Source organism: Aythya ferina, assembly GCF_964211825.1.
Source record: "Aythya ferina genome assembly, chromosome: 3".
Lineage (NCBI taxonomy): Eukaryota > Metazoa > Chordata > Aves > Anseriformes > Anatidae > Aythya > Aythya ferina.
This window is the reverse complement of record NC_140298.1, coordinates 70,085,325-70,225,187: the sequence shown is the minus strand read 5'-3', so window position 1 is coordinate 70,225,187 and position 139,863 is coordinate 70,085,325. Positions and strand designations below refer to the sequence as shown.

The window sequence follows — 139,863 nt, the reverse complement described above, 5'->3', positions numbered from 1 at the left end:
TTCTAAACGTTTCTTACCATTACAGCTGCTACTAGGACCCTACCATTTTTTGTGTTATGTTGAATTCATCAAACTGTGCAGTGTTGCTTTCTCTACAGTTTCTGGTTGTTTGTGGCACAAGGCTGTGTTTATAGTAGCCATGTTATCAAGTATGTCAAATATTATCAAATATGAAGAAAGCATGACATTTTTCTATCAAAAAGAGTAGCTGTTGAAGTTCCTACTTAAAATTTTAGCTTGCAAATGTCACGATAACTGCCGCTGTTACTCTCATTCTGCTTTCTTTCTGTCCTCCCTTTATGGGAGGATGCTTACCTGCAGCTGAAAAACAACAAAATGGAAATCAATCAAACAAACAAAAACTCTTTTAGAGGCATGTGGGAGGGATCTCTCTGGGTGAGGATAGAACCGAGGCTGGAAAAGCCCAAAGGGCAGAAAAATGTCAATAGAACAGATCAGATAGTGTTTTAAATGTAAATGAGGAAATGGCATTAAGGAAAAGGAAGGAAAAAAAAGGTAATAGGGAAATAAGCATAAGTTGTATTCTGCAGGTCATGAAGAATCTTTTAAAAGAAATGAAACATGCTGATCTGTGTTTATGCAGAATTGTAATACAATATTCGTATGGGGGGTGATTTGGTTGAATTATTCTAATTTCCAGTTCTGTTTGGAATTTCTGGTACAGTGCTGGATTGGCATTTATAAACTTTTGTAGGCAGACACATCTAAATATTCTGGAGAACTTCAAAGTTCTGCCAGTGGGTAAAGCAAATATTTTGTAGTCTTCATATTGAGGGGAAAAAAAGTCTTTTGTAGAATTAATTTTTCCATTAATCAGGATGACGTTGTTCTAAGAGGCAGCACATTAAAAAGTGTAAAGGTTGTTTCCTTCATTTGAAGGTAAACTGGGGTAAGTCGCTGGCTATTTTAATGCACGTTACACCAGCAGTTTAAGTAGAGAGTGCTCTTCTCATGGCCCTTATTTGCTAGTAAATCCAACTTTAAAGGCCTAGCGTGAAACAAGCAAATAGCCTGGCTTTAAAACATACTCGTTCCTATTAAATTATTTAAACTTTATTAAAAAAAAAATAGAACAAAGTTTGAGTCTGTCCTTATTTCCAGCTAAATAAGGATTCTTGTCATGGGGTGACAAAGCATTTAATTAATACTTAAGAAGCAAAAGCTGCTTAAAGAGCTGGTTAGGTGATGCGTCTAAACAAAAGGACTACATCACAAAAATGAACTGGAGTCTTTGCTACCTGATTCTAATCACATTTCTATACTTTCTGCTGCTTAGTGGGTGAATAACAATAGCAACAGGAGGGGCATTGTGGCTTAATTAAATACTTCACTTTGAAATGCTGCAACTTCAAAAACAAAACAAAAATAGATCTGGTCTAAATTGTTCAGAAACTAAAATACTGCTCACTAAACTTATTTCAATGCTAATAAAAAGTGCCAGGTACACACACACACACACACATACACATACATTCCTCTACCTTGAGAATTTAAGCGCATCCAGTGAGCCGGTTAAAGCACAATTTTAGAGCAAAAGGCAGAGTTTTCACTGTATTTCATGTTTGGCAATGGCTACTTTGGTTTTTGAATATTCGATGAAGAAAGAGTGAATTTTCCAGTGCTCTTTGATCTTTGATACCACCGACTGTCACTCAGCACGCTGTCAATCAGCACACAAAGCCATGCCTTTTTATTAAAAGCTAGAAATTGGTTATTTTACTTTTAAGTCATTTTTCATGAATTCATTGGGGGGGGAAAAAAAGCACAGAAAATAAATTTGTACAGGTCAAAAAAAAAGAAAAATCCGAGGACCTTGTCCCTACTGGGAAGAAATCGTACCTGGTGTTTGAAGGATGGGTAACTGTGAAAAATGAAGAATTAGGAAAGGTGCAGAATTGAATACGCAGACTGTGCTTAGGGACAAATAAAGGATTTCTGCTGGAAAAGGAGTAGAAAGACCTAGGTAATCATGCAATGGTGTGTTATGCTGTGCATGTAATTCTGGCTTCACATTAAGCACAAAAAAATCAGAAAAGGGGGGAAAATTATTTGTCTGCAGGAGTTCTCTAGTGGGATATTGTGTGCAGTTCTGAGCTCCCGTGTGCAACAAGGAGAAATTCAGACTGGAACAGGGACAGTGCTGCTTTAGTGGCAGAAATGCAAATACTGCTGGGAATACATAGTGGTGTAATTAGGGAATCTTGCAGGAATGTGAAGAAAAAAGTCTTAAGGACAAATAAGACAAAGGAACGTGCACTAGGAATCACCCATTAACAAACCTCTGGAAAGGAAAACTACTGAGCTACTTCCAGTTACTTCACCACCATGGGTTTTAGGAGCGGCGGAACAAGCCAATGTGAGGTTAATTATGAAAATGGCAAGAGACTCGGTGACTGAGAAAATCCTTTCAGTTCTGTGTCGTGACAGCCAGATATCTATCAGCTGATGAAGACTCTTGATCATCGCTTCCAGTATTGTTTATATGTTGCACAATTATTGCATTTTTTCATTTCCTTTCATGGTGAGTGACATCCGAGTGAAAATCCATGTCTGTGGCAGTGATGGTAACTTGTGCTAGCATTTTCTTTTTTTGATTTCCATGTTTTAGAAAACGCACGTCAGCTGCACGAGTGTATTAGCACCCTCCTTGAAGACTTGTAGGGCTAAAAAGCCACCCGGCACTTTAGGGAGTGTTTTAAGCAAATATCACAGCTTGCCAGTGGTAGTTTGGCAAATCAAGGGGCTTGATAAGAAAAGAACAGATGAATCCCTTTCGTGGGTGCTTTCCAGATTGAATGTTATATGCGATAATGATTTTAAATTCTTGAAGCTATCTAGTTGTTTGCCTGCAAATTCAGCAGTAGCTTAGAGAATGCATTTACTCATGGGGTACTCCATGCAATTATGCAACCAGTCTGAACATTGACATCAGCCCAATACTAATATTGATGCAATCAGTTGGTGCTAGAGAGGGTGGTTGGGAGGGCTCCTGAGAGCGCTGTTGTTCTGGTGTTGCAAACAGACCAGGTGCGGAGTCTTCAAGCAAAACCAAAATTACTTTGTAAGGTGGTTACTGAGAAAATAACGTTATTCAGATCTGTTTTAGCAGTCCCTGCTTATTTGGATGGGAAAGAGATTCCTGCACAGAGGCTTTTAGAACATGGTGTCACATACAGAATGCATTTCTGCGTTAAAGCAGGTAGGCATCTGTTGTGTGCTAAAATTTCTGGTTTTGAGGCAGGGAGGGTGACATTTCAAAATGTCATGCTAACCCTGACTAATATCTCTTTAGAGAGGTAAAAAAGATGTGAAGTTTCAAGTGCTCAGAAGCAGATTTCGGATCTCTGTACTTCTAAGTCATACCATCAAATTTGCTTGTGGAAGAGGAGTTTAAAGTGAGGTGTTTTCTTTCTTTCCCTCACTGTTCATGTCTCCAAGATTTGAGTAATGAATTTAACTGTGAAACGAAACAACAGCTTCTCTAAATGGTAGATTGAAGAACACATGAGAATACAAAACTTTTTTTCAAATACAGGTATGTAGACAGATAAATGGAGATAAGTTTTGTGTAGTTTAGGTGTTTATGGGTATAAGACAGCAGTTCTATGAAGTTTTTCCACATAGTTTTAATAATACTGGATGAAAATGCTGAGGTAGAAGAGAGGTAGTCGTGATAAAGCTGGAGGTTGGCGGAGCTCTACTTTACTGCACTTGAAACTGCCAAAATGCGTCAGATTTTAAAATAGCACTTTCCATCAAAGATGTTTAAAGCCTTAATCCTTGCATCATTTCACTAATATAGGTCAACAGATATAATAAAATGAATACATCGTGGGAACAAACGTGTGATCTAGTTACTAACACACGTTATATTCTTAGTCTTCATAGTAATTTTGAGTATTGTAAGGTGGAAAGGGTAAAACTGGTACGTGATGTATTTTGTACCTCCCAGAATTTGGAGGATCGCTTGTAGGGCTGTGTTTTGCAAGTTCACATGTGCGTCGTAACCGCTACTAGAAGTTCGATCTTCAAAGAAAACGGAGCTGTGCTGAGGGAAAAAAAATAAAAATCAATAGTATTGTTTGCTAAACCTCTCTGTCCACCCCCATACACCCTGTTTAGTTGCCCTTGTCATACACATGAAGTGATTTTAAGAGAGAAATAGCATTCTTGTTTGCTTTGCAATTCGTTATGAAAACGCAAAACCTGCTGCAGGATTTTTGCACCCGCTTTGATGTGAATGAAGCCTTCCGTGGGTGCCTTGCAAGCACAAGGCAGGCAGAGAAAGTGCTCGTGTACCTAATGCAAAGCTGCTGGTGGCTTAGTGCATGCGTGCCGTAGGATATTTTGGGTCTGGTGTGGCTCAGTGAATAGGAGACCGGGGTGAGAGCAGGGATGTGGGCTGGATTCCCAGTAATGAAGCTGCTGGTCACTTTTTTTTTTGAAGTCTTTAGGGGATATCTTGAGGGTTTTGCAAGTGAAAAACAATATATAGAAGCCAAGTACTATTTTGCATTATGTTCTTTTTGTGTATAATTGGGGTTTTGTTGTTTAGGGTCAGTAGTTTTTTTTTTTTTTTTTTTTTTTTTTTTTTTTTAAAAAAAAAAAAAGGACAATTTGTAATTCTTTCAGTGTGGGAGCTAAATAGAGGCACTCAAACGTATTTTCATCACTACAGCATTAAAGATCAGAATGGAAACTGCCTGGCTGAAACTTGCATCTTACATGCTCTTCTAGCTTTAATTAAAATAATCTGCACTTCAGAGGTTTGATTTCCATCAGTCATGTGTGCACACACCCTCACTGGATTTTTTCCACACTTCAAAATTAGCGAAATAAGCTGGTGTTCCTTCGTTTTGCAGCTTATCCGTGCCTGTACAAGGCAAATGAGAGGCCAAGATCAGACGGTGGGAGTGGCCCTTTGAGCCCTCAAGTGCTGCTGTGACCAAGGAAGTTATATGCAGGTTGTTCATCTTTTCCACTGTGACAATTTTATTATATGGGTTTTGTCCCTTGCTTGCAAGCACTGTTTTCTTAATTTGCAGGTTCTCTTTTTTCTTTTTTCTTTCTTTCTTTTTTTTTAATTTTTTTTTTCTTTTCCAGTTAATCCATGACCTCAGCTGAATAGAGGTTAGCTCGAGCTTACCCCTTGCTCTCAGGTTTTCTTTTCTCCCTTCGGTGTTTGTTATCGATAACTGTAAAAGCAAGCGTGACTAAAACCCCGATCTCTGGAGCACTCTGTGACCATTCTTTCACGGCTTCTCCTACACCTGAGGCATGACTTGGTTTCTGCTGGTGGTTACCACAAACTGAGTAGCCCCGCAGGAAAACAGCGAAAGAAACCTGCGGAGGAGGGGAGAGGGAAACAAGAATTAAAAACCAGTGAAGGTGGGGCTCGAGAGAAAAATCATCGGTGGGGAGAGAAATGACAGGGCTGGATTCTTCGTCTCGCCCAAGAGTTCTCGCTCACTCATAACCTTACAGCTTCCACCATGCCCCTTCCTTTCCATGAGCGCGGCCTTCTGGCTCTCATGTGTGAAGCACGGTGTCTGGCACCTGCAGTGTCATCGTCTTTCACGCCTTGCTCCCAGGGCTGAGCAATGCAGCTGAGGAGGTGTTTGACCTCTTTCTTTTGGCCTGTTGCTTAAGAAGGCCTTCGTTTACCAAAAGTCCTTCAGAACTGCTTCCTCTGCTGCAGGCCCTAGACCTGGGCCGCGTTCAGCTGCCAGGCAGGGGGAGATGGTGCCCAAAGGGTAGACCTAGTTTCACATGAATGCTTCTGGTCATTGCTCCCTAAGACATTGGCTCGGTGTTCCCCAGCACATTGGTGGTGCTTCTTGGTTCAGGGGATGGATGGTGGAGTCATTGGTGGAGCTCGGTGCCACGAAAGCACCCATTTTCGTGCTTCTGAAGCTTCACTTCACACTTTTATGAATATTTCACACATAGTAGCAGAACGAATTTTCAATGTGTGTAATAAATTATCAGAACCGGTTCGGGTCACAAGCCATTTTTTGTTTAATTTGCCAGTCAGTGAGGTTCCATTATATTGGGATTAGTTGTAGAGAAAGATGTCATATTCATAATCCGGCTATGTAAGCAGCAGAAAGAGGACACGCTGCTTTTAATCGTTAGCACTTCTGTTCTCTACATTTTGACACCTCTAAACAGGAAAACACACAAGGACTTTTACCTTTCTGCTGAGGCGTGTTTTTGCTGAACCACCCAGGCAGTTTCTCTGCCAATCTTGGGGATCTGGTCCCTTATGGAAACAGGCCAGTCTTGTTTTAATGCATATAAATTCACATTTGACAGCTGTTGAGGAAATCACTGTGCAAGAAGAGCCATAATGGCAATTAAAGAATCAGCTTAATTTATTGCTCTGCTGTCCTTCACTAAGAAATCGTAGTGTCAGTTCTTAGTGAAATTAGCAATGCCCCACTTCTGGTCATGCATTCAATTATTTCAATGGTAAGACAGGCGAGAACATAATGGGTCAGCTTAAAATTTCCTTGAAATATAGTGTCTGTGTTTCTTGACATGCCAATAAGAGGAACTGCTCGGTCTTCGTTTCATCCCTTACTGAAGCTTGGATGCCCCCAAGGACTCTGCTGTGACTCGCTTCCCCTGGGAGGCACAGCAGGACTCATCCCTCTGGCCTCTATAAATCACACTGGTTTCAGCATCTTTTGGAAGTGGGTGTGGGGGAAAATATTTTGGTCCCCTAAAGCCTACTACTTGCATTCTTGCCCCCTCGACAAATGAGATGCCACATTTTTCATAATGCAGTCCTTTTTTGTTGTTGCTTTGAGCAACGAAGCAGGTGAACTGTAGCTACTGGGCATAGAGATTAATTCTTGAGCTATCTTTCAGGGTTTTCTGAAATGTAGGTCTGTCAAGTTTTTGAGCCGTGCCTCTAACAGAGGCTTGGTCAGGGTAACCACATGAGCTTCCAGCAAGATAATGCAAGGTATAAATCCAATTTGCTTTAAATACTGTCTCTAAAGTAAATGGAAGTATCCACAGAGTTTTTTGCCTGCCTCCATTCACTCTTGTTTTGCTGTCTTTGTGTAATCAGCCCTCTGTAAACGTTCAGAAAAGAAAACCTCATTGAGCTGATGTGGTGGCGTATGGAAGAGGCCAACAAAAGCATTGCTCAGCTCCCCACCCCCTGCCCGCGCCCAAGTCGGTCCCTGCTTGTGTCACTGCAGGCAATTAACAGTGCTTCAAAACCACACGCGGCTGCTATTCCAGAACACCATTTGATGGTATCAGGAGGCTTGAGAGTGCAAGAAAAAAATACGTTCATTTTTTAAAAGGTGTTTATTCATCACTGGAAGATGCTGAAATAATCAAAGGCATCGAGTTTGCAACATCAGCAGGTACATCTTTGCTGCAAGGTATCGTCTGTGCAGGACAAAAACAAGCTCCTAATCTTTATTATAATACTTGATTAGAATGCACTGTAACAGATTCGGGTGTTCAGCTTTGATCCCATCATGTTGTGAGGCCGGAATGGATGTGGGTACCATCATCAGAGGAGTAGATCCTTAACACCTGGACAGATGGGTGTGCGCCACGGTTGCCACATAATAAACAAGGGTGTCGGCCCTGCAGAGCTGCCCCCAGATGGGTCACTTTTACCTCCTGCCCTCCCGGGGCTAACAGGTCGCTCGCAGCTCTGCCAGGGCAGGGTGCTTCTCCCGGCACCAGCCAGGGAGGGTTTGCTGGGTGCTCTGTAGCCCTGCAGTAATGACTTTGAGCCTTTGCCTTTGCCTTCAGGATTTCTTCTGAGTTATTTACACAAAGCAGGCTTCTCGGTGTGATTTGAAGTAACCTTAGGACAGGGATCTTTTCCTTGACTAGCACTGGTGCTAATTACGTGAAGCAAGTCGGTGGCTGGGATTTTTATTTAATTTCAACATTCAGCGAGCCACAATTCATTGTAAATGGTATGGCTGGATATTTCATGAGAATGATTCGAGTTTACTTTGCAATGGCGAATATGGTCACAGAAACAAGACGGTGTGACAGGTTTTGTCCTTTTGCTCGGTGTTTTGGTGTTCACTGTTTGCCAGGAGTGCTGAAGTGTCCCTCAGCTATTCAGGTCATGTAGAAATGGTGTTGCACCAGTGGAAAGATCTCCTTCCCCAGACTAGGAGCTGACCTAAGCCTGGTTCTGCTTCCTCTGAAGTCCTGTCACTAACACGCTCCCAGCCATTTAGCTTCCTGAGCGTGGCTGTGTTGGTGCTTGCTCAGCACAGCCTGCGGCTTTATCTGGATTAATTACCTTGCAGGGAAAGATATATTGTGTGCTATTTAGTCAAAATAAATAAATAAATCCTACCTCAACAAAAGAACATCTTAAAAGTTCTCAACACCTGTGCTAGCAGGAGCTAGCTGTAACTCCCATAGTGTATCAAAAAGAGAAGAGATCAAGTCCTGCACTTTCAGTCACTTTCACAACCTTCTTGATGCTGCAGAAGAGGCAGATTTCTCAACAAGTTGCCCAGTGTTTGGGAGGATACTAAGATAAGCAGCTGTAAGGTCTGTGATGTGAGTACCTTCCGTTTTGCAAGCAGAATTTGTCAGCTTGTGCCGTGAAATCTGCTGTCCTTCCTCTGCAGGGATGTGGAAATTCAGCTTCCAGGAGAACTGTGATACCAGTTTTATTGGGGAAATAAACTGGTAAAAGTCTGGGAATAAAAGATGATGCTGAAACACTACTTACGGCAGAAGGTCCTTCTCAAAGCTTGAAGCATTTGCTGCCTCTTCTAAAGATGGACCGATACTTATAACAAAAGGTGCTTTGTTTTGTTTTGTCTTCTGGAAGATTGATAAAAGATGGTGAGGTTAAAAGGAGACTGTTTTGTCCCCAGCCCAACTTTTGAGACCGTATTGTCCCAGAGAAGCCTGGCAGATCTAGTGGTACATGTGTGAAATTTCGCTCTTATTACTAATATTTTCTTGGGCACGTGAAATTAAATTCATAAATTGGTCTTTAAAGACGGGCTGGAAGCCAAGGGAGGTTCAGCCCACTTCATCAGGCTTAATGCAGAGATCAAAAAATCCTGTAGCGCAAAGGGCATGCGATACTAAATTCACAAGATGGCATAGTCTGCTAAAGGATGCACAGCCTGGGCAGTTTATTTATGGGACAACACTTCCATAGCATGGTCCACCATTAGCATTAAAAGTATCATTTTAATCACCTCAGCTGATGTTCCTCTGAAAGTGCTCAATGGGTAATTTTAATGGGTGCTGTGCGGAAATCCTTGCAATGGCAGGTACACTATCAGTTCATCTTATTTGCTCACAAATGTTCCAAGCAATCAAGTTTGACACCTTTCTGCAAATGAGGTAATTCCCACTTGGCGCTTAGGCCTCTAAAGAAGAAAACTTTTATATTGTAACATTAAAGGCAGACGCTTTGTTTTAATCGCTTGCCAAAACAGCTGAAAACAATTATTAATTAATAGGAAACATGGACTTTTAACTTCGCGAGCTCTCCAAAGAAGCGTCTGTGACAACTTGCATCTGGATTTATGGATTATTTGGATACAGGGAAACTGGGCATCATACTGCAAAGGTTGACTGCTTTAAATTCATTGTAAGTGTACACATAGCGCTCTTAAAATTAATATGTTTATAAACCTAAATTGGTTCAGTTGAATGCCTTTTGTTCTTTTTCTGGCCTCATTTGAAGCAACAACAAAAAGCTGTGCTTGTTTGTGTGTTTAACCAAAATGCTAAATGCAATTAATCTACCAAAAGCACACAAATATTTCTTGAATAATAGAGGCGCCCCTTTCACAGTGTCTTTGGTATTTAGCACTATGGTTTGGAGAGTTGAAGGCAAGTTTTTCACATCTCATAAATAAAATTAAAAAAAAAATCTCTTGGCTTGTTTAATTTGAACAAATGCAATGCAGCAGCCTCGGAGTTTCTTGACTGTTTCGATAAGGTGGGTACACAGAGTAAGGGGGAGGTGGCATTCCTACTCTTCTAGATTCTGGACCGTACTTCCCCTTCTGGAAAACATTGTGTCTGGCAAATACAGTTCCAAATAAATCAGAAGGGGAGGATGAGCAGTCTGAGACAGAGCTTCTCTGTGATCTCACTCAGAGAGGGTGACTATGCGAGGATTCATCATGCAGACCTACTGTTTTTGCCTCTTGTTGAACCAAATAACAGAATTCCTTGGACTGTCAGAAACAGATAATACCCAAAATATTTCAACAAGATCAGACCACAATAGTTACTTTGTTATCTTAATTGGAAATCTTGAGACATCCCAATTATTTTAACAATGGGAGAGTGGTTGCCTAGCCTGCCTGCTTCTGGCCAATCCACTGCTCATTAGTTGAGAAATGTATGGTGAACACTGTGACAAGCTCAGTAACTGCAGATTTTTCATCAGTTAGGATCTCTTTTCCAGCAAACATGAGAGCTCCTCTTCATGCATTTGCTACTCATAGAGATTCTTTTGTTTAAAAAATAAGCGCATGATGTCATCTTTTATTTAAAATTCTGCTTGTCCTGCTAAACCAGCAACTCATCCTTTGCTAGATACCTCGATCTGAGGTCATCCTCTGTGCATGGGGCTGTCTCACTGGCTGAGGGTTAGCTGGTCACACCACCTAGCTTGCGTGACTGGCGCTCTGGGTGCACCCAGAGTCTATGCCTGCATGTAGAGAGACGGGCACTGGGCTTCCATGTCATTGCTATTCACCAAGCCATGGAAGACAGAGAAACTGGTCTACATCATCCAGTACTCATGGTTGAGAAGAATGTTGTCACAGGGTTCAAATTTTAAGTTGTGCCTTCAGATAACAAAGCTTTGTTTTTTCTGGAGCGTTTTGCATAAAGTGATCACTAAGCAATTGGACTAGTCCTTGTTTTAACAAATAGAGCTTAAACAGCTACAGAAATGATTCTGGCAGCTGGTTTCCCTTTCCCTTCTTCCCACCCCGTGCTGTGCTCTTAGTGGAAAGGAGGATGGCTTAAAGGTCAGAGGTGTTGGAGGGGGAGGCAGAGGTGCACTCACGGAGCTCACACCTCTGCTCTCATCCACAGTGACCAATGATCAGTCTGTCAACAACCAGCTAAATAGCTGGGGGTTTTATGGACTGAACTGTGGCATCTGCAGAACTAAAACTGAGGTTTGCAACTTGGTCAAGTCCTTCACATGTATACTGAAATTATTTTTATTACATATGGGGGCTCTTTTCATGGAGAACTTCACCATCTCTAAGTGGTTATCTTCTTGCAAGTACTTAACTCGTGCTAGGCGTTTGTTCTCAAAAGAAGAGGAAAAAATGACTAGTCTAATACTTTTTGAATGAAGACCAAAAAGAAAAAGTAATTTCTGCAGTGGATCAGCATTTTATGTCTTCCTGTACCGTTCCACCTTCTTCTTGACACACAGCCAGTCTGGAGCCCAGTAACCAACATCCACCCTACCAGGCGTAGGCGAATGTGCAGAAGTGCACATGTGGCATCTCCAGAATATTGTGATCATTCATGTAAGAAAGCAGTAGGCTGCTTCTGTTTACTCACTGATGTATTAGATTTTTTCCAGCAGAACAATTTTCAGGTTTCTAGGCTGTGGGGCAGATGGAAATAATTGCTTTTAATATGCTCTGGGGTACTGCTATCTGAACACAGAAGAGACAGCGCTGCTTCTCTCTCCTGCCCCCCAGGTTATAGGGCATGCCTAGCTGGGGTGCAGAGCTGAGTTGATTCCTGAGTTTCATTTTGAAGGTTTTTGTTTGTTTATTATTATTATTATTACTATTTCTACAGAAGGAGTTGAGGGATGAATGCAAATTTCCAGGGAAGGTATGAATCAATTTGGTGATGGCACTCATTGAAAATGAATTCAGGGCACTGTTACTTTTTAATCTTGTGTGCTTGGTTTGGTATGTCTTGAGCAGTGTGGATCCTTTCTGCCTCTGGGAACAGTGTTGGTTTAAGCTGTTTGAGCAATGTCCTTTCCAAAGGTTGTACCTCAGTGCCTAATCCCAGGCACAAGCACCATGCAGCAGAAACCTTCCTCAGCTCTTGTGTTTCCTGAACCCGTTTTGGGACTGCAGCATCCTCTGAAGCTTGTAAGAAGTTATTTGGCTTTGGTCTATTCCTCTCCAACTCTTTGGATCTGCAATCTCTGTGGAAATAATGGAACATTAAAATTAAAAAAAAAAAAAAAGTCAGTGTGAGGAAGTGATTAGATATGCAAATGATTAGATATGCTACTGGTTGCAGTACACCTCTCTGTGCTGCCCTCTTGTTGACTGCTGAGTTCTGCTGATGGGACAGTGAAATTTGACTGTCTCACTATTTTCCTATGCTTATGGGAAATGGGAACTCACAGACATCTAGGTATAGAAATCTGGTATTAAGCAAGTGATTTGTTAATTTTGTGCAGTTGTCCAGAAGGTAAAATGCACTGTGTTACTGCAGAGGAGTTTTCACGTTGTTCCTTTAAATCAACAAGCTGCTTATTTTCATTAGGAAAACTTGCTTAAGATACGAGTGACCACGGAGTCTCCTCCATGGATTTGCTCTGTATTTGTGGAGTGTTTTGCTAACAAAAGCTGAGGGTTTGGCCATGCTTTTAAGTGGCATTGCAAATACCAGTTCCAGGACAGGAAAATGTCTCCCTGTCCACACAAGCTGAATTGAACAGATGCTGGATTTAGCAGTTGTTTTGTGTCTTGCAGCATAAAAGTCACAGCACAAACACTGAGGAGAGGCCTTTTTTCAATCAAAACTCTTAAGCAATCTCACCAGTGAGGCAAAGCTGCTTCCCCTGTCCTGAAGAGAACATCAGGGAGAAGCAAGGACTTGCCTGCAGCAATGAACGAATGAGATTTGGTCTAGCTGGTCTTTTTCCTTCCATAAGATCAGCAGAATATTATTTGCCACAGTATGTTTTTGAAATCTTCAGTTGTTATGAATCAGAACTAAAAGAAGTACCAAGATGTCTTCTCTTTGTAAGAGGAAAGAAAGGCTGATCTGAAGAAAATCAGTGGAAAAGAATGCAGGAAGCTGCTGATGTGGAAAATTTTAACCCCATGCCAGGACAACCTTTTAATCAAGCGTTTCTCTCTCTCTCTCTCTCTCTCTCTCTCTCTCTTTTTTTTTTTTTTTTTTTTTTTTTTTTTAAGGTGTCACTTTGAAAGGTTATTGCCCATTAAATGCTGATGGTAATGTTTTGCTGCTAAATTTGGAGGAAGTGAGGCTGATCTAAGTTTTTTTGGGTGAAAAGTTTGCGTGAAGTTGACTTCAAATAACAGAGGTGAAGGTGGTGGAGATGTTCCACTGGAGGTAGCAGGGATAGGGCTGGAGTTGTGAGCACTTCTCTCAGATTTGCATAGATGGAGGCACATTGATTCAAAACAGAAGGATTTTGATGAAGAGAGATTAGCTTCAGCCATAGCTGAGTAAAGAGGAAAAAGGTAGGTCAAATTCAAAACAACGGAAACTCAACAGCTTAATTATACGCTACAGATGGTCCTACTTCTTCAGTCAGCTAAGATGAAAAAGTCCTTTGTTAAATGTTATTAGTACACATGAAACTATGCTGCTCAAGCCAATGCCAACTGCTTCTGAAATCATGACAGAGAATCAAGCTGTGCTGCAATTTCTTTTCCGGAATTCATGCGTTTTAGGTTACAAGTGAAACTTAATTTTGTCAAGTGGGAAGGTTTGGATTTGATAAATGAGTTGGTATATGTGCTTATGATCTTTTGTTGCTGTTCTGCCTTTTCAGTCAAGAAACACTAAAGTCTTTGGATTAAGTAAGTTAGTGAAAGTAATGCAACAGCTTAGATAATGTAACTTTCATGATGGCAAAAGGATGGCTCAACAGCAATTATACATGATCAGTAACAAGAGTAAGCTAAAATTACAGCCTGACACTGCTTAGGAGGGGACTTGGAGGATATGTGTAATATATTTCCTTCATTCCAAAACTTGTCCAACTAGCAACCTGGCTACAGGAAAATCCTTGTAATTTAGCTTTTGTTGGCAGTATTGCCAGTAGAATCTGGGGCATAAATACATTGCTTTGTATGTATCTCAGCCCAGATCTAACATGGGAGCAAGAGAATATGGAAAAGCTTGCACTGTTGTCTCTTCTTTTCTTAAACAACAGCAGAAATAGCTCAGGTTTGGTCATGCTGCAAACCAGACACTTAAAAACACTGCCTTTTTAATCTCAAATATCCTATTGAATGGAGAGATAGACACATGTTTTTGCTGGCAACCTCTGTCAGGCAGCAGGTCCATTTTTGGGCTGCCTCTGAAGAGGCACCAGGGGAAACTTCTTGGTTCAAGGTTTCAGGCTTTCCCCTTGCACCTAGCCCCTGGTTGGGACACAAGCGGTGATCATTGCTCCCTGGACTCCCATTGTACCTCACATCTGATACAACCATGCCAACCATTTTCTTTCAGCCTTGTCACCAAAAAACATCTGATGTAGCTCATGAGCTTTGCTTTGTGGTGAGTCTGGGGCAGAATTTTTTCCTAATGATAGATATGGGCTATAAATAAGAAATTTCTGGGGGTCTTGATTTTAAATTTTGGAAGACAGCATAGGATAGCCAAGTTATATACTTTAAACATTCAGTTCCACCTCCTGTGAGCTAAGGAAGCACTCGTGGTGATGTGTTTTGCCAAAAAAAATAACATAAACAGACTCAGGTCAGGCCGAAATGTGTCACTGTCCTCTTGTATGGCCCTTTTTGCCCCACTTGTAAGAAACCAGAGAATCACTCTAATCTGAAGAGCCAGACGTTTGATTTTGTGCCAGCGAGCACCTGTTAAAAGGGTTTTACTGAGGTCTTTGACCTCCAAACATAGATAAGCTGCTCTTGTGGGTTAGGAGATTTGAAACTGTTGGGCTGAAATCCAACACGTTACTTCCCAAGCTCTTTACCTTTTCCTTGGCTAATAGGTGCTTGAACTATTTGGCAGGGAGCCAACAAGGTCTGCTGGGCCTGGAGTGGGGCAAGGAATTACATTAAAAGACCTAGTTTCTAATTAATCCAGGGCCTTGTAGCTATTTAGGTGTCTTGCTCAGGGTCACTGTATCTTCTGAGTGCAGGGAGGGGGAGATGAACACTGAAGCTCAGTATGGACCACTACCATCTTGCAACTATCCATTGAAAACTGCTGGAAAATTATCTGTGAGGTTATAACTGAGGGGCAGAGGCTAGAGCAGAGGTAACTGTGTTTCTCATGGGCCAGAATTCAACACTGACCTATGTTTAAATTCTTCATGCACATGCTGATGGTAGTTTCTGGATGTGGGGAGTTGCTTTGCTTCACCAGTCTGGAAAGTGTTAGCATGGCTTTGATGGAGGCTGCAGGAGAAGGTCCTTGCTGTAGATATGCTTTGGCCTGCTCAGCCACATGATAGTTTTTGATATGCTCTTGGTTCATGGCAACTATTTTTCAGAAGCTGTCTGTACTCTGGTGCTGAAGGACACCACATGTGAAAACATGATGACCTGGTAACTCTAACATTTGACAGAGCTTTTTGGTGTAGAGGTATCATGGTGAATGCCCCTTTTTACCAGTGGGGAAGGCATTTGCTACTGAAATGATGATCAACTACAATAAATGGGAGTTTAATGGTGAACTTGTTAAAGTTGTGCTAAAACAATTCACCCTTACAAGGACTTTTAGGTCCCTCAGATTTTACATGATCAGAAAATTCATTAAAAAAAAAATGCAAGAAGATAACAAGCATCACAGAGGAAGCTTATTTTATTCATTAATAAATTTAGTTCATTAGTAAATTTAGTGTGTTTGTTAATATAGTATGAAATGAGTAGAGATAAAAGATCTATGAAAAGGAACTCGAATTGCCCGAGTACTATACAGTGTAGATTTAATAAATTTTAACTTAATCAACCATTAAAAATAAATATGGCAATTGAGTGGTGCAGTACTAAATACTGTTCTGAAAGAAAACCACATTGAGTAAACTAAAACAACTGCATTTCTTACTAATCTACACAATGCATTTCGTTTAAAATGAGAATTTATAGTATTTGAAATATCCTACCACATACTGAAACTTTTAGTGTAAACTGCCACTTTCTGACTATCACATATTGAAATACTTGTGGTGCATAGTGAAATTTATGTTACATAGTGTAAAATATATAGTGAAACCGAACTGATGTATAATGAGACACACATGTGCCTGCAATGACTTATCAGTTCCATTATTTTCTAACTAACATTGTTTTCATGATCAAGTTTTTCTGGGTCAGAGGAAGACAATGGTGAAGACCAAGACTGGTATTACAATGGAAAGTGTAGACCTGAACTTGCACAAAAACAACAATCAAGCTGAGATATCCTTTGTCCTTTTTGGAGATAAATCCTAAATGCAAAGTCTGCTAATGGTTACAGCATGTCTCTGTTTCTCTGCCAAAGCTTCATTATGAACGTCAACATCACCCAGCCAGGGAAATACCGCCAGCCACAAGTGGAGAGGCCGAGTGCCCAATTCGCAGCAGTTTTTACCAAGATGGGGCTGCCAAGTGAGAGACCCCATTGAGATGTTCTGGGCCCCGCAGGAACACCTGAGCACAGGCCAGGTCATTTGGGACATGGAGACCTGTTCAGGTGCCACAGGAGGAGGCAGCTGAGCATCTCAGACCTGATCTCCCTCATCCAACAGTGCTCCTGACCTCCTGTGAAGGCCAGGGTGGTGGTGGCTGTGGCCTGCAAAACCTCCTTCTCTTCTGCTTAGATTTTTTTTTTCTTGGCTTAATCTGGGTCCTGACTATGCAGCCAAGCATCCCTGCTGGGCAGGGCAGGCAGGCTGCCTGTGGGGCGTGCCCTGCTGGTGGAGGAGGCCTGTAGCAGCTGGTCCCATGGCTGCTGGCCTCCTCGCGACCTGTGGTGCTCCTCAGCAGGGATGTCATCTGCAGCTCGCACTTGATCTCCAACCTCAGACACAGTTTGGGCTGAGGATGTCATCCCCTGTGCTGGTTGGACTGGGAGACCGCTTCATCCCTGTTCTGGTGGACTGTGGTCATGCAATTCCCACCAGGCAGGAGACTGAGGGACTTCTCCAGCCCTGCCTGTCCCTGCCCAAAGCTTGCCTTCAGACCTGCAGACAAAGAGCTGCCTCCAAGAACTGGCCAAAAAAGAAATTGAGATCCCAACACTGCTTGACCTAAAGAAGAGGGCAATGATCAACAAACCTCACATCTCAATCAATACAACGCCTAACACCATTGGGGCTGTCTTTTATGAGTCTTATTTTGCCTGGTTTTGCACCACTGCCAGTGTGCCCAAAGGCTTTAGCATTCAGAAAGTGTTAATAGCAATGAAATTCCCTCTTTGTGATCTCCTTAACTGCCTCGATAGCATGCAACTCAGGGCGCGTCGGTCCCCTCCTAGTCATTGGCGCGTTGGCCTTTTGCTAAACCAAAACAATCCAGGCCGTCTTGTAATTGAAGGAAGACCTTCCTACCTCACGGCTGTTGTGCAACCAGCACTCATCAGGGATGGTTGAAGGCACAAGGCAAAACACACCCTGCGTTTGAGGGTAACGTCTATTAACCTTTCCACTTGGAATGCCTAATTGCTCAAATATTGCCAACATTGTTCAAACTGCCAGATATGTTAGGGAACAGGCAGAACTGGAGGGACAACTCTATATAAGGGGTATGACAAATTTATTGAGTAAATTGTATGGGAGGGCTTAACCCTTCTTTCTGTTCTGTTTTTTGTAAGGACAACTGCCAGGTAGATTTGATCATGACTAATTCATGTGAGGAAATAGCACAGAGAAGTTAAACAGCAACAACCAGTTTAATTTCACTTGTTACCAATAAGGCCTAACTTCAGTTTCAAAAGGAGATGAAAGGTAAGTTTGCCATTTGCTCTCTATGTTTTAAAAGCTGCAAGAGAGCTTGAAAAGAGAAGTGCTCTGCATTATTAAACCAGCCTCTGTGTTTAGAGCAAGGGGAGGAGACAAACACAATTTAATTTGTTTGTGTACCAGAACAAAAGGTCTCCAAACCATTGGACTTATTTTTTTGTTTTCCTTCTTCCCCATTCCTGTTTATTTTTTAATAATTCTAGAGAGGTATGTTAGTTATTGCTGAAGCAAGGCAGACAGTGTATGTGCTCCTACACATATAAATGCACTAGCTGACAAAGATGTTATCAAAATGATAAAGAAGAAATTGTTTCAAGGGAGAAGGAGAAGTAAGCAGAAAACACAAGTTAAGTCTCTGAGCAGCAACTCCAGCAAACAATGCATTACATGTAAATATTTCCCAGGTGGTACAGTCACCTGCTGCTTCTTTTTTGACCTATCTTATTATCTCCCCTGAATCAAAGGGTGCGACGATGGTGACAGTGAGTGGATCAGGTGCTACATATTTGGACAACATTTTAGTAGATAATTTGTCAACAGGGAAGCAGAAACCATTCATAATACTAGGAAGAAAATTCATTCAGTAATCACAGAATAATAGATTTTTAATCCTTGGTTGTTTCCTCGTATGATACACGCTGCTGAGTGTCATCCACTCCTTTGAAGCCCTCTGCAACTTCATCAAGATAGACTACTGCCTCTTGAAAGATGCTCAGGCCAGACTAAAACATTTACCAGTTCCTTTGTCTCTGTGGCCACATCACTCTCTTGCTAAAGCAGAGCAAAACCACTACATCTCTTATAGGCGGTACATAGAATTATTAACCCTTTGACCTAACTTTGGTAAGCCTAGCACATGGTGGCACTTTCATTAGGTCAGGCTTAAACACAGTTTTCTTCATTTAAAATGCTTCTGTGTAAAATAATCTTGATTTATATGTCCACTACACAGGTTGTAGGTGAAGACTGCCCAAAATCAGGCTGCCAAGCAAGACCTGCCCTGTGCTGGCCTAGGTGAATCCCTGTGAGGAGGCTGAAGGCATAACACCCTTGCCTACATTAGCAGCTTAACAATTTTCTCAGCATCCATGGGACAGCTGGTGCTGATCACTTGTCAGTAAAGGGGATGCTTTACTGGTGTGGGCCCAGTCATTTTCTTCCCTGGCTGCCTGCAGCCTGCTATAGGGATGTCAAGGTGCTAACAAGAGCTCCACATGGGAAGTATTGGAAATGCAAGATCGATACATCAAAATAAGGAAAGCCCTGAAAAAGGGAGTAATTTGGCAACATCAACCCAGCAAAAACCTGCAGGTGAGCTTTGGCAGGGTGGCAGCAGACTTCTGAGGAGCCACAGTGCATTGTGGATGGTATTGTTTGTCAAGTCATGGGTGAAATTTCTTGTCTAAGAGTAAAATCAGAGATGAGAAACTCTGGGCCTTTCAAAGTGGGAGAGCTGAATCTATCAAAATAGTTTCATTTTGCATCTACAGACTGTGAAGAGACCTGTCTTTTTTTTTTTTTTTTTTCTCATATTGTTTCATCTCACCCTTGCCCTCAGTCGCGTGGGTCCCCTTGCTCAGAACCTTTTCCAAGGAAAAGGTAACATTTCACCACCTCCCTCTGCCAGGCCATGGCTAGGGACATCAAAGGGACACGGTGGCTGCTTGATTCAAAGAAAATCTCAAATCCTGCTGCGTTTCATTGACGTCCCCCGGGACAGCCACAGAGCGTTTTGTTGGCCTGCCCAAAGAGGCTGTTAGAATAGCACAGAGGCCTCAGGCTTGGCCACTCGGAGGTTGAGAAAAGCCAGAATTAGGGCTGAGTCAGACCCTTATGGATGTGTGTAATGATGTGGTCTTCACAGGACGAGTGCTACCTATTCCCCGCCACCTTTGCCGTCAGAAACCAAAGGAGGCTCTAATTTGTAAAAACCACATCTTTGTGGTTGTCTCTATGGCAAGGGGTGGGGTGAACAGAGGGGCCACCTCAGGCGGGGAGCTGGGCGCTGCCTGTCAGAAACACATTTTTCACTGGCCGGGGTCAAAGCTGCCGTGCATCACACAGAGCAAGTTGGCAAACCCACATTTTCACAGGCCATTAAATTTGGTGGTCCCTCATTTTAGGTGTCCAGTTTGAAAGTGTTGAGCATACCCAGTGACTCCTGAAGTTAGGGTGAGCTCTGCTATACTCAGATAACTCTTTTTTTGGGGGAAAAACCACCCTGAGAAGTCTGGGCATCCAAAAAAGTATTTGACTTCCAGGAAGAAGAACTTCCAAGGATATTTGACTGTCAGAAATAGTGTGGCTAGCAGGGCTAGGGAAGTGGTTGCCCCCTTGTATAGGCACTGGTGAGACTGTGTGTTGAATATTGTATTCAGTTTTGGGCCCCTCACTACAAGAAGGATATTGAGTTGCTTCAGCATCTGCAGAGAAGAGCAACAGAGCTGGTAAAGGGACTAGAAAATGGATTATGAGCAGCAACTGAAGGAACTGGGGTTGTTTAGTCTGGAGAAGAGGAGGCTGAGGGGAGACCTCATTGCTCTCTACAACTACCTGAAAGGAGGTTGTTGCAATGTGGGTGTTGGTCTTTTTCCTCAGATGGCAAGTGGTAGTGCAAGTCAACTGTCTCAGGTTGTACCAGGAGATGTTTAGACTGGATATTAGAAATAACTTCTTCATGGAAATGGTGGTCAAAGATTGGAAGGGGCTGCCCATGGCAGTGGTGGGGTGCCAATTGCTGGAGGTATTTAAGAGATGTGTGGACATGGCACTAAGGGATGTGATTTAGGGATGGAACTTTGTAGGTCAGGTTGATGGCTGGGCTTTGTGATCTTGAAGGTCTTTTCCAACCAGGATGGTTCTACAACTGCAACCATACATTGTTTTAATGTGTGGAGAGGGGGTATGCGTGTGCGAGTGAGTGAAAGTAGCATTAGTGCTTTGATTAGAGCAAGGTTTCCATCAGATGCAGACAGATGTCCAACCCAATACCCGTTCATTTCCAGATGATGTGAAGAGAAGGCCCACTCAGTTTCAGCACACTTCTGGGGGCCCAGGCTTTTAATCATGTGTAATATTCCTGGCAGCAGATGAGAGCTCATATATTGTGCTTAAATCTGGGATAAGTTGCTGACCAGCTGTGGGCTGTGCGAGGAGATACCAAATGCTTCTCTGCGGGTAATGTCAGTTCCAGCCTGCAACCCACATGTGGGTCAGAGGCAGGACCAAGGACCAGCAAAAATTGCCCCTGAACCTCAGGAAACCTTGTCCCCCCTGCAGCAAGTTTGGGACACTTGTCCTTTGACTGTGCAAGCATTTTAGAAAGTTCTGGGCGAGGTGGCTCGTTTTCGGTGTGCATGTCAGCCAAGGCTGGCGGGAGGTTTCTCCCCTTCTGCCTTACCGAAGAGGTAAATTAGTTAAGCAGAGACATGAATTATTTGCATGCAGCTGAGGTGGCAAATGTGTTATCTTAACAGCAGAAAAGGAAATGGTTCTCTATAGATTATTAGTTACTGAAAAAGCAAATGCATGTCTTTTGTTGTTGCCACACCACTGGTCTGACTGTTGAGTAGATACAGATCAATATCCCCCCTTCCTCCTCACCCCCCTTGTTCTTCACATTTTCACTTCGGCTGAGGTGAAGAGGTTTCACTTTAATTTATGTCATTCTTGTATTGCCAAATGGCATGCCAGAGCAACTGAACCAGGCGTGATCTGACTCTGTGTTGTGTGCTCTCACATGCGATCCCCTCGTGGGAAAATGCTGAGAGAAAATGGAAATTTAAGCTCTGCACCTAGCCACTGTGGTTTTCGGGTTTTTAATAGTGCTTAGTTTGTAAGCTCCTTGGGGCAGAGAGAGTTTTTGTTGTGTTCAGGGCAGTCGTCGCCCGTAAGTGAGGACCTGTAAATACTGTGATATCGCAGATAGTAATACAAGCAACCTGTTCTCTCTATGAACAACAAGAACACATGCTCCTCCTGATCGGAGGATCTCAAAACAGGGTACGAATATTAGTATTACACCACAGCTTGCACAGGCCCTGTACGTATTCTACAAATGAGTCGGGTGTTCTATGGGAAGGTCAACTGACTTGTTCCAGACCTTGCTGCCAGTTAATGAAGGTACCAAAACCAGAACCCAGCGGTCTTGGCTCCTGGGGTGAGCTCTCGCTACAAAACCTAGCCTTGAAATACTGAAATTTCTAGATTAAAATAGTCTGTCTTTAAATCTCCATTGGTCGATAAGCTTGAACTTGGCTGCTTTCCCTTGTATAGATGTTTATCATTGTGTTAGTGTTGCAACTGCATTGAAAAATTAATTTTAAAAAGAAATGCATTAGAAAGGGCATCAACAAGCATTCCTGGTTTCAAATACTCCAGAGCAGGGGGAAACAAGAAGCTGTAGCTGTACTCTGTGTCTGGGTCCATCCCTGAATGTATCTTTGGAGTCAGACCCTGCATGGATTTGGGATGTTCCCTTCCTTCCATTTGTGGCTAGCATGCTGAGGGAGGCTGTAAGCAGGAGGCTAGCAGCAGAGAACTGGGATTTAGTATTCTTCACTCAGAGCATGGTGAGGCCCTGACACAGGCTGCCCAGAGAAGCTGTGGATGACCCATCCCTGGAGGTGCTCAAGGCCAGGCTGGATGGGGCTTTGGGCAACCTGGGCTGGTGGGAGGTGTCCCTGCCCATGGTGAGGGTTGGGGCTGGATGGGCTTTAAGGTCCCTTCCAACCCAAACCATTCTGTGATGCTACAATTCTATGATTCGTGTTTGATGAAGTTCTTCAGCATTTAGTGGGGTGCTTGCTGCTTCAGGAGAAAGGGTTTGGTGGTCAGGGAGGCTTCTTGTTGTGCAGCCTCCTTAATTCAGACAAGTAGCTGCGTTTTTGAAGGTCACCAAAGAACCCTCAGCACAACCTGCAGCTGTAGCACCCAGCCTGCCTCTGTGTGAGGAGCTGAAGCAGAATGAGGCTCATCCCCATGCCCTGGAGCAGCCACGGGGGCTTGTGTGCCAGGTCAGGGTCATCTGTGCTGCAGAGGCTGCTCTGCGCCGAGCCCTGGGCTCATTCTCGAGCTCGAGCAAGAAAAGTGACTGTGCAGCGAACGACACAGTCATTCCTGAATGTTGTATCTGCGGGGGGGATTGAAAACCTCAAGCAGATCTGAGGGAGGGAGGAAATCTGCATATCGCTCTGAGCCGCTATGTAGGTCATAACTTCATTTGAGAACCTCTCAAGTATTTTACAAACAAGCCTCGCAGCAAATTGTGGTGCCTGGCACCAAAGGAGGGTGAGAGGAAACGGGGTGAGGGACATCTCAGGGGAGCTGGGCTGACCTCCTGCGGAATGGCTGCAGATTTTGGGGGGTATATCCTGCATGTATTCATCCTCCTAGATAAGACTCCTGGGGGTTCTGTTGAGGGCAGCACCTCCAGCACGTTCAAGCCAGAAGGGCTGCAGAGGGCGGTAGGCTGCATGCCCTGGGGTAGGAGCTCGTGGGGACATGGTGGGGCTGTTCTCTGTGAGGAACAGGATTTGGGGGGCCACAAATCCCCACAGTACTGGGGCCATGCCCGTGCAGGATCCCCTGGGCAGGAGGTACAGGGACAGAGGATGTGGGGCACCTCTTGGTCACGGCCCATCTGGGGGTGGTGGGGTGGGTAGCGTGGATGTTGGTGCATAGTCTACGATGGGTGTTTTAGTAAAGAGATGTGAAGATAACATCATTTGGAAATCAGCTGCGTGGGTGAGCACAGTGAAGGTCACGAGTCTCTGGAGCCAAACTGGAGCCCCTTCCCAAGAGCCACGAAGGACCCTTCCACCCTTTCTGGCTCTGCCCTCGCTGCCATCTCCAATCATGGGCACAATTTTGGCCAGTGGCTTTTGGTCAGGTTTACACAGGACTGGTCCAGGGATCCAGCCTGAGGGGGAACAGGGATGGGCAAGCACCTCCCGCACCAGACCCTCAGTGCTGGGCATTGGTTCCAGGGGCCTCAGGAGGTGCTCAGAGTTTTGGGGCAGCAGGGATGTAGGAGAAGAGCCCCGAGGCCCCGTCTCGACTCCCCCAAGGCTGTGGCTCTGGAGGTGGTGTATGGCCCTGCCCAGTGGGGCTGAGCACTGGGGCTGTGGCAGGTCTGGGGGGATGCTCTAGTGAGAAAAAGCCCTCCGGCCATCACCTCACTTGCTCGGCTGTGCTGGAAGCGCTTTTTCTCAGTTTGCAGTGTCAGGAGGCCGGGGCATGCTGAAGCTCTTTGGATTCTGCATTGATAAGGCAAGTGCAAACTGTCCCCGTGGCTCTCGAGAGCAGAATCAAAGTGAAACTCACCACTCAAAGTAGAAAACACATAACACCCACAGCTACAGACATGCACAAATTTCTGCAGTACAGGTTAGAAAAGGAGCCTCGTTCTGCACCCTTTGGTCTCGTTAAAAAAATAAAATAAAAACCAACACACACGCACACACTCATACACACACACTCAGCCCTCTCTGAATGACTACAAGCACCGGCGCGAGTTCCCTCCTGAACCTTCAACTAGCTTGTAACGGCTTATTAAAAAGGCAAATTTTCACTTTTCATGTATCCTCGCTCCCTTTCACACCTGGTTACAGTTTCTACCCCATTTGTAGCTTGTGATGTTTTTGTGACCAGTTGCAGGCACAGCGAAACCCCTGCAAGGAGCCACCCAGCCTGGTGGGTCCCCACCTCGGACACAGCCCCGGTGCAGGCAGCAGAACCGAACCCTTCCCTCCTTGTTAAGGGCTGAGCGAAGGGAAGGGTGCCCGCAAAGGGCTTTGTCAAAAACAGCAGGTTTTGTTTGCACTAGCCCGTAAATATGCGCAGAACCTGCCCTTCAAAAAATGCTGCCTGAGTGCGCAAGGTAGGCTAAGGACAGGGGAAGGGAAATGTTGCCTGTGGATTGCAGAGGGGTGCTTCTCAAGCAGAAAGGTTTGCCATAAAAAAAAAAAAAACTGTCTGGGAACCAAGGCTATAACCCAATAAGTCCTGAACAAACTTCTGCCTTCCTGCTCATCTTCCTGCCAAAAGCTCCTCTCTGCTTTGCTCATTTAAGTTAGGATTTAATATGTAATCTCATCTGGGAGGTGCACCAATGCAGTGGCCCCTCCAGCACATCATGATGGTCGATCCCTCAGCATAGGTGAAGTGGGGGAGAGACCTAACACACTTCAGTGTTTTATTTCGTTGTGCATGGTTTCAGTGTGAGACAAATCACTTCACTCCCCAGCAAAGTGCAGCCACTTTGGGGCTGGAATGCTGTAAGGAATCTCACTTGGTACTGGGATAAGGAAATGATCAAGGACTTGCCTAGTCACAATTAATGGGAAAAAAAAAAAAAAAAAAAAAAAAAAAAAAGAAAAGAAAAGAAAGAAAAAAAAAAAAAGAGAAGAAGAGATGAAGGCCCTTATTAATCATTGCACAATAAGGAAGTCATACTGGTTTGGCTCCCTTCAATGGGGCTATTTGGTCACACCCACCTAAGTGGCTCGGCATCCCAACCATCTCCCCGCGCACCCAGCGAGGTGAGGGACGGCCACAGCGCCCACGTGGCATGGAGCTGCCTGGCCTCCAGCTCTCAGGGCAAGGGGAGTAGTGTCTCCTTTGAGGGGTGTGCTGTCCCCTGAATGTGCCCCATTGTCACTGACAGTGCTCCAGGAGCATAGATCTTGCCTAGGTGAGCCTTTGCCCAGGCTGGAGTTCGCAGAGCTGAATGACCCAAGCTGGTAAAACCCACGCTGTCTGGAGGTGGAAAGCATCATCCTGTCTTCCCTGTGCTGGGTTTTCCTGCACAGAGAGCCATTCCACTTGCCCATGCTGCAGGCTGTCGTGGGGAAGGCAGGGATGCAATCAGCCTCTGATCTCTCTGAAGCAGGCTTTGTGCCCATCACACACACCGGGGCAGCAAGGGCTCGGGGAGCCCCAGTGGTCCCCCTCCTCTTCCCCTTCCAGCACCACTGTGAATTGCTGAGCAGTCTTCCCCAACCTCTGTTAAAATGAGAGAAAGTGGAGTTGTGCAGCATGCTTGAAAACACCACGTATTCAGCTACAGACTGCAGTTACTGTGACCACAGCCTCGATGGATGTGAAGCTGTGCCATTTGCACGTCCACATGCTGCTGGAAAGAACTGAACAGCAGCAGCTGTGCTGTGTGTAGGATGTCCTTTTTTCAGCATCTTACGAAAAACTAAACTCACATTTTTTGGGGGAAGTATCAAGCCCTTGATGAAAAATCATGTTTTTCTACTGTCCCACAAACCAGACAGGGCTGGTCAGCACTTGACAGCGAAGGTCTCCAAAATTTCCATCTGTGCTCCACACATCCCAGCTGAAGCAGCTGTGTAGCCCCTGCCAGCCCTCCCTGTCCCTGGCTTCATGGCTGTGCCAGGGCTCAGACGGGGATCCTGGGTGTGGGAAGGGATGGGACAGCCCTTTTGGAGGAAACCTTTTGGCAACCACCTGGAACACGTCGGCGAATTTTTCCGAGGCTCCCATTGCAGCTTCTGTTTGCCGGATACCTGCCCCGTGACGGGCACATTCCCCGGCCGCACCACATCCACTCAGCCCCGGCTCACGCAGTAATTAGCCAAGTGCTTCCTGGCTGCCTTTAATTACGGCCCAAGCTATTTCCCTCACTCTAATGTCATGCCTTTAAACAACAGCAAAGGCCTGGGCCCCGTCCCGCAAGGAGCGCAGTGCCGGCACGTGTTGGGACGACTCCACGTACCTGCAGCTGCTGACTGGAGCAGGACGGGCTCATGCCCCATGGCTGAGTCACGTTTTCTTCTTCAACCTCACGTAATTGCCCACATTTGGGATTACTGGGCTCTGTAACCAGCCAGAATGGCGGGATCCTCCTTAAAGCTGTGTTCGATACGCTCTCAGCTGTCGTTTTCCTGTGTCCCGTGTGAGACAGCCAGGCTGGCAAAGTGGTGGCACATGCTGCTCTCACTGTCATGTCACGCTCAGTCCCCAAATTTTGGTGATGATGCCAGTGAGGTGGACATCAAGGTCACCTGCCTCAGTCAACAGCTCTGGGAGCATGCAGCCTTGTGGGTCTCCTCCAAAAATAACCAAACCCAAGCAAACCCAACCAACAGCAACCAAATCTCCTCACACTCAGGCAGTTAGCCATTGCGGCATTGTCACCGTTGCCTTTTCTGACCCCCTCCCCACATTTCTGGTCACATCATGCTCCTTTGGTGACTTCTAGCTGGCCACAGATCCACCAGAAACAACTGTACCAGCTGCCGTGCTCAGCCTCGCGAGGCTGCGATCTATAATGTGCATTGTCTTTTTATGTAATGTGTTTTATTAAACATCTTCTAAAGCTTACAAGTGTCCCCAGGACATAACTCTCCAGCGCAAACGAACGCCTTGCCAAGTAATGAAGTATGATTTATGGCGGTAACGGTTATCCTATGTTTTTTTAAAAAATTATTACAGCAATAGCTCTGTCGAATATAGGAATATAACATGCTGCATTTGGCACATTTATGACAACGGAGCTCTGGTTTTCTTAACTCCACAGCTCTGTGCTGGCAGGATGTCAAATTCTTGAGACAGATGTTTAAATGAATTTTAAGAGGACAGTGAAATACTTTTAAAGCATCGTACAGCGCTGAGTGTCTCAATATGAGACGGCACATTATTTCTTTAACGTTCAGGTAGGGAAGGCCAGCACATGGCCTTTCTGGTTTGGATCTCACAGTAAATGATGGGAGTAGCAAATGTTGAGTTTGCTTTCTGAGGCATCCTAGCATGTTGTTACTTCTTCTCTGATTATTTTTTTTTGGGGGGGTGGGGGTGGGGGGAAAGGACACTTGACCTTCTTCTAGGTTTGGTTCATATTCACATCTCACTTGCAGTGAAAACAGATCCACATTTGTTTTGAATGCTGTTCCCACCACGCTGATACAGGGCTAAGTGGTCTCATGCTGACATTTTGAGTGTGTCATTGTGGTCCCAGTGGTTACAGTTTCAGGCCAGAAATGACAATCATTTGGAAAAATGTAAATGAGAACCCTATTCATATATCTGAGAGGCAGATAGCATTCAAGTATTTCCATTGAAACGCTGACAAATTTTTTATATATATATGTATGTATTAAGGTATTGGCTACAACCGAAGAGAGTGCTATAATTAACAAACCAGGGTGTTTAGCTCTGGCATTGTTGTCTGCAGCTTTCAATCATGGAAAATCAGAGCCCACAAAGGCAAGAAGTCAGCATTGTTGGAGACATCATCGCCATCAGCCCGGAGTGTGTTTGCGGCTAGGAGGGGAAGGCGCCCTGGAATGAAGCTGTGCACGCAGTCAGTGCAGAGAGATTGAAGACAAGGGAAGCATCAGTAAAGCAATGAACACTTATATTTAATTTACATTTGACAATTTGCACATAAATAATGATGTAAACCAATACGTAAACATATGATAGTTTGTTGTTCTAGCAAAGTAAAAAGCCTGTTAACTTTGGTCAGAGTCTTTCTTAAGAGAGACAAAAAAAAAAAAAACAAAACACTGTTGATTGTTGCTACATTCACATGTAAAACTTCTAAGGGAAGGGGGAAACAGTAAAGAGAAGTAACAATTCTTAAAGCTGATGCATATAAATTCTTGTAAAATTTGTATCAAATACAAGAAAGCACTACAGGCAAATATAGGAAAAGTGTGTGTCCAGTGACAGAGTAGTGATACTTTGGTTTATCCTACAAGTAAGTACTATATTTATGAACTATTGCTACATTTAAAAGATGTCAGCCTCACAAGTTGTAGGAGTGGAAATGTAATGAACTGTAGTCCTTCAAAAGCTGTGTAAAGAGACGTGTATGTCAGGATTGTTTGTTTTAAACAGAAGGCATCAAAATACTTTGATGGGGAAAAAAAAAATCACCAAATCCTGGACTGATGAAGCGGGAGACCTTAAAAATCCTAAGAATATAAACGGACAAAAAGATACAACTGGAGGGGAAGACTGTAATAACGTTACTTAGGTTTACATGAGTTGACCATGCAACTCGTTAACGGCAGGGCAAAATGAGACTAGGGGCTCATCCCCACTAACTCAGCCTATCCTTCACTCTGTTCTGTACTTACACCACCCATGGGCAGTATTTGGCTTCTTTTCAAGTTCTTTTGGTTAAGTTTTCTGGCTGCTTGTTCACTGACCACCCGCCTCTTCCCCCCAGTATACACTGCCAGGAGAGCAGGGGACCAAAGACCCCGGGGTCCTGCAGACATGGTATTTCCCACTGAATTTGCTGAGACTCCCCGTGTGAGTGATGGTTTTCACATCAGGCGTTTGCAAGTTCAGGCTTCACATGGACAATTGTGCATGTGCACTTGCAAGTGATAAATGCCTTAGTACAACCTTCTGGTTTTGAGGTCACTGGTAATATGCGAAACTGGATAACATTTGATTTTCACACTTAGATGAAAAATAAGTTTTATTACATGGTTTGGCTCACAACTTAAGTGGTATAAATATATATACATATACATATATAGTATAGTGGTATAAATATATCTATAAATATACATGTGTTCTTTGCTACACCTCAAATGTCACCATATCATCTTTGGGCTTAGCAAAACAAAAAGATAAAAGGACGTGCATTCTATCTTTCCCTGTGCACATTTTGGTTTCTTCTCTAAAGTAGCAAAGCATTTAGATAAAACAGCAACGTCTGCACCACTGGACACAAGCACTGAGGTAATTGTTGTTCAACAACTTTGCAATGCCCTTTTCTTCTTTAATTAAATTAACCACAAAATGTACAAACACAAATACTGAGAAAAATCTGAGTTGTACAGGAAGAAAGAAAAAAAATGTATGTGCCAGAAAAGGACTTTGTTCCCCACTTCTACCCAGGCAAAGTGGGAGAGGAAAACACAAGTAAAACCAAACCCCTTAATTCTCAGGGAATCTGACCATTATTTATTTTTATTTTTTTTTTTATCCCTGGAAGGCTCTGGCCAAAAAAAAAAAAAAAGGAGACAGAGAGAAGAAAGAAATCTGCCAAAAACTCCTTTTAGGCAGAATATTAAGAATAATGGTGTGTTTGCTTTTAAACTGCTGTTGGAATAGGAGGATGTAAGTGATATTTAATTTTGGAAGAGCCACTTTAAGCTGATGCATTCCTTTGGTCATAAAGTTACATGCCGAGGTGTGGGGCTATAGCTGTTTTCTAAAAACCTGTGGTATTGTCCATGGCAGGTAGGTGTTTGCTGTGCCACATCTGTTCCGGGTAGAGCTGCAGGTAGAAGAATCTCTCTCCCATCCTCAGAGAGGCTGGGGCACCAGTTTCTTCTCTGCTTGCTGCTACCCTTTTCTTACTCTTTTTTTTTTTCTTTTTCAATCCCAACGGGGTGATTTGCATATAAAAGTACACAGCATTTTTTTTTCAAACCAACTGATCTAGGATTCTGTATGTCAAATGTCCAACTTTGGCAATGCAAAAAACCACATTTGTTTAAAAGACATTGGTACATAAAACACGGTTACTGAAACCCCAATCTTAGGTTCTTAAAACAGATGTGCAGAAAAAATATCTACAAAGAATGGCCATAAAATGAAAAATAAAAACATTTAAAGTAAAAATTACAATGAATTTTCCAGTCATTGTAAACATTTTTCTAATTATTGCTTTTAGAATGATAAATTGCATAATAAATTATGAAGTACTATCATTGAAAAAATAATTATGGATAGATGATTGTCTTTTAGTAACTGGCGAGGCAATGCACAGTCCTTTGCCTCTTTTTATGCCCTGAGAAAACAGTAACTTTGGAGTTCCTTCTTTCAGCTGTAGAGCGTAGGGAAACTACTGTAAGCCAAGATTGCTTTGCAGCATTGAAACTATGTACAAGCAATTGCTACAGGCACCCTGACTTGCCAAGTCATAAATAAAAAAAAAATCACTTTGCCAAAAAGTCTTAAGGGTCCATTGGTTCAACTGTTTCTTGCTTGACCTTTACAGGTAACAGAGGTAGTGGGTGACCGTGAGGCAACTTCATAATTGACATATCTGAAGACTCGTAAAGGTTGCATCCTGAGGAGATAAGTCCATTTCCCAGGTTCCTCTGTAAAGATACTTTGAGATTAGCTCCTTCCATTTCCCTTCTGAGCATGGTCAGTATATCCTTCTCCACAACTGATGTTAAGTCGATATTGTCCTCCATTTCTTCCAACTTGTCAGCATTGTCACTGATGTCAAACTTCTCAATCTCCTCGTTGATTCGATTCAGGTCCTCCATCGAGAGGCCGGAGGCAGGGGCAACCGGGCAGTTGCCCTTCAGATGGACCTGGAGGCTGCAGAGGTGAATGTAGCTCTTGTGGCAGTGGATGCATTTATGGGGACGTTCCCGGGTGTGGAGACGCTTGTGCAGCTTCAGGTGCACAAACTGGGTGAATTTGGCTGGGCACAGCTTGCACTGGTAAGGCTTCTCTCCAGAGTGGAGCCGCAGGTGGGTTTTGAGATTGCTGGTGCTGCTGAACCGCTTGTGACAAACCTAATGGGGGGCGGCAGAGAAACAGTGAGTGAGTGGGAGGGGATTTTATGTTTAAAACACAGACACCTAGGACGAGACAGCAGGATGATGAAGTTGCGGCTTTTTATATCTTCACACTTTCTCACCGGGGGGGAAAAAAATCCCCACCTGTTTTATTTAAATATTGCTGAAGAGCATTTCAAGTATGGCTGATGGCAAGACTGTTATCAGGTGGATGGATGCTGCCCTAGCAGGCTAAAGGCAACTGCACTGTCTCACAGACACTGGAGCAGCAGGGCTGGAAACAGCTGCGGCATGGATTTGAATCCTGGGCAGCCCACTGGGCACGTTGTGCACACAGGGTAAGGAGGGCATGAGCCCTGCCACCCCTTCGGCCTCCAAGGGAAGTTGTCTCCATGGTGTGTTACATACCTGACACTCGTGGGGTTTTTCTCCTGTGTGTACCAGATAGTGCTTCTGGAGGTGAGCCAGCTGGGTGAAGCCCTTATTGCAGGTCTGGCATTTAAATGGTCTCTCTCCGCTGTGTACTCGGAGGTGCACCTAGGGAGAAAGAAAGCAATTAACAATTTGCAGTTGCCAGTCCCGCAATGAAAGTACTTTTAGATGTTTCCTAAAGTTAGCTGAAGCCTCCCATTGCCAAGATGCACTCTTATCTAGTTAATTAGATCCCTGCTTTTCCCAGAGAATGTAAAGGGAGAAATCAGAGCCTTCCAAGGAGGCTTGTGTGCCTTATTCTCCACTGCCTACCTTCAGATTGGAGAGCTGGCCAAAGGTCTTGGAGCAAACGTTGCATTCGTACTTGATCTTCCCGTTCTGCTTCTTCAGTGGGTATGGGAGGGTTTTGTAACCAGTCACATTCCTCTTACTTTTAATGAGATTCATGGCTTCTTCACCGCCGGTGGCGGCCAACACCACTGAGGTAGGTTTAGGTTGCATTATGTGTTCTGAACTGGCTGCTGTACCAGCTGTGGGTGACCCGCTGGTGGGGCTGCATGGCTTGTCCTTCATGCTGGCAGCAGCGCCCGTGATAGAGAAGGCACTGTTAGGTGCTGGTATGAGGAAGTCTCTCGGATGATCAGGCTGCAGCAAACGACGGCCTCCTTCGCTGGGCAGTGAACTGGGGAGCGTGGCGGGGTTCAACATGTGGTGGGAAAGGCTACCTCCGCTGAGTAGGTTGCCATAGAGAGGATACATCCGGGGGAAGAGATTGAAATTGTTGATGCCATTGATATTGTTCAAAGCGCTCAGGTTATTACAGCTCATATTGAATGGAGGTAACAGAAATTTGGGGTAGTGGGGGTTATAGGATGGTAGAAAGGCAGATGGGAGGTGGCTGGGGGGTGCGTATCCAGGATAAGACCCCAATCCCTCTGAGCCGTAGGATCCATTCAAGTAAGAGTACGACTCTCTGTGCTCCTGGGACGTAGGTGCCAGAGGTGAGACTGTGACCCCTGGGCTGCTGTGAGGGCTTGAACTTTTTAAACTTTGGTCTGGGCTGCTCCTCCCAGAAGGACTTGGTGTAGTAGATGACTGGATGGGCGAGTGAGTAACGTAGCTGGGTCTGTCCATCCCATATGCTAAGGAAGCTTTCAGATAGTCTTCTGGAATGTGAGGTCGGATTGGGTAGACAACTCGAGGGAAGAAACACCTCTCTGGGCTATAGTTCTTACGCAAGTCATCCAAGTCTTTTTCTGGAGTAACTGGTGAAATGTTGGTCTGGAAGAAGTCTTTTCCTTTTGGAGGATTGGATTCCATTTTCAGGATTTCTTTCACGCTGTGCTCCTTCTTTGGGATGCTTTTCTGATAGAGTTCATCTTTATCAGCACTGTGCTGCTTTGGATTAACGTGTGTTTGTGCTGAAAGAGAGAGACATGATAATGATTATTTAGATAAGTCACCATCATTATCTCTTTTCAAAACACAGGCTAACTCCTACAAGTTTAGTGGGAAGGACAGGCCACTGTCAGAGAGGAAAAATCATTTAACTCACCAAAAATAAATTTCTCTATAAAGAAATGCCTGATAGTATGAAGTGTTAATAAAAAGCATTGCTAATTTAAGGGACATCAGCAGTACGTACAGATCCAGATGATGATTCATTTGTAGAGTGATAGTCTCCTCTTTGCAAACTGATTTCACCTTTCTTTCCCCTTAAATTTGACTAGCTTCCCTGCTGGATATCTCTTTAAGCTGTATTTCTAATAAATGCGGTAACGAGCATTTGTTCACAATACAGGTTTACCAGAAGGACTTTACAGAACTCAAGCTCCCAGAAATGTTCCTTACTGAAATAACAAGGCATGACAAATCAGCTTTTGCCAAACCGCAGCAGTCACTTCACCAGCCAGTTCAATTACTTACAGTACCAAAAAAACCATGGCTGGCTAGGATGAAAGCCTTCTTCAAAGAGAAGGTATTCTCCATCAGTAAACAGATCATTACTCATTAAATATACTGCTTAGGAACATCTACAACAAAGCAGACTATTTACTGCAGATTTCTGTGGCATTCAGTCTATGCAAAACTCCTCTGCTTACAGCTGTACTTTATAAAAAAAAATGCTGAAGCAAAGCAAAAGAAAGCAAGACTGGTCGGCTCCAGCTTAAGTTGAAATGTACTTTAAAAAGAAAAAAGGAAAAGAAACACGCATTTAGAAGGAAATAGAAGCTATCATCATTTGGCTCTGTTCAGCACATACACTGTTTATTTGTAGTCAGAGACTCTACCTTGTTATCTGGACATAATAATATACAAACAGAACACTGAAGGATAGAAAAAGAATTCTGCTTTTATCTAATCTCCCGAAGTTAATAGTTATATAATCTTGAAATGATGACTTGTAAGATGTTTTATTATAGGGGAAAAACTCCGAGAAGGTTTCGCATTTGTGGTTAGCTCATGTGCAAAGTTTTCCATCAGGAGGTACAAGTCAATGCCGAAGGTATGTGACTTGAAAGCATTGCGGCCCTTTAGCCGAACTTCTACTTCTGTGACTGACTGTTCTTACTTCGCTAACTGGGGTGAGAAACAGTTGTTTCTAATTTTTGGGAGGACCAGCTAAACCCCGTGAGGAAGATGGGAAAAGGCAATGACCACGCCGCTTTCAACGCAGATTCTTTGCTTCACTATTCACTACCCTCACGGAATCTATCATTTGGCAACATTACCCTATAAGGCAAAGAAACTGCCATTTATTAAACGTATCCAAGAAAACAGCTGCTTTCAAAAGCATGCTCCTGCTCACAGCAACCCGCTTTTACAGTAGCATCTTTTTTTTTTTTTTTTTTTTTTTCTCCAAACAGACTTACAGCAAGCAAATTCAGTTTGAGATAGGCAGGCACTTTGCCTATTTTCGAGTTGCGACGAAATGCAATTGAACATAAATATGGCCAGTTAAAATATTTATGATAAAATATAGGGTGTGTCGCACAGCAAGCACGTACACCCACAAGTGTGCAGATAGCTTCCCAATTACTTTTCTTGATGTTAAAGTTTAATTCAGAGCCGTTTCACAAGCAAACCTACAACAGGTCGTTGTCTGGCATTAGAAACCATCTGCTTTCTTTAGCAATTTTGTCTGTACCCACGGACTAGTAACTAATTTTCTAAATGCCTGCTCGGATTTTAGGGTATGACAGCTAGGTCCTACTAGGTCTAAGAAGCTCTGCAACGGCAGTGTGGATAACGTTATCTACACCTTCTTATCAGCTGCCTGTCACCACACCAGCATCTCTGAGCAAACATTCCCAGTGACATTATCAGCAACGGGAAGTATCGGGATTGGGAAGTATTGAAAGCTGGGGGGGCAGAGGGAGGGGCAGACTTGTGAAGCCTCGCAGCAGAATGAAGAGATAAATACCACCTTATCAGGCCCGTATTGGTTTCTCTGTGGGGTCTGTCAAGCAGGAAGCTCAAATTGACACTTTTCTTTTTTACAGAAAAAAAAATAAATAAATCGTGGGGGAGGGGAAGAGGAAGGAGAAGTGCCAGCACTGCTGGAAAGTGATAGAGAAACCCAGACGCCTGAGCTGGAGGAACGGCTCGCTCTCTCTGTCACAAGGGTAGAGCCGAGGGTGGGGACGTACGTGCCTGATGTGCCGGTGCGAGCCTCTGAGTGACAGAGAGGAAGCTCACATGGAGAACACAACTTGCTGTGCACAGCTGCCCGCCTGACATCCCCACTGGACAGACTGAAGATAATGGCTCTTTCTTTCCCTTCAGATTTCTCAGAAAAGCTTTCCCTCATTCATTTCCATGTGCAGACAGAAATCGCAGTATTTAGAGATTATTTTTCAAGTCTAACTGTGACAGCCCCCTTTAGCTTGCAAGTTATCTTTGCTCCGTGAATCTCCTCTTGACTTTTTCCCCTATTACCTGAGCACAAGGAAGACTTGGGAACACCGGAGAGATCAAAATATAAACAAGTGTGTCAGCACCACGTAAAATAAGCAAAGGTAATGTTGGCGGCCAGGGAGACGTTCTGATGTTTTATGCTGAACGTGGATTTAAACCAGGGCTGAAACTGATTGAGAGGTTTACGACCTTTCTTGTTGCTCTTAAAGGAGACATACTTCAAAGTTAGAGAGATTTATTTCTTATAAATGTTTCTTTTTTTTTTTTTCCTTTTTTTTTTTTCTTTTTCTTTTTCTTTTCTTTCTTTCTTTCTTTTTTTTTTTTTTAAAAAAAAAATTGTGATTTTAGATTTAAGCTCTTACTGATCACAATGGCTCTGTCTCTCTTCTAACATGCATCTCTCTCCACCCTCCCCACCCTCCCAACACACACATATATAATAAATATAGGCACACACTCTTCCAAGATCTGTCTAGTTTCTGTGGTCAGGCAGGCACACAGAAAAGAGGTTCATGACAAAACAAGAATAGTGCAGTTGCATTTGCAAGTTACTGATCTGGGGGGGAAAAACCCAACAGACGTGCCTCTTTAGCAGCCTGATCCACTTCTCACTGAGGTCAACAGATTATTTGCTCAGATCTGAGATTCGTGAGTGCGTGCGAGAGAAAAAGGGACAGAACTCCTGTTACTTTTAAGTATTAATAAAACGTGAGCGGAGGGGCTGCCTGAAGTCACTCCAATGTGGGTGTTCCAGTCACAGACAGCTGCAGCGCTGTAGGTTTTGCTCATTTCTTGAGCTCCTAGCTGTAGCCTGAGAAAGGCTTCATAAAAACAATGATCTGTTTTTTCTAAAAACTTGAAAAACGGTTGTAGGCAGACAGTAATTTCAATAGTCATTTCAGGAGTGAAATGGTACTGAACGCTTTGAGTGGTGAAGCTTAATTATGCCGATTCACATTTTCGATCTAAATTAAGCACCTCTTTTGCTAGTAGAAAGAGAACCTCGAAGTTGTGAAGTAGGCAAAACAAAGAGTGTTTCCACTCAAAATGAGAACGGAGACCAACATTTAGAAGTCTACAATTTGATCATCTGTTTTCTAAATGTGTCCAAGGCAGTGTGACATGCCTTTGAAAACATTTTGCTCAAAGAAGGACTTTAAAGGAGCCTTCAAGTAATCCTCAGTATTAAGTCAACTTCAGGTTTTGCAAAGACAACCTTTTATATCATTTAAAAATCATTTTCCTCAGCCCTTTTGAAGATTCCAGTAGGCACTTTTTAAACAAATGCAGATGTTTCCTCTCAACCCAAACAGAAAAGCTTTAAAACCAGAAAGTGAAACTGACCATAAACAAAAGGGAAAGCGAAGGGTGTGCTTTAGCTAACGACAAATTTATGAGGGCCAGCATAAAGAACGCAATAATACATGTAGATCACATTTTAAAACCAAGCATTAAAAAGTTAACCTTCACAGAATACAGAAGATTAGGTAAGACCTCACTAAAACAGTTCATGAAACAAAAAATTGCCAAATGCTTCCTAAATATGCAAATTATCTTCCCTGAACTCGAACTTCTTTCTGAAGCTTGACCAAAATAAGATGTCACCTGCCTGTGCTTGACTGATGAGACAAGCATGACATGAATAGCAGGAAGTTGCATCATATGATTGCAATACGTGAACATTATTATCAAATAGTCATGTCCTGAGTCAATGCAATTGTATTTTGTTTTTAGAAATAAAAAAACACTATTACCCTCTCCACCCTCCTTCCCAAAATAATGCTGTTATGATAAGTAGGAATGAAATGCTAGATTATGGAGGAACCCTAAACAAATTTCCTTGGTCTGTTTATCAATCCAAATGCCTATCACAGACGAAAGGTTGATCTAAAGGCCTGCTGGAATGGCGTTAAGCACACTTATCAAAGACTAATTTTTTGGCCAGCAGGACACAGAAATCTTGCCATCACACTTAAAACTAAATTTACTGCACAACATCACCATGTCTGAAGGTCTCAAACCTTGGTAGAAAATAACATGAGTAGTCTCAAAACAGGCAGAAAGGAAAAGGGAATGTGTTGAAATGAGACTCAGTTTCTTCCCCCAGGACAGACTGGAGTCTTGCTTCTACCTCTGTTGTGCAACCCTTGCAGGCACTTTAGCATCTACTCGAGGTTACGTAGCTCCACTCGGAGCTAATCATGGCCATGCAGGTAGGTGTGTGCTTCAGCGTCTAAAGGACTGGGTCAAAGGCCTCAATTCAAGAAAACACAGAGGACATGGTTAAACCCGTAACTAAGTTCATGCCTAATTGCTGTCTTGGATCTGGATGCTTTCCTTCTACGGTGCAAATGAACTAACGCTAGAGAAGTTACCTTTAATTTGAAAGTTTGCTGTTACAGAGGCAAGTAGATGTTATATGTGGATGTGTAAATATATTTATGCTCTAAAGTGGTAGTTCTCTCATTTTTGAGGCCACTAATTACAGGAAATAAAGCCAGAGAAATTCTCTGATACATTTTTCCCCAGAGGCCCATTCCGCTCAGGTGTTTAGAGAGGATCAGAGGTGCTGAAGGTCAGGACTGTGATCCCAAAACCCCTGAGGTGCCTAAAGCACCTGCTTATAGTCAGTAAAACTGAGGTGACACTGGGAGTTCTCCATCAGTCTGTATCCTAAGCAGCCTCTCATGTGCCATGGCCAGGTAACCAGCCAAGGCACAGCTCCTCTAAAACCTCCTGTGAATTACCCTCCACTGAATTATCACTGATTTATTCAGCTGGAGAAGGCCTTCCTCAGGAGGTGGCTGGTGGAAGGGTCCCCCCGAGCAATATCTTGCCCTCAAAGACTGTGTTAAGGTGTTTTGAAGGGGCAAAGGTCCCACATCTGCAGCCAGTGCAGGGTGTTAACAGTTCAGGGACAAGCTTTCTGCATTTTAGTCATAGGTGAATGCAGGAGGGCTGGGCCAAATTGGTGCTAGAAAGAGAGGCTGAAGAAGCAGTGGGATGCTTGCTAATTTTAGATTTAACTAGAAGAAGTGGCCTGTGAGGAAGGGGAAGAAGAGAGCTGCACAGTGCTGACATTTCCTTTAAATTCATCTGGTTCCAGTATTAATGCTACAAAAACACCCCCTCCTGTGCTGCGGCTACAGACCCACCAGTGAATAAACATCTTTGAGAGAACTATGGATTTTTTTCCATACTTTTCAAGAAAGGGAACTGAAACATTAAGAATCCTCAATCCTTCCAGTACGTGAAAGGTTTCTTGCCTAACTGTAGGCCTCAGGCCTGAACATGTTTGTCACAAAGTCAAAGGATAAAAAAGTGAGAGCTACTGTTAATAGTGGAAGATGCTTAAAAAGCTGAAGAACTGTTGCTCATTTTTCTGAACTGCTATTTTCTTTACATGGAAGGGTTAACATAAAATATCTAAGTGGTTTAAACAGCATTATCTTCAAAAAGAAGAAGGGATACTTTAACCTCAATGTCTGGAAAGAGTGTCCTTTCTAATGTTAAGGCTGAACTACACAATTGTTGCTTAAGATACAGTCTCTTCAAATCCACATATTAAATCTACTTTTATTAGAATGGGATGTTCTGCACATGTCCAGTCAGCCCCAGTTTTGACCTAAGAGTAACTGGGTAATTTGTTGACATTTTGCAAATACATTCCTCACTATTCCTGCAAGGTAACTTAAGGTAACAGCCAATGCAGTAAACTGTGTCTGTATTTGTATAGCCACCCTACTAGTGTTCAAACATCTCTGGCTAGATCTTTGCAAACTCCTTGTCCATGGGAACCTTTAACACTGTTGACTTGTCCCACCTGCAAGCCCCAATATAAGGCCAACAGTTCATCGTATCAGAAAATAAAACCACACAGCGAGTGTCAAAATGACACATGTGCAAAGATGACAGAATCAGTGAGATATTTCTTGAACAGGGAATATAGAAGCATAGGACATCCCTCTTCCTCTTCCCTCTGCTATAAAAAGAAAATAAATTTTCTTCAATAGTGTGTTACATTTAGTAGGGAAAGAGGAAGACCAAAACCTGGTGAAAGGGAGACATTCATGGAAGACAGATGTCCTTTTGCTTAATTTCAATCTGTGACATCATTTTCATGATGCAAGGTTACATTTCAGCTCTAATGACCCCCAAAGTAACACTGATATTTTATAACCCATTATGTGTTGCCAAATAACAGCCAAGAGCCCTTTATATATGTATATATATATATATAAATCTGCTTGCAGTTTTTGCTTCAAATTTCAGCGTAGGTGCTGGCAGAAGGACAAAAGAATGCTCTGCTGGATCTCAGAGCAGCTAACAGGAGGCAAGGAAGCCTAAGAATTGGATATGAAGTCAGCAGGAATCAGTCCCTTTCTTCAAGGGGCTCTGAGTGAGATGCTATGCAGTGATTAATGCTATGAGTAGAGCAATGATGCTGGAAATGGTCAGAAACCACAGCGGAACCCAGAGATAAACTCCTGGAAATACCTCTTCCCCCCTGCTATTATTTTTGAACAGAAAATGAAAGCTGCAGTATGCAGCCAAGAAATGGGGACAGAAGTATTTTCTGATCTTAAAAAATGAGTAACCAGATGAGAAGACCACATGAGGTTTGCTCCCAGAAGATAAGTAACCTTAGATACGAGACCTGAAGAACATTATATAGTCAACATATCTTTTGTCAGACACCTAGACAGAGTCATGTCACATGGCCACTTCCTTGTACAGTAAGGGCAGCACTTTGGAAAAATGACTGGAAAGCCTTTAGTATATGCTGTCAAGGCAGATTTCTGCCCAGTGTGCTAGAAGATCTGGACTTAAAAGTCTGCATGTGAACAAACATCTACAGCTCTGAAGGGAGAGGATATTTTCAGGTTGTCTGTCCAGAATTTCATCAGATAATACACAGATTATAAAAAAGTAGCTGTTGAGATTCTTGATAATCTGTTTAAATTTGAACAAGCACAGAGATCCATTCTGTTGTGCTCTTCTTCTTTTTTTTTTAATTCCTCTTTTCCACTCCAAGCTACCTACTGTGACACAACAGATGATGCAGCTGTGTAATTATACAACTTATTATTAGATCATATAGGCAGAAGAGACATTACTAGCATTCTTTGTTTATACTGTAATCTACTTACTGAGGTTCATCATTGTCAGCTCTCTGGAGGAGGGATAGTGCAGCCTCTCTGCAAAGTCTCGGCAATACCACACAAGCAGCTCTTGGTTGGCAGGGATGGGCTTGATAGTGTAGAAGTAGATGTTCATTCCATTCTGACAGGCTGCCAAGTTCTGTTCCTGAACGGAGTAGCCGGGGTTTACATAACGCATCCAGTTGCTCTTGTCCTCGTTAAATCCATCAATGAAGTGGTGAAGCTCACCACTTGAATAGATCTGGAACAGAGAGGAAGTGCCTGTGATTATATATATGCATGATATACAACGTGTGCGCACAGAGTCCAGAGTGGAAAAATGATAAGTTTTTTTTAAAAGAAAAAAAAAATGAGCAGATATTTCTGAAGTAAGAATTCAAGTTGGGTTTCTTCCTATTGCAAGTATGATATCCTCTGTGTTAAGAAAAGAAGTGCTTATTCAAAGGCAAGAAGTACACAGCTACCTTTTCCATTTCTACTCAGCCTGTGCGTCTCGGCTAGTGTGGACAAATGAGACACAAAATCTGAAACACAAAGTACTCTCCCTGCGTGAACAATCTGCCTTAGAGTCCTTTTCCTGGTGCTATGATGAACAAGTGGGTGATGCTAATGACTGCAGGTCTGAGTGCGTGCTTGCATTAATGCTTTGAGTCACCTGTGTATAAGACTGACTGGCTGTGCTACGTCAGAGTCTTTCTCGCCTTTTTCTATGGCCTCTGTACTTGCAGTTTCCTACCACCCCCGCCCAAAGGTTTAAACTATGCAAACATCCTCCACCCCCCCCAGAGTCCTAAAGCAACACTTGCTCATAGTTGGACTGTAGCCCTTTTGTAGGAAGGCTGGGCGAGGCAGAGATGAACTTCACCTGCCACAACTTAGCGAAGACCTGGAAAGGGGCCAGTCGATGAGAAGTCACTTTTCCTATCGAGGGACACGCTCTGGCTTGTTCCACGGAGAGGAACGAAAATGTGGAGCTAAACGCTGCTCAGCAGCTTGGGGGAGAAAGTCCCAACCAGTGGGAGAAGCCACTGTTTCTTAAAGAGGGAAAATAAGAGAAGTATTAAGAAAGAAAAAAAATACTCCAGGAGACATGACTGTTAAGGACACATCCCTTGCTCTCGGGGAGAAGTGGCTCCACACTGGATGAAACGGGCTTCCCCAGTTTCACCAACTAAATGACCAGGCGAACGAAAGGGAGCAGCCTGCGCAAAGATGAGCCTCCCCAGGCAGGAAATGCCTTTCGGAAGGGGAGATACAGCTTATCTTGGGGAGGAAAACACTGGGCAGCCTTTATGCCTGCACTGGGATCTGCCGGGACGGGGTCCGCCGGGCCCTCTCCTCGCCTCCCCGACAGCCGCGGGCGCAGAGGGGCGAGGCGGCCTTGCCCTTTAACGCGGGCCGTAAACACCAGAATCACTTTCTTTAAGAGTAACTTCCTGTAAACCGAGAAGGGGGAAATACATGTGGCCTCATCAAAGCGGCCTGCGAGAGATTTTGCGGTGTGTTTGTTATGAGAAAATGGAAGGGAGCCGGGTGAATTTCTGCTGTCTCAAGAGGAGCCTTCAGGTTGCTCCGCTCGCAAACTTCCAGGAACGGCGCGGGGCTGTGGCGCTCGACGCCAGCCCCGGCCGCTCCCTGAAACTGGGGATGGGATGGGACAGGATGGCAGATTGGGCCCGGCGAGGGTCGGCGGACGCCCCCGCTGCCCCAGTGGCTCCCACCCCTTCTGGGGAAGACGAGGGCAGATGTGCTGAGTCACAGCGCGGTTCCCAGAAATGACGCCGGCCCCGGGCGGCTCGCTCGCCTTGAGCGTCCCCCTGCGTGTGCCGCGGGTCTTCCTGCTCCCACCAGCGAGCCCTGCGTGCCTTCCTTCGGTGACAGGCGAGAAGAGGTCATCTCCCACATTTTCCTTTCCATATACAGGCCTGCTTCAGACCCGTAGGAAAGAATTAATCTCTGGTGCAGCAGCGTGCCTTGCATCAATCAAGAGGTTACAACAGGGAATGTAATGACGCTTAGATGGCTCCTAGGATATTATTCCCGAGGATCCCCCTGCATTCAGGCTTAAAATCACATCATGAAAATGATGTCATCTTTCTCGCTGCCATGTATGAATGAAGCAAGATGGCTAGCAGCCCCTCTCCTCAGGGTCTGCAGTATCACTGGCAGGGCTAGGGAGCACACCAAGCCTTTTCTACATCAGAATCAAGCTCCCAAAAACCTCAGCTAAAAGAAAATTTTCGTAGCCTTATGAATGCGAAAACAGCTGCCTGCTTTGCAAGAATACTCATGCAAATTACTGCCTGTGCAATGCTGTATTACATCGCATGAGGACGATCTGAGAAAACCAAAATGATGCAATTAGGTAGGAAGAGCGGGGTGTGGGGAATGCTGGTGCTTGCCCTGGGTTTCACCTGGATGTGAGGTTGGGATGTTGCTACGGCAGGCAGGCACCTGGGCACAGAGGCTTGGATGTACTCCCAAATCCACTGATTTAGACACAACCTAAATGGCTAGAAGGCAGCAAAACAAATCCATGGGAGAAGACGGGGCTGAAGGAATGTTCTCTAACAATTAATAATGGGTCTGCAAAGGAAACTGAGGATTATGTTAATTGATAAACTGGAAGCATATTCCCCAGCACAGAATTCCCAAGCCAAAACAAGTTGGCTGTTGCTCTCTTCCAGCTTATAATGCAAAGTAGGAATTAGGCACCACCTCTAATGTTTGTTTGCCATTAATGAATTTTCTCTTCACTAAGATCCATGGGCTGCTCTTTTAACACTTTCTGAGGCATAGTAGAAAAGCCTACAACTTGAATGATACATGCTGAAGATCACCACCTCTTTGTTACAGTAGTTCTATTCAACACCCAGGAAAAAATGCTATAAAATATTCCATGATTCCAGAAAAAAAAAAATAAAAAAAAATTATGAAAGTACTTTCACAGCTTCTTAATAGCTGGAAAAATTAGGTACAAGTGACATTTGCATAAACAAGAATGACTTTCTATCATGTGAACATTTCATGTGAAGAAATGCAAAATAACCTGCCCCTACAGCCAGCAGCAGAACTATTTCTTTATCCTATCAAGCACCGATCTGTTTCAGGGGACACAGCCAGGAAGGGCTGTGAGTATTCCCTGCTCTCTCCACCCACAGAGCCCCTATATCCAAGACAGCCAGGCTTTTACTCAGCTCACCACATTCACTCTGCTCGTGCATGGCAGCAGCATACAGAAGTTGCCCCCTGCATTCATGCAGGTCTGAAGCAGGAAGTGACCCAGCTTTTCAGCTGTACTCATTTAGTGATCTGCTTACTGCAACAACATGGTGCTGTTTTTTCCTGCTTACCCGCCAAAAGTATTTTCTGTTCGCATTCTTGGGAACCGTATCGCTGGTATAGATCTCTCCTACCAGGGGTCCAAAGCGCGTTCCTTTTGGGATGTACTCTTTGCTTATAACTCCAGTGACCTACAAGAAGAGCAGCACAGGGTCAGTCCATTGCCAGCAGAAATCGAAATTTTTTCCTTCCTCTCCCCTGCCCCCCCAAGTTAGAAGGTTAAGCAACTAATGCAACAATTTTTTAGTGACAGCTCAGCAAAACAGAAATACTTAAAAACCACATTTTACATGATAATGAGCAGGTTTGTTAGATACTAACATCTTACCGAGCATATAGAAGACAAAGATGAATACAGCCTGAAAAAATTGTTTTGTGGAAATACAGCTACAAGAAGAAACAGTAAACAAAACGTACAGACTGTCAAATACCTTCAACAGTTATTTTTCCTATCAAAGGCAACCCCCAAAAGTGTAGTTCCAGCAAACAAAAATATTCAAGAACTATCAATCACTTCACAGCTACCACAGCCAACTATTCTGCTAAGTTAGGAATTGGAATGACTGCCCCTCCAGGTCAAAATGAAACCTCACCCGCCCCCCCTCCCTTTCACTCTGTACCCTTCCTGATAGCAAAAAGGAGAACAATAAAAAAAAAAGACCTACAATCCTCTCATCAGCGGTGGCATACAAAACAGAATACGAAATGGCTTTGGGACATGTACTCACAGATCACCCTCTTTTATAAAAAGGAGGCAGCAGTTCCGGTAACACATGTCAAGTGGGTTTGGTCAAAAAGGCGTAAGGGTTTTGATGAAAATGCTCCACTATGCTAGGTCTAAGAAATGTACTCTAGTTGTTCAGCTTCCTTCTTGACAGTAATTATACCAAAAAAAGTCACTGACCACAAATCAGGAAGCAATTCATCATTATTCAGAAGAACGTGCCTTAGAGTAACCCTTTGCAAAACACTGCTGAGTTATTGGTTTTGTCTCTCTCTGTTCCTCAGCAATCTTCTTAAATTTAATATAGCCAAAGAATGTTTAAAAACCAGCAATTCTGTAAACCAAAAAAAAACCAAGACTTTGCAAGATTGATCCTCCTTCTCAGACAGGGCAAAAAATGAAGGTAAAAAGCCCATTAATTCAGTATTGTAACAAAACTTTTATGGCAAAATGTATCAATCATGTCCCCTTCACACATCTTGCCACTTAAAAATTGTCTTTTCACTCACTAGGATCTCAGAACAAGACAGTAATAGCAGAGGTTGTTGATAAACACTGAGAACGGGGATTACTGCTGTCTGTACTCAGCAAGGAATGAAGGTTCTTACCAAAGCAGATTAGCAGGCATCAAACCCTGCAGATAGCTCACTTCTGTGAGCTTTTATTTTCTTTGTAACAGCCCTTCACGGCAAAGGACAGTAAAAACCTTGGGCTGTAGGCACCACTTCACAAATTAGCTGAGCCTTGTGATTTTCTCATGCTACATTTTCTTCTGTTGTCTCACCTTCGGTGTGAGAGAGGAGGAGAGACAGAGAAATACTTGCCTGTGTACTGGTTAAAAATTCCAGTAAACAGCTAGTGCCCAGCATAATTTCACGTTAGATGTCAAAATAAAGGGAACAAATAACAGCCACAGCATCAAGGAGATAATCCACCCGGAAACAGATTGCTGGGTGTATGTGGTGTGGTTGTTGTTTGTGCCTGTCTGTGTTTTAACATGTGTTTCAGAACACCACACCAAAAAAATAACGTCAACAGTAGAGGTAGTTAAATGCTCCATTGATCTCTGCATCTGGACTGGAGAGAGAAAAGGGACTTCCAGAAATTTTCCTACACCTACCACAAGCTGAAACAAGCTCAGTGGCTCGGTTTTATTTTTGTCTTGCTTGTGCATTTCTCATAGAGAGCTGAAAAAGGCAGATGTTCCTCTCATCTTCCCCATATATCTTCATTTACATCCATCTGGCCTCTCAAGAAAAGTTCACAACCAAGCTACAGCACACCCTACCAGTTTGACTGCGGGGTAGCTTGAGTCTCTTTTCACGGTTTTAAAATATCTTGCCCTTAATTAAAATGACTTTAATGAAATTCTCAGAATCTCTAGAAGTCACTCCTTGAACTAGTCAACTTGAAACACCCGCTGTGCACTGGTGGCTCTGACACAGCAGATACTTTTTGATATCCACCTTAGATACAGCGTTTGCTTCTCCCCCGGTGTGGCAGAACATGAAGGCAGCTTCTCACCCTGTACCTATTGGAAAGGTGTTTTGGCAGAAGATGTTCTGGGTGCTTTGTTAAACTGGTCTAAAGCTGCCCAGCTGAGTTTTAGCCAAGGATTGCTTTCTGATCAGTGATTCTTGGCCTCTGCTGTGTCCCCAGGAGCTCAGCCACTATGTTCAAGCAGGGCTACCCTCCAGGAGAGGGGCACTATCAGTGCCAAGCTAGCACAGGGCTCCATGCCACCATCAGACACCCTGCACTGCCAAAAGGGGCTCCTGCCCCACTGTGGTGGCTTCAGGGGGTGCTCAACAGGAGCCCCCGAAGTACAGAGCCACCAAGGGCTGTAGGCACAGCAGTGAAGGAGCCCCACACCAAGCCTGAGGGGAAGCTGGCTCCCGGCTGCCGGCAAGCCATCGCAGAGAGGCATTTCAGACTTGTGTCCACCAGGTGTCCTTCAGCACATTTCTCCCTCTCTGATGAGACCTTGTGAAACAGTCTCAGGGCAGGGAACCACAGAGGAGCATGGCCTGAGCTCTCCCTGCACAATTAAAAGCCTACTGCCCTTATGCAGTCTCTGCAAGCGTGCCGTGCCTGAGCCATGCAGGAAGGGAGCACGATGCTATTTGCAGAACACCATCTTCTCTACCTACAAACACTTATCCCCTCTCTTCTCATGCTACAGCCACTTAAAAACTTCTAGCACTCCCCCCAAGTGGGCCTCTGACACTCCTCTCCTTTCACTACAACATCAGTTGTACCACGAAGGTTAAATCAAACCCGAGCATCACCACGTTTAACACCAGCTCCTGGCACTGTGGGATGGGGATGCGCAGCAGGGACCCACGCTGTCAAGGGAGTGCCCGTGGTGGGAAGGAACAGCGGCTGCACCCTGATGGGGGGCCACAGGGAAGGAGCCCAGTACACGGGGACACGGGGGCTGCGTGGCGGGGAGCACCCAGCCCAGGGACGGCCGCGTCCCTGGAACTGACCAGGGTCCTAATGCAGCGCCGGGGGCCGAGCTGCCGCGCCGGCCACCAGCCCTCCTGCTGAGATGTTTTGATGCTCCCGTGCTTCGTCCGACCCTATGGGAGCCCTTCCAGGGATGCTTAATGGGCAGTGCCGACCTTCCTGCCATCCGAGAATATCTATCTTCATCAGCAGGGTGGGTTGCATGGGTAGCAGCGTGCATCCCAACCAGCCCGCAGCTCCCGGACGAGGGAGAGCGGGTCTGAGTCTGAATTCGGTATTAAAAAGCACTTTAAGAGACCAACGCTCCTACATCTTTGTGTGGAGCAAGGGCACTGGAAGTAAACAACGACTCCTATGAATTCTGAAATAGGAGGATGTTTTGCAATGGGGCCAATAAATTGCTTTAAAAATAATAAGAACAAAAGAGCGAAATAAACCTTACTGGCTTCAGCACACTGTGAACTATCAGTATTTTCCAAATGTAAATCAGGGCAGGCCATCGTGTGCCCTGGAACAACACAGATTTTTCTTCACTATGAGATCTACAGTTGCATAAGCCCACATAAATTCAACCCTTCACTCAGCTAGCACTTTTCTAAAAGGGATGCCATGAGAGGAAATGTTTCCAGACTGCTTCCTCTCTGATTGTATATTAAAGAAATAAAATAAAAGCAGTGCACGAGAGCAACTCTCTGAGGTCAGACGGGTACACTTGGCAACAGTTCCAAATCACCGCTTCAGAATTCAGCGTCCATCCCTTATCAGAGAAATGCAACAAGTCATGGGTTTGCCGAGATAGGTGTCTCCCTGTCAAACTCACGGACCGGGATGAGGCAGTAGCAGTATTCAAGACAGCAGAATAACTGACCTTTGGTTTCCAGAAGGGCTGTTTGCCCTCTAAGGACCGAGACTAAATGGAAAAATTATCCAAAAAAAAAGCTTCTAAATGTTCACATGAAAAGGATTATTCACGTATGGCCTGCTAGAGTGCGATTTTGGCCCCATGTTTCATCATTTTTTGTCAACTGCGAGAACTGAAGCAAACATACATAATTCACGCATAGAAATAAATAAATGCCTTCGTGTAAATCTAGCCACCTGAAATGTTACAAGCAGTAGTAATTCATTTTTCAAAATGCTGACACATACTGTGAACTCATAATGAAAAATGCGTCCTTCAGAAAAATCCCCGATCAAGATCCAAGAATAAACAAGAGTATGATGTGTCACGGACTCCCTTGCAAATTCAGTAAACCTTTACAGAGGCGCTACTTGCTTGACAAAGCATGCAAGGGAAAGAAACACAGAAAGCAACCCTCCCCAAACAACAGCAGTTGTACTTCCTCCCTCCTAGGCAGGCACGCAGTACTTTTCCTACTCCAAACAGAGATACTGTGCTAATCATGACAGCCTTAGCAGTCCGTGATCTAATCATGACAGCATTTAGCATTTCACAAGCGATGTATTATATATGTTTTTGTCAATAAATTGACTCAGCATTTAAAACTCTCAGCCAGATGAGGCCACAGTTCTCCCGAAAGTTAACAATGAAGACAGCTCACATCTGAAATCCACTGGCAAACACGCACGCATGCATCCCCCAAAGTCTTACCTCATCCTGTTGCGAGTGAAAAAAAACCACCCTATCGGGCTGTCAGGACACCAGTGGTTTTCCATAAGGTCAAAACCAGGATCAGGCTCCCTCTCTGACCCCACAAATGCCAGTGTGTAAGGGCAACACACAGCCAGTCCCAATCCCACTGAACAAAATCAAACTTGTAAGGCAGATAGGAAAAAATCACACTTCAGGTCGGGAGTTGCGAGAAGGCAAGCGGGTTATGCCATTTGCAGCTATCTCACTCCACAGACAAGCAGCAGACGAGTGACCTGTCCATACATTTACAGCATGGGAGCTTTCACATTAAAAAAAAAGAAAAAAGAAAGGCCCTTTCTTTCAGGGCTATATTAGAAATCGCCAGGGCTCAGAAGTTGCTGTTGCTCCTGACGGTAGGTGCTACTTGGTGCAAATAAACGAGCACGGGGAACTTGGGAGAACAAAAGGAGGATGTCCTATATTCAGACTCCCACTAGCAAAGAACTGTACGGGTCACGCTTTACAAGGCAGTAGTAGGAATCTCTCAACGACTTTTCTTTCCCCCCACCTCCTTTACGGAGACCATAGCAATCCTCCCACCCCGATTCAGTGAGCTGCACTACAGTGCGAGGAAATTGCACACTGGTGTTTCCAAACACACCACTGGGAATTTTGAAAGCTCCTCGGACACCCGCCACCGTGGCAGCAGAACCAGAGCCAGCAGCCTGAACAGCCAGCCCGTCCCCGGATGGCTGCCCGGACAGCCCAGAGCTCTCTCTGCATCGCACGCAGAGCCCTGACTTTCTCTCCCCCCAAAAGCAAGGCCTGTCTCCCGAGGCAATAAGGCAAAACAAGGTTCGCGCTTTTTTTTTTTTTTTTTTCGGGAGCGCGTCCTCCCTCTGCCAAGTTCTGTGGGGCAGGGCAGGGCAGATGCGAAGAGAAGAGTGAGTTTACATGGGAATTTATCTTTAACCTCTTAGCAAAACTTCCAGGCATCGTACGAGGTGCTGCCAAGCTAAATTCCGAGGTGCCAATACCCTCCAGCCGGGGGTCCGGCCCTATTTCTGTCTGCAGGATTAAACAAGTACCTGCTCTGGAAGGAAACATTTGATAGGCACGGATGAGTGTACCTCTTCTTTTCAGCTCTGTGGTCAGTGTGTTTAGCCAAAGTAGAAGCACAGGTAATAGCTGCTATACCACAGGTCTCAGCACAAGGAGAAATGAAGGGTTGTCCCTTGGGTTATTACCCTGCCGAACATCACACCTAGCTATAATAGCTACTCTATATGAAGGAGTAAACACAAAACCAAATTGCTCATCCGGGCTCATTTCTTTCCAGCCCTTCTGAAACAACAACAAAGAATGTACCCACTCCAGGGACGAGGATAGGACGGACTCGCACGGCCAGCTACCAGTGAAGATACTGTCCCAGATAAACACAAGTTAATTTAAGCTACGGCCATCCTGCTGTCAAACTTGCTGCAGTTCTACCATCACTTCCTTAATCGATATGCCGGTGTTTTTAAGAATTTAGGAAGTCGGGAACACGGCAAGCTCATGAAAAGAATAAAGCAATTTCATAACCAAAGGGAAAACAAAAAGAAATAATTAAACACATTTCCAGGAATTTGTTTTTTTTTTTCCCCTCTACTTTTTTTTTTTAAAGCTATTTATTAGACAACTGAGGCACTTTAATCTCTGAGCCAGAGGCAATGAATGGTCCTGGCAAACAGCAGTCTAGAAATTGGCACAGAGAACTGCCCCACAGTTTAAATATGCTTATTCAGATGCTGCTCAAATTGTGTGAAAATTTAACTGTTTGCGAATTGGTACAGACCCGGCTTGAGGGACAGGCTGGCTGCGAGTTCCAGTGAGCATACTACAGGACGGATGACCAGTTTGCAGGTTCTTAAAAGCAATATGAGGGTCCTGTCTGAAAAGTTGGTGGGCAGCATTTGGTGGTGGTGGTGCGTGCGTGCGTGCGTTAAAGAGTGGCAGCCGGGGTGAGTGCACGCTTTCCAAAGCGCTGAGATTTGGCTCGTCTGACTCCAACCTTCCCCAGAGCATTGCCGCTTACCTCTTTGCAGTTTGATGCGTATTTGAAAGTCAAGTTCCTTGGCAAGGAAGCCTCTGCCTGAGTTAGGGTGCCTCCGTCGGCGCTGGGATCCCATGGGTGGTCGTTTACAATGTATGTGCACTTCTCTTCAAAATCGGCTTCCGTCCACAGAGTCATGTCAGCATCCTCCATGTCCATTTTCATTGTCCACTCTCTCCCTTTCACCAGATTCTTGAAACTCACAGCGTCCGAGCTACACTGTGTAGCAGCCTGGAAAATAAGAAAACAGCCTTTAATCCTCATTGTCCTTCAGTGTTGTGGTTTCCGTTGAGACAGCGTGACTAATACAGTAGTCTGTGACACTTTAAAAGCGTACGCAGGATAGTTGGTACAGTTGAGTAATAGCCAAAAAGCAGTGTAAACTAAGCTGCTCTGACTGAAGCAGCGCCTTAAAATGCCAGCCTCGGTAATAACGAGGAGGGAACGAAAACAAAGAGGAAAAAATCCCCAGGCTGACAACTGCTTTACCTTTTTCAGACCCTCTCCTTAATGCCTCAGAGGAAAAAAAAGTGCTCCGTGCCGAAGAAAACGCGGGGTCATGGCCGCGAGACCACTTAGTTGCCTGTGGAAAGGCTGCCTTAGAAAAGTGTCACAAACAAGGAGAGGAAGAGGAAAGGAGCTGCTGTCTGCGTCTGAATGAAGCTAAAAATGGAAAGCGCATGTTGGAAGAGCGGAACCCAGCCTTGCCTTTTCCAAATGGGGAAGCCTGAACTTTCCCACCGGCTTTCAACACACAAACAACTTTCAAAACAACCTGCCCCCCCCCCCTCCTCCTCCTCCTGACGTCCCCTTATCCTTTGGCATGGGAGGCTGAGAGAGCCGACATCCTGCCAGCATCACTGCAGCGACAGCCCTTCACAAAGCGCTGCAACATATTCCCGGGGACCAAAAAAAAAAAAAAAAAAAAAAAAAAAAAGGAAAAAAAAGAAAAAAAAAAAAGGAGCGGGGGGAATTTGGAAAAAAAATAATAATAAAAAAAAGTTCTTGTATCCCTTTTGATTTTGACGGCGCCTCCGAGAATTACTCGCTCAAAGCACTCAGTAGGATTCCTCGCAAGACCAATTCCTCCTTCCAGTCCTCCTCCCCTGCCCCTTTCTGTCCGGGGCAAAAGCTGCGTGAGGGCGCCCAGCGCCGGGCAGGTAGCAGGACGCTGTATCCGCAAGGTAAATAAAGGACCAAACTCCGTGCCTGCGCCGGGAACGGCGAGCAGCCGGGCAGGCGAGCTCTTCCCTTCTTTTTCCTGTCCTTTTTGTTTTTGTTTTTGTTTTTTTTCCTTCTCGGCAAAGGCAGCCAAATTCCCGGCAGGAGGCACGGCGGGGCGAGGAGCTCCCAAAGCCCCGAGCCGGAGGCTGGGGGGCGCCGGGCACCGGCTGGAGGGGGCCGGGGGCGCTGCCCTCCCCGGGGACAGCACCGGCGGCCTCGCAGCGAGCCGAGACGGGGACGGCTCCGAGAGAAAACCCCCGGGGAGCCGCCGCCGAGCTCGGGGAGCCGGGAGCGGGCTCGTCCCGGCGGGGAGCCGCTCCCCCAGCCCCCGATCCCCTCCGGTCCCCCCGGTCGGGGAAGGGCCGAGCCCGGCGGCGGCTCGGCGGCATCGCGCTCCTTACCGGGGCTGAGTCGGCGAGCGTTTCCTCGCAGAAGCCCACCGTCCGAGGCGAGCCTGGCTCATATCTACCGAGTAAACATTTCTCCTTCCTTCCAGCCGCTGGGTCCCCGGGAGACTGACTCACACCTAGCGCCTCCGCTCCCTGCCGCTCCTCCTCCCGCCGCAGACAGGTGCTGCCCGCCGCGCTCGTTGCTTTTGCCTCTCGGAAACACTGGAGGGCTGAGTGCGACAGCAAAGCTCTCGGCAGCCCGCTCCCCTTCCCTCCCTGCCCCGGCTTCCCAATCAGCCGCCCGGCGGGTGCGCCGCCGGCCGCCCGCGGGAGGTGGGGCGATACCTGCGGCCCCAGCCCTCGGCGCCGAGCCGGGGAAACGCAGCTCGTTTTGCTCCTTTTGCCCCCTTTTCGGAGGATTTTTGCTCTTTTTTTTTTTTTTTTTTTTTTTTGCCCGGCCAGCAGGTCCGAACGGCTGGGGAGAGCCGGGAGCCGCCGCTGCTTTTGCTACGAAGGGACACCTTCCCCACGAGGGGACCCCTTCCCCACACGGGGACCCCTTCCCCACGCGGGGACACCCCTTTTACTGCCAGATATTCATTACTTTTTCCGTGCTGTTTGAATCCCACAGCCCCAAAGGTCTCCGTTTCACACACACACCCCCTTTAAGTATACAGGATGCTCTAAAAATTGCACCTCCAAATGCCTTCCAGGTTACAGAGCAGGGGGTTGAAACTCTGATTTAAAGCCCCTACTGTCAAATCGGAGAGATTACAGAGTTTTGATATGCCCAATCCAGGAGCCTCGTTGCTTTGATTTTATGCCTTTCTAGACCCTCCTTCTAATCAACGTTTGTGAAAGGAATGAGGAAAAACCCCTCTGTTTCTTCCTTTAAATAAAATATCCCTCTCCCAACAGAACAACAGGGAAGTTCGGGAGAGAAAGGCAAAGCAGGCGGCATTTTAAAACTTGACACCTCTTTTGCAGTGTGGTAAAACGAAAAAAAAAATAAAAATCAGCACTGGTCCTTGTGAAAGGCAACAGGCAAGGGATGATCTGGGAGCATGCTGGTCGTGGAAGGAGGGGTGGTATAGTAATTAGCAGACCCTGAACCCCATTTCTTCCTCCGACCCAAGTCAGCATGTTGGCTGAAGGAAGGACATCCTGTGATGATGGCATACAATGTCCTGTTTGTTTATTATTAAGAGCATTCCTGCTTCTCATTACACAACAACCAGATGCCTTACTTCCTTCAGTGGTCCTGTCCCTTCAGTGAGGAATCCTCCAGCCCAGAGGAACAATGATGCACAGCTCCATTTATAGCCGTCCATAGCCCACTGCAAACATGAGCTGCTTCACCGAGAGGCAACTCTCCTACTTCGCCTTCTTGTATCATGTCTGCAAACATATTGCTCACTGCTTCCCCAACACTTTGTTTCACATTCCTCTTCTGAACAAACGCATGCTTATATTTCGGGGCGATCGGGACGTTATGTATTTCTTTACAGGAGGAAGAAAGGAGGAAAGAGCATGTTTTATGCAGCCGGATGCCTGCCAGTCTCTCTGACAGGTGTACACACACATCCCTTTCCCTTAACCTGCTCCTCCTCCCCCTGATAAAAAGTCGGGTGAAAAGGATTTACTTGCCATTTTTGGCCTGCGATGCCGAGAATAGTATATCTGGGTAAAGACCTTCCGAAGGCTCTAGCACAGGAGGGCTCGTGGCAGCAGACATAAGTAGGGCAACTGCTCGCAAGCGAGTGTCCTGGCTTAACTTCCACCCCTGCGTAATTCCACAAGAGAGGTGGCCCGAGCACTGGGCTGCGGGATGTAAACGTAATTGGATATACACAGTAAAACCGAGGCACATCCAAAATGAGGTCTAGGAAGGCTCTGAAGTAGGAAGAACCATTCATTAAAGGAGAGAAATCCGGCCTACTTGATTGGGTTAATTAACTGATGCTGAGTCACACCGCATAGAACAGAAAAACAATGTAGTCATACTGAAGGTGATTATTTTACCAAAAAATAGTCTCACTTTGAGAGGCAGCTGTTTCAGAGCTTTTCACTTCCCTGTTAGCTTGAAAAAAGAAAGGAGGGGGCAAGAAAAAAAAAAAAGAAAAAAAAAAGGTTGATGCATTTCCTTCACAGCCTGATCTTCTTAATGTAAAGGAAAGCTGGAGAAAAGTAAATCTCTCTTTCAAGGAACTGAAAATGCTTTTGGGGCCGGAGGAGAAGAAGAGAACAGATCAGATCAGATGAGGTGAAATATCCATCAGGACGACAGGAGGATGCCAATATCGCAGGTCAGTACGGATCTCTCCCTAGGGCCAGGGAAGGTGAGTGCAGCCCGTGCAGTGCACGGACTTCAAATAACTCCGTGGCACACTCTGAGGCTAGCCCAAAATTAGCTCCAGGTGTTTCAGCAAAGCTGAGAGCAGCCTGATCTCAGAACTACAGTGGTGCAGAAAGGATTTCACTGGCACGCAGGGCTAGCCTAGCAGTGTCTGATCTGGAATAAAAGTGAGTTTATCAAGAAAGAAGAGACAGAAACAAATTGCTAAGAATGTGTGCCGAAGTCGGAATCATAAAAGAATCTCTGCTATTAAGAAATATATAGATTGACCTTCTGACCTTCCTCCTTAACAGAGAAACATAAAAAGACGCCCTACTCAACCAGCAGTTTTCTGCTCTTTTATAAAAAATCTTTCATAGCAGTAGCTGCTATTGTCTGGAATGTGCAATCTCAAAATGTTGTTCATTTCAAAAAAGAACATTTTTAGTCACATTTTCATTTTTTCCTTCTCGCTCATAGAAAACCTCAATTACCTTATTAATCAGCATTTCTTAGGCAGCTCTCTCTGCAGCAGCTTTCAGCCTGGCAACAAATCATGAATGGCCCTAACAGCTCTGATCTCAGAAATCCCCATCCATTTCCTTTGATGCTATCACCACTTCAGCTCAACAACAAGCCGGTGCGCCTCAGCCTCAGCTGCTGCTGCTGCTGCTGTTCTCCCTGCGCCTGCGAGAGCTGTAATTGTAAGGGGAAGAAGGAGGGAAGGGAGCTGGCTCTAATAGATGAAACTGCTTCAGAAAGTCGGAGGGGAGATAAAATGCACACGAGAGATTAAAGCGCAGTCTCATTTTCACATCCTCCCCTTCCCCTTCCCCAAACAAGGTCAGTGGCAGATTGACCACATCAAGGGTAACTACCAGACCCACCCCCATTTCCCACTTCCTGCATGTAGGCATCCTTGTGCTGGTAAACATTTGGGGACCAGTTGTGGTCATTACTTGGGGAAGGTACACGATGTAGTCGCACGACTGCACATCTTTCAAAAGCCAACTGAGAAAGAAAACTCGCAGAAGAGCCTCTTTCAAGATCTGCTGAGATACGCTCACGTTTCGGGGCCGCAGTTCTGAAAACGTGGCCACTGCCAGAGCCGGGGGAAAGACACCCAGCACAGCCCAGCGACTGTGTGACGGGACGAGCTGAAGCCTTCTTCTCACACAGTGGCCTGACCTTTGCAAAACACAGCCTATAGGCTTCAGATATGATCTCAGAGGCTTTGTATGCCCTGGACTACTCCAGCATGGGACTGCCTATAAGGAGAGAAATTAAAATTACGATTGAATCTACATGAAGGTTTTTGCAAGGGCATTTGGGGTGGTGTATGTTGTAGCCAGGAGGCTTTTGAATTAGTACATGCAGCTTTCAGGGACTGCCTTTAATTACAGAGCACCCTGGTCATTGCCTCCTAGCACTTCCAAATGCCTTTACGTTTATTTTTGTCTCTGCTGTGCAATACCACGAGCAGATCTTTTGGCTGCACTCTCAGCTACTGCCTAGTGCAAGCCTTGGTGGCTCCTTTGATTTCACTGCTCTTCTAATCTCTAAGGAAATTTTCCTTAAAAAGAGAAAAAAAGGAGCTGAACTAAAATACCATGTCCCTTTCTGTTTCCAGCTATGCCTTATTAAAATACTGTTCAGATGACTTCTGAATAAGCCCAAATTGCCCTCCCTGAATTATAAAAACAGCCTTGCAGCACGCAGAAGCGAGAAGTAAACTTCAGCCATTTCCTCTTGTTGGGGCTCGAGTTTGAGGAAAAGGAGCCGAGGTTGTTTGGGCATGCTGTCAGGAGGGTGAGAAGTCACCGTGAGAAGTTGGGCTTCTCGTTGCTGTGAACGCAGCCAGGCAGCAAAGACGAAACAGTGTGAAGCCACTCGCTCTTGTTTCCCAGGAGGCAAGCTGGGGTGAAGGTATTGAGAAACCAGCAGCAGCAGCAGCAGCTTTGTCATTGCACTTTTTTTTTTTTTTTCAGAGTAGGAGAAGGCAACAGACTTCAAGGGCTGGAAGAGGAGAATTGACTAATGTAAGGAGCCTTCTCCCTGACCTTTATGAGAAGGGAAATGCCTCACAGTGAGGACCACAGATGATTTCCTCTTGGTGATCAGCAGCCTTCCCATCACACTTGGGAGTAATGGTGGTCTTGGGAGAGTAGGGATGACAGCCAGGAGCCCACACAACACTTGTGTTGTCTTTGTGTGCTTCTACCAACTCAGATTTATACTGGATGAGAAAACCCGAGCACAAAAATCTACCTTCCAAATTTCTGAATATTCTGCCTGTAGTAACCAAGCCTGTGGAAAAATGAATTAAAACAGCCTGGCCCATTCCAACCACTTACCAACCTCACTGGTATCAGAGCACAAGCCTGATATAGGAGGTGTGTTTGGAGAAATCTTCCTAATTTCCAAGTGTTATGGAGGAGGGATGGGATGCTATACATGCATGTATATATTAGAGGCATCACTCCTATGAATATGTCAGTCTTGTCAGCCCTGCACCCACCTCACAGCAATCTGAGGTAACAAAGCCAGCTCAGAATTAACTGCACGAATTCAACTTAACTGCCTCTTCCCAACCTGACAATCCTGACACTTTTTAGGGCATCCTCTCCTCATTTGGACCATGGTGAACCTCAGTGAAACTTCAGACTGTCCCTGCACTGTTCTGGTTTCATTTCAAGTACTCCTTGGGCTGCTGGGCTGCGTGGAGCTTGTGAGCACAGCTGAAGCAGGGTGAGATCCATGGGTGGAGGAACCACGCCACTCTTAGACAAAGGACTGGCCACTGAGCACATTTCAAAACAGATTAATGAAAACAACAGCTCCGCACCATGACAAAGTGCATATGGTGGAAATGAAAATATTTATCCACAGATTATCACGGACCCAGCAATGCTGCTACCATGCACCTAGGACCAAAGGATTCAAAAGAGTGACAGCACGTCACCAGTTAGGGAATTTGGCTGGGACGGACTGACTGACCACACTTTAAGCTTCTCAGAGTACAGTTGTCATTTCTCCACCTTTCCTAGCCCACAGTGGTGAAATAACAGTCTTTTCATACCTGTGTGTTGCGTGGGGGAGGGAAGAATTCCTCTGCTATTAAACACCACTTCTCATTAAACAGTTGACACCTTATCCTTCTTTAAATGTTGTAATGTTTACTTTGCAAAACCCAGGAAAGCTTTTAAAATAAAGATAGCCGAGAGATTCTTAAGCCCTGTGTCCTTGCTTATCTGCTCTTTATCAACCCGCTATTGTTTCTGGAGGAGCTCGCTGGGGAAGGTGGAGCAAAGGGGGTTAATGTTCAATAGGTATCTCTCGGCTCCCCTGCAGGAACCGGTGCTGCTGACAGAAGAGCAGCACTGGGCTCTCGGCTACTTCCTGCAGAATGGGACAAGCCACAGAGAGAAAAAACCTAGGGCTGCAGCTCTTTTTTTTTTTTTTTTTTTTTTTTTTTTTTTTTTTTCTCTCCCAAAACAACTAGTTTGAAAGAAAGACATTGTCCTTAGGAGAGATAATCCCACAATAGAGAGTCCATTAGAGGTATTAAAGCATTGGCAGCGCCTGATCTACAAGAAGGGCTCTGTCCTGACAATAGACAATTAAAGCTGATAAATCTGCACTACTTGTTGCCGTTCTAATTCCTCGTAATTGTATGCTACTTGTCCCTGCCTCCTGCGTCCAGGGATGAAGCATGCTTCTTTAATCTCCAGAGTACCTGACCTAGTTCCTATGTGGTCTTTTCAGGACCTGTTTTCTTCCCATCTGGACTTCCCTCCTCCTCCTCTCCTTCCCTGCTCCCCTCCCCGAGGCATTAAGAAGAGGTTACGGCAGAGGGCACGGAAAACATCAGCACACAGCACCCGGATCAATAATTCTGGAGCCCCAGACAATGCACTAATCTGCAATAACAGCTAATCATGCTCAATTTGGCACACCAGTGATTAAACTGTACTTTTCATTAGGCTCAACAAGTAGAGCAGACGCACACCGACCATTCAAATCACCCTGTCAGGAAGAGCTGCCAAACTCGTGTGCACTGCTGTATTTCTGGCTGCTGCATCACCAGTTTTGCCAGACGAGGCGCTTTGTGTGGACTTACACTTTTCCTTTGACGTTTCACGGGCTGCAGCTCTCAGCTACGCTTTCTATGGCAAGCAAGTCCCTGCTTTGCTGTGCTGCAAGGAGCTCTCCCTAGCTGAAGGGCCCAGAGAGTCGCGCTGTGATGTGCTGGGTAGGACACTGAAAAACGATCATCGCCATTACGTGTTTCCTCCTGGTGCTGACAGTGTTCCCGGTTTTGTATTACCTCTCAAAGGTATTTGGTGTTTTTTTTCAAATTCCCCTTTTTCTTTCTACTTTTTTTTTTTTTTTCTGGAGAAGGCTTGGAATCCTACCAGTGACAGAGCAGAATGATAAAAATGTGCATCACTGGACTTCAAAGATAGAAAACAAATGTAAATTACCTTGGATTCACTCATTTTTCATGCTGAACCGTTCAGCCAAACTCACTAGGCATTTTGAGACTGAAAAATGGCTTGGTTTTTCCTTTTTCACCCCTGAACGTACAAACAAGCTGCCACCATGCTTGCTTTAGAAATCTATACAGTTATTAATGCTTACATGCTGCTTCAATAGCAACCCTCCAGTCACCCTCCCAGAACTGGGATCTCACACCAGTTTCTTCTGGTTCCTACTGGACCCAGTGGACCTGTTTCGCAAACTGCCCCGCCGTTTACCACAATCTTTCTGTGAAGCACAGCACCGAATTCCAGGACTCCTAGAGACCGACCCCACACACTCAGGGGTCTCCTTCTGTTTAACTTTAGCTTATCATCCTTGTATTAACTTGAATAAGTGTTAAAACTGCACTCCAAGTTGCTCTTAAAAAAAAAAAAAAAAAAAGAGAGAGTGGAAGATGTCAAACGAATGCAGGAAATGTCCATTCTACTATTAATATTAATGAATCCCTAATGCATTTGAAACCCACTTGAGGTAAGTCAGTAGAGTTCTTCTGACAGCTATTCCTCATCAAACTACCACTGCTAAAGATGTTGATGCTTTCCCTTTTGCTTTGTAATCTTTATACGAAGTTTAAATCACACCAGAGGCTACTACAAAATAATGTATTTTACCCTAAGTGAACACAAAGCCCTGGAGACAGAGGTTTAGAGCAGCGCACACGTCCGTCGATTTATCATTTTCAGATAGGAAGCTGCCGCAACAAACAAAACACCTCCTTGAAAGTGGGACAGCAGCAGATTGCGGTGCAGAAAGCTCTGGGATCTTTTGTTTTCCTGGAGAGCAACAACGGGGCTTTGCAGAGAAAGACAACAGCCTCCCTTTGCTGAAATCCAAATCAGTTCCTCTATGAAAGCCTGCCAACTGCTAGTTAGACAGTAACAAAATATTGCAGATAATTCACTTTTCACGATAAAGTAAAACCTAGCAGGCATGCAGCACCCAGCAGGGGCTCAACTGATAAAACAGTGTCAAACTCAAACCATTTGTCAATTGGGAAGGGGGAGAGAGCAAGCTGAAAGATGGACTCAGGAAGTAGATTTATCTAGTGCGACACATTAACTAGTATAAATACTACGGAAAAAGTAAACACATTTACCCAGCAGTATCTCCAGCCAGCACAGAAAGGGCTCCTGAGGCTCAGCCCCACGCTGGCCACCTAACCACTCAGCTGTCAGCTACGACAGCAGTAGCATTTTTCTTCTTGTGCAGCGCTGCAGTGCCATTTAATTCCCGGCACTAAAAGGTTTTATTAAAAGCATACATTATAATTAAACAAAACAAAAGCGTGACTCCTCTGCTCTCCTAGTCTCCTCCCTCCACCCAGTAGCCAAAACAATAAAACCACCTTGGCAGCAAACAAGTCAGGTAACATACCCCAGAGAAGATCACAGATTTGTTATATCATCACCGGCTTTACATTTTGCCTGCTCCAAACCACCTTATCAGAAACTTCTGGCCAGGAGGCTCCCAAGGATGCCGAGCGGGCTGGCAGAGCAGGGCAGGCACAGCCCCCGGCGCGTTGCCAGCAGCCTAATGTGGGGCACGCAAACAAAACGAAATCCTGCTGGGCAGAAGGGGCTCTGTGGACACATGCTTCCCATTGAAAAGTCAAAACAACACAATTTTGGGGTGGCACTTCTCTGCTGCAGCCATGGGGAAGGTGGTTCAAAGGGCTTTAGGATACCAACCCATAGCTATGTACACCGATATTGTGCCGGCAACCCTGTAACATCAGAGGATGGCACGTCACGTCAGCAAACCAATCTGACACTCAACCAAACACGAAACTCACAAAAGAACAGCAAAATAAGCAATTGACATCGCTCAAAGAAAAACTAAAAAAGAAAAAAATAAGAGAGAAAAGGAAAAATAGAAAGGAGTTAACACATAAAGGAAACCACAGCCTGTCTCTTTGTTTAACTGTACCTTCATGTGTCCACACAGAGCGGGTTCCCCACCTCCAGCTCATGCATCTCGGGATGTTAGTCCGCAGGGAAAGCCTGACATTCGTCCTGGTCCCGGTGCCCGTGCACACCCGGGCACGCTTGCACACCCGCGCACGCACAGCACGCACCCGCGCCCTCGCTGCCCGGCACGCACTGCCTGGAACCGCTCCGAGGATTTGAGAATTTCCTCTTGCTAGCAGATTCCTCCCTCCCCTCGCATCCACTCCACCCCATTCTGTAATTAGGCTTAACAAGAGCAATTAACAAAACAAACTCCTCTCCGCCTGGTGGCCTGATAATTCTGATTGTCATAATGTATTAAGATGTGTAAGCCAGTTTAAAATAAAGGTAAATTACAGCATTGCACAAGAGCCGTTTCGCACCTATTTTTACTGCTTTTATCATAGGGATAATGAACACTTGGCCACGCCTTTAATTTAAAAAGCAAAACCCCAAACTCTGAGCAGCAGAGCTCAAAATTGTCACTTTTGGGCCAACTGGACTCTTTTGGTTTTGCACGAGTTTATTAGAGGGCAGCTCCTTCCTCCTATGTACAGCAGTACCCATGCTGCACATAAATACGCTTTCATTTTTGGAATTACCTTGTAACTCTAAAAAAGTAAGACATAAAATGAAGTTTAAAGTCATTTTCTGGCATTACACGTGTCTGCAGAGCAATGGGCTGTAATCGCTCCCTTTTCCCTGCCTGTTGTCTAATGGCATGACATGGGAGGCCCCAGCCTCGAAATTTTCCTGATGTTTTTTTTCCCCCCACTTTCACTTCTTTTTCCTTCAGCAACCCAATCAAAGAAATTTAGTGTCAGAATCGGCAATAAAACAACAATTAAGGACTGATTGAAAAGGCAGTCGATGGAGAAGCTTTGATGTCCTTTGATTTCGGTGAGCTATGGGTCCAACCCACACAGCAGATTACACAAAGCCTGTATTCAATTGGAAAATATGCCTGTTTGCACTGAGACCTGCTTCTAGGTCAGATCTAGTTCTTGTTGTGTTTATACACTCCGGGAGTGTGTAATTAAAACTGTCAACATAAAATTAGCAAACATAGCAAAATCATAAGCTCACAGAAAATTCACGCGCAGAAGACGAGAGGATAAAACCAGTTTGGTGTGTGACACGGGCTCGGCTTTGTATGAACTGAAAAACTATTCTGCACCCTCAGATATGCATAACCTGATTCACAATACCATCTGCCAACTAACAGCAAACAATTAAAAGAAAAGAAAAAAATAAGGCTGGTGTTGCCAGTACATTGTTGGAATCCTGCAGCTTCTGATAAGCTAGATGTGTTTTCCTAAGCCAGTGATATCATCCCTGCTGGGTGTCAACATTTGCACAAGAATAATTTTGGGGGTCAGAAAGACATCAGCAACTGAGATTTCAAAAGGTTTCATAAGAGCTCAGATTGCTCAAACACAGGGAAAGGAGGGTTTCAGCTGCCAGAAGTTCACTCTTCTGCTTCTTCATTCCTCCTTCCCTGAAGCTGAATCAAGGTTCTACAAAAACCCAATGCGAGCCGTCTGCCTTGCAAGACAACCCACTCACGTAAGAAGCCATGCTTTGCAGTGAGACAGACACTCCAAAATAAAGGGAATTGAGACTATTCTCATGCAAAACTAGGCACTCTTTCCAGTCTTTGGTAGAGAATAAGTCAGAAACTTCATCCTGCCCTCCTGGTGTAGCAAGCACCACCTTCTTTTCCACCGGATCGCTTCCTCATTCGGTGTTTAGAAAGAAGAGTGCTGACTTAAAAAGTCATTTTCCAGATTTATTCTCTCCTTCTTCTCCTTGAAGGGCCCAGTGCCTTCTTTTTACCGCAAACTGTTCAAATGGAAGGCAAACTAAGCAATTTTGTTTTGTATTTTTCCACTTTGTTCATCACAACAGCACTCCTTGAATGCCTCACAAATATCAAATAATGACTAATCTGATTTTCACAATACCTCCCCCATATGCTGATGAAGGTATTATTGCTATTCTTGCTCAGCGGAAGGGGTACAGGGACGCAATGACATTAACATCAAAAGCAGACATTAATTTTGGGATGCAGAGCAGCTGATTTACTCAGCACTACGCTTTACTTTCTCAGTTCAAAGTGTTTCTCTTACTGGCATCAATGACAGATCTGTATTTTGCAGGGCTTTGAATCAAACACCCAGAAGACACCAAAACTGATGAGCACCTACAAAATGCTTTGTGGAGGTGAACTGCTGTGAGACTTACTCAGAACCATGAGCAGAAACAGCGTTGAGTTCCTTGGAGCAGAGCTCCCCTGCAGCACTTCTCCCTGCAGCTGCCTTCATACCTCCTTACTGTGGTGAAGGAGATGGGGGCAAGAGGTGTCTTCAAATCAATGTATTATTACACCACCCTAACAAGCTTGTCTCATGCTTGAATGAGGCAAGTAACCGGTAAAAAGAAAAAAAAACAACAGTAATTAAATGAGTAATTAACAACTGTATCAGAATGCATAAAATGATCAGACTGAGGTTAGGCAAACAACCTAAAAACTCTGGAGAATTTGAGTTTGCAATTTTAGTAATTTTTTTTTCAACAGTTTTTGTTTAGTTTCCTAATTTTTAAAACTGCAAATAGCAAAAGTGGAGATCCCATGACCTGGCATCACACTAACACCCACACAGATCACCAGCAGAGCTAGGATACTCATCTGCCATGGACAGACCTCTGCCAGGGTAGCTGACAGACCCAACTCTGAGCAATGACATAGGGATTTTTGGCAAGGCCAGCACGAGCACTGGGACAGGACACTTCTGCTGGTTGGCTTCCCCAGGGGATCATTGGAAGCAGAGAAACAGCTGCTGTCAGGCATCTTGGTTGCATTCCAGGTTTGGTGTGGAGTTTGTTCCTCCCTTCCTCTCTTCCCATCTCACTCCATCTTCCAGACTTTGGCGCAGACTTTTGATCGGTTTCCTTGCCCAGCAAGCCCTCATCTTGTCCTTCCCCTACCCTCTTGCAGTTTCCCTTTCCAGTCACTCCCATCTCCTCTCCCACACCCAAACTCCTTGTGCTGGGTCTTCTCACCAAGCCGGTTTCAGTTCCTCCTGTTTCCTCAGCTACTCCCCCTTCACCTCCTGATCTGAGAAAAGGCAGTATGCCCCCATCCCCTCCTGCCCCTTCCCAGCCTGGCCTCCGCCACCTGAGCAGCATCATGTTATAGTCAGGGCTCCAGGCATCTCCTGGTGCTCCTCGGCAGGCTTGCAGCACTGAGCTCAGGGCACACTTGGAGCAGGCATGGTGCCCAGCCAACTGCAAGCCCTGTGACTCTGTTAGTATGGCACTGAGCCCGAGCTAATAAGCCCTGGTGAGAAGCCGGATATATTAGCTTGGGCTTAGCACCGTGCTAATGCAGCCAGGCAGCTTTTGGATCAGAGCTGGCTTACATCCCACCCGCTTTTAACACCGAGCTTGCTCGTCTTCTTCTACAATAACCCATAAAGATAAATCCCTCGATCTCATACCAACCTTACTCTCAGTTTCCCTTGTCCCTGGACACTGCTGATCTCTAGGCGCAAGCTCTTCTCCTTTATAATCCCCTCCAGGTTCAGCTTTTGTCTACAGGCTTTTAAAACAGCTCCTTTTTGTGGTTCTCCTGGCTGAGGACAGTTTGCAGTAGGCAAGCACCAAACACCCACTCTCCAGCTCTCAGTTCAGGCACTCTATCCTACACCCAACAGCATTCACACTCTGAAAAGAGCTGTGATGCCCTCCTACAGCCCCAGGGCTGTTGGCTTGCCAGTCAGGGACGGTGTTGGAGCATCCCTGACAGCAATGGCCACTTCTCTCCAACCACAAACGCTGTCCCCTTCCCCACATAGGCTGAACCTGTCATTCAGACTCCTGCTCCAGGAACTGGGGACTGTCACGGTGGAGATCAGTTTTCAAAGGAAAAGTCATCACACTCCTCGTGTCAGCAACACCAGTTTTTTTCCCATAGCCAAGTTCTTGGAAATGGCAGAATAGGGTTTGAGGGAAAATACAGTACAAAGCAAGTGACATGTAAGAAACATCTGAGCCACAAGTTTGGTAGATCTATGAACACCTAAAAGTAGGGTCTCCTAATGCAAATTGTTGATCCATCTTCACAATTGGTGATGCTACCAGCCCCCCTTATATTAGAGATTAGTTTGCTGGGGTTAATTTTAGGGATATGTTATTGAAAATTGTCCTTTGTATGAGAATGAGAATATAAACATAATGCACAAATCACATATAACACATGTGCAAAGATTTAAAACCTATTTCCTTGGCCTGCTATTCCTCTTTCAGTGGCCCAGGCCAAACAGACAAGAATTCTTTCAGTTATAAAAGATGACAAGGTTTGATAAAGAAGAAGAGGATATTCCTGCTCCAGTAAGTTTACATAATGTGCTCCTTTCCATGTACTAAATCCTGAACGGCAATGAAGGCAGCAGAAATGCTGATGCTACCATTCTTCATTACTCTTAAGATTAAAAAATAAGTAAGTGACTATCTAATTGCAGTAGTCTGATGTAATAAAACCAGATCCCTAGGTGACTAATCTCATCACTAAATAATAATGAAAAAAAGAAAAGTCTGAACTAATGAAATTAGTTAATGAAAGATTAATTTGCACCAGCCTGCCGTGGCATTCTCATCTCAAATCGCTAGCACTATACGCACACAAATCAGGCAACAGGGAGTAAGGGAAGCTTGCAATCAGACCTAATGCCTTCCCTTCCTCTCAGCCCCCAGTACAGGACAGCCACTTCCTTTCTACAAACACTTTGCTCAGATCTGTACACAAGACAGGCCACATCTTCCGGGGAGGCTCAAAGTCTTTGCAGACACACAGTTGCCTTCAAAGCATCACTGGAAATCTGTGTGGGAAGACTCTGGAATATTAAAACCATCCTATACTCTTTTCTTCTCAGCCAACAACAAACTCCTCTAAACTTATCTATCACTTCTCTGTTCAGTTTATTCTGGGTTGCAGAATTAGCTTTCTGGCTACTGAAAAAGATGCACACGTACATAAGCTGCACCACACATGCAAACGAAAACAACAGAAAGCAAGCTCTATGTGCTTTCCAGAAAGACAGTCCTCTCCCTGAACATTAAAATTATGAATAACTGATATTCTTCCCTCAAGGTAACCACTCACCCTCTAGCAGATTCAGAGGTTATTTGAGCCATGATCTTCGGTCTTAAGAAATCCCCAGCTGAAGGCTTCCTTGAGCACAGCAGAGCAGTGAGGGCAGCGCTGCCCAGCTCCTGTTTACTGACTACAGATTAGAGATTTTCATGTTTCCTTAGTTTCCCCATTTCTAACCTGAGTGCTACCCTTTTCAGCAGGACTGCTATCAGAAGACACATCCTTTGCACCCTCTCCTTGCTGCAGGATGTCCTCTGCAGCCAGTTCATAGCTTTGGTTTTGTATTTCACGCTAGCTTAAGAATTTCAGTAAAAATTCAGACTGCTACTACAGAAAAAAAAAAAAAAAAAGGCATGTACAGTTCTTAAAGAAGGTGGAGAAGCCAAAAGAACTGCTTTCAGTGAAATCCTCTGAATTTCTCTCATTTCATGTCTCTTTCTGACAGTTAAAGCCAGGAGAACCAGATCCCTTTGAAATATGGTCAGTCTGACAAGGTGTGGGGTAGTACAATCTCGATGCAATTTCTCCGAAATACCTGGCACATTTGCAGTGTGCTAGGACACCAGAAGAGTGTAAATCAGCATGACTTGTTGCAGAGAGAGGAGTGAGCTAGCAGGCCTTCAGAGACTCATGGCCAGCTTCTGAGGATGGATGCTGTAGCCACACAGATAACAAGGAGGCAGGGTAAACTGGTTTAGGTCCATCAAAGGTCTAAAGACAAACAGGTACCAGAAATTCAGAGATATTCTCTGAATGTGGTTATTGAAGTAGTCGAGACACATGGATATATATATATATACATTTTAAGATGGATTTACATAAAAATAGATTTGACTTTTGGATGTACAGTAAACATGATTTTGCTGATCACCATGCTGGGGAAATCTAAACAAAATCCATTTGAATGCTTATAAACACGTAAAAGTGTTTAAGGGACACAATATGTTAAACAAAGCCAACAATAATGGCTAGTCCATGCTTCCAATTATATTCTTTCTTCAATTAGTCTTGAAGAAACTAACACCTCTATTAATCATTTCAATTAACTACATGCACCACATGACATCCGCACCAGCAGCCCATATGTTGCGTTCCAATCACCCAAATATTAAAGCCTTTTTAATTGATTGATCTAAAGAACATTCAACAGGCTCAAGGTGGCAGCCAGCCAGGAAATCCCAAAAGAAGATGACAAAAAGGTGGGGGTGCTAAACCAGCTTCCCAATTTGTTTTTCCTCTTCCTCCCGGGTTCACTAAGTTAATCCAATCACAGCCCATAAAGCCCCCTTTTAATAAAATAAATAAATAGATAAGAGAACACACATGTTGGCTTTCCCCCGGAGAAGCCCCCTCCGCCACAGCCCGAGAGCCATCCTGCTAAGAAAGTGCCGCATGCAAGGGTGCATTTTTTATCCGGCAGAAATATTTAGCTTGGCTGCCCGCCAGGGAATGCTGAAAGAATAGCCTGAATTAGGGGATTTACCTTCCACGTGTTTGGCACGCGTCATTAGAGGCTCTGAAGAGCTTGTCTCTTTCGCTCTCTCACTCTCTGTTTTTTCTCTCCCCCCCCTCTCCAAAGCTTTGATGCAGAGAATAAAGTATGAGCTGCAAGAGCAGGCAACGTGTTGCATTGCTAAGTGTTGGGACAGTGGCTTTTGTGCTGTCGAAGAAAACTGATGCCCAGTTTCAGAAGGTAGACTTTTTTTCCCCCCCAGTCAGGTATGGGGTGATATGTTTCAATAGCATTCGCTTTAATGCAGAAAAAAAAAAAAAAATGCTGTTTTTCTTTCTCTCTTTTCCTATTTAAAAAAAAAAAAAAAAAAGTTTTTGAAGTTTTCTCTAGGCAGATTTAAAACCTGGAGAAAGTGGCTTAAAAGCAAATTCCTCAAGTGAAACTCCAACCACAGAGTATTTTGGGAACTCATTTGAAAGGTTAGTTTTGTAACAATAACCCATGAATTGCCCTGTCATTTGACTTTTATATGCTGTCATGTGGACTTATGTTATTTTAAAAAACACTTCTTTACATAAGTGCTTTGGTCCTGCAAATACCTCTTAAGATCTCTAATCAGAACACATTAGTCAAGCCGGCTGGTCCATACCTCAAGTAACCCACGTAACTTCCCAGGGCTTCTCGTTTGTGAAGGGAAAGATGATATAAGTCAGCCTCTGGTCCCCTTAATCTACTGCGGTGGGGGGAAGTTTCCAGCTGAATAATAGCACGGAGGTCCTTAAACCAACAGTAAATTCATGTGTTTGCGTCTGGCACACAGACCAACCCTGTTTACAGGGCAGAGTTAAGCAGAACTCCATTTCCAGTTTCCCAGCACCACTTCCCAGCATTTCTCTGAACATGTGAGTGCTGGGGATTGCCGGGCTGAAGCTGAACTGGCCACGCTGCCTGTTCACACCATTAGTTAAATACAGGCCCTTTTCACGCATGGGTTTTATCGTTCTTGGTTCAGGTAAATCAGTTTAGAAGCTATTTGCTGACACGCTTACTCAAAGCAAGGTTCAGGCAGAGTTTCTGAACTGATGCTGACTGTATCTTCATCCTGTCTTTGCTTGCAAATAAATCTGGGTCTGACTCTGTTTCAGCTGAATTCATGTCACCAGATGACAACGTGATTTTTAGCTCTCTCTCAGTGAAACTGGTTCATTGTGCCCTGCATATCAGCACATCCTGGTGGCTACAGAAAAGCAACTTAAAGGAATGGATACCAGCCTCAAGTGAAAATGCAAGGAAGTAACTCCCATGTCAGAAGGGTGCCTGAGACCCATCTCCTTGCTGAATATAAAACATCTCAGCCATAGGGACCTCCCCATAGTTTATCACTTTTAAATAAATAATTCATCATTCATAGCCAGGTTAAAAACCACACAAATTATCAGCTCTCAGTATTACTCAGTGGAAAGTGAGAATTGGAGTTTTCCACCCAAAACCATAAAGGCTGACATGCTCTGACATGTTTTTGTGACCTCTGTCCCGGACCCCGGGTTTCTAATTCAATTTAAAGTAAGCCAGGCAGCCACTTCCCCCCTCTCTTTACATAAAAGAAGTGAACATCCGTGCTAATAATACAGGTACCTGTTCTTTCTTCAAAGCCTTCAGCAACTGCTTAGGGTTTCAACACAAGGTAAAACTGCAGAAATAAAGCCACCCAGTCGTGCTGCTAACAGTGGAGGTTTGGCTATATACCACGTATGGATGCTGGCCAGCTGCTGAAGCACTGTGGCTTTATGTTTGCAGTAGAGCATCTTTCCTGCTAATTGAATCTCTGAACGACCGCCCTTCAAGCACTTGACTACCGCAGTAGCTATGGGAGCGGACAGATAATTCACCGCCGGCTGTTTCCACTTTATCAGAAAACAGAGGTGTTCCGGATGGCCAGTCCCAAGCTGGATAACTCCTCCACGGGAAGGCTCCCGGCTGCCCCAGCGTGGGGATGGCTACCTGGGAGATGCTGTCCCGCTGTCATGTGTGACCACAGGAATACCTTAGTGCCCAGACCTGGAGCCAGGGCTGCCCGTCGGCCTTGCCTCTGAGGCAGCTGCAGCGAGGCCAAGTGCGTTGCGGAGCCACAAGGGGTGTTCAGAAACTTGGGCTGAGAAACAGGGAGTCATGGCCTGACAGCATGAGTTCGGTGGAAAATCAGTGGATGTATTCGTCATCGCTGCAAAGACTTGTTATGTTTAAAGAGTCTGAAAGGCTTATCATATTTACAGATTAAAAATATGACCTTTAAAAGTGAAATAAAAGGAACTCCCCTCCACCTCCCCCCCCCCCATCTCCTTCCTCTGTGATTGTAATTAAAACCACAAACCAAAACATTTATCCAGCCTTCTTTCTGTAACAGCTCGGGACTGCACTCTCAAACACTATACAGATAAAACCAACCTTTATGTGTTAGCAATGCACAATGCAGTAAATTCTCCTTTCCAAACCTGCCGTCTTCATTAAAATCTTATTTGCTTGGTAATCTCCTTTGATCGCTAAAGTTATAAGAAGCCCCCTCCTCTTCTTTTGATACTATCAGTGTAGCTTTTGACCAGAGAGCGTGATGAATTAAATGTATGACAGATATGACAGGTGAGGAGTGCTTGGAGAGGGCTTAAACAGCAGGGATAAGACAAAGCCCCCATTTAAGAACAAAACCCCTACCCGATGGCTAGCCCGTTAATGACCAACCACTCTATTTGTCCTGTTGGATGAGGAGCAAGCTGATACTACAGACAAAGCTTTGTTAGCCACAGGGCTGTTCTTCAATCAGGCCACACAACCAACTAATTGAAATGCCCATTTTTCCCCCCTCAGGATTTGATATACAAGCCAAGGGTTTTGTAGGTATACTTTTTTTTTTTTTTTTTTTTAGCCTCCCTATAATGTATTAATTCATCCACCACAAGTTTACAGCTGGACTAAGTGGAATTACAGCATATAAACCTGAAAATCTATCTGCAGGGATCCAGCTAAGCCCTGGAGAGAGACAAGTCCAGCAATACAAATCCAAGGAATTTTGGAAGTCAATCCATTAGGATTACTAGGCCTTTGATTTTGGAAGTCATGGGCTCAAAATATGGAAGCAATGAACTCTCAATCTTCCTTTATTTTAGCCTCTTTTCAGAGGACTTACTGACCCCCCTTTTTTTTCCTATTAAAATAAAAGTAGATAGAATTATATCATTTTTCCAACACATTTGCAATAGAGGGAGACAGGAAAATATCTGTTTTCCAGATCTCATTTTTACCGTGCCCTTTAAAACTTCTTATGTATTTTCTACAAGTCTGGAGTTGTCACAAGCAAGCTGGCCAACTTTCTTGTCAGCTAAAGACCACTCTTCTCCTCCTTACATTTCAGGTTAATTTTTGGCATGCTGCGCTGTACCTAAATGAGATGTTTCGGGCTCTGGTTACTACAAACTACAAGCTGCCTCCCAGAGGTGAAGAAATCTCTGTGCCCCCCTGCAGACAGGGATTATATTCTCAATGGGCAGTCTCTTATTTTAGCCTCCCTATCTGTGGTTAGCAGAAGGCCAGCAATTTCCTGAGGTAGGTGCCAAAGTGATATTCATTGCTAAACCCAACTGTTAAAAAAAAAGAAAAGAAAAAAATGATTTTAGGGACACAGCAATGAATCTGACTTTATCTTTGCTTTGGATATAATGGGAAACACCAACTGAAGCAAGAACATTCTTCACTCTCAGAACAAATTCAATTTTTAAGTCTGTTTCTTCCTGCCGGGCTGTCACAGCGCACTGCGGCCAGTCACAGGTGCAAGTATCAGGAAACCTGGGCTCTGCTCTCAGCCCTGCCCCAGGCTTCTTACGTGGCTTCTGGCATGTTGCATACCCTCTCCGTGCCTCGGTTTCCTTATATAAAAATGCAAATATTCCTACCTATTTCAGAAAGAGTGTGGTCTAGTGGTTTAAACCACAGAATCAAGACATCCTAATTCTCAATCTGAATAGGCCGTCAATTTCTGCTGTGGCTTTGAGGTGACTGCTGTCACCTACCCAAGGGGTCAGCTGCCCCTGGAAAACCTCGAACAGCCGGAACCAAAGTTTCTCGTCAGGATGTGCATGTTGCTTTTCAGAGGAGCAGCAATTCAGGCTGGGACGAAAGCTCAGCATCCCCTGCAGCGAGGCTGCCAACCTGGAGCCCTGGGAAGAAAGGGGCTTGGCGATGGCCAGCCAGATTTTTGAGGGCTGCTCCACTAGCAGGCCCTGGCCACCACCGCTTCCTGCAGTGACACTTGTCCCCAGGCCACCCAGCAGAGCTGGCCTGGCTCTGGCCAAGCAGTTATGGTCCTGATTCAGCATGTGGAGGCGTAAGGTTCAAGTCCCAAATCTGCAACAAGCAGAACAAAGGCCTGAAACGATGCTTGTCCCTTCCCAGGGGAGCGCTCTGGCTATTTTGCAGCAGAGCGGTTGGTCTCCCACGCTCTTTCCTCCCCCACTTCTCCTTGAAAAACTCCCCAAAGTTTTGAGGCTGTTCTACTCAGAATATGTAGCCTTTTGAAAACTTTCACAAGGCAGAGAAAGCGTTTCCTGCCTGGCTCTGCCTCATGGCTCTCTGGTCTAGTGGACCCCTGCAAAGGTTAATGAAATAATGCTTGGATATTTATGATGCGTAAAGTCCCAGACAAGCGATGAGTATTAATGTCACAGAGCATAAAAAGGTCACTCAGGGAGAATAACCTTGCAGAAATCTAGAGGAATGTATTGTTAACTTACCCAGAAATACACGTGCCCTCATTATGAATGCAAATAAAGCCAAAAGTGGTTGTTACCAGTATAAAGACCAGTTTTTAGGAAAAGACTATAGGACTCTGATCAAGGAATGGAAGACAAAAGCATTAATCCAGGATATTTTGGTTTTGAATGTGCAGATCTGAACGGAAGCTGCATTTTTAGACAGCCTTCCAATACCCCTATTAGATATAATGTTATAGTCCTATTACACATGTTGCCTACTAGACGTGCTCTGACTTTTATAGATGTCAACTCCATTTCTTAATTCAAGCCATTTGTCTCCTGTGATCTCTGCGCCTCTGGGTTAGAGTTCCAGCCAAAGAGGTGAGCCAGCTCCTATCTGCAACGCGGCCATAAAATCCACCGGCGCTGCATCCCTGAGAGCCGCTGCTGCCCCGTGAATAGGCCTGGACTTTGTCTGTCTGCAGCTCAGCACCCAGAAAGGACATTTTACAGAAGGGCTCGGTGGACATCCAGGAAAACTGCTTTCAGGACCTTATCTGAAGGACAATACTTAACTTTCACCACCTGGGCCTGGCCCCTGAAAGGAAACAGTTGCACTCAATTATTGTCTTTTTCTAGACAATTACTATTTAATCAAACCTCCAGCTGATATTAACTGGTGGAAAAAAAGGCTATTTTTAGTCAGGACAGTGATTCCCCCTCACTCCTTTCATCTATGAGTAATGTATTTCCTTTTGCTCTCAGTACCACAAACCAGTCCACACCAGATGCTCAGTATTAGGTAAAATTAAAAATGTGGGCATCATACCCTTTGAAAGATGCTTTGAACTCAAATTAATATACCTAAACCCACTATTTAAATTAAAGATATCCTGTCTCTCTGCTGTGTAGTTTTCCCTTTTATCAGAAGGGAAATTTTAGTCCATTTAAAGGTTTTTTGGTTCAGCTCCACAGACCACGCTTTGACTTAACAACACATTGTAATTTCCTTTTAGCCACAAGAATAAAGGAAATGTATAGAAGCAACACCATAATCTTGTCAAGCACCCTCTTTCGTTTCCCTGAACAAGCCTGTTCAAGAATATGTGAGGCCTAAGATTTTTAAGATGTTATCTGGAAGAGGTTTAGATCACGGAATACTTTTATTGAAAACAGATACGTGTATTTTTACGTATCTACTGATGTACCCACATACATAAAATATATGCCTACTAAATTCTTTTATGGACAAGACCAGAGCAGCCTGCAACCTGCAGAGGTTTTGCAGAGTTCAGTCCCTCTGCCTCTGCACATTACCTATTCCAAACTTTTGTTCATAATCCATGTGGATATTCGGAAAAAAGACTTCAAATTCTCACATGCTGCCCGAGTGCACAATGAGAGGGGCTGTCTGCATTCACGCTTACTGGTGAACTTACTGGCTCTGCAAATGCTCTTGGAAAGAAGAATGTGGGAGCATCGTAAAATACACTGTTTTCTCATTTGTGTATACGAATAGATAAGAAACAGACTCCTGCACTATTTGTGCCATTTATTTTCATCTTTTTTTTTTTTTTTTTTTTTCAAAACACAGTGATTTAAATACAGCTGCTGCACTCCTGGTTTACAGTATGAGAGTTATGGAACTGGACAAAGTTTGCTGAACCTACTCAGACTCAGCATTTGATAAGCAAACACTGCCCACCTTCACATTCAGCCCATCCACTCCTGACATCACCCTTGATTAATTAATATCAGCAGCCTGAACATACACGCAGAGGTGTAAGGGCTGCCTGTTCCCTTGGGCGAAAGCCATGGACAGTGAGAGCCATGGCAAAACGAGGTGGCCTTGTTTTAAGAAAGACCCAACATACATGGAGGGTACTGTGGGGCACCCAAGTGTGCATGAATGCTGCTGCTCTGACCCGACACCATTACCCAAACCCCAGTATGGCAGTGGGAACCAGACTGGCCCTGACACAGCACAGGGAGTGAGAAGTGCCAGGAGAAACACCAGCCTGGAGGAACTGATGCTCAGAGCCTGCTTTATTTAGTGAGGGGAGAGTTACTAGTTCACAATACAAATTATGCTAAGAAAACTTATTTTAGGACAAAGGCAATGGGCAAATGAACCATCTGCGAATCTTCCCGGTGCCGTGTCGACGGTGATAGTAGGGCAGTTTATCCCCAGGAGCTTTCTCCTCTCTAGAGGTGTTGAGTTAACTCGCCATGACCTCCGGCTGACCCACGCACAGCTTGTGTAAGTGCTGCGCAGCAGTCACAGCCAGGAAGCACTGCTCCCAAACACTGCCCCGAAAAGCAGCGGCCGAGGTGACCCAGGAGTCAGCTGCCCATCCTCGCCCAGCATGGGCGACGTCTCCCTTCACCCTTTTGGGGTTTCATCCATCTTCATTTGCCTTTTCTTGCTGCCATTTCCTCTGGCTTTTCAAACGTGGGACACTGGCGGCTATTATTCATTCTCTGGTTTCTGACCAGTCACACAGCAAAGGGCTGCAGCTTTCTATCAATACCACATTAATGCTTATTTAACCATTATTTTAATCGCTGTTTTTTTTTTTTTTTTTCCTGCTCAGGTATCAAGAGCCAGAGTACAACTGCTCTTGGGCAAAGGCAGGTTTTACTGCTTTGTTACAGTTTAGATTTGTAGGAGAAGCATCTGAATACAAATATTTAGTGTAACTCTGTGTAGCTGCAAAAATAATTCACTAAAGAAAATTCTGAATAGGAATGAAAATATAACTGAAGTATGAAGAAGGTAACTGTCCAGACATTTGAGGTTAAAAATATGAACAAGCATCATTGTAGAGCTTAGGGATATGGTTTAGTGGGGACTGTTAGCGTTTGGTCAGAGGTTGGACTCGATGATCTTGAGGTCTCTTCCAGCCTAGAAATTCTGTGATTCTGTGATTCTGTGATCTTTACTGTGCACCCTTTTTCTATAAAAAGGGCAAAAAGGTGAAGCACTAGGACTTACCCCTTCCACCATTAACCATGGCACAAACGCTGCACGCACTCCTATTTCCAGCTATAACAAATTTAGCTTGGGATAATTCCAATAATTATAGTCACCAACTTGGGAAACTGTGCAACTTGTACTTGATTGACATCGATTTGAGCAATCTTGTTGCCCCATCTAGTTCATAGAAGACTGATATATTTTGGCCCTGAAGATGAGGAGTAAAAAACAAGCCCTGCTTGTTCTGGCCACTTCTGGGTGGTAGTGAAGGGATGGGGAAGAAAATGAGGTGTTGGAAGGGAGGAAAATTGAGAGGGGAGATTGAAGAGGCAGACCTGGGCACAGGATCATGCTCTCCATTGTAAGAATGGACCCAGAACTCTCACGTGTGACCCCTCATCCCCAGATGCAGGAAGACAAGGCTGCCTTGCTTCACTACCAGCCAGCGATTGACCGACCTGCCCCTCTGGGAACCATACAAATGCACAGCTGCTGGAAAGCATCTACCAGCTCAACAGAAAAGACAGAAAGCGTCAAAGATTTTGCGTAAGAGGAAGAGATTAAATGACTTCCCCAAGGTTTCACTGAAAGCCAAGAGCAGAGACAGAACCTGAACCCACACATCCTGATTCACAGCCCTGTGTCTTAATCACAAGACCCTCCTTCCTCTTGTATGTTTTGCACTATCAAGAAAAGGACTGCCTTGCCCTACTAAATCAAGAATTGAATACCAAACCTATAAATCACCTGGAAAGTTCAGATGTCTTGACAGAAAGGCAATGAGTTCCAAAGGAATGACAGGCCTTGATATTGCTCCAGAAGGATGGAATCATTTCCAATGCTACTGATCCACACTGAATCAAGATTGATTTAAATGGTATAAAGTTAGTCAACACAGAGCCTTTATTAGAAAAAAATGCAAAAGGAGATGCCTACACCATGCAGCACACTCTGCGATAAAGAGCCAGCTCCGAGCATGCTGACTGTGGAAGAGCTTAGTTCCACAAGGGGCATGGCTACATCAAGATACTAGCAGCTAAGTTAATAAGCCTTACTGCTCAGGAAGGCATATGTAGTTAAGTCCAGGGACACACTTTACTGTTTCTAAGGCTACCTCAATTGCTGTTCATACTCCTGAAGGCCCTTGAACCTTGTTCCATTATGCAATGCAAGCATGATCTTTCTTGCTTTCTGGCTTCGCCAAGGTTGGGAAAGGATATGGTTGTGCTCTATAAATAAGTCATGGGGTAAACAGCAAGGAAAGAAGAGAGATATTTCAGCTAAAAATTTTCACACAAGAACAAAACTGACCTGAGCAAGTTCTGGCAAGCCCTTCAGTCTGAGTGGTGCTCTTCTGTAACCACAGTGGGGCAAGAGATCCCAGCATTGGTAAGATGACTGGAGGGGCCAGGGAGACTGCCTCTGCACTCATCTTTTCTAGAAAATGTTCTGAGATACTTCAAAGAAATATCACAGTGGTGTAGATGTTCAGGTACTTCCAAAGGAAAAACTAGGATAAACCAGTAAGATATCATGCATACATTTTTCAGAGCATACCATAAATAATAAAACAAAACAGTTTTCCACCTTTGGAGAAAATTTTAGCTGACTGTGCAGGATAAATGCAAGTGCATGCACACAAACACATTATTTTCAATATCGAGACCATCTTCAAGCAATTTCTCACTCTCATAATGCATCTATTTTATGTAAAACAGATGCATGTCTTTGGGGTAGGCTTAGTCTTTCAGTCTTACATTGTGAACGTCCCTTTTAATTAAAACAGGAAATACAAATTTCCTTGTCTAGTTCCAAGCCTGAAGCCCACTAGCACAAGCAGCTGCTTGCAGATTCAGCTGGAACCCTTTCAGCATCCCACAGCATGTCTGCTGGAATTCAGGATCTTTGGACCACTAAAAATCAGTGCAGCTCCACTGAGCTGTGCTTATTTTCACCAGCCGTAAAAAAGCTGAACTAGTAGTGATGCATCTGGCCCAAGTTCGTCAGATAAGTCCCGAAGCTTCATAGCAAATTGTTACATTAGTACTATTTAATATTTGCACTGCTGATGAGCCTACAAATGCCAACTTTGGATTAAGGTCACTGTTATGTGCTGTGCCTAGTGGGATGAAGAACAACTAAATGCAAAAAGGAGCAAACATTAAAAACTGAGATTATCTAACTGCACCAGAAATCACTAGAAGTGAACTGGGGAAAAAAATAAAAATAAAAAACACAACCTTCTGAATTCAAAGTAATTCATACCTATATTTCTAATGTAAATACATTTTCTTCAAATACCTTCCCTTTTCTCCTCCTCCCCAAATGAAGGTGGAAGCAAGCATTTCCTTTACCAACGATGGAACTGATACTCAGCGTTATGTCAGTATTCACTGAACTTCCTCCCATCCATTTTTGTTGTGTTCATGTCTCTGATTCAAATGTGATTAATAAAAGAGGGCTGTTCAGTTCCCACAAATGAAAGCCTTGCAAGTTTATAGACACAATTGCTCCAGGCTCCCCCTATGGTTGATGAGACAGGGTGTCTTTTGAATGGACTCAAAAGAAACACATTTTCACACCTGTCAGGCCTAGATTAATATCCCTGCTAATTGCACTTTAGGAACGGCCAATTAGTTCTAGTTATAGAAGCTGTCATGGGCAAGGGGGAGAAGCAGCCTGTTATCACCATCAGGGCTCATTGTTCCCCTGAACAGATTTGTGTCCAACACTGCGCGTGCCTCAGAGGTTTGACAGAAGCCCTGCTGCACGCCACGGCAGTAACGCCTTTATCCTAGCCCCAAACCTACTTTAATGATGATGGAGACAGCAGAGGTGACCATGATGGTAAAAGGGAAATAAACCAGCACTACACTGACACTACAAAGGCTAACATCCATTTTCGAGCTAGAAGTGGTTGGCTGAAATGTCTTAACTATTCCATTTTTGTTTTCTAAGAGAAAACCTCTTTTTTTGTTCTAAAGGGACAGTGTGTCATTTGTAATACCACACTTTCCTGAAAGGGAAAAAAAAGCCAGATAATGTTGCTGAAATCACAAAACAGGGTTAAGTAAAATTCTGGCCTTGCAGCAGCAGCCAACAACACCAACGACCCAAGCACCAGCGATACCAGTGGAGCGCTTAAAAACAAAAGTAAGGGACCAAGGGTTAGTCCAGTGATTTGAACGTGACAGGAAGGTTAGTTAATAAACACCAGCTAACCCCTTCAATTACAGCAATAAATTGTTCAATTGGTTAAATGTCCACAGGTTCTGCCCCAAACACCGCTGAGAACTGTTTAATTAGCAAACTCTTGCATCACTGGACAAACAGATACGGGCAAGCTCGGGGGGGACACTCAGCCCCTTGAAGAACCAGCAGCGCTGATGCCCTGTGGGCTTGTCCTCGGCAGGGCTCACTTCACCCTACACAGCCCCGGCACTTTTTAAACGGCCCTTGGGCATTATTCAATCATTACAGCCTATTTTTCAAAGTAGAATTGAGACTGTACGGCCCAAACATGACTTAATCACCATTTTTTCCGCATCATTTTTCTGTATTTTGATAAGAGGTCCCACAAATTGCAGCTTCTCACCTGCCGCAAGATTAGATAGCTGGGCAAACAATATGGGTTATATGACACAGGAGATACTGAGTACCTGGAAATTGCATGCTGTACAAAACAGACCTGCAGATTAAAGTCAGCAGGCCTATTTCTTGAAAATATTTAACACACTAAATTTGGGATTATCTCATGAAAAGTTAAGAACATCCAAAGCCTTGTGAAAGGATTTATCATTAAGATCACTATTGGCCTCTAAGGGTATTTAAGAGTACACCCATGAGGCATATGCCATCATCACATTAAGAATTTTGATACAAAAATGTTTTTGATAAACCTGTTTTACCAACATAATATTATTTCTGTTGAATAAAGCAATGAGTTTAAGTTGATCAGTGAGGATCAATTCAGAGTTTAAAGACTCACTTTAGTTGCCTTCATTGGACTTTTGATCACTTTGATGAACCACTGATTCTACATACTCTGTAACTAACTACAAAACACATGCTGATACAGGGAAAAATATTTTTTAAAGATTTCAGATTCGTCAGATCCGTTTGACTAAACCTCACCTCCGAAAAACAACCAGCCAAAGGAGGTAAGTCCTATTTGTTATGTTGAGGAGAAATTGCATTTCCCTGCTGAAATTTTCTCTAATGAACTACAACAGAGGTAATTTATCACAGTTGTGAGTAAAATACATACTGTGCCTGTGGAAAGCTGTTAAGCGACCTCCCTGTCTCTGGCATAAGTATTTCTTTGGAAAAGGGCTTTAGGCAGAAATGTACATTTAGAACCAATTTTTTTAATAACACTGAGGAAGTCTACCATTTTGTGCTTCTGCCTGAGAGCCAGAGCCTGGCTCCTCAAAGGATAATCTGAAGGACAGACAGGCAATTCAACTTATTTGGGCAGAAGGGTGGGGGTTAGCACATCCCTATCCTCCACTTTGCAAAACCACACAAATTGTACTGCTGAACTGAAGTCCTGGTGTTTCTGGCTGAGCATGCTGGCTCCTAACTCAAGCCTGATGATTCTCCCCCAGGCACCTACCACAAGGGTCCAGGTCTGCTTTGGGAAACAAGTACCTGTTGGCAGTGTCCTGCCACCCCATGTCTAAAACATAAACGGTCTTACTTGATTTAGCATGCAGATCCTTGCAGAGCTAAGTAAAGCTTATATTTGGTTGCTATTGCCTCCAGTAGTCACTACAGTGATCTTGTAGACAGTATTGTGAATGCAAATTGTAATCTTTGTGTTGCCAGACCCAACAGAGGAAAAAAATGCTGCTAACAAATTACATCCGTTACCTCCTGTTTGCATGTGTTGATTAACGTTGCAGAAAGTACTTCTGTTAAATCAGTACCATTAAAGTTGTGTGCTCACTTAAAGAGCTTGCTGAATCCAGGTTTTTAATATCTGTGCCTCAGGAGCAGACAATTTAGAACTATGTCTCCCTCTTTTTTTTTTTTTCTTTTTTTTTTTTTTGGTTTTGTAGTACTAACTGAATTAACATCTCTGAAAAGCCTCAGGGCAGGCTTTCAGTTGACACCGATTAGCATAGCCTCCCTGAATGCCATAGACTGAAGCAATTCACACCATTAAGAATCCAGGGGGGCAGGCTGGGGAGAAAATGGAAATTACGAAAAGAATAGAGAACACAATACTAGCACCGATGTCCTCGCACATAGGCTTTTATTCTGGAGATAGTTTACAAGCAGTTCATAACCTTTGGACTCCAGACAGTCTTTAGAACCAACACGAGGAGGTTAAAGATTCGGGCTGAACTTTCCATCCAACCACAGCACTGTAAATATTTGGAAGGTGCACTGGAACTCATAAAGTTCCCATAAAATGGATGTTAGTGAAACAAAACAAGAAAACCCTGAAACTTGGATTCATAAAGTGATTTCAGATTTTATTGCTTTAATCCAAAGAAGTATTAGGGCAATACATATTTATAACTTTGCTATGCTTAAAAGAGGAATTTCCCAGCAGAATAGCAAATGCATTTTTGTTTAACAAACATCGAGTCCAAAACCAGTCTTTCATTCCAGATTACTAATTTCAGATTCACTTCAAAATTTTTGTTTTATAATCTTAAGTTTTCTGTGTCCTAAACTGAGTTAACATAATACTTCATAGAAATGGTCCAAATGTTTTTGTTTGTTTGTTTGTTTGTTTGTTTTTGCCTACAAGAAGTCACTGGAAAATTTACAAAACAAAATCATGTGTGATTCAGACTTGTCAATACTCCACTGATCTGTTTAAAATATATGTTTACTTCATCCTCCATTATAAAACAATTCAGTTACCATATTTTACCTTACTCACACATGAGAAAGTCTGTCAAGAAAGAAATGATTTTAAGAAATAACTTCCAGCTACAAAGCAAGGTTTTGTTCTTTGATAATCATTTTAACAGACTCAATACGAAAAGATTTACAGCTACAGATTTTATTTTGTGAATGAAAGATTTTAAAAATAATCATTATATACTCTGGAGGCTTTCATGACACGTTAACTATGAAGTGACACTTTTAGCTGTTAGCTGAATTGACAGAGACTTTGTGCAAGCAAAGTCAAATGAAGCATACTGTTAAAAACCAACAGAAAAATAAAAGAGAGAGTTATTTTAGTATTCTTCCATTGTTTTGTTTCCTCTCATACATTTGGTACTCTAAATCACGCTGAATTTCATTGACATAAGTGTACTTACACCAGCACAAGGACAACCTAAATGAAGAAGGAATTGAGTGCCCAACAATATTTTAACAAATAGTTTTCATCTCATCAATAAAAATACCTTATATTAATCAAACTAAACTTTGGTTATGAACAGAGGCTTTTACTGTATCAGTAGATGCTACACAGTTATTATTCAAAGCTAACAATCCCATTGTCTGGACAGCGAGGTCACTTAACTCATCAAGAGAAGAAATGTTAGTCAGAAAAAATAATCAGAGAGAGACTATTTCTGAAGTACTTAATATGTCTCCTACTAGCCATGGTCAAAAAGCTGAAATACAATCTTACTCTGATCATAACCGAAAGACCGAAACATACTGATTTTGCTCTGGATGTTCTTTTGGAGCTTTCCATATTCAGCTTTGGGCTTCTGCCTTTAGGAGTTTGCATATGATAAACCAGATACAGCTTTTCTTACTTCAGATGTATAGATGGAAATGGTGCTTGTCATTTAAAAACTGAGAGAATTACAGCTGATCTAGAAGCAGAAACTCTAACAGTTTAAGAACTGTTCAGACTAGAGATATTCACGCACCCCACTTTTAAACCACAATGATTAATCAAGCTGACAATGTGATGCTATCACTGCAAAAACTGCACTTGGGTGAGACGTCTCTCCCATACATAAAATGTACATTTTTGCCTCGTTGTAAGTTCAGAAAACAAAACTATTATCCCACATGCCTTATGACAAGCAATTTCCACAAAGTTTTCACAGCCCCCAGCATATAAGCAAGATCCCCAGAGTTTTGACTCACCTGATCTATTAGGTTTTTGCCTTGTACAGAAAGCCCAAAGTTTCAGCACTATCTTGCCCCTTCATTCACCATACAGAGTATCTCCACACAGTAACATCCTATGTAAAGCATGATCTTGCCCATCTCTCTCCTCTGTCTCAAAGCGTGAAAGCAAAGTTACGCCAGCTATCTTGAGAAGCTTTATACTGCACTGAGCACCTGTTCAGACAACAGTCAGTTAAAAAAGCAAGCCAACAGCTGAGTTGAGGTCAGCCACCCTATGAACTTCAGGACATATTCAGAGATCCCAGTACCCTCATCCCTCCCATCTTTACTTGAAAATAGCAGCTCTAGTAACGTGATGCCTTCCTTCCCTTCCCTGTTTGAGCAGACAGTGAAAGCCCTCCTGCTGTCCTCTACTCTTTAAGAAGAAAGCATTACCCTCCCAACCTGCACTATGCTTCTGTCTGCAGAAATAAGACAGCTCATCCCACACTCACGGTGTTTGTTTAAGGAGCACAGGTTCAACAGAGACAGTTAACCATTAGCTAGCACCCATGCCGATCATGTTACACTCGCTATGCATACTTGTTCACATATTCCTAAATGAAGTCTAGCTCAGGATGGGCACTTGGGTTAGTCGGTCTTCTCCAAGCATTGCTGAACAATAATGCTGACTGTCACAACCCAGAACACCATGATGCAGATTGAGCCAGGCTTGGGCATAAGCTCCATGTCTGCAGAAATGATGATTGTCAAGTGCTTTGCTTATACACTTCCAGTGTTTATTGCTGGTACCAAAAGCTGCTCAGAAGGAATTCATAGGCACCAAAAAATCATACTAGAGTTCTGCATATATCCATCCCTACAGGCAGTTCATAGAAAAGAGGTATCTTTCCCATATATTCAGCTACAATCAGCTTAACTATACCTGCTGAAAAATACAGCAGATACCTTTCCTAATAATGGAAAGTTAGCACACTTGTTCCAATCTTTTTTTTTTTTTTTTTTTTTTTTTTCAGTCTCACTAATTGCTCACGCTAGTCAAAAAAACTACTTAGTACTGACATTATCTTATATTAACTTCAGTCTTGACAAAAACTTTAGCTGTAGTGATACCCCATCATATCAGATACATTTTTTTTTTGTCAAGCACAAAGCACAAGATTTACTATCATGGGATTTTATTACAAAAGTAATCTAGAAACCCCAAGCAAGAGCACTGTGGCAGGCATCACATAAACACATGGAAAGAAACTTCAGCTCCAAGAGTCTGCAATCAGATAGAGAAAAAAAAGATGCAAAGGGACAAAGGGAGGTGGCATTACCTTCACTTCACAAGACAAAGATTAAGCCCCTTCTCCTTCCACTTTAGACTTAGGACAGCAGCTATTAATGTTATAGGGCTTTTTATGCATGCCAGGGCTCACCAGGATGGTCAAACTTCATTAGTTTAGTCTAAACAGATATGGGAACTGAATGTGCCCCTTTCCTATGACCTACCCACTATATGAACACCATTGGCTTTACCTCATTTGCTTTACCCCATTTGTACACCTATACACCCTTCCTCTTGTGACAGTTGGTGCTACCCTGTTACCGGTTTATATTAATGCAAGATCCCAATCTAGTGCCTAGCTTTCCAATCTTTGCAGCACAAATAAGATTAATTTTTAATTTTAAGGCCCTGATTCAGCAAAACATTGAACTACATGCTTAATTCTATCCCTATTCAGTAAAGTACTTAAGTATTTGCTTAATTCTCATTTACTCTGCTGAGACTTGAACATGTGCTTAAAGATAAGCCTCTTCTTAAGTGCTTTGCTGAACTAGGGCCTAAACTGTGACCTAAGAGCCAGGAGGGAAAAATAGATCAATAATGTGTTATTTCCTCCCAGATATTAGGCTAACAGATGAAAGAAAAAGATGAAGAAAAAAAATCATAATCACTTTGATTCAAATAGAACAGTTAGTACAGTTGTTTTACAGGAAGAGACAAATTTTATACAATCCTGCTAAGAATTATCTCTTCAAAAAGTCCTTCTCCTTGCCCACTTATGGACATAGACTATCCAAGTTACATTATAGCAACGTGCTGAGCCAACCAATCACTCTCAGTTACATGACCAGAATCTTAAAGTTTTCAAGTTAGGCACCTGGTGATTAAGTATAAAATGAAATTTAGAATAGGATCCAATTTAATGAGTACACTGGAACAGAATTCAGTTTCGTATTATCTTAAGACAAAAGTAATGGGGAACCTGGGGAGATGCCAGGGAAGGGGCACCATGGTAAAAAGCAAGAAGAAAGGTACGATAGGTACTCCACTAGGAAGACCCTGCTGGAAATTAGTCATCATCAACAGAGAACATGCAAACACAGTATTATACATTTTTCTTGAAAAAAAGTCTCATCACTGGGGCGACACAGAGATAATTACAAAACCAAGATCAAAAAAGCCCACAGAGGCTAGGGAAAATGTGTCTACATGCTAGTGTAGGCTTAGCAGAGTAGGCAAAGCATTATTTCAGAAAAGACAAATACATTTGCATTTGCCTGCCCTACCCTTAGGACCCTGAATCATTCAATAAACCATGCTTCACCAATGATAAGATCCTAAACTGACCAAAGATACTCTTTTTACTGCAGGTTCACTGTTCAAACTAAAGCTACCTTGCCTGTTTCAAGGATATCAGTATCAGTTCAGCTGACAAGGCCATAAAAAATTGGGAAGCTACAAGTCAGGAAAAATATCTGCAAATAAAAGATACATTCCAGTTTGGCCAACAATGCATCTCTGTAACTTCACTTGCAAAAATGTTTGGTTGAGCCTGAGTACTAAAATGGGACACATGCTGCTGAACACTAGAAAGACACTTCTGGTATGCATGTCCCTACATGACCGTGACAGGATGCCCCAGGTGCCTTCCACCCTTTGGAGGAACTGGTCCTTTATCATTGTGCCAGGAGAAGGAACCTTCTCATAAAAACAAAGACCTAGCCCTTATGGGTTACCAGCAGGTCTTTTATTGGCAAATCTTTCATGTCAGCTGATGTGGCACTTTCTTCAGGAACTGCTGTGATTGTGTAGCTGGAGACACCTTTCATCTACCGTTTGATTTCTAACAAACAGGAATGCTATTTAATCTCTGCAATTCCTAACTTGCAAGGACTTACACATATGCTTAACTTAATGCACTGTGAATGATTGTACGAAAGCCTGAATTACAGTATGTAAAGCTAAAACACATGCCTAAGCGCCTGCAGGATTGTGGCCTAAAAACCTGAGCATTATCCTTTTGATGGATCCATCCCACTCTAACGAAGGATAAAAGTGTTTATAAAGAAGGCTTTGAAGATGAGGAATAGTCCGTAAGTACATGTGTGGGGTAGGGGAAGTGGAAAGGGAAAAGGGATATAGACACAGATTGCATTGGCTGTCCTGATGTTTGCCATAGAAACCACACATCATTATTAGCAGCTGTAGGATTAAGCCTACATGGTTGAGGAGGTTCCTCATATTTTGGATGAGCACAGCCAGATATTAGAGGGTGCAATTTCTCAGTTTCCACCTCAGTTTAATCTTTGAGAGGAAGATGTCCCATGTGATCGCGCTGTTCTTTAGAAAGTTCAGATATGATAATATATACTCACACCCCACCTTTTCTGAAATGCCGAGAAACACAGTGGGCTCTGCAACAGGGTGAAAGCAATCTCACCTGCCTGCCTATGGCAGCTCCCATCCTGTCTCCCAGACACATGGCACGAATAGCTGGATGCTAAGGGACAGAAGAATAATTTCCAGCCCAGTAAAACCTGAGATGTCCTCAAAGCGAAACGTTCTAAAATCACATCCGAAAATACATTAACAGTTTGTTCAATTGCTAGCTGTCTTGACATTTTCATTTTGAACAAAACCAGGAAGTGTTTGAAACATTTTGCCTTATTGCCATCAGGCAGGCTTCTGCCCAGGACTGCCACAGTAAAAGAAATATGGACGATTCATCTTGCTTACTTCCACCTAGCTCAGATCTCTGTAAAACCCTTCCAGTCTATGAGATGGCAAAAGATACATACATTCTCACATGCGTGGACTGACCCTACTTGTCCTTTACCCTCTTGGCTGTATTAAATGTTCCACTGCAATTGCAGGTGACAGAAATCACCTTTCCCTCCCGTGATGCCCCAAGTGGAGTTTGACCCCCGGAGCTTTGAGATCTCCACGCAGCCCTCTTGCTCTCTGAGGCCACTTGCGCTGCTTTTGCAGCCCGAAAAGCAGCTCTCCAAGCAGACAATATCAGCAGCTACATCAGGAGCACATGTGACATGGCCTTGGTCTCCATCCTGTCAGGTGGCGGTGACCATGGGCAATGATTAAGACAGACAATGGGCAAGAGATGAAAAATGTTTTGAAAGGGTAGGAAAGGCCACACAGTACACTCAGAGTGAGGTATCTGCCGTTCCCTCCTGACCCAGCAGGGCTGTGAGGGTGTAAAGCATTTTCTGATGAAGAGGAAGGGGATGGCTGGTCTGGGGAGCCACCACGTTGACTCCAGCGACCAGGAAAGGCCACTCTAGCCACTGCAGTGACTGCATGCCTCTGATGGCAGAAAGCAAGCCCACCTCAGTATCCATCCAACACAAGGACTGGCCTCCCTCCTCCCGCCAGGCTGAATGTCAGGCTAATCAGTTTGATCTGACAGATTTTAATTAAATTAATTAAGGCCTTTCTGAATGGGCTTGATTAGCGTTCCACAGAGGAATCCCTGGTGACAAGAAGCCCTGTCAGGAAAGGCACTAATGTTTTTCTCCTCTCTCAATGAGAAGCTTCTTGTGTTGTTACTGGATGTTTTTTTACATCATTAATAAGAGCACTTTATAAACACCTACGATGTTTTTGAAGCTTGATATTCAATTATATCAAATTAACAATAGCCTTGTACAAACAAACACACACGAGATTTTCCAGGTCCTCCTTCAAGCAAGTTCATTACTCGGCAGTTATTGCCAACTCCAGCATTACAGATACGTCCACTTATTGATTTACACAGAAATATGCCAAATCAAGATGCAAAATAATCCTGCTCACTGCCATCAGCTTTCTCAGGGTGACTTCTTGTAAAGATGTTGGAGGTGAACCACTTGTAGAAAATCGTGATTGCTACAACTGTGAAAGGCCAGGCTGCCTGCACCCCCATGCACTCGGGCCAGGACAACGACCACTTTTGTTCCACAGGGTCTGCCTGCGATTGTGTTGGCCACTGCAGTTTGCTCCGACCCTATTCAGTACCTCATGGCGTGAGGATTTCACACATGATTCAAAAGCAGTGCATCCTTCCTACCTGCGGCCACAGCCACTCTACAGAGACCCAGTCATTCTGAAAGGCTTCGATATGGGCAAAAAACCCACTGTTTGCACAGAAGCAACAGCATGACCGAGTTAAAACGCATCGTCTTGCTTCCCATACTGCACTTGTGATCTGCAAAAGTGCTGAAGCTGGAAATCCCCTGGTGCTGGTAAATGACAAGCAGTGGCCACAGTCACACACTGTCCATGAGGGACGCACCGTGCCGTCGCTGCAGCTGCTGCCGTGCTTTGGCTGCAGTGGTGGGCTCCTCGGCACGGCTGGGCGGCAGAGATGGAGAGCAGCCCCAGACAGCAGGGCTTTCTCGTCTGGTGGTGCAGATGAAGGAGGACAGGCTGCCCAGGGATCACAACGATCCCTGCTCTGGTTCAGCAGGCAGTTGGCTACGCTGGTGATGTGTAGCTTTCTGCTGAGACTGTCCATGCAATGGGTCAGTGCTGTATGACTCTGGTCATCCCCAGGGTCCTCAAGGAAGAGAAGAGGTCCCACAGCCTGACACCAGGACACACAAAGTACCAGGCATGGCAGCTAATAACCACTGCTGCATCAGAGCTGGTCAAATGGATTTGCAATTCAGAAGCCTATTAAAAAGTGATGCGAAATCCTAAATTTACAAATATCACTGTACTGTATTGTATTTACAGTAAGGGTGTCATTGACTAGATGACAGCCATAAAAATGCAGGTAATTCTTATGGCTGGATTAAAATAAATTTACTTTGAGAATTAAACTCACCTCTAAATCTTTTTTTTAATTTTTCTTCACGTACCAGGAAGGAAGTGGACTTCTCTACCTACTTTCCCTATCTTCTGCTTCTCCCCAGTTTGTAGGTTTAATTTAACAGTAAATGAAGCGTCCTAGAAGCTTCCTTCTCAGAGGAAGTATATCTTGTTGTGACTGAAAGGATGCTAAGAGCTCTGGTGCTGGAAAACCTCCACTTCATCTACCAACTGAAGCCAGTAGACTTCATCTACCAACATTTCCTTTCCCTCTGATGCCAGAGTGGACACTCAAGACACTTGACCTTGAACTGCTAAGTCATGGCGAGCCCTACAATATTTTTTTTTCTTGCAAAGACTGAACAAGGGAATGGGATTCTGAGGTGGGAAGATAACTGTATTTGGAATGGAAGCTTAAATGAAGAAGGAAAAGAAAAGCAAAAGGAGTGGAGCATGTGGTGAAAGAGAGAAGATTAAGACACAAGGGTATCTGAGGGAGAGCGAATGAGATAAAACAAGAGGTGAGGCTGCTATTCTCCAAAGAAACAAGAGATCCTGGCAAAGAGAAGATAGTGTTAATGAGCACTTAAGTTATTAAAGACCAAATAAGACAGAGGAAGGATGAGAAAAAGACCACTATTCCATTTCCCTTTCTTTGTGTTTTCTTCTTCCCAGTACATTTTCAACATATCTGTTATGCTATATATGTCATAAGAAAATCCTGTTTTGCTAGGTCAATACCCACTTACTGTAGTGTTTCAGTAAGCAAAAGCTATTTCAACTTATCTGCTGGCCAGTGTGAATCCAGCAGACCCAATTGTGTTTTCTGGTGTGATTTTGATTAGAATCTCACAGTTTTCTGAAGTTGAGATTCATTATTCTGAGCTTTACTGGGGCACTACAGATCTTGAGCCAATAGCTAACCTTTCATTGTACTGAGATCAGATTTACATTTCAATGTACAAACTCCACTCTCAAAAACATACCTGGTTGTGGCATCTATTGGAGTTTTATTCTCACATCTACACTCAGAGAAGAAACATAAATTGGCTGAAGTGTAATTCTGTCTAGTAATAGCAACAGAAACATCTATTCTGAGACTTCCAAAATTGGATATTTTATAAGTACTTCAAGGAAAAAAGGCAGATAAGTGAAGAGGGAAACGATTTGCAGGAAACAAGAAAGGCACTGTTTAATAAATTAGACAAAAATAGGTGGCAATAAAAAAAGATGCATCCAGGAAGAAAGAAGAATTCAATGCGACTGACCTTCAAGTTCCCTCTACTCTTTCATTAACTGTCCACTGAGGTGATCCCTGGCCAAATACGGGCAATTCAGAGCCTGTCATAGAATTACAAGATGAATTAGGGACTGCTGCCACAAATTTACAGCTACCAAGGCCTTTGCTGATTAAATTTTCCCAGACTTGAAAGTAATTTCACTGGAAACACTCTTAATGGGGCCTTACATCAGCATCACGACAAATGAGGAAGGGGAATAACACTTTTCCCTTCCAATTATCACATGCTTTTTTCTCTGGTGTGATTGGTAAGCAAATAGACACAATTTAAGGCAGCGTGACTTAGAAGTGCTAACACAGATTGCATACCAAAAAATCTCCCAGAAAAACCTCAAACAATTTTCAATTCCTCTAAGGAAAAGTGTCTCCTGTATTTTCTTTCAGCCTCTGACTGGCAGAGCTTACTAAACAACGTCAATTATCACACTGAACAATTACTGACTCAGTGTGAAATCAATTGCAAAGCTAATGTAGTTGAAACTGTATACAGATACGTACACTACAGGTGAGTAACTCCACATGCATGAGTAGTGTCACTGCGCTCAGTGGCATAACTCATGTGCATAACTATTTGCAAAACCAGGGCCTCAGACTGTAAACTCACTGAAGCAGAAACCAGATCTTATCTGCCTGTAAAGCACCTGGCAGAGCACCTATCTTTGCCACTATATAAATTAATTATCATTAGCATCTGAATTTTGTCAGCTCCACCATTCTCCCCTAACCTCAAACACTGAATTTCTTCCCAGAGAGATGTTTTGTGCAGTGGGTGATAATAACGGATACATGGATATTTAACTATTCTGGGCTTCGACCAAATATTTCAGTACAAGATGAACACGTGTAAGGCATTTGAAAAGCTTCTGAAGTCTGAGATCTGGGTGGAGTAAGAGAAAACTTTAAAGGTAAAAAAAATGCCGAATTCAAACCCTCAAACACTTTGACCTTTAAACGGAACCTTCCTCCCCTTCTTAGGTTTAAGATAAGTTCAGCAAACAAAATTTCACCCTGGGCCTGACACATAATCTGCTAAACTGCTGAAGAAATAAACATGCACTTTTTCCTCAAAAAAATCTCAACATATTTTTAGGGGAAAGAGACCCCACTGCTCATGACAAATGTTGATGGTATACATGTACAAACTTATATATGAGGTAAAGCACTCTTAGATTTTTTACAGGAAATTCAAACTGAGAAAGAAGCAGTTGTGAAATAGCAGCTTGAAGATAAGGAACTCTGAACAAGATGACTTTTGGTCATCTGAAGAAAAGAATAGTTGTCTTCCCTAATCATCTCAGCCTGATTGCCTCAGTTTGCTAATCTCACATTTCAATGGGTTTTTATTGCTGAACCTAAAGAAACCGCAGGCCTAAATGAGAGGGACGAAGGGGACTGGAAGTGCTGGTCAGTTTATTCAACACTTTTGGCACACCTCAGTTAACATTTTTAGAAAGTTCTGCATTTAGTTTTCTTTTTAAATTCAGCATACTGGCAGATTTTATTTTCAATGGCAAACCTAATCAAACCACCACCACCACCAACAGCAAAAAAACATGAGCAAGTGAGTAGGATGGAAAAAAGGAAATCTATTGGTCTATAGTGTTTTTTTTTTTCTTATGACAGGAAAAAAAAAAAAAAAATGAACAGGACATTTCCAAAGCAAATTGTATTTATTAAGACAGCAGCTCGCTTCAATGCATGTATTGGTGTCCAGTGCTACTCTTTTTCTCCTTTCTCTTCTGCTATCTAGTCTTTGCTAGTGAACTATTTAGACAGCTCCTTCAAAGGGCACAAAACACTCCAGTGACCAGTGAAAGCGAGTATGTGGTCAACAGTCCCTAACTAAACTGAAATGGAGAAAAATATGCAAAACCAATGAAAATATAATGAAAAGGAGCAGACTCTTCATTAATTTGTATAGGTAAAACAGAAGTCCTAACTTAGTAACCACATGCCAGCAAAGAAATTAATTCTACCTGTAGTCACAAAGACTCAGATTATAATACATATTACATAAAAAGACGGTCTCATTAAAATGCAAAAAAGTGCATTATTTTTTATTCTTGCCTGAGGCTCTTTTGTATTTGTATGCACATAAGAGCTCTTTATTTGCTACCTTATGACAACACTGCTTAAAAGCATATATTTTTTTTAATGTTCCATAAAAGCTCCACAAATCGGTTTCTGGTAAAACTCTTAGCTGTGAATAATAATAAGAAATAAACAAATAAATAAAAACCCATAATAAATAGCACATGAAAATTTATTTATGTTGACCATTTCTGTAGGCAGCATGATGCCAAGCTCTCCAGCACAGAGAAGTGCTACTAATTCTTATGCTTTAAGTCAAAGAGAGCAGCATGTTTTCCAAGTCTATGTTAAAAAAGAAGGGAATGGCAGATTACATCTATCACATAAAGGGTTACAGAAGCAACAATGAATGATTAAAACACCACCACAATGAAATCTATTCTACTTTCAATCTTCACCTCTTTCACAGCCTGTGACACGTAATGGAAAACCTAATACACTGACGGCATCCCACCCCAGAGAGAAGCGTCTCCATTCATGCAACATATACCACTTTGCATTTAATAAATATGTATTCTTTTTTAAAAAAGTAATTTAACTCACAAATGTGGTTAAAATTACAAGTTATAATTATAGAAATACTTTCTTAAATTCTCCATCACCTTGGGAGCTGTGCCCACCTCAAGAAGCAACTCTTGGTAGCAGCTACTTACTCACAGCTCTTTCTTCAAATTGAAAAAAAAAATACACTAAAAGCCTCACCTTCAGGATAGGTCAGAATATAAAATGCAGTCTAGCAGCCAGTGTCGCTGGCAGGTGTGAACAAGGGCCGACCGCTTTCACACTGAGACCCAGACAAGCAACCCCGGGTCTTTATGAAGTGGGAAAGTAGAGCAGAAGCTAAGAGTACATCTTTTAAGCAGGATATTTAGGAGCCTCCGCAATCCCTTTACCAGACACACACATGCAACCTGACTTTTTTTTTCCCCCACTCTAAAAATACTAACCTGTCCAGTGAACTACTTGGAAGGGCCTTAGGAAGGGGTGGAGTAAGAGAAATCAGTGCAGCAAGTCACCTTTCAGCCACCTATGACATCAGCCTGCTGCCCTGATTCCTTCATTAATACCTTTGAGCTGAAAACAATGGGCCTGCCATTAAGCACCACAGAGTTCAAGATAAGAAAGCCCTAAGCAGATAATAATCGGTGCATTTAGCTGGATTTCAAACATTCAGCTGCTTAATCATTTCTTCCTCGCTGCATGCTACCCAAACACACAGGGAATGCTTTGGATGCCTTGGGCTAAGGAAGAAGGAGCCGGGGTGTGGGGAAGAGGAGGGTGAGTGCAAGCCACAGGATGGGGATAGGGGGGGAGAGGGGGGATTTCATTGGCAATCCTCTCCCTGGGAAATGAAAACATTTCTTAATTGCCATTAGGGAAATAGGTTAAATACAGGCTTGGTAAGCTGCTAAGGGCTGGCTAACAGATTAGAGCGGATGGCTGTTGAAGTATACTCATTTCCATTATATGGCAGAGCAGGGAATTTTTATTTTCTTAATAGTCTTCCAAGACTGTTCCTGTCAGGCACTGGGTGTGAGACTGCTAGTTAGCTTTTAACTAGTCACCCTCCAGCTGACGAAACGAGGCTGAATTCACCAGCCCTAAAGTTACTGCTTTGCTGCTTATGCAAGGGAACAGAAACTACGGGGCATGCTGACGAGGGTGTGTGTAGAGGAAGGGACTGCGATACCTGCCTGCTTTGCTAACACAAAATAACAATGAGTAATTGCAGAATCAGAGAAACTGAAGGCATGATGCAGTATGCCTGCCACAGCAGGAAAGGAGGGGGGAAAAAGCATCTGGGGATCCCCAAACACGGAGCAGACGCAGAGGCTGAGCCTGGGCTTAGCAGCAGCCCTGCCAGCTCTCAGCAACTCCTCACCCACGGGACCTCGGGGCCGAGTGGGTGGGAATACGGGCAATTTATGAAACTCAAATGGCACCGCTTGCCTGCTCAGATCTTCAAAGCCTGCTAAGATCTTCTCCTTCCCTGCGTTCACCCAAGGCACCTCCATCTGGGGGTGCCTCTCCCTCCTCACCGATGGGTTCGTTGACAGCCCCACATCTTGTAATCCTCCGTCATGCAAAACTCCCCGGGGCAGGAGTGGGAGGGAGTTTTATCTGAGTAAGGGCTGAGTTTGCTAAGGCGGGCTTTGTTCTGGGGCTCCCTGAAACCAGCACACTGAGCCATGCAAACGGTGGTGGATTGGCAGGTGAGGCTGATGGGGGGGGGGGCCATCTGCAGAACAAGTTTCTGGCAGCAACGCCAGGTCGAGCGGTTACTGCCAGCCCCCTCTTTCTACCTGTGGACACCTTTACCTTCCCCCACCCCATTTTCCCCAGCTGTAAAGACATGCATTTGTACAGCTGAGTGTGAAGTGGATCAGAGAACTGCTCTGGCTGTAAACCACCCTGGCTGGGAAACTTCCTACAAGCTTTCTTTTAGGCTCGTCGACAACCCTGAGGCAGGGAAGGCTATCGCCATAATTTAAAAAGCATGGCACAGAGATGCACAGGCTACAGCAATGCTGGTGAGTTACATGTGGCTGCAATGACTTTGTGGCACTGTAGACAACTGGCCCAGAATGGCTGGTGTCTTCTTAGCACCTACAGTGGTGCTGCATCCTTTCCTATTAGGAACACCTGCCCTGTGACTAACACCCGAACTGCATCTAGGAATTGTCCAAAAGACTAAAAAGCTAAATAGTTAAATAAATAGCTAAAAGGCTAAAACTATCAGACAAGGCTAAAACTACCAGCAACCTTCCAACCAAGACTACTATCAGTATCACAACCCAACCAGAGCTGCTAGCAACCATCCCAACCAAGACTGCTAGCAACTATCCCCACTGGTCAGCAAGACAGACTCCTAGCACCTAGGACTTCACCATCCCAAAGGCTCAGAGATGGATAGTTAAAGGTATTTTTTCCTCGGGAAACACAGAGAACCCTAGAATGAAATCTCCATCACCTTTTGATATGTCCAGTGTGCATCCACCCACATCATCGGGCAGCTTATATACATTTCAAAGACTAGTGCTAGGTGTTGGCTTCATCGGGCTAAATGTAAAATTCTCAGTTGTGGATGGCTGTAAGAGTCGGGTAAGTTTGTGGCAAATGTTTGCTTTTCTCCGTAGTCAGTGAGAGGAGCTCTGAAAGAGCTGACTCAAACTCGGGCAACGCTGGTAACAAACGCTCTGCTGGCCCAGATTCGGCCGGTATGGACAGAAAGACCCGCATTTACATGGCACTGGCCAGTGTTTTTCACTTGACTAGCAATCCTGTTCACTTCATTTGCATGGAGTGTATTTCCCAGCACTGCACTGCATGGTGAGCAGAAATCAACAAGAAATGGAAACCCCAGCACTTTCCTTGGTTCTTGCTCCTCCTTATCACCTCTCATTTAGAAATGTTTTCCTTGGTTCCTGTGCATAGGAAGTATCTGTGAATTGACACAAGCCCCTGGGCTACGGATGGGTATTCCTCCTGGATGATCCAAGAACTGAGAGGAATACATACAGCCCGGCAACCAGTGAACAGAGGCTATGGTATGCTTGTTTTAAAGAGCTGGGATACATCCTTTGCATCTGCCAAACATTACGAGTCGTAAGGTTTTAAATATGTTTTTCCCAAGACCACATATTTAGCCACAGCCAACCCAAACCAGCCACAGCATTGCCAGAAAGAAAACTGAGTAATAAAAGTACATTTCTGCATGGTGGCTGTATGTGATGCCCCTAGCAGCTGAATGCTGGATTTAAAATCACTGGTTTAAATCTGTGGAAATCAGTGGTGATACACCAAGTTAGGCAAGCTGAGAATGTGCCTTTAATATAAGTTTATGTAAAAAAATAATAAAAATCTCTTAATTATTAACATAGGGTTTCTTTATGTTTTATCTTCCTTTTCAGTAGAGAGCTAGCAGCAGGGAAATAACAGAGGTGGCTACTGCTATCTCAGCCTTTTTGACAAGGCAATTCTTTTTTTCCAGCATAGGTACAGTTTAAGAATGTGCACCCTTTAAACTGTTTACATCTGGACACACAAGTGTAAGCCTTACATGCACGTGAAAGCCTTTTCCAACACTTGACTAGGCTACAATTCAACTCTTCCTAGCAAACAGTATGCATTTAATTCCTGTTCACAAACATCTGAACGGCACTGCATGCCAAACCACCAAAATTCTGGTTTCCAAGTCAGAAAAAAGATGCTATCTTAAATGCAATAGAAGGCCAGTTAATATATTTTTTTCCATCATTGAAGAAAGGAAAGGTACTGTTTTGAAGTACGAGCACAGTGGCAGCAGTGGACACACTGTGCTTTACATCAAGTACTTGCCTTGACAACATAAGTAGCATACAGATAAATTGGCTCATTCTGCAAGTTATGACAAGTCCAATTACTCTGAACCCTACCTTTGGTTTAAGGCACTTGAATTCTCATTCCTGTCCATAAATTCTTTAGCATGCACATTCCTGTAATAGAACAAATTCCTTTTCCCCGCTTATTGCAAAAACTTTTATACTATTTTTTTAAATATAGCAATAATGCATCTATGTTACTGAATATTCTTCAGTATAGTATCTTGACACCAAATGGTTATCCTTTGACGCCAGAAAATTCTCAAAGTCAGTGGAAGAAGCAGCTTTATGGTAAGTAAGGGGACTACTGCCACAATGAGGACTCCTGAATCCTACATGTATATAAGAAATATAAATAATTCCAGAATTTTTTTCGAAGTTATTCTTTAGACTTTTTTTTTTCCCTGTACATCTTGTGTATTTAAATGAGAACATCTCTGTTATGATGTAATTCTCTACAAGAAGGAAAATTAACCTCATCAGCCCTTCTGGAATCCCCCACATTATGAATTACATCTCAAACCACACTTGGCAAACCAACAACACTTTGAGGAATCCCGGACAAGTTGTTGGATTGAAGTCTACTTATAATTATGAAAATATGTTGTGCTGGGAAACAAGTTACTTGTGAATTAACTATTAAGGACAGGCCATTTTTCATCAAGATGTTACTTGCATCCAGTAGCTTTACACCAAGGTAAAATGAGGAACAAATGGACCATATTCTACAGTGAGTCAAACCAGCATCTCAACTACACTAGAGCAATTCTGGTAAAGTCCACTACAGACACATTAGCAAGAAACTAGATGAAGTCATGGAGAAAAAGAGTGGAATTTTAAAGATAAAGTTTTATTTTAAAAAGCAATAACAAAGTGAAGACATGAGTGTGGGTGGTTCTGCATTACTTAATAACTTTATATCAAGATTAGATGACTTTCTAAAAACAAATTCTACCACATTCAGAGGACGTGAGATTTGTGCAGGAATTACTGGGTAAGTTTCTCTAACTGATGTTTTGCAGAAGATAAAACTACCTGATCATAACAAACTGAGGCTTTAAATTCTATAAATCTGGGAATGCAACCCACCATTCCTTATGATGTGCCGAAAGATCTCCCTCAACTATTTATCTGAAAAGGAAAATTAATTTTCAAGACTAGTAAGTGAATTTTTCATAATCCAAGAACACTGTTCACTGTTACCTTCCTTTCCCCCTTTTTATTCAGGACACAAATATACAAGCCTATTTCAAGATGAGACCAAATTAACGTGGGACTGACTTTGTGCATGAAAGGAAAAGAAGTCTGAGTTCCTATAAACCTTTCAAGCTTTCATTCCACCTCCCTTCCCAGTTTGCACGGAGGAGTCTATTTTACAACTTTATCCATGTAATGGTCCTGCAGACCGCTTCTTCATGCCAAAATTTCTCTTTGATGTTCACTCTCCCATTAGCGTTTCAGTGTAGGTATTCGAACTGATCACACAAGCACAGCAGAACTCCAGAACTGTCCACGTTCCGTCGAATACAGTTGTTTCATGTTGCCTGTGATTTACAGTCTTAATTAATGCTCAAAAGAAGAAGAGCACATCTTTGGTGGAGCGTCCCCCCTCCACACACACACATACCCCTCCTCCCTTTTTTTTCCTTTTTTTTTTTGTACAAAACAGCACTCTCAGGGTTTTGTTGGACATTGTGCAGGATGGCTTTGCCAAGCAGAATGGAACACACTTAATACTTTTCCTTTATAACCTTTGCAATAAATCAGCTACCACTCCACTTGCACGAGAACGGCCATTAGTGTCCTGTCCCCTCCCCCAGCACTTCCCGAATTTTAAACAAAGTAGGAATAAACTGAAGCTGAGCAGAGCCAGTGTGCCCAGTAAATCAGTTTAATGAGAACTGAATCAGTCGTATGAAGTCCACTACTGAACAAATAAGGTGGACAGAAGAGGCCGGGCTTTCAGTGTAGGTACTGGGGTGCAAGCGGGAAAGCAGCGCTCGCATATTTGATCCTCAGCAGTGACGTATGTCTTCTGTGAACACTCTGTTCTTTAATATTCACATTCGTGGCAGCTTGCTGCTGAGATTCATTGTTTAGATTTGGCTGTTTCCTCTCCTGCTTGTGGTTTTGTTCCTCCATGTTTTCCCACAGAAGTGCAGTTTTCTGTTTACCCGTTTTCACCACTTATCTCCTCTGTGATTCATTTTGACTTCATTTATCCCTTTCAGGTCTCCCCTGTTTCCACATTTACTGTAAGTGAGCACAACCACACATATATATACATAGCACTGTTCTATTCAGAAGCCAGACAGCAAATAGTCTTGTACTTGCAAGAATGTAAAGTGTTACCGAAATCGTATCCACGTTTGTGTATGACAGCATGGGGACTCGGGACATTTGACATTAAAAAAAAGACCTTTTCAAAAGTGTAAAAAAACAAACAAGCAAACAAACAAACAAAAACAATTAAAACAAACAAACAAAAAAACACTGCTCAAACATTTCTTCAAATGTGGGGCAGCACAAGTGGCCAAACATGGATTTCTTGGTCACAGGGGATGAAGAGGCCTTTTGCCTGCCACACACCAGTCCCCAACTTCTTGTCCACTCGGTCTCAAGCACTCAGAGTAAGAAGCTGGTTAGATATACTGATGAGCAAAGTCGGGAATGAATTTGTCCCCCTGTGCACAGCACTGAGCTACTGCCCTGCTCCAGCCACAAGGACTGAGGGACAAGGAAGGGCAGAGACCCCCCATTCACATCACCTCTGTCTGTTGGGGCCTGCTGAGCCTTTCTTCACCTTCAGCTCAGTTAGACAACTGCTTTCCACCCCAGGTGCCCCATCTCCAGCTACAACCCTTTCCCACTGGAAACATTAATCCCTTCTCAAATTAAGGGCAGAAATATGGATCACCTTTCCTCTTCTGCCTTCTTAGCTCCCCAAGAAAGAACAACCAGAGACAACTTCTGAGATCCTGTTATCACATATGTCCTGAAGTTTGGACCACGATATAAGCCCGTAGCATTTATTTGTAAATCTGATCGGGCTTCCAGAAGACTACTGTCTTTGCTATGAGCCTAATAAAAGAGTGGAAGTTAATTCATCTCTCTGAAATACTTAAACACCATAAAGCCATATTTTTAATCCTAGCAGGCTGGTCAATGAAACCCATTAGAGCATCCTGTGCTGCTTCTATGCCAGTGCACCAATTTTTTGAATGCACTATTGCCTCTTCCTCTGGATGACTTAAAAAATTCAGCCTCTGTTCAATTCCCAGACCAGTTTCTGAAATGGAAAACCTGTAATTACTGTCACCCCTCCACCATTTCCACTGCTTCTGGGAAAAGATAACTAATTAAAGTTTCTGTGAGAGACAAGAGCCACCTCCGCATCCTCCTGCTCCCTTGCTTTCTCCTTGCTCAGTACAAGGGCGATAAGAGGACACACCTGGAGCTGCTATCCTGGCCTGGGAGATGGAGAGCCTCTGGTCTCTGCAGGCACAGCTGAGAATATTCTGTACAGTTATGGGTGGCAGGAGCTCCTTAACAGTTTATGAGCACAATATTTAAGGATGTTAAGATGGTATCTATCGGATTAGGTGAGGAACAGAATGCATTTATTACAGTCAGTTTGGAGACCTTGCTTATCTATCATCAGCTTGTACTTTATGCAAGACTGGTGCTGTGAGCTCTTAAGAATCCTAATGTGAGACTTACAATGCAGGTTTTTTTTAAAGCCTTGTATTAAAAAATCATGTGATTTTGTGGGAATCTCAGCCTTCCGTAGAAAAAGAAATTAAGTGCCTAGTCTTCTTGGTGACAGAGAAAAGCCTGAAACTGACATCTAATAGCACCAAACCCCAAAGACTAATAAAAGAACCCAGAATATTACTTTCATACTCTGTGATTTTTAAGTCAACTTCAAACCTTACTTCAGACCTGACTTACCATTCTTAGAAGCTGGGGTTTGGTTATATTACAAGTGATAGACAAACAAAGACCCTATATTCTCCGTACTGATTTTAACGTTTATCTTGGCTCTTCTGCAGGTTTTTGTTTTTGTTTTTGTTTTTGTTTTTGTTTTTGTTTTTTGTCCTGATACTTTTCTTTTCTTGTCCTCTTACTTTTCCTTTCTGCAACCTCTAGTGTTTTACTCTTTCTTGCATTGAGCAGCCATGTTCTTCTAGTGAAGCTTGTGGTTTTCTAGCAAAGCAAGTGCACAGTGTTCACAGGACTCAGTTAAAAAAAAATAAAAAAGAAAGCAAGGCTGCAAGGCACATGACACTAACAAATCAGCAGTTTCAAGCTTCTATTGCTCAAAAACACATTGAAGAATTTAATACATAACACATTGATTAGGACAAACTTTTGATATTCCCTCAGTCCCTCCTGTTCTCTGTCTCTTTTTCTGTGTCATGGGATCACCTACAGATTCAGATGATACAACAAACTGAGCAGTAAAGGAAAAGAAAAAAAAAGAAAATTAAAAGCATTAGAAGTCCTTGGCACAGCTAATTCACTCTTTTTGTTCCAAATAGTTACAAGTATTTCTAAACTTTGAAAAAAAAAAAAAAAAGAGAGAGAGAGAAAAGAAGAAAAGGTACTGCATTCAAAGTAGAATAATAAGACAGTCCATAAATCATAGTTTCAAAGAGTTTGGAAAAGGGAAGGAGATTTCATTTGAAGGCAGCTGAAGGTTGTTCTTTTCTTTCTCCTCTCACCAAAACTTTGCAGGCATCTGTGAAGCAGGAATCTAAAAATGATTTATTGTAACAGACCATCATTCTGGTCATAGCCACCAATGGGCCAGATCCAAAGCCCTCTGAAATGAGAGTCTCCCTGTTGATTTCATAGCCTTGGATCAAGACCAATGTTTGTGCATTTTTTTTCAAGGAGCAATTTTTCCAAATAAGCCAGGGTTTATTTGGAATAATTCCAGGGGCTACGTGACACTTTCAAGAGTTTATATTCATCCAAGTGACTTTTAGGAGCCAGTTCTGTTTTCTTACACGGAAAATGGGGGAGGGCGGGTGGAGGGAAAAGGGAAAGAGAAGCACTTTGTGAAACCATCTAGATTTTTCTAGATCCTTCTTTGGAGGGTGTCCCTCAACACAGGGGCACACCATCCTGTCTCTTTGTCAGCCTTTCCTGAGGAGTAACCATGACCTACCAACGCAGCTGTGCTCAGTGGTGGTTAATGGGGAGGGAATTAGTTGCTCTGCCCTCGCTAGATGTTTTTAGGGCTGGGAATGTGGCTCATGCTATGTTTGCTTCACGTCTCCAGAGCAGTGATATCTTACAGGTCAGGTGGGAGTTTGCCTGATGTGGGGCATCTCCCAGGTAGGGTGAACCCAGCATCTTGGTGTCCTTTTTCCCTACAGATCTACATAAGGAATAGCCAGAATTAGGGGCAATGTTGTGATATTACAATCCTGAGCTGGCAGCATAGCTCCTTGGGCAACTTACTTCTCCAGAGCTGAAAGTCATCCATTGTTTTCAGTTGGCTTTTACCATTCAATTTCTCAAAAGTGCCAAGCATACAAGCCCCAAAATGGGGACTGTGCAGACTGGCATTGGCTGCACTGGCCCTGTGGCTGCTGTACTTTGCACAGTAGAACCAGCCCTCGGACACCACCAAGCTAGGAAGAGGAGGGGTAGGGGGGAAAGAAAGGTGATAAAACATCTCCAGGGTCTTTCATTTTCCCTGCATGCCAGGACATCAGAGGCACAGAGCATCTACTGTGGGGTACATTGTCTTTTTGGTGCAGAAGAACTCTTCTAACTGCATTTTCATCAGTATCTCCCTATTTACGAGAAATGAGGACTTACCATCTCCAGAAGAAATACAAAGGGCTAAAGTCAGTATATTTGCCTTGCAACGACAAAATCAAAGCACTCTGGTAACTGCTGTAAAGCATGAGCAAGCAAAAATGAAACCCGCTTTCTCACAGTCACACTGTATAATTAGAGGTAAGGCTGAAGAACAGAAGTCCCACTCACTCACTCTGAACACAGTTTTTTAGTACTTAGAAACCCTTGTGATACACTTAAAATAAATACCCAGCTACAAAAATACTGTTAACATTAAAATTCTGTTAAAAATTCCTTGGCAGACCTCTGGGAGCTACCCCACCAACATTCAGTACCAGAGCACTTACAGATATATAATTAACACAGCTTGAACCCTTCAGTACAAATGTTAAGCAGCCTCAAAATTTACAGTTTTACAGCAGTACTTTTGCACAGATGCAGTAATCCTGTGATTTGTTACAGTGGCCTGATAGAATAGCAGCGAAGACAAGACAACATCTTTATTTGTTAAATCGCTCCCTTCTGCACTCGGTTTTCCCTTTAGCGAACACAGAACCGTATTCAGGTCCTTTGATGCTAGGAGAGTAAGCATATGATATTCAGGGGCAATGTGCTGAGGTAGGTAGGTGCTGAGCCTCTACTGAAATCAAACAGATTTGTTAGTGTGTTAGGGACTATACTGTGACCTTAGCAGCTTTTTATAGGATTCACTTAAGAAACTTTCTGCCAAGAAAGCCAGGCCAAAAAGCCCCACTGCATACTGAGCTCGAGCTACCACATTTATATTAGCTACTCTGAGTATAAAATACCGTGCCCATAAAAAATTAAAAGTGGCTCAATTCAACATGAGCTGATTGTATAGACCTGCTCTTATTCACTCGGTGATTTTGATTGCGTCTTGCAAGCACTACTGTGAAAACTCAAAAGCACTTTTTGAAATGAAAGAAAATCAGAGTATCTAGTGTCAGCAAGCCTTGTAAAGTCCATACATGTTTACACTTGGCATCAGATTACACCCATTTGACTTCATGATTTAGTGTGCCCACTTGTGTTTTCCCTTCTTTTGTCAGAAATAAAATACAGCTATTCTTAAGAGAAGCCTTTGTTTTTAAAAAGACCTAATTTGTACTGTATGTTAGGAGAGTTCACTTTTTGCCCCACCCACAGAGGAGCCCGATCCAAATACAGGGGTGGAAAAAGAGTTAGAAGAGGTTAATTTGGGTAACGGCAATATATATTTTGCAAGACATAAGAGAGAGACAGAGAGAAAGAGAGAGAGTAAAATCAGTGAAGTCCTTGGACAGTCTTTTTTTTTTTTTTTTTTTTTTTTTTTTTGCTGCATCACAAAAGCAATTCTGCTGAAATCTTATTCGGAACATCAAGTGAGTAAAAAAGAGAAACACAGTTCTTAAATTATTTTGTACTTTCCATGTATAGAGGAACAGTCAGAACTGTATGGGGTTTTACGCCTTCTTCGTAGCCAGCTTATAAACAGCCTAGCTACCAGTATTTCCATAGGAAAAACAATGTTCTGTGGATAATAATAACATGACTAACTGCTCGAGCTGCAGGGACAAAGAGGCATCTACCTAAATAACATGTGGTATCTGATGATCTATTAAGTAACAGACAGCGATAAGTAATACAAATAATCAGAAAGAAAAATAAGTGAGAGTCGGGAATTTAGGTAATAGTCTCAACACAGTGGAAAAGTTTGTACTAGTCGACCTTTCTATCTCTTATTTCTGTGATTCTCCGAGGAGAATGTTACACTACAACTGGTTGAAACAGAAGTTATTTTATTTGTACAATGTGTGTTAACAGGCCATCAAGTGGAACATCAGTATGTAAGTGTTTGTAGGATCAAACTCATAAAGATAGCAGCAGCCACAACAAAGTGAATAACTAGGTGAGACTTGAAATCTTCAGCATGTTGTTATGGATATTTATATGCAGGAAAAGGAAACTCATCCAAATGTAAAAACCAGGTCAAACACAAACAGTTGTATGATTTCCAAGCTAATTCTGACATTACCCTATCATTGATCATTACGTAAATAAAAGGCTAGTAAAGTCAAACACCATTTGTGCCTGTTAATCATTGGAGGAGAAACCATAATCCAAACCATTTTTTCCAAATGTAACAAAGTTTGCCTCAGAACATGGCTTGATGTCCGCCATACACATCCAACCTGAAATCAGCCCCAAATAAACCATTTGCAAACAAAAAACTCTGTCATGAATCCTGCTCTCTCTCTAAATTGCCTATCTGACAAATGGGTATACTTAGCTTTGCTGCCATGGGAGATCTCATTCAATGTTTGGAGAACTGGTGTCCTATGGACATTTTCTCTGTACTGTGTTAAAGCAATTTTTTTTACTGTATTAAACTTATTATTAAATATATATATATATATTTAATACATAAACCATATCCTTTTTACTGAAGAGTAACCCCATAGCATTTTTCGTACATTTTCTCCTGTATCTCATTACAGAAGGAAATAGTGCTTCTAACACACAGCTTCTTTCATAAATCTATCACAGCTCAACTTCAAATTAGCAGTGACAGAGAAATGTGTATTTTTTTACTTTTATGACACTTATGTTGGAGGCTGTGCTGTTCAGAGCTACTGTGCGCGCATGGAACAAATACAGGCCCACATAAAACTTTCCTGACTGTGCTGCAAGTGCTAAGCTATAAATTGCCTTTGGGAATAGGTTGTCAAATTGTTGATAGCATAAAACTTTACATCAATTCATGATCTTGCCTTGAAACCTCATGACTGAACAGAAAATTCATAGGCTCAACACAAAACCAAGTTAAAACCATATTTTTCCCGATTGCAATTTTGTCATTTTTTCAGAGCCAGAACCCAGGACCAAATTTGTATGAGAGGACACGGATACACATTACTTGCAGAAGCCCATGGTAAAGAAAACTTTGGGAGTTTTGTTTTCAGCCGAGACGTGAAATATCCTCCTGGGAATTTGTATGAGACAGCAGTTTGGGAACTCCAGGTTCAATTTGCACAGTTATTATTTAGGTTGAAGGGCTACCACAATAAATAGCAACTTTATGCCTCCTCGGGAATTCTCTTTGTGTTGGTAGAAATCTCTATGAGGGAAGTCACCCCTACTCTGGGGAGAGCTGCAGCTTTGTTATTCATCACTTCTTGATCTACGAGATCTTAAACCAGTAGCATAGCATAGCATGCAAACAGCTTGTAGAAGCAGGGAAACCACATTTTAAATTATATATATTAGGGTTCATTTTAATGAGTTTCAAAGAATTTTTCCCATCCATTTTATTAGATTTTGGAAAATAAGCTGTGTGACATACTGATGAAATCCAAAATAGGAAGGTCACTACAGCTGCCTTGTTTACAAGAAGAGCAAGAATGTTTCTCTTTAGATTAGAAGAAGAGAAAATAACATTTATTGTACACGATATTTTTTTTTATTGCTGATGAATAATCATTTTAGCAACTGGGCTGTGTGCTTTAATTTAGAGAGGTTGCTTGTCTGTTTTAATAACCATATTAATTATAGTTTTATGCTGATTTTTCTGGAAACCAGACATGTTGCAACAGTAGAAGAGCAGACTTCCTAAAGTGGCCTGGCTCATAGGAAATTTTGATGGGTTGCTCACAGACCCTGGCACAAAATCCCAAAGTGCTTTAAAGCTTCTTGATTAAACATTTTCAAACGGAAATACACTAACTGGGACCTTCTCCAAATGTGGACCCAATTGTATACAAAGTAGAGCTGCCATGGAACATGTCTTTGGTGGCTACTGCTTGGTGGACACCTGGCACAACTCCTAAATCACAGGAATCTAGCACTGTCTAAGAAAGCTTGCCATTTAAGTCACAGCAAATGCAAGAAAGCCCCTTGGGAAGAAGAAGCCACATAGTCAATGAACCTCAGCCAAGGATCAGACTCTCCCTACCCTGCAGAAAACAACCAGTGAGAAGGACAACAGCAGCAGCTCACTGACATCTTCTTTATACTCCTACTTAATAATATTAGAGTACCTCATGGAATGAGGACCTGTGCAGCTTTTTTCTTTAATGCTTTTTTCTGTAACAACATCAGATCACTTTTTTTTTTTTTTTTTTTTTCATTTAATCTAAATGGGAAATGTGTTCTCACTTTTAGAATTAGCCCATATTTAAACACTGCAAGAGATCCAGGAGACACTACTTAGAAGTGTGCTATTTGCCTTGAGATTGTTCACCTACAGTTTCCGGAGAAGAGCTAACAAGCTTTTAAAGAATTACAGTATTTCTGTGCTGGGCAGGATGGCAGAGGAATAGCAAGATGTAAGAGCTGAAAGTGTAACAAGAGAGCTTGACACAATTGATACTGTGGTTGTGGTTCAGATATTCAATTACAATTTGATTAGCCTACTTAGCAAAGTTCAGGTGATAAATGTGACTTTGCTGAAATTATTTTGCTGGAAACAAAATCTTATTTAGACTACTTAAAGGCATGAGGATGTTAAATACTGTGACAGTGATTTAATGAGTATTTGGTTTCACTGCGACACTGGAAAATCAAACAAGATAGTTTCAGTTTGAGCTTGAGTAGATTCTGATCAAAGGATTTCATTATTTTCAGTTTTAACATTTTTTATATTTTTTATACGGTTGATTTTTTTTTTCAGGGAGGGGATTGTTGGTAAAAAATTATCTGTGCTGTACAAAATCCATGTCACTTTCTTTTTCCAGCAGGGCCGTGGAGAGTTCTGGCAGGATTTCAGGTCACTCGGACTTCCTCAGTTTACACTGAGCAGTACCACTCACACTGCAGATAAATCCTGCCATCTCTGTAACTCCCTCCTACTCATCTGCTACGTGCTGACCATGGGGCCAGTTCATTTTATTCTAGCGTTTGACTGGTTTTGATTTGCTTGCGCCTGCAAGACCTCCAGCTTCCAAGCAGCTCTGCACTGATGTACAGCGCACGCCTTTGCCTATGGCTTTTTAAGAGCAGCTGCCTAAATTTAGCCCATTAAGCCTGAGACCCTTTGTGCAGGTGATTTATTTGACAGTGCCCTGTGACAAGGACTGTGTAGTTCTGCTGACTGCTTTGGTATGGTCTCACCTGGATCCTCCATGCTTCCATACAAAGAAAAGCAATGGAGGCAAAAGAAGCAAAGCAATTAGTAGAGCCAATTTCAGGAAATCTTTGCAGAAATTGAGAAGGTCTAAAAGAAAGAAAGAAAGGAAGAAAGAAAGGAAGAAAGAAAGGAAGAAAGAAAGGAAGAAAGAAAGGAAGAAAGAAAGAAAGAAAGAAAGAAAGAAAGAAAGAAAGAAAGAAAGAAAGAAAGAAAGAAAGAAAGAAAGAAAGATAGATTTAGATATAATTAGCAATTGTACAGAATACCTCCGTCATGGTAGCCAGATGACAATGAGAAACAGGAAATCTCACTTACTCGACTAAGTGAGAAAGGCTGGAGACCTTTAGTAGTCTAGCTATAATTTCCCGTATTTTGTATTGCTCACTTTAAGGAGCCAGAAATAGACAGACAAGAGACCCCCGTATAAACATGAAGTAGTATTACAGGAAACATGCATATATTTTTTTTTTTTCATTTTAGGGAGATGCTTGCCACATTTGTTTACGGAATCACTCATTCTGTTTACAGGGACATTAACTGCATGAGTATCATTTTTCCTCTCTGTAACTTTTATACACTTTTCACTCATTCTGAAAGTAAGTCATTGGACCCTGTTTCATGCAGTTCAAGCCTAGCACTACGACACAGTCATTACAGTGCTTCCTACATGCAGTAGTTATTGAAAGGGCTGACCCCAAAACAAAGCGATGCAAAGCACGGTAGTGCTCAAACTGAATGCTGGTGTGCTGGCAGAAATGGGAAGGCACAGAGGGGTGTCTGTGGCACCACAACTGCACCGGGGACCCGCTCAACCAAGCTGCAAGATTCACTGCTGAGGCTGGGGATGGCCAAGCAAACCCAGGGCTGGCAGCTCAGAAAGAGGGAGAGGGGGGACCAGGGGAAATGGCATAATCACAGAGGAGAAATGAAGAGCAAAAGGCCAAAGGAGAAAAAATGCATGCTAAAACTTGAAGAAAACCAGAGTGAAAGAAACAGGTGTGGGCAAGCAGATAAATGAGAGGAAAAAACAATCAGTCATCATTCTTATTTTTGAAAATAAAAGAGTAGATGAGAAGGGAGGCGCAAGCCCACCCTTTAGATAGGACACAGGAAGAGGAAAGGTGATGAAAAAGGTCAACATGAAAAATGGAAAAGGAAGAAGGGAAAGAGAAATGAACCATAAGGTGTTTTTTGTTTGTTCTTCTGAAACAAAAAGTTCTCCCATCTTGTTTTTCTCTTGAGAAGAAAAAAAAAAAAAAAAAGAAAGAAAGAAAGAAAAAGAAAAAGAAAAAGAAAAAAAAAGGAAAGAAAGAAAAGAAAAGGCAGACCAAAATAAAGCAAAATGGTGATTACAGTCTTGAAACAAGGAGATAAAGGAAGAGGGAGCAACTTGGATATCAAACATTTATCAGAGGATATGTAAGGGAGGAGCTGAATTCAAGAGCATTGCAATGCAAAAAGGACATTTCTTCAAGGAGGAAAACTATCTGTCCAGCAGAATTCCTGAAATATTACTACAAGCCCACAATTTAGTCCAAAAAAACAGTAAATAAAACTTCTGTCTGAAACTTTTCCCACCATTCCAAGACAGTTGGTATTTAATCTAAATAACCTCCTGCTGAGTGTTGATCGCAGCCTGTAGCTCTGCAATCCAGTCTCATCACAGCCCAGTCTAAATAGAGCTTTAATAAATACTCAGCTTAAATTCACTCAAATTCCAACTTGTTTAGAGTATGATCTCTATTTGTGAACCCGTAATGGCTGGACCGAAAACTGGAACTACTTGATGGTTGTGGAATGCTGAATTTTTGCGTCGGGTCTCCAGCTTTAGGGCTGTTGTGAAGTCACTGCTGCTTGGCATAGCACCAGTTTTGGCTGGAAAAAATAAAAATAAAAAATGATGTGCTTTCAAATCTAGGGTAAGCCTACAGCAATGGCCAGATGAAAACATTGCAAATGCCTCCACATCAGACCTATTGGCCCTGCACCTCAAGCAGGGTAAGTATTTCCTGACTGTAAGTATTAATCAGCAGTGTGGGAGATGGGGAAGGGTAGTCAGGGGAACTTTTTTTCCAGCCTCCCATCTCCCCGTCTCTTCCCATCTCACCCCAAACTCTGCTTTTGCACCAGTGTGCTTCCACCCACATGCACACAGCATAGCAGTGCAGGCACTCTCCCGCCTGTCCCGCCTGAAATCCCACCCAGCCCACTCCTAGTCTCTGCAAACCCTCACTGAACAATAACAGGTTTATGGACACACACAGGGGTCCAGACGTGTGAAAATTAGTTTTGTTCAAATCCAAACTTCACAGGAAACTGGAGCCTAAAAACCTGCAGGCACCGTTGCTATTTACATGGGCGTTTTCAAGCCCCCTTGGTGACCCTGCTGCCCTCCTGACAACAGTCTTTTTTCCTTGAGAAAAAAAAAAAGTGAGAGCACCCGTTTGGAAGTGAACGAGGAGGCCTCACCCCGTCCTTGCTTAAAAGCGAAGCACTTGCTGCCGCGGAAGAGCGGGGACTGCAGCTGCTCGTCGGCCAGATACCTCATCCAAAATAACCCCTGCCCCACCTGCCAGCCCCCGTCAGCCACCCAGGAGGAGGGGTTTTATGAAGTCCAACCATCGCTTCCTCCCGCTCGAGACCCAGTGACCCGACGCTAACATCATTCCCTGCTACAACATTATTACACTGACTGACAGGGTCAGTCCTTGCTAGATGTCACTAAATCAACATCCCTTCGGGGGGCTCTTTCTGAAGAGAGAATAAGTTCTCTCGGGTGACCTTCAGGGTTCAGAAGTGACTGACGCAGAGCCACTGCACCATCCATCACCCCGGCAGGAGGGGACATTTGCGCAGGGTCAGCGTGGCACAGGACTGCCGTGAACTTCCTGCACCCTGCTTCCCTGCATACCAAGCCTCGCCGCTTCCAGTGATTCATTTCCCTGGAGAAGGGGACGGGAGGTGAAGTCAATGGAGCCACGGTGCGCGCAGGAGAGGTCAAACCCAGAAGGGAACCCGGAGCGCGCGTGCACACATACGCATGAGAAGCAGAGATGGAGAGAGAGGGCAAGAGTGTTTTCTATTAGCTGCCTGCTATAAATATTACCTTTCAGGTCAAATACTTTGTTTTGAAAATAGCCAAATCCCAAGGACTGCTTCCACCCATCAATCTAAAAGGAGGGGAAAGAAATGTCAATGCTTTCTTCATCTGAAAGCTAGCTCCAAACAAACAAGGTCATGGCTGCTTCACAGCTAGCAGCGATCAGCTACTTCTGCTGGGTCCTCTTTTGTTCCTTGCAGAGGTGGGAGAAAACCCACATCCCTGATGCACAGAGGAGCAGTTCCCAATACAAGTGAATGGCATGTGGAGGAACAAACCCTAACGTAAGCTGTGACTCAAAGTGCCTGTACAGCAAACTGATCTGTGATGTGAACATGTAATACAGGTAATGCTCTACCATACGGATATTAAACCTTATAAAAAAAAGTAAAAGACCACACAGTGGAATAATATGCCAGGAGGCATGGATCTCTTTTGACTGCCAACTAAAATAATAGCTCCTTCACAATTAATAATTATCTTGTTAATAATAATATTATTAAGGAAATAATATACCGTCCTTCACCTTATACTACATGTTGCTCCCTGAGGAATATTTGGTTAAAAAAAATAACTGCTTGGCTGACAGTTAACATCCAGGGACAGCTCTGTTTCCTTGCCCCAACCTGAGCAGGCTTAGGAAGAGTGAAAGGGACACAAATCAAGGCTCTGCCTTTCCAACCTCCCCTGCCTGTCCTGTTTTGGTGGCTGTACCAGTTTGCAGCCTCAGCTGTGAAAAGGGAGGAACTGGGAGCACACCTGCTGCCTGCCTGGCAGGCCGTGGGGGAACCCAGCAAGTTACCTCCTCACTGCTTGCTTCCTCTGTCTGCTGAGCAAATGGCAGCGAGGGGGCTCACCACGCTGCAGCGACGTGAGGCTGGGCACCACAGGCACCTGGAGCTTATGGCTCTGGCCTAAAAGAAGTCCATGGGGAGGTGAATTTTCACGGACTGGCCCTCAGCTCCAGCGTGCTACCCTGGCTTTTGTCAAGCGGCGTGTAAACATCCCAGCATCAAAACCTAAAGTATCTCCCTCCCCCTCTCAAGACACCATCACGAGCTTCACAAAATCAAGTTGTTTTTTAATTTTGGCAGCTGCAGCTGCAATTACGTAGGATAATTCCTCGCAATGTACTTTTTATGGCCTGGTAAATACCCTGTGGTATGTTTTGAGAAACAAAAGGCCTCTACTGAAACAGGATCACATGCCTGCCTGACAGTGGGCTGCCCTACCTGGCGTGCTGGCTCCCCTCCACCGACCCATCCTCCTGCCCCACAGCACAGCACAACAGGCAGCTCAAGGATGCTTTCTCCCATCCAGGTATCATCAAATGCACGTATTTCACTCCAACAGCTGTGCAAGCAGCATGTAGCTGTCCTCTAGCCATTTTTATGGCGATGGCTGCTGTGCTGTGATGGCAGGTGGGACCCCGCTGGTTTTCAGTAGTCAGGCTGAGCATGTCTAACCCCTGAATGTGAAATCCCATCTGCTGCCATCCTCACTGACAGCCTGAACGTCAAAGGAAGTGAAACCCTCACACACGTGCCTGAGCGGCTGCCCTAGCATGAGTGCTACGTGTGCAGGAGCTGTGTGTGGGTCACTCCTCAAACCAGCCAACGCTGTTTCAGGGCTGAGGTACGAGGACCAATGATCCATGTAACAGTTTAATTACATGAACGTGACTGGAAGGACATTTCCTATCTAGCAGAAGACCTTACCCCTTTTGTCCAAAACATAAAGCTACTTAACAGAGGCAGCGTGAAAAGAGTGTAGCAGAAAGACAGTGGTGGAGACAGGGCACAAGGGAAGAAATAATATAAAGGGAATGGAGAACTAAAACAAAAAGATACAAAGATTTGTTGGTTTGGTTTTATTTTGTTTGTTTGTTTGTTGAAGTTGCCCAGGCTCTTATTTACTACATATTTTATCTACCAATTACCAAGCTTCCACTGCCTACAAAAGATGTATTTGAAGGTTTGTAATATTCCTATCTCCACATATAAACATCTGATCATAAATAATTACAACTGTAGGAGGGACACTGTCCCTTCTTAGTTGCCAGCTTGGGATACCAAAATGAGCTCCTTTACAGTGACAACATGCCTTGGCAAAGAAGGATGGTCTGAGAGGAAAGCATGAACCAGGGACCCTTTGGTGCACCCTACAGAAGTCTTACCCAAGGCACAGAGGTGGGTAGCAGTAGCAGTGGGGTGAAAGCCAATTCTAACATTAAGAAGGGCTATACATTCAGCAAAAGTAGAAACTGTAGACACTGAAATTGCCACTTGTTGGGAACCAGAGAGAGAATTGAGGCACTACTTGGCACCTGAGGTCCATTTGCAGTCCCCCTACCTGCCCACCTATCTCCAATAGGTACACCTGAAAGGAGCAGCTACTGCCCAAGAACCATGGTTGGCTGCTCTGATTTAAGCACTGGAATGGAATTATCCAGAGTTTTTAGGTGACTGGGCTGGGATAAAAACTGGCTGGCTGAAGCAGAAGCCAGCAAAAACAGAGATCCCAGGAGAGATGCAGAAGGTGGCTGGGGGTGGAGACAACCAGCAGGATAAGCACATATCAGCACTTCCAACCAGTGCAGCAGCCTTTTACACACAAATCAAGTTTGCAGTGCAGAGGTCTTGTTAGAGACAAAGCTGATACTACACTACAGCCACATCAAAGAGCTCTTTTTCTTCGTCTTCGCTTGGTAAAGAGCTCGTGACCTCTTATTTCTGATGTGGATTTCTGACATTTACCAAATTCTGGTCACCTCAAGAACAGGCTACTGTAGCTTCGTTTGCTCGGCTCCTGAACATTACTCAGAAGCTTAAGTGAAATCCAACACACAGCAGCCTTGAGCGTGGTTTCATGACTATTTATGCATGAAGGTTTGCAGGTTGAATTTAAAGCAGTGGTATGGATCTGTAACCGTAAATGCTTTCAGTTTCCTGAAAGGTATGTCTGCCTGTGCTGCCAGAATAAAATTCAGTGGCACTGAATGTCTGCATAAAGTTATTGATATGCAAAAAACTGTGTGATCTAAATGCTAATCTTAGTTTTGTACTCAGTTCACTGGAGAGGGACATTTGTCTTGTTTTTGGGCTCTTCCCTCAATTCTTCCTGGTCTTGTTTGCTTATTGAGACTGTTGGCTTTACATTTCTCAGTAGAGATAAATCTTATGTTGAATCTGAGCGGGCGATTAATCTCTGCATCTCTGAAGTAACAATACACACAAAACTCTTATAAACTGTTAGGCACTGACTGCTGCCATTCAGTACTCCAAAATCAGTGGTTATGCTGTATATACTTCCTCTGTACAGAAGCCATACTGTACAATCATACAACTTTCACAGTTCCCTCTGCAGTGAGAGGAGATGCAGTAAGATAACTGTTCTCACTTACATACACACACACACAAAAGGAATGTCTAGGAATTATGCATATGGAAATATGCAAAGCTACATCACAGTCCACAAGATGCGTCTCATTGTAAGGTGAACTCAACATTTCTCATCAAAAACAAAACAATGTAGGAAATATTTATGATACCACCATAAAGCATTTTCCTTCTTTCCTATTATCATGATTCTAAAAATAGAAAGTGATGAAAAAAATATTTTTTTTGCAGAGAGAAGCTTTACCAATAAAAATACAGTTTACAAACCTCTAAAAAGTTCAGTAAGCACGTTTGTGGAAATGATCACTTCTGCAATGTTCCCAAAATAAATGATGCAGCAAGGTGCTGGTGTATGGGGATGAGAAAGTGAAATGGACAGGAGTCAAACTGAACAACTTCAATTAGATGGTCTGAATTAAGAAACACCTGGAAATTAGGCTAAAACCACATGTATTTAGAAGTAACAAAAAGAAAAGTAAAGAAGTAACTTCCTTTTATTCCAGGGAAGAAATACAAGTTCATAAAATAGGTATGCAGTTTATTATTAATTTTAATTTAGTAATAGCTCCTAATGGACATTAGGCATCTGCTCTTGGTGAGCTGACCACAGGGAAGAGTGCAGCAGTACAAACAACAGTTTACTTTCGTGAGTCCAGAGACATTCTGCCTTGTTGCTTTCCTTCATTTTTTCAAAGCTCTGGAAAGCAAGCCTAAATAGCTTCAAGACACATGGAAATACCAGACTCTGTATCTCCAAGATACAGAGATCCAAGAAAAGGACACAGGGAAGGGATGAGGGGGAGAGAATTGTTTCAAAGCAGTTAAAAAGGCAGGAGGGCTTTTTTCTGCATGGTGAAAATGTTTTGTTTTGGAACGAATGAATAATGTTCAGCAATGTGAAACAAAACATGTCTCAACAAGAGTTCCCAAACAAAATCTGAATATTTAAAAGAAAAAAAAAAATCATGCTTTATTTTGAAAGGACTCTCTGAGATACAGTGCTTTGAAAATGATTAATGAAATTCAAAAGTTTTACAAAGTTTCAACTAAAAACTTTCCAACTCTTAACCAGAACAACAAACTGCATACACAACCAACCAAGTTAACTGCTTTGGTTTCCAGAACAGCACATTCTGGCAAACAAAGTATTAGTCACAAAAAACCCTTTTACCCAACTGTAGCTGAAGAACCCAGGACAATTTCCCCAAATTCCAGGGGATAAAAAGAGCTGTACTGACTTCCTTCAGATCATGGTATGCCAGGGTGGTTGCCAAAGCTCGCCAGCGATCAGCAGAGCTCTAACTGCACCTTATTTTCACTGTGATCACTCTGAGATAGGATAGCTGAGAGATAACTAACACAGTGGCATGGAAATCCCCCCACAAGGGGAGGAAGGCTGGAGGGAGGGGAAGCGTGTCGGGAATTTCCTTCTCAAGAGGTGAATTTCCTGGGAGCCATGCTGGCGGGCTGGCAGCAGAACACTATGAGCCTCATTTCCGAGAACCAGTAATGTCACTGCATTAATCAAATCCACTTTCAGCAACAATTTGTGTCCAGCAACAATTTTACCTAATTTTCTTCCACACTTCTTGAGTTATCTTCCCTCTGCAGCTTTTCCAAGCCTAACCTCAAACCATCTGCCAGGTAACCTTGCTGAATATGGCTCCCTCTTGCTCTCTCCATGCCTTTACAAACACCTCTCCAAAAAAACAATTTTTTAAAGCTCTCCTTAAATAGGAGTCTCCTCCCAGTTGAGAGCTGAGGACTATTATTACTTATCTCCTATTTTTTTTCACCTGTTTTAATTCATGATGGGTATTCACAGCTACAGTTACTCTAGTACTGTTGGGAAAGGTTACATTAAAAGGAATATATAAATGTTTCAATGTTTTGTTTTTATGCATTTTTTTCCCTATTTTTCCTTTGTGAGAATCTGGAACACCCACCAGCAGCATGGTGCACCCTACAAAACCCCTACAACTGCTTGGTGTCTGATACACTTCCTCCCTTAGCAGTTACCATCAGTTAGCCAGAGCAGAGATTCATTAGACTGCTGAATAATTAATTCCTAGCAACATTCTTTATGAATCTTAGGGGAAAATAGTGTAACTCACATTACCAAGTCTGTTGTTCCCTGTGGTAATGCTTTACAGGAGCATTGAACGTGACTTTTCACATCTACCTCAGCTATTTCGGTCAGTCTTCACTTTCTTCTGAAGTTGCCACAAAAAAAAAAAAAAAAAAAAAAAAAAAATCCAGACTTGGATATATTTCAATGTATTTTGCTAAGCTTCTTCATTTCATTCTTTAGGGGAAGGAAAAAGGGAAATTTGTTGCCTTTTTCCAATTCCTCAACTTCATAACGGGCAGTGAGTAACTCCTGGATGGTTATTTCCCTCCATCATCCATTGTGGTGAAGCTGACACAGTTATTCCCAGCACATGGTTACTCAGAAAACCCCCACAAAGTGTTAATTTTCATTATACAGTGCTAAAAGCACATGCAAGTGTGGCTAAGGGGCTATCAGGTAGTGTATTGAAGAGCTATTGTGTACTGAACATTTACTTCTTGTTTCAGCCAAGCACTGAGCCAAAGCTTAGCTCCAGGAGTATGAATGACCCCACCAGCTTAACCCTTACCTCTCATGGGGGCGATGCTGGGGATGCAGAAGGATGGGGGTGCCAGTACTGAACAACAGCTCTGTGTACCTGAGCACAACACAGACCTCTCCCAGATGGAGAGCAGCCTGACACCAGTCTACAAAACTTGCCTCTACCACTTGACTCTCAGCCACAAACACACCTGCACTCTTAAGCTCAGGTGAACAAGTGACAGCAAACATTTAAACTTTGCATTTTTCATTGTGAGGACAGCCGTTCAGATTTATGGGAGCACAAGCCTGCCACTCAGGCTGAGGTCTACAGACTTCTGTGAGCTTATATCTGCACTCCTTGATGCAAAGGGAAAAAAATAACTGGTCAGAGGTTCGGCATATAAAGTTGTTGCAAGAGGTGCCAAAAGAAATCGTATTGAGGCCAACAGTTGGTTTGATGGCTCCACTAATTACAGGCCAGCGCTGTTCCTGCTGAGCTGAAGAAGGCCATGGCTTGTTGTCAAGCAGACAGATTAGCCACTGTCACCCATTAAGACCACCGCTTGAGTGTAGACAGAGACATGGAAGGAAACATAAGAAGGCGGCATGTGCATAACCAAACAGGCTACCTTGCTGAAAAGAAACCCCCTAAAGCCACATTCTGCTTCATTAGCACATGAAAATAAGGTAACTGAATACTTCATTCTCCCATCTAGAGCCAAGATCCATCACTCATGGAAATGGAGTTTTGATAAGGTGGGGTGTTTAAATGAGGCAGAAAGATTCTTTGAGTGTGTGTTACTTTGTTTATCTGGGAGAAATCCCACTTAAATATAAGTGAAAAAGACAAAAAAATCACTTTATCCCATGAATCACTGTAACACAGCAAAGCCCCTGCGAGGATGAATCTTAAACAAACCCATCTTAACTTTATTCCAAGGACAGGAGGCATTATGCTTTTTGCTGTGTTTATTTTTGTATCAGAAATCCCCATTTCTCTGTCTCCCCCCATTTTTTTTATCCTCATCTCCTTTAGCTCGCTGACTCACTAGCTATTTTTGCTGTCTTTTAGCATCACATATATTGAGGTATTTTATTAAGCTTTGTTTTGTATTTGTTTGTTTTTAGGTTTATTCATGTCATATTCTCATGTTTTCAGCTTGTTTTTTTTTTTTTTTTTTTCCTGTTGTTGTTGTTTGTTTGTTTGTTTGTTTGTTTTTAAACACTTCAGCCCATGACCAAAATAAGAAAATAAATTTACTAAAAGATCAATAATCCCCAGTCCCAGACTGAGACAGCTCCTGCTTTAGTTCTGTAGCCTTTTTTAGGAAAAAATGGGAAAGATAAAATATTCTGATACTTGAGAGGCAAAAACATATAAGCAGAAAGTGCTTTATCATCTTTAGCAAGCTAAACAACAACAAGCTCATTTTCTCCCACTGGCTGATCACCTTAAGTATGAAGTACAGTGAGTGGCATTTCCTCCACAAAAAAAAATATTTACGTAAATACTGCAAATAGACTCTTTGCCTCAGCCAAAAATGCCTGCTGTGGCAAATGCCAAGTCTTTCAGAGAAAGCAGGAATTACAGAAGCATGAAGATGGACAGATCAGACCCTTGTTTCTTGGGTTTGTCTAAACAGAAGTTAAAGTGGTACAGTTTCCTAGTTTGGAAATTGTTGTGCTGGTATTTTATCTCCAAACTGAAAGAAAAATAATAGGACAATATGGAGCAGCTCTCAGTCACTGGCTACCACAGGGATTTTGGTACGTTTTAAAACAAACTCCCCCCAACACACTTTTCTCAGGCCCCTTAAACAGCAAGGTATAAAATGTCCCCCACTTTTCTGTTGTTCTCTCAATGTGCTAAAACATTTAAAAGGCTTTCCTTCTTACAAATTTGTGTAGGGACAGTGGTGCTAGGAGAGGGAGTTCACATTAGGATTAGCTGAGCTGCATGTTTATGACACTTCCAAGATATCTAAATAGTGTTGGCACTATCGCAGCGCTACCACTCCTCTTCTAGGCCTTCTGCTCCCACCCCATCTTTGCTGCTGGCAGAGCAGCGCAGCTGATCCCTTCATGGAGATAACCCTGTGGAAAGCTACTTGATTTTCTGTGGTCTGGTCTGCAGGGTGAGGGCTGTGCAGTGGCTCGGGTAAGATCAGCTGTGAGCCAGCTCCAGATCCAGGAGAAGGCAGAACTGAAGGAAAGAGAGCTTCAGCCATCACGGTGTGGCACTCTTGGAGAAACGCCACTTTGGCCAAATGACCAAGGATAGACTAGATGGGTGGGGGAAGACAACAACCACCGTCTGACAAGGGACAATGCTGGTACTTTTTGAGCAAGGAGAAGCTCGTCCGAAGTGAATGCCAACAACTTAGCCTCATGATGGCAGTGGCAGAGCTGCCACAGGCAAAGGCAAGGCCAGTAACCCTTTTTTTTTTTGCGCTGATGGCTGAACAGACCTTCCGAGGAGAATTAGCAGGCCACGAATTAACATCCCCTTTAGTGCCTGCCAGCAGAACTTGAACATAAAATAAAACCATGTGGCCGAGGGTTGTGTGAAATGGTGTCACAGGCCTTACTGCATATTTTCCCCGCCCTTGGACTAGCAGAACACGCTGTGACAACTGTGCAACCAAAGCAAACATTTGCAAATTATACACAGCTTGTGATTTTCTGTGGAATAAATCTGGGTAAAGCAAAATGGGAACTCGATCTGACTCGCTATCTCTGAAACAGTACCTTAAATAAAACTGTCCGAACAACAGTCCTTATCCACTCCCAGGCCCGAGCACAGTAAGCAAACAATGTGCCCCAGGAATTCATCCAGTGCAAACTGGAGCTGCAGAGCCCACAGGGAAAGAGAAAAATGTGCATAATCAAAGAGCTAATAGCTTTCCACAACTTGTTGAGAAAAGATTGCGAGAGGTCTTCCATGCATAGAGCACGGACAGCAAGCTAAGCCCTTGATGACCACAGTTACCCCACAACCCTGCTTCACTGCCTCTTACTAAACATGCCTCAGAGCCTGACCCACAAGTAACTTCCCTCGGGCTGTGCCCGTGCTCAGATCCTCATGTAAAACCCTCACAATGCTGCTACTGGCTTAGTCGAGCCAATGGAAAATTCTTCCTGACATTCCCTGTTGCTGACAGGGTCCCAGCACTGAAGCAACAAGAGAAATTACATCATAAGCTGCCAAGACGTCCATCACGACCAAAATGTGAATGCAACGGAGGGAGAAAACTACTGAATACTGTGATGAGAGAATTTTTGACTCTTGTTTGAGGCACCTTTGTCATACAGAAATCAGTTCAGGTATGTCACAGCAGTGATCAGGAATTTGATTGTAAAAGTCTCTCTCCACCTTAATAAACAAAAGTTAGTATTTCTGATTTAAGAAAATTCAGTTACAGAAGAGCAGAATTACTGCCAGATGTAATAGCATGTATTATTACTGCATCAATATGTAAGAGCACAAATCCACATGACCTACATAAAAAGAAACATGGTTTTGCTTATTCTGCATATCTAAAATTAAATCTTTTTTTTAAAAAAAAAAAAAAAAAAAAAGTGCTTAACAATAGGAGATGATTTAACAGGTGTCATTGTTTCTCCCAGGTGTAATCATCTTTTTCATTTGCCCAAGTGAGAAAAGAAAAGCTATTTAATGAGCAGGCTGAAAGTGATGATTAATTAAACAACTTCCAGGGCCTGGGGGATCCTCCTCCATTTGGGATACATTTCCTCTAGCTGTACGCAAGCTGGAAGGCAAGAGACAGATTCCTCCTTAGCTATTTGTTTTAGCCTGCATGTATTTGTAAAGGGTCGAAGATGCTTAGCCTGGTATGTGTCTGTAAAGGGTTGAAGGTGTTTCTCAGCTTAATTGTCAGCCATTCTGGCATCAGCTATCTAGGAGTAATGCCCACTGTCCCACAACACAATTTTTTTAAGCACTTGTAACCATATCTCAGCCCTGTCCAATGCATGATTGGGCATCAGTTTCAATATTTAAGTAGCAGAACTTGCTTGTAGTGTTTCTTCTTTTAGGCACTTAGGAGACCCAAAGCTGCTGCTTTTTGAACTCATTACCCATACACACTAAGTGAAACACTGAAAGTAATTCACCTCATCTAAGCTGGCTTGTGACTGGTTTTCTAGTGAAAACTTGCAAACAACGAGCAAGACAACAGGTCAGAGTTGGTGAGACATGTGGCCCCTTTCCCTTTTTCTTACTACAACAACATCTAGAGGACCTTTGATCTGGATGTCAGTGGTGAAAACACACAAACAGATACTCTCTTATTATATACTCACAGGTGTACATTCCTAAAACTGTTACATTCCACAACCTTCAGCTGTGCTGCAAAACAATACCTTAAGAAGCTGACCCCTTCTCTGCTCAGATCACACCGGCATCCCAGCAAGTGTGGTATTCTGGAAACTGGCAATAACCACACCGACAAATTCAAGCATCGTGTGTAAGGAGGGGGCTGCGTTACTTGTACTGAGCACCCAATGTGCAACTCACAGAGAAAAGGTACTTCTGCTCAGCACATGAAGTGCTGGCCGATATGCTTCTGAGGCAGGCAGCTGGAGTTTTGATGCTGAGAAAGCTGGATTTAAGTCAAACTTGACTTGATTTTACCAGTGCGACAAGAATTAGAAATCTTGTGGAAACACAAACAGCCCCTGTGGACGTTCAGACTGCTTCCCCATAACAGCATGCAATGGGATCGTTCACCTGGCCAGGGCTTTTTAATGCTTCCACAGAATTAAAGTTCCTTCTTTTTAAAAAGCAGCCTCCAGCTTTGACAGCTTAAGACAGGAGGCAGCGTTTTTCTCCTTCTGTTAAAAACATGCCAATATACTTCTGTAACTGGAAAGGAGGAAAAAAGCATGAGGAATTCAGCAGTCCATTTTTCTCTCCGATTGTTCTGCGCTGTGTTTATCAGCAGGCTGGTACTGCATCCCCTTTTGTTCGAAAATTAAAAGTTGAAACTGCAAGCATGAAAGCCACCGTGAACCATGCAATAACCTTCAGGCATTTTAAGAGCAGCAGAGGTTAGAAGGGCAGCTCCTGACTCTAAACAGCACCTATTGTTTCTTTTTCTTCTTGAATAACAAAAGCAAAGCTGAAAGCTATTTACCTGGTTTTACCTCAAGTCAGATCTCATTTCCCCCTTTATTTTCAGTAGATGATCTTATCAAATAGTGTCATTTTAACAATTGCTTTGGTCGGCTATTTTTTCATTTTATTTTATTTTTTTTTAATTATTATTTCATTTGTAGGTTCTATTATACATAACACAGCATACTGATTTTCTACACGGCAGAAAAATAATTAGGAGATTTCGGGATTCTATCAAATGCACATTTAAATTAAGGGTAACTACTTTCAAGATTAGAGATCAATATGCTTTCTTTTTAAAATCATGAGGGCCAGCTTATACTACAAGGCTCTGATCTCGCTAACACTCCCACACGAACAACTTTCGGTCTGCACAGCCCCATGTGTTCCCTCCACGCTGCAGGCAGATTCACAGAGCTGGACACTTAACTTGCACAGGCGTGACTGCAGAACAAGGGTGGAAGGACAAAATCCCCATCTGCCAAAGTTACGGGTGTTCTGTTACTGAAAGTAGCCAGTGCAGCATATTACTCAAATTATTTATAATATAGAAGCAAAAAAAAAAAAAAAAAAAAAAAGTTTGATTTCAAAACAAAAACCTTACATGAGTAGGCATCACACCGAGTTTTTGTGACAGGCTGGGAAGTGATCTGCAGTTAACATAAAATCCTCTGAGATCTAGCCTTAAAAAAATCCTCACTACAGACAAAAGCAATCTGTAACATGTCATTTCTTCCAATGCTTTCAAAATGCAATCGCAACATTTCTAAAACTTAAAAACAAACAAACAAACAAACAAACAAAAACTGTCAGAGGTGTTTTTCTCTTTATGGGCAGAGTTCGCACATAAGCAATCATTTCTAGCTTTACTGAACTCCACTTAATAATTTATTTGCTTATTTTATTTTCTTTAAATCACTTCCCAACATCAACCTCTTGTGTTTTGTACACTTTTAATATATCTTAAAAAAAAAATTAATTGAAAACATTTAACAGAGACCACTGTCCATTTAATGACCTGCTGTTGTTACAGTCTTTGGGGACTGAATAGAAAAATGGTTTTATTATATCCATCTATTAATTAAATTCCAGTGCAGTATTTGCAACCCCAAAAACACCACTAGACACAGCGATCTACAGTGCAAGTTTATGACATAATGACTCTTCCTCACTAGATGAAGTTTGCAAATACCATACAAAAGTCGAGGACAGACATTAAAAACAGAGAAATAACAGGACTTTCCTTTCCTATTAAAATATTTTATTTATTTGTATTTTTAGGAAATTATTGGATAAAAATATGGAAGTTCAATTCTCCTTATAACAACACGATGTAAATGAAATTTGAATTCATTGAATGTTATATGGGCAGGACTGGGTTCTCAAGTCTGTACTGTCTCAGATCCTTAGCTGGTATAACCTGTCATAACTCAAGTGGAGCTGGTGTTGCATCAGAACTAATTCAAGACATACAAACTTTTTCTGGCAACAAAAGAATAGATACAAAAAGGATCAAAAACATTTCTTCTTGCACTTGTTAGCAGTATATTGAAGAAAAACATTTTTGAAAATGGCTAGCCCTTACAGCTTTGCAGTCAAGTTTAGAATGTAGTTTGAGTATTTTCACTTTCTGCAAAGACCGTATCACCAACAGAAAATAAGACAGCATCTGAAACGTGCTTTATTTTTTGGCATCAACTCTTGTCCTCTTGCACGATTTCCATCCAAAGTTTTTCCTTACTACGAACAAAAAGGACATCTACATCTGAGTGCCTGTAAGAACTAAACATATTGCATATATTATTGGTTTTCTACACATCTCTACTGAGTCACTTCAAATGTTGTAATTACATATATTTCCTGCTTTAATAAAATGTTGGTGAAAGGTTTAGTTCCTATGGTCCTTTATAGCTCTGGAAGAACTGTCAAGGTGGAAAGAGGAAAGTAACTTTCCAGTCAGTTCAAAGGAAATGGAGAATGCTCATTTCCACTTGAGGAATCCACTCTGTATCAGGCTATACAGACATTTCCATGTAAGTTTTCCAGTGCAGCATCTGGGCACAATATTTTCATCTTATTGCCTTTTTTCCCCTGAAGATATTAATAGTTTATAAACCTCAAGAAAAAAAATGGGCACAGGGTGAGAAGTTTGAGCAAAAATGTATGATTATGCAGTTAATCACATTCTCCTCAGAGCTGCTGGTGGTGGTGTGATGCGGGGGGAGGTAGCAGGATTTATGATTTTTCACTTGCTTCCAAATCTGAACACACACACACACACACACACACACGTACCCCATCTTTCTAATTTTGGCACTTATCTACCAAATTCAATTACTTTGCTTCATTTCTTAAGAAAGCAAGTTCCATTAAAAGCATTTATGCTGAAATTCTAAAGATTGCATTATACTCTCAAGAGTAAAGAACAAGATTTAGCTTGAACTTTTGAAAATGAGTGGCTCCCTAGTCTGAGACAGTTTTCCCATGTCTAACAAGGACTAGTTTACTAACACTGCCTTGAAAAACATTATTAGTGGCTTGGAAGAGAAAGAAAAATAATTTATTTCTCCTCATTACTGCCCAAATATCGCTCGAGTCTTCTCACCACACAAGATGTACACACTTAACATTTTCAATTACTTCATATGGATGATGCAGTTCAGTAACTAAAACATTAAGACACTTGGCAGACACAATAAAATGATTCTGGGAAATAGATGTGGGGGGCAATGTTTCTAAGCGTCTTCACATCACACAAATTTCTAATAAGAGGGTTCCTAACAACAGCATTCAGGAACCTTTAACCACAAATACAGGATAACTGGGAAGCTATTTATAATACACCTACATCTGGCAAGCTAGACAAGACCGGAATGTTTCTGAATATAATGGCACTCCTTTTCAGATGTGACTTTGAGGGGGACTGCTACCTTCATAGGCTTGAAAGTGGGATTAGAGCTCATATAATTAATAAAGCATACACCATCATACAATAGAAAAGCCGCAAAAGGCTTAAAGGAGGAGGAAAGTAGGGAAATGTTATCCCATCTTCATTCCACGCTTCTGGAATGTGGGCAGATCATAGTAAAAGTTTAAGTGGCAAGAAGATTAAAGGAAAACTGCTAAAGCCAAAAAGGACACTCACATCATCTGGTGCAAGTCAGCCGTGTCTCTACAGACCTCAGTGGAGTTACACTGATTTACGCCAATGTTTTGGACCGACGGCTTCACAGAAGATACTATCGATTAAATGTGTGTTCTGTTTTGATTAAAAGCTGCTCTTGCCGTCAGAGCACATCTTGCCCCAGCTGGAAGCCACTCTGGCATTTTTCTTTTTGCTAGAAAGCACCCTATAGGCAAATTCCGTAATAAAAAAATAAATGTCTACATAAATTATCAACTACTGTTTGTTATTATTTATCATTTTCTGGCACATACAGGCATGCCAGCCACTTTTTCTGAAAATACGCCGAAGACAATTCCCTGCCCTGAGGATCTTAGAACACAGGGGCCAGTCAGCTCTGCAAACACAGGGCACTGCTTTATGGCAAATTATTCCAACTACTTCAGATCCTCGCAGTAATAAGGCCTGTAATAATTCCTTACGCATGTTAGCGATTTCAGGTCTTAAAGCGATGAATGCGGCAAACAAGGGAAGATAAAACACAAAGATATATGTTAGGGAGAAAAGGCCCTGCACTCATTTGGTCGAGACGCACCTACAATTGTAAATCTTCCTGAACCTGAACACTTTCTCTGTAGGCTGACTGCACCCAGTTCTCACATAAAGAAGCAAATCTTGAAGGCCTTATCTTCCAAAATGTCATTATGCAAGTGCTTGATGTTAAGCATGTGGCTTCTAATGCGATACATTGCTAATAAAGAGATCCCTAACATTGGTTTTAATAAGAAAAGAGGAATCAGGAACGGTGACAACAATTCTTGAATAGCAACACCCATATGGTTTCAAGCTTAGCCACCCATCCCTGCACTGAGCAGTGCAACTGCAAACACTGACAAGCCTTCCGCCCAGCCTTCAAAGCAAAAAGAAAAGTGGAACATGAGGCCAACTGTGAAACTGAAAGAGCTATCAGGTTTGAGGAGGGCTGGAGGGAGAAAACTCATAAATTACAAGGCGTAACAATGCATAAAAAAACACTTCTAACTTTGCATCCTGAATATTGGAAAGCCACAATCATGATTTCGGAGCATCCAAAAAGAAGGAGTAACCTATCAACTACCAGCAAGTGTTTCTAGAAGTACTGTGCCTTCACATTAGCAGGTATCTTTCTAAATGTTATTCGGACCTCACAAATATGTAATTTTAATGGACAGGACAGACCCACACTGTGAAGGAATGTCTCAAATCAACATATCAATATATAGTGAATTATATGTAAAGGCAGACTTCCTTCTTTGCCCTATTCTCTGCACCATAGCAGTCTCACAATACAATTTCAGTCGTGTCTCAGGTTGTGTCTTTCACTTTTACAAAAGCTAACGCTTAGACAACTTTTTGGCTATAATGTTATTGTCCACCCACAAAGATAACAAAAAAATCTGTCAGACAAGAAGTTTTTACAAGAAGTATTCATTTGTACAAAGCTTTTTGGAAAATAATTGACAACTTTTATTATTTAACTATTGTTACTTTTAACACAGGCATAATCTAGCTAGTTTTCAATAGTCTCAAATAAATTCTGTAAACAAGCAACAAGAAAACAAGTTTGTGACAACAGATAATCTGCATTCATTGTATTAATTTTCAAAAATACAATCTTGGATGTTAGGAAGAGTATTTCCAAACTTATCAGTTAAGCACACAGCACTGTCTTTCAGTCATAGACACAAGACATGAAACATTTATTATCAAGTGCCTTAGCGAGCTCCTAACAGCTGCTAAGAACATGAATGTTCCTACGGTTTTTGACAAGATTTAGCAGGTTTGGAAATCACAAAGATGAGATCTAGCAAAGGTAGTTTTAGGATCAAATCTCTCAAAAAATAAAAATCATAATCTAAGCAATCATACATGCAATTTGCAGTTAAACTGTCAATTGTGCTACTTTGCCTCTTCTGTAGTCTCACGTTACATTGTAATCTTTTAATTCTGCAGTGGAAAAAGTCACTATGAGCTTTAGAGGTACTCAAAAAACTTTAAACCTCCCACCATGAAACAGCTTGCTGTTTGTAAGCGTGGATACTCCTGAAATTATATTAGCTGCTTTTTAAAGGTTACCCATTTCAAATCAAAATTGACGGAGCAGTCAATTTCACTTCCATCCAAAATACTTTACGGGAATTACTGACTGTTTTAACGTGCTGGACATATTACACTGACTTACCTATTTCATGTAAAATTAATTCCTCTTTTGAAGTGTTTGATAAGTATTCATTTGAAGGATGCAGTGCCACACATAGATTTATTACTACTGAAAGGTTTAATAAAATCACACTGCTAGAAGTAGAAATCATAGGAATACTGTAACACTGGAGATACTTCAAGGTAATCTAATCAGCTTTTATTTGCCTGAAAGAAATTCAGAGGAGAGGTATATTTTGCAATTCTTCTAGTTCAACTCGAATCAGTATTTAATATTTACCCGTCAAAGCAAAACAGAATTCATCTGAACAGGAGGACTAAGACTTGAGTTAATTTGTCATCCGTGATTATCACTTGGAAGTTCGCTGACTTTATTAAAGACAACTACTGTGTGATAAGGACAGCAGAGACACTATTAACCATGTCATTTAAATTGCTTTAGTTGGCATCGTGCCCAAGTCCTTCAGATCAGTATATCAACACACTTGTTGCTGGCAGGGACTCATTTAAGGGACGGGAGGGGGGGGAGGGAAGGGGAGGGGGAGGGAGAAACTCTCTCAGGACTGAGTATGCTGTACAGATTTCTACAGTAACTCATGAGAATAAGCAGTATCACTTTGTATTTTCGATGACTAAAGGAGAGAATGACAAAATAATGACAACCAAATGAAAGATGATGCTCTTCTTAAGGAAGGAGGAAAAAAAAAAAAAAAAAAAAAAAGCCTTTTACAATTGCTATTTGAAATTACCTGACTTTGTATTTACTGGAACAGCACTTTTTGCTTATAACTGCAACACACAAAGTTCTCTCCAACACTTGCTCTGCCAAATTCTGCGATCCCATATCTCCCTCACCCTTGCCTCCTCCCCAGGATCTCCTGCTTTCACTTCATTCAGCCTGTACAAGGGAGAAAAACTCCGGTGGCTAGGCAGAGTTTATTTTCAGAAGCAGTTCTTTTCATTTCATTTCAGGCAAGAACCATGCCACAAAGTAACATGCAACACATTTAGGAATGCTGAAACGAAGAAGGTATGGGGATTTTTCCTTCTGATTCACGTGGAAATTAATACTAACATATTTGTTGAAAACAAATCTAGTTGTTAAGTTAGGCATATTACTTTCACATGCAGCAAACAGTTGCAACAAGAACTTTTTCACTGTGCTTTTCATCTCCTGTTTCCCTAAGCTTACTCTGTCCTGAGTCACGAATGAACGAGTATCCCTTTTTGGGACGGGAGGAATCCATCAGCTCTAACAAGCACCTCGGCGTGTACCAGCAGCCGACTTGCTTTCTGGAAGAGCTGTGCTCCCTGGTGCCCGCACTGCGGCCAGCACAGCTCCGTGCCCCATTCACCACTTCTTGGGGACACGGGCACAGGGAGTCTGCTGGCGCGACGGGCCTCCGCTGCACGGCCACCGGAGCGGTAGCCGCACAGTACGAGGCACCAGAGGATGCAATCGCTGGGGGAAAAGGCTTCTCTTACCTTCTGCAAACCGTCCTCTGGCGTCTTCAAGTGACTGATCTGGAGAGACAAAAACAAAACCCCAAATGTAACAGCACAGCTCGCAGCCAGCCTTGCCGCCTTGCCGCCCCCCCGCGCCCTCCAGACCACTTTCCCACCGCCTGCACTGCGAACGGCAAACTTTCCCGTGGCATTCATTTTTTACTGGCGAGCCATAAAATCGCCCGCTTGTCCAATTAATGTGAGCATCATCGTTTTCATTTACCTTTCACCATCTCCAGGGAAGGGAAGCGGAGGGGGGGGGGGGGAAGAGGAAAGCAAACGCATAAAAGAAGCTTCAGAAACATGAGTTTCAACTCATTTACAATCCCAGATAAAGGTTAATAGTTAAACTTCTTTCTCTCCCTCCCACCCTCACAATTATTGATGCCCTTCAAGAAATGAAATGGTTTTTTTGTTCTCGTTTACCAGAGGCTAGACAAACTGTCAACATCTCCACTTTATTTACGGGTTGAGCAAGAGCAGTTCCTCAAACATCAACATTTTTTACGTTAATCCTGGAGAGAATCCACTTCTCTAAAACTACGAAAATTTGCCAACTTCTGGAGTATTTATTTTTAACAAACGAGAGCGGGAGCCTCGAGCTACCTCCCCTTCTCTCGGAGGAGAGGAAGGGGGGATGCACGGCTCGGCTCTCCCCTCTTTAAACCCTTTTTTCCCCCCCTCCTTCCCGCACCCCTCAGCCCCTGCCCGCTCCGCATCCCACCCCCAGCCCCTCTTCCCCGCCGGTCCCCCACCTGCTCCGCGTCCACCGAGATTTCAAGGGAGGGAACAAAATCTGCCCAGCGCTTCCTTTTTTATTATTATGATTGTTTTTGTTTTTGTTTTTCTTCAACCCGTCTGGAGGTTTAAACCTGCAAAACAAACACCTCTGTTGAATGCAAACTAAGCTTTGGGGGGGGTGGGGGGGGAGGGGGGTTGTAGGGTTAATTCCTCGGCAGACGGCTACTCGCAGTGTCTGGTTACACAAACATACCTACGGACAGGTTGGAGAGGGGTCCCTGCGAAACCACAGCCGGGGAGTGGGGGGGGGGGGGGGGGGGACGACACAAAACTCAGAGCAGGCACGAAGGTGGGATTTGGGGGAGGGCTCGGGGGGCAGGGTTAGGGGTGGGGGGGGGGGGCAGGAGGAAGGATGGGGAGAGGGGAGGTTTAATATTGGGATGGGACGGGGAGAGAGCGCAAGCAAGGCGAGGGGCAGAGCCCCCGGGGGTGCCGCTGGGGCTGCGGGGAGGGGGGAGAAGGGAAAGGGGGAGGGGGGGGGCGTCCCTTCGGGTGGCGGCGATAACAAGTACGGCCCAAAGAGCACAAAGGCAGGCAGGGCGAGCCTTCCTCGAGGGAGGAAGGAGGGCGGGGGGGGGCAAGGGGGGCAGGACCGGGCTGCGCTGGGGGCGGGCGGACGGGTTGGGGGGGGGGGGGGGGGTCGCGGCCCCAGGGTGGCACCGGGGACGCTCCGCCGCCCCCCGCCCCCCCCGTCCCGCTTACCTGGCGCTGCCCGCATCGCGCCGGGCACCCCGGGGAGCTCGGGGCTGACAGCGGTGCGAAGCGCTAATTGCGGAGCGCAAGGCAGCGACCCCCCCCCCCCCCCACACACACACACACAACCCCACCACCACCCCCTAAAGACCGTGCCGCAGAGCAGAGGCGGGGCTGCCGCCGGGGGCAGCGCTGCGGGGCGCGATCCTGCACGGCCCGGCCCGGCTCGGCTCGGCTCGGCTCGGCCCGGCCCGGAGCTTCCCGGCTGTCACATGGCGGCCGCCGCCGCCCCCGGAGGGTTTCGGGCCGCGCTGCGCTTTCGTTTTGGCCCCGCCGAGCCGGGGGGGGCCTGGCCGGGCAGCCCCCTTCCTGCCGCCCCTCCCGGAGAGGGTGCGTGGAAGGGCTCCCCTCAGGCACCGTGGTGGGTCGGGGCGCAGGGTGCTGCCAGCCCCCCGCTGGCCCTCCGAGTACTAATAATATTAATAAATACTGCTAATAATAGGAGCTCCTGGGTGGGGAAGGGTATGTGGTGCTGCACAGGCTGGGGGTGCTTTCTTTGAGTTTTCCTGGGACTGACCTTGGGTACAAACCCGTCCCCTCACAGATCCCCATGATCACTGCAGGCAGTGTGGCTAACGGGGGTGATGGAAATCCTGCTGGTGATGCTTGTGGAGGGGCAGGCACTGAACACGACGACACGGGGTGCTGCCTCCCTGCTCCGTTTTGCAAGAGCAGTTAAATCAGGAAAGGGAGTTAGGATTTTGCCTCACGCCCCTCTTTTACCACGGGCACCCATTTGTGGATGCAGTCCTCATGCATGGAGAGGGAGCTCTTCATGTGAGCGCCGCTCACCTAGACATCACCACTGAGGGACTGAAAACAGCAGTGCCTTTCTCCAGAAACACTGTTCATGTACATCGTGTGAAGCACCCACCAAGGGCACGTGAACCACGTAACAGAGCTGGTGGCTCCCAGCAAGTCCCGCAGCCGTGGTGGCACTTCGCTAATTACGGCCTTCCCAGGCTGCGTGCGGGGAGAGCTGTGCGTGAGGCAGTCAGCTGCCGGGACGTCCCACCAGTGCTTTTGTGTGACCACTGCCATTCTGGTCGCCTCTCAGCTGTTGTCAGACATGGCACAGCACACGTTCGTGGTCTTTGGTGGACCAGCCTGCAACCACGATCCCCAGAGCCCTGCTCACAAACACCGCAGCGAGCGGTTGGGTTTACCCCAAGCTCAGCAGATGCCAGTGCCCACCATGGGTCTGTGCCTGCTGGGATGTGCTAGCTGGTCCCTCTGCACCTCAGCCTGCCCTCCGAATGGTTGGCATGTTTTACACAGCATGAACAAGCAAAATACAGTTGTAGTGGTTTTTCTCCTCTTTTTTTTTTTTTTTCTTTTTTTTTTTTTTTCTTGTTTTTTCAAAGTGCAACTAGATAAAAGGCTACCGCCCAGAACAGATCGTATGCATTCCAATGACAACAAACAAAGTCTCAGTACTGCACATTTTAGTACTCCGACATGAGGTTTCGGTTTCTGAGCTAGAACCATTGGACTTGCTACTCACTGCTACATGTAGCAAAAAAGGCTGTGACATTTTTTTTTTTTTCCAGCTTTTATCATGAGGCATCAAGAATTACTGATAAATCAGACTCTGTGAACAAATGCTCCTTCAAAAACCTTTTACTACATGATCTCTTATTTTGCCTATTTGTTAACTTGCAGCTTAAATGGCAATTTGAGACCAAAAGCATGCTGTAGTCCTATTCCATAGCATTCCTTATCTTTATTTAATTTTTCCTTCAATTACAAGGACAAATTTGACCCCTTTTATCTGTATTTTCCTATAAGAAATCCCCATGAAATCAAGGGCACTAGACAGCAAGATACTGCAAAATGGCAAAATAGGGCAGAATCTGTCCCTAATTATATGTTTCCCTCCTCACATCCCCTCTCCAGTGACAGCATGCTCACTGCCCAGAAACAATGTCCTGAAGTTAAAAAAGAAACCATTTTACAATAAGTGAAATGCAGGGAAACAATAGCCTAATTTACCAAATAAGAATAGTGAGATATCATCCCCGAAAGAGTAATCCAGATAAAAGAAGAGAGAGTGAAGAGATGATCAGGCGGTCATTCAGGCCTATCTGCTGATGCTGCCTGAGAGATTAAATCTGCCCTAACAAAACAGAGCGAGGGTCTGGAATAATGTTATCTTCCCTCTCCTCCCCTCCCGGCTCCCCCTGCCCTGCTGCATTTTTATCAAGTTCTGCTACCTCTGGAAGCACTGAAAACAAAAGGGAAGGGGGAAATGCAGAAAGTGAGAGGAAGGGACTTTACTTTTTCTTTCTTTTTTAGTTTAAAAAGAGGCATCCACCTCCTCACTTCTTATCTCACTTTTCTTTCAAGGCATTTTATGCTACATATTTGCAATAAAATATCATCACACAAGGAAAAAGGTAAAGAAATACCAAGTAAAGTTGAGTCCAAGCGTCCATGGTGTTTTAGGTAAATGATATTTTTGGCTTTGTTTGCTTGTTGGCTTTTTTAACACAAGAAAAGCTGGTGTCAGGGAAGTGAAACATATTCTTAAATCAACTGAATGAAATTATTTCCACCTTCAAAACTACAGGGAGGAGAGCTGCCTAGCAGAAAAATATCGTAACGATCTGTAGCAAAATGACGAGTGCCGAGCAGCGGGGAGAGGGATGAGTGAGCTCAAAGCTGCCCCTTGAAGTCGTTTTCACAATATTATAATTTACCAACATATATGAGGAAATACAAACCAAAACACAACAAAACAAAAACCACATAAAGGACAAATTAAGATGTATACCTGGCACAAAACGAAATTTGTTTCCAGATGCTTGCAAACTCTGTTCATGATTTAAGTAGTTCTGAGGTTATTTATGATAATGGTATGCGTGAGTCTAAATGACATCCTGTTCTGAAGAAAAGAGCTGACAGAAAAGTGCTTTGGGGCTGTCTACACCCTTTTTTGTCTTCAGGCCATAAAGGCAACCAATGTACAAGCTGTGGCAGAAGCGTAGCACTAGGGTAAGTGGGCCAGCAGTGTTAAATACAGTGTGGAAAGGTGCTTTTGCCACAGGAATTAGAGAACAGCTTTCTGTTCATGGGCTGGACAGATTTCCTGTGTCCTCGGACGGGACATTGCGCCTCACTTTTTTTCTCTGTAGTGGAAGGAACATTTCTGTGCACTGCAGTGTGTAAGGATTGTTGTTTTCAGGTTTGTAACCTGCTGCAGCAGTCCTCACATGGAAGGTGCTCGATCCAAAGTGGTGAGGCATCGATTTAAGACACTTCCTTCCCTCTGAAATTTCAGTTAACAGAGTTATTGGTATTGAAACCCAGTGCATACCGAGGGAGAAATTACAGTAGTGGAGTCCTGGAAATTTGCTGCTTGTTTTCTTTCTAAGCTTCAAACAGCTTTAATTTACTGAAGCTTTCTTCTGTCAGCTGCCCCACTCTGCTTCTCTTGTCTAGATTAGGTGTTTGGCAGGGCAAAAATAGTGTTGCAGGTCTGTAAGGGTAGTTTATAAGTGTCAGTAGTTGCCCTTGAGTTTATTTAAGTTGAGATTAAAAAAAAAAGTATTAAGTCACTGTTTGTCCAGGGTGCTTAGAACACCGGATATGCAGGCACTATCTGATAGACTGCAAGCTGCCCAGATGTGTTAAATTAAAGTTATTCTTATTAAAAGATTTTTTTAAAAAAAAAAAAAAAAAAAAGAAAAAGAAAAAAGAAAGGGTGGAAGTTTTCTCTTTGTAGTTTTAAAGAAACTTTACATTGCATGGTAGTACTCTTTTCTAGTTCCACTAAAAACAAATCTAAGTCCCCAAATTACAACACAAATATAAAGATTTCCTGTAGCAATTACTTGAACTGGAAGGGAAAGTTAAACTGATTCTGCCACATGTGAAGAACCAGACAAACGGTCATGATTCTTACTTTGAGTAGGTTGAGGAAAGAGTTTATACATTATTTAGACAGTTAGTAATGTTTTGAAAGCTCCCAAGTCCCATCTTCAAAAATTAGGAGACTTAATATTTTTCTGTCAGTCAATGAGTCATCCTGAGAGAGATGTAGAAACAGGGGACTGGTAAAGCTACTTCGGTCCAAGGTTTATTCAATATTCGACCTCAAATTTTGGATGGTGGTGGATACTTCAGAGGAAGCTGCAAGAGCCCCAACAAAAAACATCTGTCAGTTGATCATCATCATTAACCTATCTCCTGTTAGTTAGATTTACTGACAAAGCACAAAGATTTGCATCACTTCTACATTTGATAATACAAAAACGGTCTTATCTTTATTCCATATATATATTTCTTATTTTCTGATTCCATCCAGATCTTGCTTTTAATGGCATCTTATGACAGTGAGTTCCACAAGTTAACGATGCCTTGCACAGAAAATTCCTGAGATCTCTTTTCCATTTCCTCTTGCCTTGTTTATCTGTTACTCATACAAGTCATAAGGGTGGCCAAGAACTTCCTAATCTACCTTACATAATGCCCATTATATTTTACACATCTGTGTTATTCGTCTTGCCCTCTGATTATCCCCTCCTCCCCAAAGCAGCCATCGTTTGTTTCAAATACCGCTGTTATCTGCATCACTGACAGTTCATGTTGCTTTTCCCTGAGCCATTTTATTTCTGCTCTGTTGTTTTTGAGATCCCATTCCTGGCAGAGGCTTCCCACTGATCTCCGTGATGACCATGCTTATGTAAACCTTTCTCCCACTCCTGCCTCCTCTTTCCTATGCTATCCAATATTTAATTAGCTTCCTAAACTATTGCTGCCCTTTGACCAGAGGGTTTCACTGTTATCCACAGTGATGTCCAGATTTCCATCCTGAGTCACTACGGCAAATGTAGAGGCAGATCAGCGAATGTGTTTTTCAAATCTTATGTCTGCTGTGTAACATTTGCCAAGCTGTTACCCATTCCCGTGGCTGCCTTGGGCCTCTCTGAAATTCCTCCCAGTCTGTCAAGCATTTGGCCAAAGTAACCACTTGCACTGCCTCAGATGGATACTGCTCAGCTGCACTTATCCTTCCCTCCGCCTGACTGCAGGCAGCCTGGGCTTGCTCAATTCAGTTTAGGAAAGAAAGTGAATGAGAGCTGCAGAGCCTGGGCCATCTTTGTGTCAAAGGGCCAAGCTCTCATCTCCCGATTGCAGTCCTAGGTAAATGGAGGTTCTCTGGGGAACGGACCCTCCTCTGCTGGATGTGATTTGGGGAGCAGTTGTCTTTACAGCCTTTTGCACTGTCTGAACCCCACTTATCACCAGATAGGCCATGGGAACTGGAAAGAAAGATTGTTTGGGGGTTGTAACAGAGTGCACACTGAAGTGGGGTCTCTTGTTGCAAAATATTCTTAAGTATTCGCAATACTAGAAGTGATTAAATGACTGTATTCCTCTGCTCCCCATTTGGATATATCTGCTGTAGGCACAGGAGAGAGCTCCTTCCCTCTGGATTAGTGTTAAAGTGAGAGACATTGTTAAAAGGCTAATAAAAAATCAAGGAGCCATAAATGCTAAGTGATTTTTAAGTAAATATGTTTTTTTTTCTTCTTCCCAAGGAATGCTCAGCTGTTAGTGTTACGTTTGACAGCTTGTAAAAAGGTGAGTTTTCACTGAAGAGCAGGAACAGGTCGAAGAGAGACAAAGGCATGTTCTGAGAAAAATTGAGGCTGGCAGAAGTATCTGCTCCCCATATTGAAGGTGTTGCATTACTCTGCGCAATGTCCAGAGAGAGAGGTCTGCACAGCAAAATGGTCATAAAATACATTTTTTTTTTGTAAGGAAGACAGGAAATATTTCTGTCCAAAAAAAAAAAAAAAAAAAAGGCAGAGAAAAAGAGGGGAAAAAGGGGGGGAGGGGAGGGGGGCAAGGGGGAGAGCATCCCCTTTGGTGCAATTTTCCCATCTGGTGAAACAAAGCAAGAGAGCTCCCTCCCTCCCAAAACTGAGTATCTCAAGAGCAGCTCTGTGCCTTGTGGCAGCAGTGTCAGCCTCAGGGCCACGTTTTGGGTCTCCTTGCACTGCCAGCCCTGCACACCCAGCGGTGGCACCTCTCGGGCAGCTTGACCAAGGTAGGGCAGTCAAACAGATCGAAGCTGGGCTTGCTGTAACATCATTTAAGGACGTCGTTTACGTCCTTGTTTAAAGACGTAACTCAAAGGTCACTGTATTGGCTTGGAGGAAAAACACTTGCTGTCTCATTCTTCCCTCAGGGTTTATTGCCAGCGCGATTATATTTTCAGGAGTGACAAGGGAGGCCCTGATCCATAAATCTAGGGGAGATAGAGAGTGAGCTGATTATCAGACACCTCCTTCCCCACTCCGAAGTCAATAACCCCAGCATCTTGCAAGGTTACTTTCTGCAGGAAGGCAATCTCTCAGGCAGGCTCTGCCCAGTTGCTCAGTTGCAGCCAGCCTGCCTTTCCCACAGCCGTGAAACCAACAGCTTGCCCACTACCCCAAGGCCCCCACGACCCCTTCTTTTCATGCTGGTGGGAAAGAGGTCCTCACTCAGAGGGTATGAAGGACTGCGGTTGATTTAGGAGTAGAATAAGTGCTTGCTTGAGGGAATGCTGCTGCTCCCCACTTCCAAAATCCAGCACTCAGCTCTCTCCCCCTGCAAACACGGGGCCCCTTCCCTTTGAACTCCCCCCAAAAAATGATTCAGTGGTGTTTGAGTGACCAGGAAGCTGCTAAGACTGTGCAAAACGTGGCATTTAGGACAAACCAAGGAAGACAACCGCAGCCTCCCGGCGTCCCATTTCCACCCGCAGGTAAGTTTACTGCTAGGGGGCTACCGGTGCCTTGCCCGAAGGCGAGTGGCGAGCTCGGCCAGCCTCTGTAACAGCTCGTTTGGCTCCTGGGGGGCTGCCCGAAGGTGGGACTCGGGTTTTGTGGACCCACGCACGAAGGGACCGCGTCTGAAGTAGCCTCTGCGAGCGGCTCCAAGCGCACGGCTCGGCTCGGCTCGGGCAGCCTCCTGTCCCTCTTGTCCCTCCCGTCCCTGCCGTCCCCCCCTCCGTCCCTGCCACCCGCGGCATTGCGGCGCAGAGGAACGAGTTAACTCCTCGGGCTCAACCCAAACCCTTCGCCGAGGGATTTCCTGTTTTAGCACCAAACTGTGCCGTTTAAAACACGCTTTAAAGGGATTTTGCTTTCACGTAAACCTCCGGGAAGAACAACAATGATAAAAAAAAAAATAATAATATTAATAAAAAGCCCCCCCCAACGATGCCCAGCATCCTTCCCGACACCAGCCCGGTCGCGCACCGGGATTTGCCCTGCCGGCGGCTGATCCAACCCCCAGCACAAGAACTATAGAGAAAGAATTTCCCTTTTATTTTTTGGGGGTGCGCACTTCAGAGCAATAACAGCATCAAACTAAGCCGCACACCCGCGTTTTCCCCCCACCTCCAAATGCGAGGTAAAAGCAACCCCCCCGGGCCGTGCCAGACGGTGCTGTGCGAGCAGGGGATGCACCAAATCTCTCCCACCTCCACGGAGCGGAGCCGGGACAAGGAGGTTATCCCCAGCCAGCCCTTCTCGTAAGCCGCTTGGTTGGGAGCATTTTTTTATTATTATTATTATCCATCTGATATTTTTTAAATTATTTCTTTTTTTCGCCGCTACGAGGAGTGCGGTTTAAATGTTAGCTCCACGGTGGTCCCGGCACAATAAAACCACGTTCGTTTTCACATCCTTCCCAAAATCTTTCGCCTCGTTGCGGCTCGCGTAAACAGTTTTCCGATGTGACTTGGGGGGGAACAGCACTACACGCAAGCAAAGAGCAGCGCGGGGATCGGGTTGGATAACCACGGGCGGAGCGGGCGGAGGAGAGCAGAAAGTAAAGAGATTGTCTCCCAGAGCGTGTGAATTTATTTGATTATTGTTATTATTATTTATTTATTTTTTTTTTTAGAGAGCGGGGCGAGGTAGTTTCATTAAAACATAGATCATTTTGCCATCGCCTGATGGGCGACTGCACGGAGCAGTTTCGCGGGGAGCGAGACGAAGCTTACGGGAGCGGGTGTCGCTAATTAGAAAGCAACGAATGCCGGCAGTTCCCGGACATTTGGCTGGGCAGCGGCGCAGGAGGAGCCGGCGGAGGGGCAGCGCTTTCTGCCTGCCCAGGGGCCAGCTCCGGGACGGCTCCGCACCGGGGGAATCGGCGAGGATTCCCCCGCGGGGCTGGGGAGCCGAGCGCGGCGGCTGCCCTGCGTGCGCGCAGCCCTCCGCGGGCCTCCGAGGATGCCAGAGGAGGAAAACCCGGGCTCATCTCTTTCGGGGATATCCCCCCCCAGCCCTCTCCGCGTTTCGAGGGGGTCTGCGCCGCCGCCCGCCCGCCCGCCCTTCGTTTCCACGCGTGGCTCCCGCTCCCCGCCCCGCCGCGAGTGGCCGGCGCAAGCTCCGCGCACCCCCGATGAGACCCGGCGCGGGGTGGTTACAGGCAGGGAGGAATGGACAGCGGGCAGCCCGAAGGGGTTAAAGCACGAGGCTTTGCGGCTGCCGGAATGACAGGGGAGGGGGAGCGAAGGGGGTAGGCAAAAGGGTGCCGCAGCCTGTTGATAAAGGGTGGGAACCACCTGGAGATCGAGCTGCGAGGGGGGTGAAACATCCATCCATCCATCCATCCATCCATCCATCCATCCATCCATCCATCCATCCATCCATCCATCCATCCATCCATCTCTCCCTTTATCCCTCCATCCTTCCCTCCATCCTTCCATCCCTCACTCCCTCCCTCCCTCCCTCCATCCTTCTCTCCATCCCTCCATCCATTCCTCCCTCCATCCCCCGCGGTCCCCCCCAAGCAGTGGGGCGAGGCTGGGACCCACCTGGGGAAGGCGTGCGGGGCCACAGGTGCGCGGTGCGGAGCAGCGTGGAGCGGTGCACAGCAAGGAGCGAGGAGGGCTAAGGGCAGCTGGAGCGGGGGCGAGCAGCCAGACCCGCACCTACGGCCCCAGCACCAGTGGCCCCCATGGAAGGAGAGCAAGGGGTTCGCCTCCGTGGGCCAGGACCGGGGTGGGTGGGTTTTTCCCCAGCAGCAAAGCCCAGGGCGGCGTGAGGGGCTGGCAGGGAAGGGTTCCCCTGCTTGAATTATGCTGGTGTTGCTTGTCCGACAGCGAGTGGGTAAACGAGAGCCAGCTGAGCCCTCCTGCCAGCCTCGCTGGGGCTGAACTTGAGGTCAGTGGAGCGCAAAACTCCTCTGGGGAAGGAGGAAACAAATGTTCATGGATCGGGTATCGACAAACTTGAACAAGTGGGAGGGGGAGAAGGAGAAGGGGCAGTCGGAGCTGCCTTCGTAAAGCTGTAAACAGCGGCGTTGGGACGGAGTTGAAAGGAAACTGCCCAGCAGCTGCTCGGAGTTTCCCTGTGAAGTGCTTGTCCTAGGCTCTCCCCCTGAGCGAGGAGAAAGCCCTTTACAGGAAGCCAGAAGTCCCCCTGCCCCCGGTAGCTGCAACCTGCAGCAGAAGTCGGCCATCCCC

The 139,863-nt window shown here is 43.8% G+C and overlaps 1 protein-coding gene and 1 long non-coding RNA gene across 8 annotated transcripts; one reads left to right on the top strand and one right to left on the bottom strand.

Moving 5' to 3' along the window:
* Positions 1-29,375: 29,375 nt before the first annotated feature.
* Positions 29,376-129,966, bottom strand: PRDM1 (PR/SET domain 1; the record flags this gene model as incomplete). 7 transcript variants are annotated; one of them, XM_084513571.1, is made up of 9 exons in its annotated part: positions 29,376-31,458; positions 31,870-31,998; positions 32,206-33,314; positions 40,962-41,214; positions 44,327-44,446; positions 51,180-51,428; positions 128,820-128,858; positions 129,596-129,712; positions 129,835-129,966. In XM_084513571.1, the coding sequence occupies 6 exons, from the start codon at positions 51,360-51,362 to the stop codon at positions 30,883-30,885; spliced, it is 2,370 nt and encodes a 789-aa protein (XP_084369697.1). In that variant the 3' UTR covers positions 29,376-30,882. The 7 variants fall into 7 exon arrangements, with proteins under 7 accessions (XP_084369697.1, XP_084369696.1, XP_084369699.1 ...); XM_084513570.1 differs by lacking the exon at positions 129,835-129,966 and having other exon boundaries at positions 129,596-129,758; XM_084513573.1 differs by lacking the exons at positions 128,820-128,858; positions 129,596-129,712; positions 129,835-129,966 and adding an exon at positions 52,823-53,057.
* Positions 120,582-121,666, top strand: LOC311434415. The gene is made up of 2 exons (XR_014691467.1): positions 120,582-121,073; positions 121,200-121,666. It is a non-coding gene; the product is annotated as an uncharacterized lncRNA (long non-coding RNA).
* Positions 129,967-139,863: the final 9,897 nt, after the last annotated feature.